Consider the following 121896-nt stretch of genomic DNA (forward strand, 5'->3'; position numbering starts at 1 on the left):
CTCCCTCTGTTTTGCTTTCTTCCTCACTCTCTCCGTTGATTTCTTCCCCACCCTCACCCTCGGTGTTGTTTTTTCCTCACTCTCTCCCTCTGGGTTGCTTTTTTCCCCTCTCTCTCCCTCTGTATTGCTTTCTTCCCCACCCTCTTCCTGTGTTGCTTTTTTCCCCACCCTCTCCCTCTGTGTTGCTTTCTTCCACACCCTCTCCCTCCTTGTTGCTTTTTTCCCCACCCTCTCCCTCTGTGTTGCTTTTTTCCCCACCCTCTCCCTCTGTGTTGCTTTTTTCCCCACCCTCTGCCTCTGTGTTGATTTCTTCCTCACCCTCTCTTTTGCTTTCTTCTTCATCCTCTCCCTCTGTATTGCTTTCTTCCCCACCCTCACCCTCTGTGTTGTTTCCTCCCCAACCTCTCCCTCTGTATTGTTTTCTTCCCCACCCCCAACATCTCTGTTCTTTCCTCCCCACCCTCTCCCTCTGTGTTGCTGTCTTCCCCACACTCACCCTCTGTGTTGGTTTTTTCCCCACCCTCTCCCTCTGTATTGTTTTCTTCCCCACCCTCACCCTCTGTGTTGCTTTTTTCCCCACCCTCTCCCTCTGTGTTGGCTTATTCTCCACCCTCTCCTTCTGTATAGCTTTCTTCCCCACCCTCACCCCCTGTGTTGCTTTCTTCCCCACCCTCACCCTCTGTTTGGCTTTCTTCCCCACCCTCACCCTCGGTGTTGCTTTTTTCCCCACCCTCTCCCTCTGTGTGGCTTTCTTCCCCACCCTCCCCCTCGGTGTTGCTTTTTTCCCCACTCTCACCCTCGGTGTTGCTTTCTTCCCCCCCCCCCACACCCTCAGTGTTGGTTCCCCCCACCCGAGCCTTCTTTGCTGTCTTCCCCAACTCACAAAATAATAAAAAGCTTTTTTTTAAATAAATGTTGTATTTACCTCAACACTGGTAATGAATACCATACTGGTGGGGCCAAGATGGCGGACGCGCTGGCGTTCGAGTGAGGAGTACTGAGGTGCTCTCGTTGTGCTCGCTCAATCTGATGATATTAGCGCTTACCTCGAAAAGAGTTGGGGTGTAGCGTGGCTAAACCGGTGAAGCGGGATCCGTATGTTTTGAGGAAACGCCGTTGATGACTCAGTACTGGCTGTTTGATGCGGTCGGATCTCCGTGGCTGCTTTCGCCGCTCACTTCAACGGGTTTGGTGTTCTTCGTCCACTGCTGTGTGGCGATGCTGGAATCCCGAAACTGACTTGGCTCTCTGTTTTTTGGATCGGAGACGGACGCAGCTTTTCCCGCTGTGGCTTCAGGGGAAAGGTAGTCTGTTCACCATGGCACCTAAAAATCCGACTCCTGCTACAAATTCTAAGGCACAGAAACCTAAAACTAGAGCGGTTACAGCTGCCACTGCCACCTCAGCTGTTGTACAGAAAGCTCCCGTTGCTGGTTCCTTTGCTGACAACGGATCTGGTCAAGCTGCTCAACCTTTACCAATCGATCTAGGAGCAGTATCTTCCAATGCATCTCCCGTTTCTACTCCATCTACTTCATCTAATTCTTCACTGGCTGCTCAGGTGGATTCTGGGACATGTAGTCCTGGCAGGACATTAAAAATACCAGGAATGTTTAAAAAAAAGAAGAGTCAAAGCAATCTTAACCCCACAGATACTGTGGATCGCGCAGCTAAGCCCATCGACAACGCAAGCACATTTCAGACAATTCTTCTGCAGCCGTGATTTCTGTTGGAGATAACATACCGCAGGTTTTGGTACCGGTGGGAGATACTGATTCTGATACAGTTGACTCTGCAGGGAATTTCTATTCTATGTCGGATCTGTCTAAGGCTTTGGAATCTGAGAGCCTTGAAGCGGACACAGATCAGTATGGGGCGACCGGGGACGCAGCCAGTGTTAACAGCTTGAGCAGCTCACAGGACCACAGGAGCTCTCCTGATGAAGAAGATGATGAGGAGATTCAGATGGAGGGACTCCCGGTAAGTTCAGCATGGGAGACAGATGAAAATACTGTTTTATCGATACAAAGAACTAGTGTTTGCTCTCCCACCACTAAGAGCTCAAGCAACACAGATGACTCTCAGGCTCCTGTGGTTACGTTGAGCACACTGTATCAGCTTATGCTCCAACATCGTGAAGAAACGAAAACTGAGAATCTACGAACACAAGGGGCAGTGCGGAATTTGCAAAATAACTTAAGACGAGTGGCTAGATCATGCTCCGAAATCACTGCAAGGGTGGTTGAAGTAGAAGGGAGGATCTCTGAAATTGAGGACAGAATGAATACTCAAAAAGCACAGTTATCCTCCTTGGAGGGTTTAAAGGAGGAGATTAATTGGAAATTGGTTGACATTGAAAATAGATCACGGCGTAATAACCTACGTATCTTGGGTATTCCTGAGGGGAGCGAGGGGGGGAATGTTAGGCAATTTGTTAGTGAACTTTTTGTCGAAGCATTTCCAGAATTATCGCATTGGAAGTGGGATGTGGAACTCCAAAGGGCCCATAGATTTCCATTCCAAATGAATACTAGATCTAGCAGTACTGTTAGGCCAAGAGCCATACTGATCAGCTTGAATAATTTTTTGGCCAGAGAAGCTCTGTACGATTTAGCCAGACCAGATCGTAAGCGCAGGGGGAAGGGCTTTGAATTTTTTTTCGGCCTGACTATTGCCATGCGACTGTCCAACAACACTGGCAATTTCGCCAGATGATTCCGTCTTTTTTGGCTAAGGGGGCCCAAGCATTCCTCCTCAACCCCTCCAAACTGAAAGTATTTCATAAATCAAGAACGTACTTTCTTGTATCTGAAGGGGCAGCTAAGGAGTTGTTAGCCACATTATGAGTATGTCCCCTGCACTTTCTGCTATGCCGTTGAGATATTAGCTTTCACTGCTTTCGTGGTCTATTCGACTTCAGTTAAGTTAATTTGCAGTGAATTCTATTTCAGTTGGGTTTTTTGTTTTTCATTTATTGTGTCTGACATATTATACGTTGGAGAGCGAGCCACGAGGTGCAGGATACTTCTCACTACATCACATTGTAGGGACTTTTCAGTCCCATGGCCCATTATGGGTAGGGTTCAGGGTAGGGACAGGGGAGGGGGTGGGCACCTATGTGAGGTGGTGGTTTCGGGGTGTGGGGGGGGGTAAGCCTGGTTACAAAATAATGTTTAGAGAAAGACATCTGCTATAAGATGATTATGAATCTGATTAGTTATAGCTTTTTGCAGATACACATACAGTTTAACGTTATAATTAATTGGAGTTCTAAATTAAAAGGGTACTCTTTCTGGGCTTTGTTCTTTTTTTTGTGAGATTTGTGTTAGTTTGGATTTATGTAGAGATAGCATGCTAGGATTAATCTCAACAAGATGGGTATATTGAGGATTTGCTCCTGGAATATTTGTGGTCTAAATAATAGGGGAAAAAGGGGGGTGTGTGCCCAATTAATACAGAATATGAACCTTGACATATTGTGTCTTCAGGAAACGCACCTGGTCTGGAATGATAGACATTTATTCAATGATTTGGGTATGCAGTTATTGGGCTGTACCCGTCAAGGTACTACCACTAGAGGTGTTGCTATTCTTATGAGGAAAGGACTGGCCACTCTGAAACGAGTTAAAGTAGACGAGTACGGCAGATGGATGATTATTGAAATCTGCTTTGATAATAAACCTTGGACTATATGCTCAGTATACGCCTCCAATGCAGACGATCCTGACATACTCAATTTTTTAAATCTAGAATTAGCTACCTGGCCATCCCCTCTAATTTTTTGTGGAGATTTAAATATTCACATGGAACCTGGCTTGGATATTCGGGGCACCTCAATATATCCAGGCTTGAAAAAAAAGACATTTAAGGTATTAAGAGCTCTAGTGTTGGATTTTGGTTTGATTGATGTCGGGTTTGAGAAAAATCCCTTGTCACCGGGTTATACTTTTTTCTCTGCACCACATCAGAAACTCTGTCGATTGGATTACTTTTTTGTTACTTTAGTACTTAATTATAATACTGGCTTTCAAATTTTCCCACGAACAATATCCGATCACAACCCGGTTCTGATAGAAGTTAAAACTGATAAACCAGATACACCCTTGGTCAGGGCTTGGTCTTTTGACCGGAAATTATTGGTGGATTCAGCATATATAGAATCTATGGGGAAATGGATTAGTGAATTTTTCGAGCTTAATAGAGGGAGCGCTTCGACTCAAAATGTTTGGGATGCTTTTAAAGCAGGAGTTCGTGGGGAGACCTTATCGTATTCGATTAGAAAGCAAAAGAATACCCGGAATAAGCTTGATGGCTATTATAAAGCGATACAGGAATGGGAGGCCAAACGAATTATTTCTATTAGTTTATCACAAGATACAGACTACATTAAAACCATGCTAGATATACATAAAGCTAGACTGTATGAGGTGTTAGCAACCAAAGTGGCTGAGCAGACGGCAATATTTAGATCACAGATTTATGAGATGGGGGAAAACTCTGGTAGGATTCTCGCAAAAACAATAAGACAAAAAGAGACCATGAATGCTGTCACTGCAATTGAGGATGCTAATGGACTGACTCATAATAATCCCGATGAAATTCTAGAGGTATTCCGACAGTTTTATTCAAAGCTTTATGAGCAGGATGCTCTATCATATTCTAACGAGCTTTTCCTGAATTTCTCCTCATTAGATAATATTACAAAATTAACTACCTCTCAAGCTCAGGCGTTGGACATCGAAATTACATGGGATGAAATCGAGTTGGCTTTATTTTCACTTGCCTCAGGCAAAGCTATGGGACCTGATGGCATCCCTCTGGAGTTCTATAGGCTGTTTAGGAACTTATTGAAACAAGACATGTTGTCTAGGTTTTTAGAAGCACAAAAAGGGACAGCTCCTGTCTCTTGGAGACAATCGACAATAATGGCTTTTTTGAAAAAAGATAAACTTCCAACCAACCCGGCCTCATACAGGCCAATATCGCTAATTAATGCAGACAGCAAAGTCTTTTCTAAAATATTAGCCTCAAGAATTTCAGGGATAATTGCTACTATAGTCTCTAGGTGGCAACATGGGTTTATACCAGGGCGGGACACTACTGACCATGTTCGCAGGGTTATTGCCCTCATGGATTGGGCTCAGGGTACTAAAACATCTATGGCAATCACCTTGTTGGATGCTGAAAAAGCATTCGACAGGGTGGCTTGGTCTTATCTCTGGGATATGCTTTCATTGAAGGGGTTTGGACCTATTATGATTTCAGCTTTGAAAGCCCTTTATAAATCCCCTTTGTCCTCTGTTAAAATTGGGACAAAATCATCTGCCTTGTTCCCCATCAATCGGGGGACTAGACAGGGCTGTCCAGCTTCACCATTACTTTTCGCTATTTATATTGATCTCTTTCTTAAAGAATTGAATCAAACGGAGGATATATCTCCAGTTTTTGTCGCGGGAGTGAATTATAGAGCCCTAGCCTATGCTGACGACGTGGTAGTGATCACAACAGATATTGTCAAAGCCATCCCTAAGGTGGAAGCGTTGGCAATCAAGTTTGGTTTGTTTTCTGGGTACAAACTTAATATGGCTAAAACGCAAATTCTCTTAGTGGGCCAGACCTCTCTGACTCGTTTTCCGGCTCACTTTAATATAGTCACTGTGGCAACTTATCTGGGTATTCAGATTACTACCCCAGTTTCTGCTATTCCGGAACTTAATTATAAACCAATTGTAAAAAAGGCCAATTCTACACTGGAGCGCATTAGTCATTTACATTTGTCTTTATATGGGAGGAACAACGTGCTGAAAATGTTAATTCTCCCCAAATTTTTATATTTATTTCGTTCTATCCCTTTAGAATTTCCTCTTATTTTTTTTAAAGAACTAGAGAGAATGGCGACTAGATTCTTGTGGGGCTATAAACGTCAACGCAGAGCCTATAAGAAGATGATTCTTCCCAAGGATGGGGGGGGTGGAGTACACCATACTTCTTATTTTATTATTTAGCAGCTGTTTTACAGTTTATTTCTCCTTTGATAATTGGTGCGAATGCACAAATACAAGCATCTCATGCTCCTTCAATTTATGAACTCGTGCTGGGAGTTGAGGCGCGTGGATGTTTGTTATCTATTATAGAACCTAGTTACTACAAAAAAACAAAATTTAAGCTATTGAAAGCCGCTTTCTTTGTTTGGAGGTTAATTCGTCGCCATGTAGGGTTTCACAATATTAGTAGATATACCCCTCTGACGTCAACACATATTTTTCCTCCTATCTTTAGAGGTCACACAATGACGAGATGGGGTAATAGTGGTATTCATTCGTTAGGCGACTTATGGTACAATAATCGTATTATAACATTTGTGGAACTTCAATCTAAGTGTAATCTCACAAATGTGGATTATTTTAAGTACCTCCAGATCCACAGCTTTCTTAAGAATATGATTTCTTTGGATCGTTCTAGATTTGCTGAAATCCCTATTATCGATGTTTTATATACTAAAAAAAGGATAGGCGTATACTATAATCTTTTATTATCTTCTTGCTCCGACGATATGCTGGATGTCCAACAGCGATGGGTGGAGAAGATGAACTGCGATAGCAAATTGATTCAGACATCTATTTTGTTGGCTAATTCAGTGTTATTGACGGGTAGAATGCGTGCTCAGCACTACATGGCTTTATTCGATCTATATTATACTCCTGCAAAAATCTCCAAATGGGGATCAACAACTGGCACTGCATGCGGTAGATGCGGGTTATTTGCTGCTGACGCAGTTCACATGTTTTTTAGCTGTCCACTTTTAACATCTTTGCTACATGAAATTCAATCTTTTCTCACTGTAGTACCTGGATCTGTAATAATAATAACACCAGAATTAGTACTGTTAGGAGTCTCTTCTGAGATCTCGAATGAGTATAACAGAAACCTGGTATTTATTTTTATTGCAATTCTACGAGGATGTATTACTCAAGAGTGGATTAGTCGTGAACCACCATCGTTTTGTACTTGGCGTGCACGGTTACTAGCAATATATAATCTGGAATATGCTATCTATAGAACAAAAGGCTCTAAAAAAAAGACTATGGGAATGAAAGTTTGGGCGCCAATCTCGCAATGTATTGAGGGCAAAGTAGTATAATAATCTTTATTTGGCCACTCTTATCTTTCTTATAATATATGTTTCTATCTGGTCGGCTGTTTCTTTTATTTATGGGTTAAGTTTGGTTGCTAAATTATAAACTGTATGTATTATCATTTTTATTACTTTGCTCGCTTAGACTTATTTTTCTGGCTTGTATGTTTTATTGCTTGTATTGTAACCGGCTTGCATTAAATCAATAAAATTTATAAAAAAAAAAAAAAAAAGAGTACCATACTGTATCCTGTGTATCTGCATATATTGTTTGTGCCATGGCATTTATTTAAGAGATATCTTGACTGCAGACTCAAGAGATATCTTGAATATAGGGAGGGTTAGTTCCCTGGGTAAAATATTTTTATATGCAGCTGCCAGACAGGAAATGTTGTTTTTTTCATGTGAGTTTTTCTGTACTGTAGTACTGCACTCATTTTGACCTGTGCACTCTAGTAATGAATGTTTTTTCGCTGCATAAATAAATTAAGGGCTTCGACAAGTGCGTGCTGATGACAAGGAGCGAGTCTAGCTGCTTGAAGACAATTAACAGCAGGGCCAGTGCCCCCTCCAAGCTTCTGGTGCCCACCTCCCCCCACCCAGCAGAGGTGTACAGCTCTTCACAGATGGGATTAACCTTAGCCACCCCCGAGATGGGCGACCCCCGCCCAGGGCGAGGGGCACAGAGGTGTCTCCACCTGTATCTTGTGGGCTCTGAGGGATCTCAGATGTGTGAGATCCCTGCAGTCCAGTGTGAAGTACCTCACACAGAGGCCTCCAGGAGGATGTGAAGGGTGTTTCGTCTCCTCGAAGGGCCTGTTTGACAGTGTTTTGGGCCAGGTCTTGTCGCTGAGTGCACCAAGGGCGTCCACCGTAGGAGCCTGTGTTCAACCTCATGGTCACAGGTTCAAATCCCTGCGGGTCCACTCAGCCTTTCATCCTCCTGAGGTTGATCGAGTGAGTACCATTGAGTTAGTTAACAATAATCATCTGTTATTTAGCGCCAAGATACCCTTGGGTGAACGTGCACTGAATAACATACACATTATGTTATGTTGTCCCACGCTCTCTTGTGCCAGTCTTGCACGCGCGGTAAGTGAGGTGCGCCTCACACTGTCAGAGCAGTCTTCTTGGCACATAAGAGCGGATTCAGCAGGGGTTCCTCCTGGGGCCCTGAGGCTTCTGCGCCTGAACAGGTTTAAGGAGCCTCAAGCTCGTCTTACGGAAGTCAGGGACTGGATGAATCCAAACCATGACCCCGGATTCATCACACCCCAATACCCCAATAAACAGGAGAAGGCTTCCCTCGGCGTTTCTGGAACAACTACAAAGTCTCATTCAATCCCCAGTAATTCCAGGGCTTCAAATAAGCATTGGCAAAGTCAACAGGCTGCACCAATGTGAGAACTATCAGTTTAGTCAATGCCAATGTGTTTTAGCCATGTTGTGTTGCAACCAAGCTTTAATTCAGACGGCCCCAACACCCCCTCTTCCTCTTTTCCCGGTCCCTAATGGACCGCAGCGCAGGCATCTCTGGAGCCAGCCTCAAAGGTGCATCTGCCCGATAGTCAGCCAGAGCTAAATGTGGAATAAAACAATCACGTGCCGAGGATCACACGCTGCCGCTCTCTAGCAAACGCTCCCGAGGTTCAAATACAACACAGCGCATGCTCAAGAAGAGACCACCTTTGCAGACCTCTGTCGCCAGGCACGGGGGAATACTGGCGCACTGATCGTCACGCCGCTAACAAAACTATAAAAACAAGCATTGGAAATGCAATACGTCTCGCATTTGCTTATATTAGAGCTATTGGCATTGTAAATGAGAATGATTTTTACCCATGCATTATGGAGTGTATACATGTGGTGTGTAGTGGTATTATGTGGGTTGGACTGGAATTGTGTCGTGTGGAGTGGATTTGTGAAGTGGAATTATATGTGGTGTGCAGTGGAATTATGTTGATAGTAATTAGATGGCAATAGCTTGTGTGTTATGGAGTTTAATTATTTGGAATGGTATTTTGTGTTGGGGAGTGATATGTAGTGAAGATTAATTATGTGGTGTGCTGTTGAATGTTGTGGAATGATATGGAATTTTGTGGATTGGATGCATATGCTGTGTTGTGCAATAGTGTTGTTGAGTTGAATTATATGTTTTGGTGTCAAATGATGTGGTGTGGATTAGAAGTGTGTGGTGTTGAATTGTGTGGCGTGGAACGGTTTGGAGAGCTTAGCCTTTTTTGCTCACGAAAATAAAATAAATAGGTGGGAGCTAAGCTGCAGGTCTGTGTCTTTGGGTGCAGGCCGGACATTATCCAGACTCAAACCATAAACTGCAAAAAAGAAAAATACTAGAATACACGTCTTCGCTGCCTATGCCCCACATACATCCGATGCCCCGACCTCCTGCACTTTAGAAAGGCAGACATTTTGCAACAGTACACTATATATCTTTTGGCTCATGGAACATAATGTTAAAATGTGCATTACGACTCCCACTCTTCTCCAGGGATGACACATCCCTTCAGTATGTTTTGCCCTTATAAATAAACACAACTTAATACTAAAACAGAAACACTCTTTAAAAGTAACCTTAATCAGACACAAAGAACGACTGTTAGTGAAACAATAATTCTCTCTTCTAATCCTGAGCCACAGCGGATTTATTTTGCAAACTACAATGTGCTTCGATATTTGCGAGCGTGCCTGGTTTACACGGAAGGCGTATACAGTGCAGGTCAACAATAAAATGCATTATCAACTGACAACAGCACAACCTTTGGTGGTACCATATGGAAACAAAACGAATCGACAAATGTGCCTTACCGGCAGTTAGCCAGTTAGATATTCTTTCAGAAGCGGAATCTATGGGTAAAATATATTTTGAGGTTTCTTCCTACTATACGTTTCAGAACCGCGACACAATTTTTGGGCCTTTTACGGAAGCCAACACAAACTGTTTGGAAAACACGTTTCACTCAAATAACACGTGGAAAGAACAGGATTGTGTTGGGATATATATTATACTTCACGTTTATTCACGTCAGTGATGGGCAGTAAGTAATTCGCAAATTAGAAACAATGACATTAAGTTATCTTTGCTAATAGGAAACTGTAAAAATATTCTTTATTAACATAGATTCATTGGAATACTTCCCCCACTATTTAGTCCCGAAAAGTCAAATCAAATGGCTGCCTTACATGAAAGAATGGAGGTCCGCTTGGAAAGAAGTCCCACCTGAAATCTCAAAAATAGTTTCACGCACTTATTGCAGATAGAATAAATATGCAGCTGCCGCGCGGTTTTTTGTAATATGCAGGCACATTAATACAGCTGAGTACAGAAAATGAAGCGTATCGAGGCACGAGCCTCTGGAGCTGCGGGTGGTGATGTGAAACCCTCAATGTCTGAGGGATCTTAGCATGGCGTAACGACACATTACATTAGAACAGCTTTCAGAGCGCTGCGCTGAAAGACAAGTGTTGCTGAGATAGCAGCCAGCAACGACATTTGTTATTCTGTCATTCCAAATGCAAGTCTCATACGCTGCGGTGTGTGTTTTTTAGGTCTCGCCTGAGCCAGCGCATGCGCTGCATTGGCGGGACTTTTAGTAAGTGGGCATTGAAAAATCCGAACAAATGCTTTTTGTGTGGCCTAGAGCGTGCGGTTACGTGCACAGTTCCGTGCAGAGGCGCCATCTGGCTTTCCTCTGTCTTCCTAATTAAGTGCATCACTCGAGGACGCCCTTTCTGCTTGCGGACATCGCACATTAGCATTAGTTAATCACTCCTTCACGGCTTTTATTTTGCGTGTGCTTTACAGCACGCGCAAATGGCAAATTAGCATTATTCACTCCTGCACGGCTTTTATTTTGCGTGTGCTTTAAAATATTATTATTAGCTATCTATTGTGACACAATCTATGTTACATGGATGTTTTTTTAAAATAATAGCATTTGTTATTCCCTTGTGCACTGGTTTATTTTTCAGAAACAAGCTGCTGATACAGGGCAAAAAGACATAAGCAGAGGCATTTAGCAATGTATTAATGTTTTAATTTTGTATTGCATCTTCTCTCTCCCCCCTTCATTCTCTCTCTCTCTCTCTCTCCCCCTTTCTCGCTCTCTTTCTCTCCCCTTCATTTACTCTCTCTATCACCTTATTTCTCTCTCTTTTTCACTCCCCTTCATCACTCTGCACCACCACAGCATCAATCAGGACCACAACAGCATCACTCAGTACCACAACAATATCACTCGACAACACCACAGCATCACTCAGCGCCACCACAGCATCACTCAGGGCCACCACAGCATCACTCAGGGCCACCACGGCATCACTCAGGGCCACCACAGCAACACTCAGGGCCACCACAGCATCACTCAGCACGACCACAGCATCACTCACGGCCACCACAGCATCACTCAGCACCACCACAGCATCACTCAGCACCACCACAGCATCACTCGGTGCAACAACAATATCACTCAGAGTAGGAGAGTAGGATCTGCTTCACATGGGTACCCCCACTTTTTGCTGGTGTTTCACTGTTTTTCAACCTTAGTCTGGCTGTGGCCCTGCTAATCAGGTCCCCAGCCTAGCTGCTTCCTCTCTAAAATGGTTTCCATGTACATTAGGTACATTGCTAATTGGATTCTGGAGTGCCTTATAGGCCCCTAGTATATGGTATACTATGTACCTAGGGCATAGGTACCTCAGAGGCCTACCTGGGGCTGAAGCATGTATTATGCCACCCCTGGGAAGCACTCCAAAATGACACCACAGGTCTGCTACGGCAGCCTGGGTAAGGTGGTGCTTGCACTCCTTACTGTGGTATAGGCTACCTATATCACTACCATTGCCCACACATATAAAACCTATAAGTCACTCCTATCGCAGGCCTTAACAATCCTGAAGGCAGAGTGTTTGCCCCTCTGCAGCGTTCGGAGTACCTCCTCTGATGCTGTTTGTGGTGCAGCCTGACCATATACTCTTAAGTGCATTATAACCTCGCGGTAAATGCTAACTTTGGACTGGCTGCACGAAAACATGTCTGGTGTCAAACGCTTTGGAATACTACCCTCCCGCCATTCTGGCGGCGGGGGTAGCATTCCACCCTTCTAGAGAGAGAGACATGCTCACAGTGGTCTAACCCGGTAGGACTTTCTAGAGCCCTGGCATCACAAAATGGATGCCACTGCCACAGACACAGGTCTGGCCACCTGCTGCTGACCAAAACGTAATAGCATGTTGCCTGAGTATTTTGCATCTCTTACATACAGGTGTCTCTGTGTCAATCACATCCAATTTATGCCGTTCAAAGTTGCTAATCGTATCTTCTTAGTCCGTAATTATTTCCAACAACAAAACTCCCGCCCTTCCCACCCCCTTGCAGCTCGGTCCACTTCCTGGCTAGTAACATATTCACATGTGTAATCCTTCCCCTGTGTGTGTATTACCGCTATATTGCATTCTCCTCTCTCCCCACCGTCCGGGAAAGAGAGCAGCTCTGACCTATTCTCTTGCAGTCCCTCCTGGTTTCTGGGGGATTCAGGGAAGAGGCGCCCCTATGTTCTCAATATGATAGTATATCTACTGGGATGTATTCCTCCATCATCATATTCCAAGCCATAGATATCGGTGTCCTACGTAAGCCCCTGTATTCTTCTCTTTGTAGTGAGGATTACTATCTCCCTATGTACAACGCTAAGTTAGCACAACCGCGTTAGATGTTAGAAAGCCATCTTGCCGCTTTTGCTGCTTTTGCACACGACACTGTAGTCACGTGTTATTAATTGACAAATGCTTGCTCGCCTTTGCTTCACATGAGAACCGTCTGTTGTTTAACATCCTTAACAGTGAGCAGCGACCTTCGTCTGTACACTGTGTAAAGAAACAGTCTGGGTCACTAGACGGTGCATGTTGTGAGGTACAGGTTGATCGTCCCACTATTTAGCCATAACACGCACGCAGCTGCAGATACCTGAACGACGAGTGCTTTTTAATATTGCAGTGCAGCATGTTTTAGGGTCAGTCGGCAGAAGAGTGTTCCCAGGAGAGAGCCTAGCTGATCCTGTGATGTGATTCCACTAAGCTGATCCTTACGGTATGGGGTTCCCCATTCAAGCCTAGAGACCTTCTATTAGCATAAAAATAATATTAGTTTGCTAGAGAAAGGAAGGTGGCTGATTGCCACTGTCATTTTATTATGATTGCTCCTTTCATTTTTTATGGTATTGTAACAATGCTGATGGTTCTGATCTTGACCATTTGTCTGCTTATGTTAGCCAAAGTACTGCATCTTAGAACTCTTTAAACTTTTACCGCGTCTCTGTTTACTGTTGACTGATATAAGAATAATTACGAAACGGAATTTCTGATTCCCACCACTCCTGAGAAATATTCTAAGTCGCTTGTTCTGGGTTGTCTATACATTGGGACCGCCGAGCTAGATCTCGGATAACGAATGGGACACTGATGCTGGCCGGATAGGGGTTCTGGGTTCTGAGGTGAGTTTTTGGTACACCACAATCCTGGGTTCCTGCGCATAGTTCTGCGCATAAGCAGAATCCCTGCAACAGCCCCTTCTGCCCTCCCCACCTAATCATCTCTGCATGCCACTCTTGTACTCATGGAGCTCTAGAGGCCTTCCACCGTGTTGTAATTTTCCTTTTCGCTCATAGTAGTGCAAGGTTAGCAAATCTATGAGATGGGTTGCCCTTCTTCCCACGGGGTCCCAAACCCAGTATACAGTATTCCATTGTGTCATTGTTGCGCACTGGAGAGACGGTCGTCAGTATTCGACACACCAATGTCCAGTAGTGTCTTAATCTCGGGCAGTCGCATATCATGTGTAACAGACCCGTGTTGGATGCATGACAACGGGGACAAGCGTCCGCCGCACCAGCCTGCGTGGGGTTAGATATGCTCTGTGTAATAGAATCAATTGGATGAATTTGAACTTAGGGTTGTGAGACACCTTCCTGGGGAAACCCACTATAGTGTCCCATTCTTTGTCCACGAAAGCACGACCCGCGTCTCTTTCCCATTTGTCCCGTAGTGGCTGTAACGAGGTCTCCGCACCGGTGCGGATCCCTCAGACAACCATTTTGTCAAGTGTGCCCCGTGTCCCATTAAATATTGCATGGTGATGAGTGTGTTTGTAGCGGGTTCGGTATCCCCCTGGGTCCATGTGTCTCTAATGAATCTCGAGATGCCGGCATGGAGAAGGAACAAAGTGTCCGAGGTTCCATGTTCCCGTACAAAGGCCTCATGTGACATCAGGACCCCATCCGAGAAGAACGCTCCAACGGTAGATATCCCTGTATCAGACCACTCCCTCAGAGCACGGTTAGTCACCACCCCTGTTTGCAAAGGAATCCCCAGCAGTGAAATGGTGGCATACGCTTTGTGTATCGCAATGCATGTCTCTAGTATGTCAGTGCTATCCGTAGTAGGTGCGGTGCTGTTGATGGGATCTTGGCTTTTGGTAGTAGGAGTCTGTGGATATCACCTCAATCCGATTCCCGGTGCTACACCCCTTCCTCCTGCAAGTTACGGCCTGCCAGCCAATACGCCAGCCATTGCAGCTGGCTAGCGTAGCAGTACGCCTTCAAATCAGGCACTCCCAGTCCACCTTGTCCTTTGTTCAGTTGTAGTTTCGCTAGGCTAATTCGTCTATGCCCTGTCCCCCAGATCAGTTCTGTCATTAGAGAGCTCAACATTTTAAAAATCCCTCCTGGTGTCATGACAGGCAGGTTGGTGAAGTAATAAAGCAGCTTCGGTAAGATCACCATCTTAGTTAAGGTAACTCTTCCAGCCACCGATAGGGGAAGTGAGGTCCAAAACTTCCCCTGCGCCCTATGGGTAGTGACCACTCCGGACAAATTGCCATCCAGGAAATCCTGGAAGGAGTCGAAAACTGCTGGCAGGGGCTCGAGATGCATATCCATGTCTTTTATGTACAAAATTGGTGTCCCTTTGCATATTCCAGTTCAAACCGGTTGCAGGGGCTACCTGCCCCTGCTCTGACGCGAAACTGGACAAAGGAAATGGGTGTAACCACCCCTTTTTCCAAACCCTCCCATAGGTGGGTCCCTAGAGTATGTCCAACCCCCAAACTTTGTATAAGTATGGGAACCCAGTCCTTGCGACTTTAGATTACACTGGATGAAACTCTGCAATATATATCCTGGACCTTCGACGTTCTACTTTGCTTAGAAGACTGAAGAAATCTCCCTTGGGGTCAAGGAGATTTCTTCCGTCTTTTAGTCGAAATAGAAAGTCGAAGGTCCAGGATATATATTTACAGAGTTTCGTCCAGGTTAATCTAAAGTCGCATTCCGAAGAACCACAGCCCATCCACCAATTTAGCATTGAGGAAAAATTAACAAAGAGAGAAAGAAAAAGGGCGAGAAAGGCTAGGTCCAAGAACAAGAAACAACATAACGTTGATCCTGATAAAATCTTCCCCATATTTAAAAATAAATCCCACCATGAAAATAAATCTAACTTTTTGAACGGGTTAACAGCAGGTGAGGATTTTCCTGCAGACCCAATCGACAAACCAAATCCATCAAATACACGAAGGGGAGAAGGCCCCAGATTAGGAGACAACCCAAGCCCACATCCACCTACAGGTGATATCAGCAAAATGGATATTAGAACAAACCAGCAATTACTAGTACAAGTGCTGGGAAGCAAAGAATCCAAGCTAACACAAGTGGGCGAGTACGAAGCTTGTGAGCAGCACGACTCGACACGAGCCTCGGTAATAAACAGTCTGGTCACAAAAAACAGCTACAAAGAGGGCTTTAACCCAGCCATAAAAACCTTTATTGAGCAACAATCATTTGCAACACCAGAAAGGAAAGCATATGAACAACGTGGTTCAGTAGCAGTAGTTGAAAACAAATCAGCGTTAACCCCCTTGCGAATTACTGTCCTGGAAAAGGAACGTAAATGACGCTACTACAAAGGGAGCAAAGTACGCCCCGATTGAAGATCAAGAACACAGCCCCCACACAGAAAAATGTATCAAAAACTGAGGCTGCTCAGAATGAGCAAGAACAACAACCGACCAAGTCTGTCAGCACCAGGATTCACGCTCGTAACCTCACTACTGAAAGGTCCCGTTTTACCGCGCTGCGGTTTGTAAGGGCTGCAGATTTTAATATTTTACTTGGGGCAGTTTCTAGCGCGTTTAGCGCGTTTTTGCGCGTTTGGCGCTTGTCCTTGTTTTACTTATTGTGCACTGGCTGGGCTCTCCCCCCCCCTCACACCTGCATTTAAATTGTGGAATACTCACCACCGTTTTGGTGGGCCCGGGTTCTGTGGGTGGTCCGGGGATCGTCTTTCATCGGCGACCAGCGCCATCTTGGATTGGGCCCAGGCTGTTTGTGGCGGGCGCCATCTTGGAGCGTCCAGGCGCTCCTCCCTCCACTTCGGTGCCTATTTAAGGCACTTCTCATTGGTGGTCTGCCTGAAAGGTCCCGTTTTACCGCGCTGCGGTTTGTAAGGGCTGCAGATTTTAATATTTTACTTGGGGCAGTTTCTAGCGCGTTTAGCGCGTTTGGCACTTGTCCTTGTTTTACTTATTGTGCACTGGCTGGGCTCTCCCCCCCCCTCACACCTGCATTTAAATTGTGGAATACTCACCACCGTTTTGGTGGGCCCGGGTTCTGTGGGTGGTCCGGGGATCGTCTTTCATCGGCGACCAGCGCCATCTTGGATTGGGCCCAGGCTGTTTGTGGCGGGCGCCATCTTGGAGCGTCCAGGCGCTCCTCCCTCCACTTCGGTGCCTATTTAAAGTCGCTCTCACCCGCGCAGCGGGACGCGCAGCTAGGACGCCGTCGCTCGCCGGAGTCTTGCCAGAGTCCTGCCCGTCTGCGCCCGTCAGCGTCCCGGAGGCGTTTCGGCGGCGGGCGGGGCCCTGCTCACCGAGAATGAGTAATCCGGGCCCTCATTCGGTGCGGTACTCTTCTAGGGAGCTGCGCTCCTTGAATCATAGGGAGAGCTGCTGTTGTACTGTCTTCCCGGGCCGCTACAGAGGTAAGTCGCGATGTCCGGGATGCGGCTGGCATCCGACACGGGTTTTGTCATCAGCCCCGCCTACTGACAGTGCTGGTGCAGAGTATGCCTGCATGCTGTTAAACACTAGATCTGCACGCAGCCATGCACAACACATCTTTGAGCTCCTCGAGACAGAGAAGCCACTTTGCCTAATGCTGACGGAGACCTGGTGGGGTGAAGCTTCCAATCCTGATGTGGCTATGGCCATTCCGCAGGATTTCGATGTCTTCAGGAAGGACAGAGCAAAGGGCAGGGGTGGCGGGGTTGCATTGATGGTTAAGAAGGGCACGCCCTGCACTATCCTGCCCACTGAGGACATCCGCGGCTCGGAATCGTTGGCTTTTTCAATTGTGCTAGCGCCGCATCAATCAGTAAAGGGACTGTTAGTCTACCGCCCCCCTGGTCCGCTTGGGACGTTTTTTGCTGATCTTGATTCAGTGCTGGTTGGCCTAGCACTGAGAGCAGAACACTGCTTAGTGGCGGGGGACTTTAACATCCGGATGGATGATCCGTCGGACCCCGCCGCTATTAAGCTTTTGGAGGCTATGACTCCGCTGGGTCTTACCCCGCATTTGCAGGGCCCGACCCATAACAAGGGGCACACTCTAGATCAGGTCTTCTCGACCTCGCCTCTAGTGGTGAAAGAGATTCTCCCGGTCTTGTGGTCGGATCACTGGCTGGCCAAATTTGTAATCAGCGGCAACGCCAGGGCGCCATACCCTGTCTCACAGCAGCGGGGACGAGCCCTTAGAGCATTTAGCAGGGTGACCCCTGAGATGCTGGCTCAGGCTGCTGTGACGCACCCTTGTCCTCTGTCTGGCGAGCTAGAGAGAGATCTGGAGTCCCTGCAAGAATGGCTGACGGAGAGGCTGAATGACCTGGCCCCAGTCCCGCCCCCCCGCCTGACATCTAGGCGGGTCTCGGCCCCTTGGTTCACCCCTGCTCTGAAGGCTACGCGGCAGCAGTGCAAGGTGGCCGAAAGGGCCTGGCGGGCACATTATGACAGCAAGGACAGGTCTGCCTACATGGCTGTGATTAAAGCTTACCACCGAGACATCCGCCTCGAAAAGAAAGCCTATCTTGCGGGGAGAATCGAAGCAGCTTCGAACTCCAGTAAGGAGATCTTTACCATCGTTCGAGAATTCATCTCCCCTCGGACTACTGCTTCGGAAGAGGGGCCCGCAGAATCTTGGGCGGCGGATCTTGCGTGTTTTTTTACAGGCAAGATCAAACTTATCCAGGACTCCTTTCTATCGAGTGAACTGGTTATATCGCCGCTGCCCGTGGCGGGCTCGCCTCCCTCAGTCGCGCAGGGCGCCTTATTGGCTGAGTTTCCTTCTCTGCCAGCCTCAGCTTCTTTAGCACTTATGGGCAACTTAAAATCCGGGTCTCCGCTTGACCCTTGCCCTGCTAAGCTCCTGGGTAAACTGGCGGAGGTGGTTAATCCGCTGGCGCACCCTCTTCTCAACCTCTCGTTGAGTCTGGGAGAGGTGCCGCCAGTATGGAAGCAGGCAATGGTCGTCCCGCTGCTTAAAAAGCCGGGACTTGACCCGAAAGCCCCAGCCAATTATAGGCCAATTTCGTTGCTGCCGGCCCTTGTAAAAATTTTGGAGAAGCACGTTCAGTCGGTGCTCTCCAATTTTCTGGAGTCTCATGAGATATTACATGACTCCCAGTCGGGCTTCCGTCCACATCGTAGCACCGAGACCGCGCTCCTTGAGGTTTCTGAAACCATTAAAGGGGTGTTGGATACCGGGGGCAAAGTCATGCTGGTGTTGTTGGACTTGTCGGCGGCTTTTGACACCGTCCCCCATGAGGGCCTGCTCGCAAGACTCTTTGAGATTGGTCTGCGGGGGACGGTGCTCAAATGGTTTTCTTCCTTTTTGGCCGGCCGCCGGCAAACGGTCTGGACATCATCTGACACCGCCGTAATGCCGCCTCTGGGAGTCGGGGTCCCTCAGGGCTCTATTTTGAGCCCGACCCTTTTTAACATCTTTATGACCCCTTTGGCGGCGGTGGCAGAGTCATTTGGTGCCCGGATCGTGTCGTATGCCGACGACACCCAGCTCCTCTTCTCTTGCGAGAGAGGGGCTGACTTTGACGGGGAGAGTATCCAGAATTGCCTTGGGGCTGTGTTCGCTTGGTTCCAACGGAACAGCCTCAAGTGCAATTCCGACAAATCGGAGGTACTCTTCTTTGGTTGCGAGACGGAGCCTAGCTGGCAGGCCTGGTGGCCCATCGACATGTTCCCTCCGTCCGGCTCTTCTCCCATGGCTAAAAACTTGGGGGTTAAGATGGACAAGGGGCTGACGATGAAAGCCCAGATCCTGGGGTAACCGGCACTTGCTTTGGCCTGTTAAAAATGCTGCGGAGGTTCCTGCCTCTCTTATCCGAGGAGCACAGGAGGCTGACGGTGCAGGCTCTGATAGGCTCCAGGTTGGATTATGCCAACATTCTTTACCTGGGCCTGCCAGAGTATCTGCTACAAAGGCTTCAAGTTGTACAGAACGCGGCGGCCAGGGCCATCTTTGGCCTAAGTAGACGGGCCAGTGCCTCTGGGTTGTTGGTGGCGTTACACTGGCTACCCATCCGCAAACGGATTGCCTTTAAGGCTTTGACCCTGGCCTACAAGGCGCTCCATGCGGTGGGAGCTAAACATCTTCAAAAGAGACTGACCTTCTACCATCCGACTCGCTCGTTGAGGTCAGAATCTCTACTCTTGGCGGCTGTTCCGCGTGTGAAGAGGGCTCGCCTGGGGGGCCGCTCTTTCAGTCTGTTGGCCCCACAGATGTGGAACGCACTACCGCTCCCTTTGAGGGGGGCGTTCACTCTCCTTGATTTTAGAAGAGGTCTCAAAACCTGGCTGTTTACTCAATAGGTTTCCCAGTCTTTTGTTTTCTTTTTGTTTATCTTTTAACCTGTTTTTAGTTGTGTTGTGTTATTCTGAAATCTGTTTCCCTTACCTAAAAGCGCCGGGACACTCTTTTTGAGTAACCGTTGCGCTATACAAAAGAATAAATAACATAACATAACATAACTACTTGCAAAATAGGCCCAATGTACAAGGAGCAAAGTAAACACTTAGACCCATATGAGCTAAAACTAACATTTATTCCTGAATATTCGACAGGGGGGACGCAGGACATTCTGAACCGAGGCAACCTGTTAACGTTGTTCAAAGAAATATCGGACCTAAAAGGCATTACTTCCCAGGACATTTATTCTGTCGAATTCCAGCAAAACGCTAACAACGCGGACATAGAAGAAACAGTTACAACTTGGGCCTCAAAGGACCTGGTAGATAGGATATACCTCGCAAGATCTCAGTTCGAAACATGGGGAATATCTACTATGCGTCACAAGCGTCCGAGGTACCCATATCCATTACAATTTAGTACACGGGACCAAATAAAGGGGAAAGAGAGTACAAGCCAACATTCCGCTTGTCTACGCGGCGCCAGGGCCTCCACACCAGAGCCTTTAAGTGCAAGTCGTAAGCCACAAGAAACCGGTCGCCGTCACGCAGACAGAACGGATTGGTCCTGGATACCCAACGTCCTGAGTAATAAAGCTACCTAACCCTGATTTAAACTCCACCGAAATTTCGCGGAACCTGATGCCCCCCCAGAAAGTAACAAAGAAGCCCACAGTTTCAATTTGCTCGTGGAACGTGCACGGCTTTCGAGAAATGGCCCATGATCATGAAACCCAAGCCTTTTTCCTACGACAAGACATAATTCTGATCCAGGAGTGGAAACTAAGATCGACTCCAATTCCAGGCTTCAAAGAACATCAAATATACGCTGAAAGCCTTTCCAAGCATGGCCATCCTCGCGGTGGATTATCGACATATGTAGCCCTCAAGTTCAACTGGGCATCTGAGAAGATAGACGTGGGCCTGAAGTGGGTCCAAGTGATTAGAATCACCGAAAACCAGTCACCGGGGACGGACCCGTGGAAATTGTTAATACTTAATGTTTATATCCACCCTGACAGACAGTCACAAAAAGAAAAACATGTGACTTTACTATCACTTATCAAGCTCATGCAAAGGACTTATCTACAATATCCACTGGTCATTTCCGGGGACTTCAACAATGTCCTTATCGATCAAAGTAAGGCGAAGGTGAAGATAAAAGTAAACAGTGGAGGAAAAAAGTTAGCATCTAGCCTAAATGAATATGGACTGTCAATACTAAATGGGAATTCTAAGGAGGATAGGCCGGCAGCCGCCACATACCTACGTGGCAGGGTTCATTCAATAATCGACTATTCTATAATAAGCGATGAGTTAATCCCCAGTATCGAAGCATTTGGTATAGAACATCGAGCTGAAAGTGACCATCTTCCCGAAATAATAAGTATGAGTATTGCACCAAGTATGGCGCCAATAATGACCTCCTTACTGCAACACGCATCAAGGTTTAACCTGAAAAAATTAAAATGGCGTGGAGAGGGTTTGGGCAAAATCACGGACTTAGTTAAAACACAGATGGCTAACCTTGGAAACCAAAGGGAGGAGGACCGAGTACCCAACTGGGAACAAATGATCCAGGTCCTGCAGCAAAAGTTCCCCGCAAGCTCAGGGAATCACAGAAATCTTAACAACAAAAAGGAGCCTTGGTTCAATATGGACCTTAGAGCTAAAAAAAGAAAGGTGGCCAGGGAGGTCCGGGACCTCGTAAATCAAAAAACATTGGGATCTGCGGTAAACAAATCCAAATTGAGGAGAGCCAGGAGTACTTATAGGAAGGCACTGAGTGCCGCAAAGCATACATACAAAGAAACCATCTGGAATAAGTTGTTAATTTCGGGAAAAAATACTAACTGCCGGGACTTCTGGGGCATCATTAACGATCTCAATCAAGGGGTTAAACTTCAACAGGAAGCTGGGGTTGGTGCAGATACCTGGCTCAGACATGTGCAAACTCTATACAGCAACATGGAGGCAGGTCACAACAACGGCTCAGGGGCAGTGAAGGACCACACGGAGGAACCAAAAGGAGAGAATAAAAATAAAAACCGGGAACTCGAGCAGGAAAAACCAGAGAATGGGTCAATAGTATTAGACGATCTAACCACCAAAAACGAACTGAGGACAATAATTTGAAGATTAAAGACAGAGGGGGCAGCAGGACCAAACGGGCTGCCAAATGCAATCTTTAAGCACGACCCGGACCTGTGGTCGGAGGTACTAACACCTCTGTTCAATCAAATATATAAACAAGCAGAGTTACCTGCCTCCTGGAAAGGTAGCATCATTCACCCCATTTTTAAGCACGGTGACCATCGCAACCCCTCAAACTACAGATTGATATCCTTAATAGATGTAGAGGCCAAACTATATGCCTCTTGTATTTTACTCGAACTACAAGCTTGGATATCAGAAACAAAGATTATGCCAAAATTCCAAACAGGATTTAGGCAAGGAATGGTAACAATAACTAACCTAACTTGCCTGGCTATCCTAATAGACCAAGCTGTAGAAAAGGGCACTCGCCTGTATGCCTGCTTTATAGATATTAAGTCCGCCTTCGACCGAGTGAACAGAGAGCGCCTATGGAGAAAGTTGGAGAGCTGGGGGCTGCCATACCAGCTCTTAACAGCCATCAAAGCCCTACATCACAATACTTGGACAAAAGTGAAATTGGGAAATGGAGGCAGTACCACAAGGAGCATTCCAACGCACCCAGGCCTAAAACAAGGCTGTGTTTTAGCCCCCACCCTCTTTAATCTTTTTCTCTCCGACCTCACAAACGCGATCGAATCAGTAGATAGTCACCCTCCACACTTGGTAAACAACCCAATATACTATCCACAATATGCTGATGATATTGTTCTGTTGAGCAAAACCCCAATCGACCTACAAAGAGCCATCAACAAACTAACATCGTACTTAGAAAGGGAAAGTTTGGACCTAAACAAAGAAAAAAACAAAGTGGTCTGTTTAGTTGACCCGCAAAAATTAAAGTACAATTGGACGGCACAAGGGATAATAGTGAAAGAACAAGAGAATTACAAGTATTTGGGAATAATAATAACAAAAGGAGCAAATTACAAGGACCACAAAACAGCATTAAAAGCAAAGGCGCAATCCTTTATTTTTGCCCACCGCTCCCTAAAAGGAAAAATGGACTGTCCTAACTATAGCACAGATAATGCCCACCCTATCTTATGGTTTAGTTACATGGTGCGGGAAGGAGGCCGATCTTTTAAACAACTTACAGATCAAAATATACAAAGAGGTCTTCAACTTGCCTAAATCTGCCTCAGCCTCACAAGTCAGGCTTGAATTTGGTCTGCAAAATCAGAAGTACCGGAGCATGAGCAGCTTCGTGAAGCTTTGTCATAAACTTCGAATTGCACACTCAGAAACACTGGACTGGCTAAGCTGGGAGGAAATAAAAAAAAGTGGGGAAACTGAAAATCCGAACACCTGGGGACAACATCTGAAACTATGTGTGGAAAAGTTAGAGCTGGAACCAGTCTGGAAAGCAGGGACAGACATGGCAACGCTAAGTAAACTAGCCAACGCGGTAGCGAAAAGGAAATCCTTTATGGAGGATAAAGAGATATTGGCAAAACGTCGCCACGGCTGGACCATCATGAACTCTTTCCCAACCCTAAAACCACGGCCATATCTAGCAGCCCACTTTAGCGGTCATCTTAAAAAGGCCTTTATAGCCTATCGGATGGGGATGCACGTCTCAAAAGACTTACTACCGTCTTGGAAACCGCCTCACCAGACGAAACGATGCTGCCTTTGTGGGTATAATACAGAAACTTTGGTCCACCTTTTCTGTACATGCCCGGCCCTGATAAACCAGAGACGATTCTTACTGAAACCCATTTTCAACGAGTTAAACATTCGCTCTTGCAGACATGCGGTCACAAGCTGGCTCAGAGGCTCCTCCATAATCTTGGCTTGCCGTGGAGTCAAATTTCTGGAAGAAGCAAAAAAAAGCCTTGAATTAATAGAACAGGAGGGCCAAACAGCCAGTGGGCCACTTGGGACTTTTTAACCTCCGGACTGTATATGCACTGTTCCCACAAAATTGGTAGCCGAGAATAATTACCTTCAGTAATTTTTTTTATTTTGTACTGTATCGTCATTTTACTATGTGAATTTTGTAATAATTTTAATTAATTATGCAAATAAAATCTTCTTCCTCTTCTTAAGTCGCAAGGACTGGGTTCCCATACTTATACTAAGTTTGGGGGTTGGACATACTCTAGGGAGCCACCTATGGGAGGGTTTGGAAAGAGGGGTGGTTACACCCATTTCCTTTGTCCAGTTTCGTGCCAGAGCAGGGGCAGGTAGCCCCTGCAACCGGTTTGAACTGGACTATGCACAGGGGCACCAAGTGTGCCCCCAGTGCAGGACTTCAAAGCACCAGAGAGTGCTCCCGCCCAGCCCCAATACACATCTGCCTGTCTGGGGAGGTCCTTCGACAGGAAACCTATTGTCCAGGCCTCCCCTGCCGGAGTTTCGGTCAGCAGCAGGAGACCAGACCCGTGTCTGTGGCAGATCCCCACCGAAACCAGGAAGACGGTCACCCAGGCCCTCGTCACCAGCCGACTGGACTACGGCAACACCCTCTACGCCGGAACGACAGCCAAACTCCAGAAGAGACTCCAGCGCATCCAGAACGCCTCAGCACGCCTCATCCTGGACATCCCCCGACACAGCCACATCTCCGAACACCTGAGAAACCTGCACTGGCTCCCCGTCAGCAAGAGAATCACGGTCCGAATCCTCACCCATGCACACAAAGTGCTCCACAACCAAGGCCCAAGATACCTCAACGACCGTCTGACCTTCTACACACCCACCCGCCAGCTACGATCGACCAGTCACGCCCTCGCCGCCGTTCCCCGCATCCGAAGGGTCACAACGGGAGGAAGATCCTTCTCCTACCTGGCTGCCAAGACGTGGAACTCCCTCCCCATCCACCTCCGCCTAACCCAAGACCACCTCTCCTTCAGGAAGCAACTCAAGACCTGGCTGTTCGAGCAGTAGCGGACCCCCTCCCCCAGCGCCTTGAGACCCTACGGGTGAGTAGCGCGCTATACAAATGCTTTGATTGATTGATTGATTGATTGATTTTGTGATGCCAGGGCTCTAGAAATTCCTACAGGGTTAGACCAGTGTGAACATGTCTCTCCCTCTAGAAGGGTGAAATGCTACCCCCGCCGCCAGAACTGGCATGGGGGTAGTATACCAAAGCTTTTGACACCAAACATGACATGTTTCCGTGCAGCCATCCCAAAGTTAGCTTTTACCGCGAGGTTATAATGCACTTAAGAGTATATGGTCAGGCTGCACCACAAACAGCATCAGAGGAGGTACTCCGAACGCTGCAGAGGGGCTCTGCTCATGCAGGGGCACCCTCCCACATAAAAACCAAGCACTCTGCCTTCAGGATTGTTAAGGCCTGCCATAGGAGTGACTTATATGTTTTATATGTCTGTGCAATGGTAGTGATATAGGTAGCCTATACTACTGTAAGGGGAGCGAGCACCACCTTACCCAGGCTGCAGTAGCAGACCTGTGGTGCCATTTTGGAGTGCTTCCCAGGGGTGGCATAATACATGCTTCAGCCCCTGGTAGGCCTCTGAGGTACCTATGCCCTAGGTACATAGTACACCATATACTAGGGGCTTATAAGGCACTCCAGAATCCAATTAGATATGTACCTAATGTACATGGAAACCATTTTAGAGAGGAAGCAGCTAGGCTGTGGTCCTGATTAGCAGGGCCACAGCCAGACTAAGGTCGAAAAACAGTGAAACACCAGCAAAAAGTGGGTGTACCCATGTGAAGCAGGTCCTACTCTCCTACACACAGTACACACAGCCCCGCACAGACCAGCACACTTACTGATGGACAGCACACACAGCCCTGCACAGACTCAGCACATTCATAGGTGGACAGCACACATAGACCTGCACAGACACAGTGCACTCATAGGGGGACAGCACACACAGACCTGCATAGACACAGCACATTCACAGATGGACAGCACACGCAGCCCTGCACAGACATAGCCCACTCACAGATGGAAAATACACAGAGCTGCACAGACACAGCACACTCATAGATGGAAAGTACACAGCCCTGCACAGGCAGAGCACGCTCATAGATGGAGAGCACACAGCCCTGCACAGACACAGCACACTCACAGATGTACAGTACACTCACACATGGAGAGCACACAGTCCTGCACAGACACAGCACACTCATAGATGGGGAGCACACCGTCCTGCACAGACACAGCACACACAGATGGACAGCACACACAGCCCTGCACAGACATAGCCCACTCACAGATGGACAAAACACAGCCCTGCACAGACACATCACACTCACAGATGGAGAGCACACAGCCCTGCACAGACACAGCACACTCACAGATGGACAGCACACTCAGCCCTGCACAGACACAGCACACTCACACATGGAGAGCACACAGTCCTGCACAAACATAGCACACTCACAGATGGACAGCACACTCAGCCCTGCACGGACACAGCACACTCACACATGGAGAGCACACAGTCCTGCACAGACACAGCACACTCATAGATGGGGAGCACACAGTCCTGCACAGACACATCATACTCACAGATGGACAGCACACACAGCCCTGCACAGACATAGCCCACTCACAGATGGACAAAACACAGCCCTGCACAGACACAGCACACTCACAGATGGAGAGCACACAGCCCTGCACAGACACAGCACATTCACAGATTGACAGCGTACAGACAGCCCTAGAAAGACACAACACGCTCACACATGGAGAGCGTACAGCCCTGCAGAAACACAGCACACTCATAGATGGAGAGCACACAGCCCTACACAGACACAACACACTCACAGATGTAAAGCAGCACACACAGCCCTGCACAGACGTAGCACACTCACAGATGGACAACACACAGCGCTGCACAGACACGGCACACTCACATATGGAGAGCACACAGCCCTGCACAGACACATCACACTCACACATTCAGAGCACACAGCCCTGCGCAGACACAACACACTCACAGGTGGACAGCACACACAGCCCTGCACAGACACAGAACACTCACCAATGGACAGCACACACAGCCCCGCACAGACCAGCACACTCACTGATGGACAGAACACACAGCCTTGCACAGACACAGCACATTCACAGATGTACAGCACACACAGCCCTGCACAGACGCAGCACACTCACAGATGGAGAGTACACAGCCCTGCAAAGACACAGCATGCTTACCGGTGGACAGCACATACAGTCCTGCACAGACCCAGCACGTTCATAGATGGACAGCACACACAGACCTGCACAGACACAGTGCATTCACAGATGGACAGCACACACAGACCTGCACAGGTACAGTGCATTCATAGTTGGACAGCACACACAGACCTGCATAGACACAGCACATTCACAGATGGACAGCACACACAGCCCTGCACACACGAAGCACACTCACAGATGGACAGCACACACAGCCCTGCACAGACACCGCACACTCATAGATGGAAAGCACACAGCCCTGCACAGACACAACACACTCACCAATGGACAGCACACACAGACCTGCATAGACACAGCACATTCACAGATGGACAGCACAGACTGCCCTGCACCGACACAGCACATTTACAGATGGACAGCACACACAGCCCTGCACACACAAAGCACACACACAGATGGACAGCACACACAACCCTGCACAGACACCGCACACTCATAGATGGAAAGCACACAGCCCTGTACAGACATAGCCCACTTACAGATGGAAAACATACAGCCCTGCACAGACACAACACCCTCGCAGACACACACAGGTCGCACCGCTGGTGCCTCCCCTGGGCCCCTTGTTTGCCCAGGGGGTGTGAGCGGGGCGGGGAGACGGGCTGCCCCTGCCCTGCAGGCAGCGTTCCTCCCAGAAGCCTCACAGCTCTTCGAGGCGCGCAGAGTCGGTGTGAAGATTTATGGTGTGCGAGCGGTGGGTGTGAAGGAGAGTGTGTGTGTGAAGGGGGGTGCAGTTTAACACATCCAGGCTGTGACAAGGAGGCAGCAGGCAGCACCAGCTTCAAGGTCACGCGCCTTTCCCCAGGAGGGGCGGGGGGGGGGGGGAGCTTCCCTGCTCCTCCTCTCTCTCCTCCTCCCTTACTCTTCCCTCTTCTCCTTTCCTCCGCCTCCCTCTTCTCTCCTCCTCTTCTTCCCGCTCCACCTGCCCCTCCTCCTCATCACAGACCTGCCCCTCCCCTCCCCACGGACCCCTGCTTTCCCTCCCTGTCGCACCTGCACTGCTTCCCCCTAGGGTTCCCCTAAACCCCTGCTCCCCGGTGCCCCCTGCCTTGCCCGCTCCCTCCCGTCTCCCCTTTTTTCTCTCCTTCGCCTCTGTTGCTTTCACCCCTTTTATTTTCCGCCTCCACCATCTGCTGCTTCGCCTTTGTTTACAGCGGCCGCCACCTCCTAGCATCCTCAGGGCTCCCATGCACCTGGGAGCCGTGTTGCCACCTTCATCCCACATTGTGTGCGCCCTAGAGACACACCTGGGCGTCCTCCGGACCGCAGCATCTCTGTGAGCATCGTACAGCATCCGCTGACTCGCTTCTGGGTACCATTGCCTTAGCAACCCCGTGTCGGCATCTCCAGCCTCCGACAGCATCCCCAGGCCTCAGCTTTCCGTGTGTGCCTCTGGAGCGCAGCACCTGCCAGCATCCATCAGGAGCCTCAGACATCAGGATCCTGTGGGTACCACTGGTGCGCAACATCCCCCAGCATCCGTCAAGAGCCTCAGACATCAGCCTCCTGTGGGTACCACTGGAGCGGAGCATCCCCCAACCACAGACAAAAGCCTCAGACATCAGCCTCCTGTGGGTACCACTGGTGCGCAGTATCCCCCAGCATCCGTCAGGAGCCTCAGACATCAGCCCCCTGTGGGTACCACTGGTGCGCAGCATCCCCTAGGCTCCGTCAGGAGCCTCAGACATCAGCCTTCTGTGGGTACCACTGGTGCGCAGCATCCCCTAGCCTCCGACAACAGCCTCAGACATCAGCCTCCTGTGGGTACAACTGGTGCGCAGCATCCCCTAGCCTCCGACAACAGCCTCAGACATCAGCATCCTGTGGTACCACTGGAGCGCAGCATCCCCTAGTCTACGTCAGGAACCTCAGACATTAGACTCCTGTGGGTACCACTGAAGCGCAGCATCACACAGCCTTGGAAAGGAGCCACAGACATCAGCATCCTGTGGGTACCACTGGTGCGCAGCCTCCCACAGACTCCGGCAGTAGCCTCAGAAATCAGTATCCTGTGGGTGCCACTGGTGCGCAGCATCTCCTAGGCTCCGACAGCTGCCTCAGACATCAGCCTCCTGTGGGTACCACTGGAGCGCAGCAAATCCCAGCCTCCGACTCCAGCCTCAGTATTCGGTGGGTACCACTGGAGTTCAGAATCCCCCACCCTCCGACACCAGCCTCAGTATCCTGTGGGTACCACTGGAGCGGAGCATCCCCCAGCCTCCGACTCCAGCCTCAGTATTCGGTGGGTACCACTGGAGTTCAGAATCCCCCAGCCTCCGACACCAGCCTCAGTATCCTGTGGGTACCACTGGAGCGGAGCATCCCCCAGCCTCCGACTCCAGCCTCAGTATCCTGTGGGTACCACTGGAGCGGAGCATCCCCCAGCCTCCGACAGCAGCCGCAGACATCAGCATCCATTGGGTACCACTAGAGCGCAGCATCCCTTAGCGTCCGACAGCAGCCTCAGACATAAGCATCCATCGGGTACCTCTAGAGCGCAGCATCCTACAGCCTCCGTCAGCAGCCTCAGTATCCTGTGGGTATCACTGGAGCGCAGCATCCTACAGCCTCCGACAGCAGCCTCAGTATCCTGTGGGTACCACTGGAGCGCAGCATCCTACAGCCTCCGACAGCAGCCTCAGTATCCTGTGGGTACCACTGGAGTGCAGAATCCCACAGCATCCCAAAGCACCCTCAGAACCAGGCACCTCCAGCCTCCTTTTAGCAGCATCCTACAACGAAAACAGTATCCTCAGACCAAGACCCAATCTATGGGCACAGCTGGAGCCCAGCACCGTCGGCTTCCCCGTGTCAACACTGTCCGTATTCCCATCTCTAGGCCAGTCCTATAGGTACCACTGGAGCGCAGCACCCTCAGCTCCCTTTATCAGCATCCCGCGGGTACCACTGGAGCGCGGTATCACACAGCCTCCCACAGAAGACCCGGGCTCCTGTGGGTACCACTGGAGTGCAACACCGTCAGCCTCCTTTTATCAGCATCCTGTTTGTACCACTGGAGCGCAGCACCCTCCGTCTCCTTTATCAGCATCCTGCGGGTACCACTGGAGCGCAGCATCATCAACCTCCTTTATCTGCATCCTGCGGGTACCACTGGAGCGCAGCACCATCAGCCTCCTTTTATCAGCATCCTGCGGGTACCACTGGAACTCAGACCGGCCATCCTCCCCTACAGAATCCTGAGACCCATCCTGTGGACTCCGCGGACTCACGGCGCCCTCATCAGCCAGTCTCCGCATCATCTCATCTCCTCGCCCCAAGAATTCACTCTGTGGGTACCACTGGAGCTCAGTACAAGTGCAGCTGTCTGGCAGCATCGTATGGGTACCACTGGATTTCAGCACAAGATCAGCTGTCTGTCAGCATCCCGTGGGTACCACAGGAGCTCAGCACATCCGCAGCTGTCTATCAGCATCGTGTGGGTACCACTGGAGTTCAGCACAAGTGCAGCTGTCTGTCAACATCGTGTGTGTACCAGTGAAGCTCAGCACATCTGCAGCTGTCTGTGACCATCCCGTGGGTACCACTGGAGCTCAGCACAAGTGCAGCTGTCTGTGAGCATCCCGTGGGTACCACTGGATTTCAGCACAAGAGCTTCTGTTTGTCAGCATCCCGTGGGTACCACTGGATTTCAGCACAAGAGCAGCTGTCTGTGAGCATCCCGTGGGTACCACTGGAGCTCAGCACAAGTGCAGCTGTCTGTGAGCATCCCGTGGGTACCACTGGATTTCAGCACAAGAGCATCTGTTTGTCAGCATCCCGTGGGTACCACATGAGCTCAGCACATCCGCAGCTGTCTGTCAGCATCCCGTGGGTACCAGTGGAGCTCAGCACACCCGCAGCTGTCTGTCAGCATTATCCAGTATCCGCAGCATCCCCAGTCACGTCTGAGGGTATCAGTGGGACTCAGCAGATCAAGCATCTTTCTGTCAGCATCCTGAGCTCAACCTGACCTGAGCATCCCCCGCCTCGCCTCCACCACCAAGGCGTCCCGTCAGCAACTTCAGCCCGTCTCAACCACTTGTCAACATTTCCACCCTTCCCTTGCCTCTGCTTCCATCCTCCAGTCATAAACCACAGCCTCTCTCTGCCTCCAGGGCCCCTTGTCAGCGACGTCAGCCTGATCTCAATTCCACAACCTCCAGACAGCATGTCCGGCCCCCTTGCGAACCAGAGCCTCCTGTCAGCAACTCGAACCTCTCCCCAAACCCCAACACCGCCTGCCAGCATCTCCAACCTGCCAGCCTAGGCTCGTGGCAGACTCCTTAGCCACGCCCTCCCGTGACCCCCTGACAGGTCCCCAGCTTCCCGTGACCTCCTGACAGACTCCTTAGCCGCCCCCTTCTGTGACCTCCTGACAGGCTCCTTAGCCGCTCATCCCCTCCCGTGACCCCCTGACAGGCTCCTTAGCCGCCCCCCCCCCCTCCCGTGACCCCCTGACAGGTCCCCAGCTTCCCGTGACCTCCTGACAGCTTCCTTGCATTCCTTGGCCTCATTTCATGCACTCCTATCTTTACCACCGGAGGGGCCCCCTGACCTCCCATGACGTCCTGACATAGGCTTACTTTCATGCACCCCAGCGTCTCTTGACCTCCGGAGAGCCCCCCTAGCCTCTATGAGAGCCTCCCTAGCCTCTCTTGACCTCCTGAGAGCCCCCCTATCCTCTCTTGACCTCATGAGAGCCCCCTAACCTCTCTTGACCTCCGGAGAGCCCCCTAACCTCTCTTGACCTCCTGAGAGCCCCCCTATCCTCTCTTGACCTCCTGAGAGCCCCCATAGTCTCTCTTGACCTCCTGAGAGCACCCTAGCCTCTCTTGACCCCTCTTGACCTCCTGAGAGCCCCCTATCCTCTCTAGACCTCCTGAGAGCCCCCCTATCCTCTCTAGACCTCCTGAGAGCCCCCCCTATCTTCTCTTGACCTCCTGAGAGCCCCCTAACCTCTCTCGACGTCCTGGCTGGCCCCTTAGCCCCCCCGGCCTCCTGTTATCCTAACCCCCCAGCCTGCCTTGCCCCCGTGTCAGCCTCTACCCTCCCTCCACCTGCTACCTCAGTGTCACCTCTGGCCCTCAGCCTCCCCAGGGAACCTCTCCTCGACCCCTCCATCACTGAGGGTCTTGGGCTCTGCCCCCCTGCCTCGGCTCCCCTCCCTTCCCGGTGGAGCTGGAGCCCCCCCTGCAACCCCCGTCGGAGGATGCCCGGGGTCACCCGGAGCTGGGGAGACGACGGTCCGGGGGGGCCTCTGCCCCGACGCCATGTCACCCCCGGCCTCGGCGGCCAGTGAGAGCAGCAGCGCCTCGGTGCCCCGGGGGGAGGAGGAGGAGAGCGTCCGGGAGGAGGTGAGTGAGGGCAAGGGAGGGAAAGAGGGAGGTGGGGAGGAAAGCAGGGAGGTGAGGGACTCGGGTTGGGGGGCAGTCAGGTGAGGGACTCGGGTGGGGGGCAGTCAGGTGAGTGTGGGCAAGGGATATGACGAGTGAGGCGAGTGAGGACTCTGGAGGGAGAGAGGGAGATGGGGGATCAGGGAGGTGAGGGCCTGGGTGGCGTATGGGGGCAGTGAGGTGAGTGAGGGCAAGTGAGAGGACGAGGTAGGTAGGGTGAGTGAGGGCACTGGAGGGACAGAGGGCGATGGGGGCGGGGGCAGCGAAGTGAGTGAGGGCCTTGGAGGGAGAGAGGGAGATGGGGTGGGGGCAGCGAGGTGAGTGAGGGCCCTGGAGGGAGAGAGGGAGATGGCAGAACCAGTGAGGTGAGTGAGGGCAAGGGAGAGGACGAGGGATGTGAGTGAGGACTCTGGAGGGAGAGAGGGAGATGGGGGATCAGGGAGGTGAGGGCCTGGGTGGTGTTGGGGGGGCAGTGAGGTGAGTGAGGGCAAGTGAGAGGACGAGGGAGGTAGGGTGAGTGAGGGCACTAGAGGGACAGAGGGCGATGGGGGTGGGGGCAGCGAGGTGAGTGAGGGCACTGGAGGGAGAGAGGGAGATGGGGGAACCAGTGAGGTGAGTGAGGGCCCTGGAGGGAGAGAGGGAGATGGGGGAACCAGTGAGGTGAGTGAGGGCCCTGGAGGGAGAGAGGGAGATGGGGGAACCAGTGAGGTGAGTGAGGGCCCTGAAGGGTGAGAGGGAGGGGGGCCAGGGAGGTGAGTGAGGGCCCTGGAGGGTGAGGGAGATGGAGCCAGTGAGGTGAGTGAGGGCCCTGAAGGGTGAGAGGGAGGGGGGGCCAGGGAGGTGAGGTGCTCGCAGTGGGGGCAGTGAGAAGAGTCAGGTGGGAAGGAATCAGTGCGTGGCAAGGAGAGGGCAGTGGCGGTGTCTGAGGTGGGGGAAGGCGGGGCTGAAGGAGCTTTGGCAGGTGAGGGCTGGGAGAGCACGAGGAAGGAAGGGATTGAGATGGACGGGAGACAGAGGAGGGGTGTGTAGATACTGGTACCAGGTGAGGGAATGAGATGAAGGACTCACTCACCCCAGAGAGACCCTAAAGAGAGATCTAGTGCACATGAAGAGGACCCCGCACAGTGCACGTCATCTGGAGGCAGTGTTTCCATTAACAAACCACGGCATTCTGGGACTTGTAGTCAGGGCACAGTTGAGGGTACACATGGGTAGAGGGCGTCTACCCACTTTTTCACAGGGTGGACGCTGTCCGTGTCCATGTGGTAAATTTGTTTGGTGTATTCTTCAGACACCGCACACGTTCAGCAGTGCCTGCACCATGTCTGCTTTCGTTCCTTGCGGATTTGTATAGCACACTAATCACCCGAGAGGGTCTCCAGGCGCTTGGGCAGGTGTGTAGGTGTGTGATCCCCAGGATCTAGGTCTTTAGTTCCTTGCAGAACTCAAGAAGGGAGGAGTAGGCTGTGATGTGTCGAGGGAGGTCGCTCCATGTCTCAGGTGCGAGGTAAGAGAATGAGCGACCTCCAGTTTTGCTTTTGCGTATGATGGGAGTGTGTGGGAGTGGGATTGAGGCAGAGTGTAGGTGTCTGTTGGGTTGGGGAAGATGTATGCTGCTCCTCAGGTATTCTGGTCCTGTGTTGTGTAGGGCTTTGTATGTGTGCGTGAGAAGCTTGAATTGGCCATGCTTGTGAATGGGGAGCCAGTGAAGTTTCCTGGGGTGCGATGTGATGTGGGTGCCGCCTGGGAGGGCGGGTATGAGTCTTGTGGCGGTGTTCTGGATGGTCTGGAGTCTGTGTAGGAGTTGTTTGGAGGTTCCAGCGTAGAGAGTGTTGCCACGTGACGGCCCATCTGGCGCTCAGAGGCAACCATTCGAAGATCTTTAGCAGCATGAGTAGGATATGGAAGCAGGAGGGCACAGTGCGTTGACTTGAGCCGTCATGTCGAGCTTCTCATCTAAGAATGATCCCTAGATTTCTTGTGGGGTCTGTGGGTGTGGGTGCTGGTCCTAGCTGCGACGGCCACCAGATGGAATCCCATGGGGAGGTGTTGTTGCTGAAGACCAGTACTTACGTCTTGTCGGAGTTGAGGGTGCAGGCAGTCGGTTCATATCTAGTCTCTTACTATGGTCGTGCAGTTGGTGAAGTCGGTTCTGGCGGTGTTTGGCTTGTCTGTCAGGGAGAGGATGAGTTGAGTTTCATCGGCATAGGACATGATGGTGATGTCTTAAGATCGGATGATATTGGCAGCGGTGTCATGTATATGTTGAAAGGTGTGGGGCTGAAGGACAATCTCTGTGGGACTCCACACATCGGTTTCTTGGTCTCTGATGTGAAGGTTGTCAGCCTGACCCTTTTGTTGGAAGGAACAGATCCATTTGAGTGTGGATCCTTGTATGCCAGTCTCGTGGAGTCTTCTGATGAGGGTGTTGAGGGATACAGTGACGAAGGCCGCAGAGAGGTCGAGCAGGATGAGGGCTGATGTTTCTCCTCGGTCCAGGATGTCTTGAATGTTGCCGGTGGTAGTGGTGCGTGCTGTTTTGGTGCTGTGGTTCTTTCTGAATACTGAGTGTGTGTTGTCTAGAAGATGGTGACGTTTGAGGTGGGTTTTGAGTTGATGGTCTTCTCAATTATGTTTGCTGGATAGCGGAGCAGGGAGATGGGTCCGAAGTTGCTCAGTTGATTCGGGTCAGCTTTGGGCTTCTTGAGGAGGTTGGTGATTTCTGCATGATGGAGGTGTTGATGATGTGGGTCAGGGCGGTGCTGATAGGTGATGTTCCTAGTTTGCAGATGTGGTGGTGGCATGGGTCCCTTGGGGCCCCTGAGTGGGTGATCCCCATGATTGCCATTGTGTCGTTTCTGGTGAGGGCTGTCCATTGGGCCCAGGTGGCCATCTTGGTTGGTTGTGGGTAGGTTAGCAATGAGTTCTTTGGGGTTGGGTTGGTGTGCGAAGTTGCTGTAGATGTTTGTGATTTTGCTGTGGAAGAAGTTGGATAGGTTGTCGCAGAGTTGTTCGGAGGCAGCCCTGTTGTTGACGGTGGCTGAGGGCGAGGTGAAATCCTTGATGATCGAGATCTCGTTGCAGCTGTTGGCGCCTCCTTTGATGCGGTCCACTGGTGCTTTTTATTACTTGTTGTCTCTAATGTGCTGGTGATGGCGTCTGAGTGCAGCCTTGTAGGTCGTTCTAGCTCTTACAGTGTGGCCTGGTGCCTCAGAGGTCTTCTGTGTACCACATCCACCCCTAAGGAGTGAGGGGGACAGCAAAAGTAGGTGGGGGAGACGTGAGGAGCAAGAGGTGTGATGGGGCAGAAAGATGGGCGGAGAGTGTTTCAGAGCAGTCAGGGTGTGGTAAGAGGGCGAGGGATGAGGCAGAAGGGGTGTGGAGATGAAAACTTAAACATGGTTTAACTACAGGGAGACACAGTGCACTGTGGGGCAATGAGTCCTTGAGTTTACTGCAGAGACAGATGGCATCCTAAAGCTAGATTTTTGTTATCAGTGAAGACGAAGGCTGAGTTTATCATTGGGGCAAACGTAGCACTGACAGGATTCCCCTGCAGGGGGCGCTGCATCTTCATATTCACTTTACTGTGCGAAGATGAAACTTTGAGGCTGTTTACAATTCGGAAGACTGCTTTATTGCTAGTGGAGATGGAGCCTAGAATGATTTCTTTAATCGTTTTTATAGCATTTAACAAATTAACAAATCTCCCAGGTCATACAGCAGAGTCCCACAGTGTGGCATAACATCAGGAGTTGACGTGTCAATCAAGCATGTCTATTCTGCTTTTACTGGGCTGTGCCTAGTCAGGGTGCTGCCATGGGGAGCGAATTCGTGTGTGCAGTTCAGCTGTAGCAGGTGGCTGATGTCAGGGCCTGGCAGTGGGTGTAATGTCTCAAACTTCGTAAACTTGGGGGCGACAATAGAAAGGGGGGGGGGGGGTTGAGGAAGAGGGGTGGGGCATAGCAGCAGGCGGGTAGACTGCTGTTTGCAGCAGCGCTATGAGGCAGGTTGGTGTGCCTGTGTTCCAACGACGCTAGGGTGCCCCAGCGTGGCGGTGGGGCGTTCTCGAGGCTATCTAGAGGGGTGTCCCCTCCCCCACCGAGCTGTCTAGAGCGGAAGGTCAGATCAGCCCACTGTGGGGATAGGTCTACGTTTAGGGTGCCGGACCTCCTCGGAGCGTAGTGCAGCCTCCTCCGCCGCACCCCATGTGCCAGCGCCCCTCCAGGCTTCAACGGGCGGGGGGCGTGGGCAGCGCCAGTGTAGTGTGATGGTGCGTGTGGCCAGCAGTAGTTCCAGGATGGCGAATCTCGACTGCACCTTGTAATGTTTTCGCCTCTTGAAGAGACCGAGGGAGCAGGCCTCCCGGCCCCGGCAGCGATATCTGGCAGTCCGGTGGCTGCCCAGAGTCTGTTCTGCACTGCCTGCCAGTGTGCCTGAAGGGATGGCCATGTCCACATCATGGGCATGAGCTGGCCTCTGCTGAGTGGCAGTACGGACACCCGAACGGTGTATCCGGGAAGCGGCCGCGCTGTTCGGGTGTAAGGCATGCTCTGTGTAAGATGAAGAACTGTATGTTCTTGAAGCACGCGATGGGAGACCTCCTGAGGGATTCGAGGGCATCCTTTCTCGTGCAGAGCCCAAGTTCCGAATTCTTCCATCTAATGCGGAGGGGCAGAAGGGAGGTGGCCCTCAAGTGTCGTGTCGCCCTGTATAGCCAGGTGATGAGAGGACGTCCTGGTCCCATGGTCAAGAGGGCACGCAGGACCGGATGCCACTGCCACCTGTAATAGCCACGCAGCAATGGGGTGGGAGCCCAGCAGGGGCATGTGTCTAAGGGTCGGAATGGTCAAGGGGCCCGTTTCTGCATGGCTTCCCCCAGGTAGTGCCCAGCTGTCGTTGTGCTGCTAGGAAATATGCTTCGAAGGATGGCGCCCCGAGACCTCCCCGATCGGTGTACAGCTCAAATTTAGATAGAGCCACTCAGCGGCAGCCTGGACCCCAGACCAGCCCAATGAGGAGGGTGACCAGCTCCTTGAAGATGGACCGGGGAAGGACCACCGGAAGGTTTGAAAAGTGGTAGTGCAGGCGAGGAAGCACCACCATTTTCACCAGAGGTATCCTGCCTATGGGGGCAAAGGCAATGTGGCCCAGAAACGCCTCTGAATGCGGACTCCCGCCAGAGCGCTGCAGGGGTTCCCTTCATAGAGATCAGCAGTGGAGTGATCGAGGCGAACCCCCAGGTAGAGAGGAGCTTGAGGCTGCCAATGGAGACCAGAGGCGTCGAGGCTTGTTTCTCACGGAACCTGTTCAGGATGAAGTGGGCAGATAATGGACTTTTGCCAGTTCACCCGAAGTCCCTCAACGGCGTATTCCGGATGGATGTCAGATCCGTTTTGATATCCCAAATGTAAAGGAGTAGGTCATCGGAATATAAGGACACCACATGTGTCCGATCAGATAATGGCATGCCCCACTCCTGGCCCTCCCTCCGAAGATGGACAGCTAGGGGCTCCATCGCGAGCGCGAACAGGAGGGGGGACAAGGGACACCCCTGCCATGTCCCTTGATGGATCGGGAATGAGGCCGAGATCAGGCAGCCGAGTGGCACCCAGGAGAATGGATCTGAATGTAGTAATTTAGCGTAGGCCAAAAGCAGTGGTTCCACCCCTAGATGCGACAGCACTGTAAACACGTATTGCCAAGTCAGTGTATCAAACGCCTTCTCTAGGTCTAAGATGAGGCAAGCCGCCTAAGGAAACCTATCGCTCACAGCGTCCTGTCTGTGGAGGAGGCGGCATAAGTTCTGTGAGGTGCTACGACCGGGGACAAATCCGTTCTGATCGGAGTGTACCCTACCCAGACTCAGCGGACCGTATCGAGCCACAAGTGATTTGCCCTGTATTTTATAGTCGGCACCAAGTATGGCTAGGCCTTTAAGAGGCAAGTTGCGTGGGATCTCCATCGGGTTTCAGGATGGAGACCAAAAGGGATTCACGTAGGGAGTGTGGGAGCATGCCTCCCTCCACTGACGCCGCGTACATGGCCGCCAGCCTGGGAGAAAGAAGGTTCCACGATGTATGGTAATATTCCAGGGGCAACCCATCCAACCCAGGGGTTTTGCCGCGGGCCAGGTCACTGATCGCTTGTTTGATCTCTGAGACTGAAATGTCTTCATCCGAGGCTGCCCTAGCAACAGTGGTGATACGGGAAAGCGCACTACCTGGCAGAAAGTCACTCACAGAGGCGTCGCCTGGGCCCCGTGGAGCGCTATGTAGTGCCGCATAGTAGTCATGGAAGGCTCGCAGGATGTCCTCCTAGGCGCAGAGAATGTCACGCTGGCTCGATATCAACTCCATACTAGGCGGAAAGTTTGCGTCTTGCCACGCGAGCCAAGCCAGTACACTGCCTGGTTGATTCCCTTCTCGATGCATCTCTGCTACATAAGTGGCAAATTTGTAGTGACGTAGATCCACCAACAGGGACGCATGGATCAGCCATGCTTCTGCCTATTGCAGGTTAAGGGCTGTGCCCTTGTCCGCCGCCTTGCTCAGGTCCCCCATCATGTCTTTGGCCACTGCGATGCTACATTTGAGGGTTTTGTGGACGTCCACAATCTGGTGTATACAGGCTCCTCGGACCACCACAATAAAAGCGTCCCATTCTAGCATTCTGGAGGATACCGTATTATGGTTCTCCGCAAAGCACTGCCTGATGCAGGTTTCCTGATCAGCTCAAAACACCTTCTGCGGAGATTCTAGTGCTCGGTCACATTCTTTCTCGTGCAGAGCCCGTCCGAATTCTTCCTCCCTTTTAAGGCAGAGGCGGAGAAGGGAGGTGGCCGTCAAGTCTTGCGTGGCCCTGTATAGCCAGATGACGTCCTGGTCCCATGCTCAAGAGGGCATGCAGGACCGGATGCGTCTCTGGCTCCCCATCCACAAGATCCCAGATGGAGCCACAGGTATATATGGGAGTTGGGGGTAGGGTAGTGGTCCATTGTAAATCCAAGACGAGGCAATCATGGTCAGAAACGACCCTGCCCAAATAGTCTGCGTGCTGGAGGAGGGGGAACAGCGGTGGGGAGCCAAGGAAGCGATCTACTCACAAAAACAGATTGTGTGGGGCTGAGTGGGAGGTGTATAACCGAAGGTAGGGGGCGCACGTGCCACATGTCTGTGAGGGACCAATGTTGTGTCCAGGTGCGAAAGTGTTCCGCTCGGGCATGCAGGGCCGGACTGGCCGTAGCGGGCACCGGGCAATTCCCCGGCGCGCCACACAGGTGGGGGCTGGTCTTGGGCCCCTAGGGGCCGTTTTTGTTACAGGGCCATTTTTGCAGCATAGCTGCAAAATCGTCCCTGTAACAAAATCGGACGAAAACCAGCCCTGGCAAAGAGCTCGGCGGCACCCCCAAGCCCCCCCCCTGAGCAATTTGTCAGGGCCGGTTTTGGTTCCCAGTCTGGCCCTACGGGCTTGTGGGGGGGGGATTGGGCAGGAAGACAAAGCCTTGAGGACGAGTTTATTAAACGGGACGATGAAGCCCTGACTGTAGGAAGGTAGGATCTGACTGCATGGTTACTTCCACTTTTTACCTTGCCGCGGCCAGGGTGACTGCCTCCGGAATCTGGGGATCACGGTTCGATCGCCAGCGGCAGATTAGCCCAGCACCATGTGACTCTGGGCAGTCGCTTGCTTAATCTTCCCGAGGGCCCCCAGCGCCTAGAGACCCTTACGGGGGATTGTTTGCGCTTTACAAATGTGGATTATTATTATTATTATTATTATTTCTGGTGTTTTGCTGGTTTTTGACTAGTCTGACTGGGATCCTGCTAATCCGCACCCCAGTTTATCTGTGTTCTCCCTAAATTGGTTGTTTATGTACTTTGGTACAACTCCAGCTTGGATACTGAGCTACCCTTATCAGTCCCTAGTATATGGTACACATGTACCCAGGGCATAGGTACCCCAGAGGCCTCCCATGGGCTGAAGCATGCATTATGCCACCCCTTAGAGGCCACGCAAAATGGAACCTCAGGTCTGCTACTGCAGCCTGTGTAAGATGGTGCTTGCACCACTTACCTTACTTACTATATCTATATGTCACTACACCTAAAACTTTATGTCACCCCTATAGCAGGCCTTAACAATCCTGAAGACAGGGTGCCGGGCTTTATGTGAGAGGGTGCTCCTGCATGAGCAGGGCCCCTCTGCAGCCCTTGGAGACCATTCTCCTGGGTTGTCTGTGACACCGCCAGACATATTGGTAGAGGTGCATTATAACCTCGCGGTAAATGCTATCTACCGCCACGAAGTATGTCGTGTTTGGTGTCAAACCCCTTGGAATCATACCTCCACACCAGTAACTGGCATGGGAAGTATGATTCCTCCCCTCAGAACCGAGGTTCTGGGGGTTCCTAAGTCTACCAGTACCAACTTTCTCGAGCCTTACAGCACAAAATGGATGCTGCTAGCCACAGACACGAGTCTGCCCTCCTGCTGCTGAGCCAAGCTCGAGCAGGGGAAGGCACCACAATAGGCATCCTGTTACAGGGAGGTGTTACCCCCTTCCAGACAGGATTGAGGGACATATTTACAAGGCGGCGCTAGAAAATTATCGCTGCTTTTGCGGCCGTTTTCGGACGAAAAGCAGAGATAATTTTATCGCCTAATTAGCAAGGTCACGCTGACGCGTGAAAGCTTGCATTAGCGCGCAAAATCTTAATGCCCATCTTTGCATCTCTAATGAGATGCAAAGTGGGCGTTCCTAACCTGACATGACAGGAGAAATGTCGCTAAGCGACATTTCTCCTATCATCAAGCCCCACGCTATGAAGCATAGCGGCAAGGAAAGTAGCGATAACCCCTGTTATCGCTACTTTCCTTACACCTGCTTCAGGACTGACTTAGCCATGATATCCTATGGAAGGTGGATATCATGGCTAAGTTTGTGAGTCCCTATCAACAAGCTAACGCCACATTTTGTGAGATTATCGCTGGGTTTCCAGCGATAATCTCACGCTAGGCAGTTAGCGCTAGGATTTTTATCGGTTTTGAGATAAGCGTTGCTAATAGCACGCTATCTCAGCGAAAAAAATCCATGCTAGCCGGCGATAATTATCCTAGCGCTAAGTGCGCTTAGCGATAATTATCGCCGGTTGTTGCTGATATGCCCCTTAGTGTATTGGGGCTGGGCGGGTGCACTGTCTCAGTGCCAGAAAGCCTGCATGAGGGGACACTTGGTGTCCCTGTGCATAGTCCAGCTCAAACCAGTTCTGGGAGCCATTAGCTCCTGCTCTGGCATGAAACTGAACATAGGACATGGGTGTAGCCACCCCTCTGTCCTCTCCCAACCATAGGAGGGACCCCTGAATCTGTCCTACCCTTTCCCGTGGGTATAAGAGGGCTTACCTGACTTAAACTCTTTAGATTTTACCTGGACAAGATTCTGCTAAGAAGATACCAAGTACTTCGACTGTCTGCACAACGCTGGACGACTGAAGAATCTCTTTTGGAGTAAAGGAGTTACTCCACTGCACTAGCAGGCACCTAAGCACATCTGACCGGCGTGCTCCTCCCAAGCTCCTGAGGACTCCGAAGATTTCAGCAACACAGGAGGTGGGTTTCCGAAGGTCCCTGAGGTCAATCTGCCCTCTCAGCAATTCTGAGGCCAGTATCCCTTGTGGGGACTGCGTGACCTGAACCCCTGTGCATCGCGTACATTTGCAGTTGCATATGCTTGTTGGCAATTCCCGAGCTTGTGCATTGGACTCGATATATTCCTGACCCGAACAGTATTTGCACCAAAAAACTCCAGCCACCGTTGGCTGGTACTTTGCAAACTTGCTTGAGGTCTCCTTGCGACTCCTGGTCCGTTGGCCTGTGGGTCCTAGCAAGGGTCACCTTGTTTGTTCTTGGGCTTCCCTGGTTACCCCAGACGTGCCCTGACTCTCCATTGCTTGGAGAGTCCCCTGGACCTTGCTGGTCCACACCGTAACCTGTTTGTCCTCCTGCATGGGTTGCATTTGCCAAGGCTTGATTGGTGCTCCAGGTGGACACCGACACCTCAGCACTCGACATCCTTCATTGGACAGCTCACCTCTGGCTCCTGGTCATCCTAGACGTCTCTGGGTCCTAGTGGCTGAAGAGTCAAGCATCCCCTCATCGCACCTGAAGCACCCGACATTGGTGGGCATTCGATTACTGAGCCCCTGGTCACCTGAAGTGACCCAGACTCTGTCCCTTCTGCTTTCAGGTTCCTTCCTTCCAGACTCCAGGCCTGGATTCCACCGGATACTTGTCACCTTCACGGCAGCAGGACTTCTTCTCGGCACTCCATTGAAAACGATGGAAGTTTCCGACACCACTTGACCCCTATGCACCCGGCTCCTCTGCGATAGGTAACTCGGGTACCTTGGTATCCACGGGTGGGTTGGCCTTAGAACCTCTTATGTTCCAAAGGGTTTGCTTGGAGTCCTCCTAGAAATTTCCTAAAACTATAACTTTGCAACTGCGACTCATAGAGTTGTACGGAGCACGTTGTTGTGTTTCCTCACTGCACCCGTCCTCCGTGTGCTCCCTGGGCTGTGTCACTACCTTGGGTGGTTCCATGCGGTCCCAGCGATTCTTCGTGCTCTAGGCACTGTGTCTATTCAAGTTGTGATTGTTATACCATTTTTTTTGTATATGTTCCAGTCTTCCCCTGGAGCCTGCTGTGTATGGTGCTACTTACAACTGTTCTATTGATATCGTATTGTGTGCTTTGTGTTCTATCCTTGTGACTAGTAGAGAGTGGTATATTAATAAATACATATTTTTATATAACTACTGTTTGGTTCTCCTTTCACGTAGTCATTCAGGAGGTGATATTCTGGTAAAACAAGCTGCTTTACATTCCTTCAAGACTAAGCCTGAAGGCTGCTCTCCATAGCTACCACTAGGATAGCTTTCTAAAGGTTATCTTTGACCTTGAACTTCATAAGGGTCGTGTGGACTGGTACAGGGTGCCCAGTTTAATTAGTGGACAGCATATACCCGGCCAACTTCTCACACTGGTGTGCAGTGGTTGGGAATCAAGCCTGCATTGTTTTACCAGATACATCTCAATGATTGATTACCTGAAAACCACTAAGTATTAGGCACATATAATACTAAGTTTAGAATAAGTAAGTTCTGCTGAACTTAGGGTTGGGTAAATTAAGGGTCTAGCACACCCTTTCTCCAACCTAAGAGTTTAGTACCCACTAGGTTAGGTAGGTGCACACACCACACTAGTATGTCTTCAAAGGTAGAAGCCAGAGGCTCTCTGCCTTCCAAGTACAATTGGCACACATTCCAAGAATTGAAACTCATGTGTGCTTCCATGAAGCACACATGTGCAAACACCCAAAGTCTTATAGAGATATTAATGTTAGATGACCTTAGAAAGACCCCAGGGTCAGATGAGGTAGACAAAGTGGGTGGGGCAGGGAGTGATGACAGGCAAGAAGGTCTGACCATGACCAGGAGGATCAAGATGATTCTAACCTAGGCAATCAGGATCAGGAAGAGAATGGAGAAGGCCTTTGAGACCCTCTCCTTAATCTTCCTGGTAGAATACAGACTTTACCTTGGAGACCAAGGTCTCCCTCTGTAGAATCTCGACATTCAGGTACTTCTGTAGGGACCTCAGTATCTCAACAGAAAAGCAATTCTTATGAGAGACAATGTCAGTTTCTTGAGCTTGAGAAAGTTAAACTTAGGCTCAGGCAAAAGCAATTGGCATTAGATAAGGAATCCCTAGAGCTCCAGAAGGCTAGAAAGAGATTGGGACTAGAGTCCCATGGTGGCAGCAATAGTGTCCCTAGAACTAGAGGGTATTCCCATACTCATAGGAACCTGAACAAGATTGTCCCTCCCTACCAGAGTGGGGATGACATCCACAAATGGATAACTGCACTTGAGAGGGCCTATAAAGTACAGAGGGTCCCTCAGGAGCAGTGGGCAGCAATCTTGTGGCTCTCCTTTGCAGACAAAGGTAGAGATAAACTCCTCACTGTAAGAGGAGAGGATGCTGACAATTATTCAGCCTTGAAGAGTGCTCTCATTGATGGGTTTGGCTTAACCACAGAACAGTACAGGATTACGTTCAGAGATACCCACACAAGTGAGGTACCATTTTTCTTGGAAGACTAAGGGGAATGCGGGGTGGGTGAAATTTTGTGGATCCATGCAGATTCCAGAACTTTCCACCACAGAAATGTAAGGAAAATCTGTTTTTTTAAAAACAAATTATGAGGTTTGCAAGGGATTCTGGGTAACAGAACCTGCTGAGAGCCAGTCAAGTCACCCAATCCTGGATTCCCTTGAGTGTCTAGTTTTCAAAAATGTATTGGTTTGCTAGGTTTCCCTATGTGCAGGCAGAGTTAGGGTTCAAATCTACAGCTAGGCACCTTGCAAAAAAAGGGTCCGTTTTCACAGTGAAAATTTGGTGTGTCCATGTTGCGTTTTGGGCCGCTTCCTGTTGCAGGCACTAGGCCTACCCAAACAACTGAGGTACCATTTTTCTTGGAAAACTTTGGGGAACGCGGGGTGGGTGGAATTTTGTGGATCCATGCAGATTCCAGAACATTCCACCACAGAAATGTGAGGAACGTGTTTTTTTGGACAAATTTTGCGTTTTGCAAGGGATTCTGGGTAACAGAACCTGGTAAGAGCCAGACAAGTCACCCCATCCTTGGATCCCCTGGGTGTCTAGTTTTAAAAAATGTATAGGTTTGCTAGGTTTCCCTAGGTGCCGGCAGAGCTAGGGTTCAAAATCTACAACAAGGCACTTTGCAAAAAAAGGGTCAGTTTTCACTGTGAAAATGTGGTGTGTCCAGATTGTGTTTTAGGCTGTTTCCTGTCACGGACACTTGGCCTACCCACACAAGTGAGGTACCATTTTTCTGGGAAGACTTTGGGGAATGCGGGGTGGGTCGAATTTTTTGGATCCACACAGATTCCAGGAATTTTCCACCACAGAAATGTGAGGAAATTGTGTTTTTTTTTTACACAGTTTGAGGTTTGCAAGGGATTCTGGGTAACAGAAGCTGGTGAGAGGCAGACAAGTCACCCCATCCTGAATTTCCCTGGGTGTCTAGTTTTAAAAAACTGTATAGGTTTGCTAGGTTTCCCTAGGTGCTGGCAGAGTTAGGGTTCAAAATCTACAGCTAGTCACTTTGCCAAAAAAGGGTCTGTTTTCACTGTGAAAATGTGGTGCGTCCACGTTGCGTTTTGGGCTGTTTCCTGTCACTAGGCCTACCCACACAAGTGAGGTACCATTTTTCTCGGAAGTGTTTGGGGAATGCAGGGTGGGTGGAATTTTGTGGATCCACGCAGATTCCAGAACATTTCACCAAGGAAATGTGAGGAACATGTGTTTTTTTGGACAAATTGTGAGTTTTGCAAAGGATTCTGGGTAACAGAACCTGGTAAGAACCAGGCAAGTCACAAAATCCTTGGTTCCCCTGGGTGTCTAGTTTTCAAAAATGTATAGGTTTGCTAGGTTTCCCTAGGTTCCGGCAGAGCTAGGGTTCAAAATCTACAACTAGGCACTTTGCAAAAAAGGGTCCGTTTTCACTGTGAAAATGTGGTGTGTCCATGTTGCTTTTTGGGCCGTTTCCTGTCAAGGGCACTTGGCCTACCCACACAAGTGAGGTACCATTTTTCTGGGAAGACTTTGGGGAACATGGAGTTGGTGGAATTTTGTGGATCCACGCAGATTCCAGAACTTTCCACCACAGAAATGTGAGGAAAATTGTTTTTTTTGGACAAATGTTTAGGTTTGCAAGGGATTCTGGGTAACAGATCATGGTGGGTGAGAGCCAGTCATGTCACCCCATCCTGGATTCCCCTGGGTGACTAGTTTTAAAAATGTATAGGTTTGCTAGGTTTCCCTAGGTGCTGGCAGAGTTAGGGTTCAAAATCTACTGCTAGGCACTTTGCAAAAAAAGGGTCCATTTTCACTGTGAAAATGTGGTGTGTCCACGTTGCCTTTTGGGTTGTTTCCTGTCACGAGCACTAGGGCTACCCACACAAGTGAGGTGGCATTTTTCTTGGAAGACTTTGGGGAACGCGGAGTGGGTGGAATTCCGTGGATCCACGCATATTCCAGAACTTTCCACCACAGAAATGTGAGGAAAATGTTTTTTTTTTGGACAAATGTTTAGGTTTGCAAGGGATTCTGGGTAACAGAACCTGGTGAGAGCCAGTCATGTCACTTTGCAAAAAAAGGGTCAGTTTTCAAGGTGAAAATGTGGTGTGTCCACGTTATGTTTTGGGCTGTTTCCTGTCGCGGGAACTAGGCCTACCCACACAAGTGAGGTAACATTTTTCTCCGAAGACTTTGGGGAACATGGGGTTTGTAGAAGTTTGTGGATCCAAGCTGATTCCAGAACTTTCCAACACAGAAATATGAGGAAAATGTGTTTTTTTTACAAAGTTTTAGGTTTGCAAGGGATTCTGGGTAACAGAACCTGGTGAGAACCAGTCATGTCACCCCATCCTGGATTCCCCTGGGTGACTAGTTTAAAAAATGTATAGGTTTGCTAGGTTTCCCTAGGTGCTGGGAGAGTTAGGGTTCAAAATCTACAGCTAGGCACTTTGCAAAAAAAGGGTCCGTTTTCACTGTGAAAATGTGGTGTGTCCACGTTGCGTTTTGGGCTGTTTCCTGTACCGGGCCTACCCACACAAGTGAGGTACCATTTTTCTCTGAAGTGTTTGGGGAATACAGGGTGGGTGGAATTCCGTGGATCCACGCAGATTCCAGAACATTTCACCACAGAAATGTGAGGAACATGTGTCTTTTGGGACAAATTTTTAGGTTTGCAAGGGATTCTGGGTAACAGAACCTGGTGAGAGCCAGTCAAGTTACCCCATCCTGGACTTCCCTGGGTGTCTAGTTTTAAAAATCTGTATAGGTTTGCTAGGTTTCCCTAGGTGCCGGCAGAGCTAGGGTTCAAAATCTACAGATAGGCACTTTGCAAATAAAGGGTCCGTTTTCACTGTGAAAATGTGGTGTGTCCACGTTGCGTTTTGGGCTGTTTCCTGTACCGGGCCTACCCACACAAGTGAGGTACCATTTTTCTCTGAAGTGTTTGGGGAATACAGGGTGGGTGGAATTCCGTGGATCCACGCAGATTCCAGAACATTTCACCACAGAAATGTGAGGAACATGTGTCTTTTGGGACACATTTTTAGGTTTGCAAGGGATTATGGGTAACAGAACCTGGTGAGAGCCAGTCAAGTTACCCCATCCTGGACTTCCCTGGGTGTCTAGTTTTAAAAATCTGTATAGGTTTGCTAGGTTTCCCTAGGTGCCGGCAGAGCTAGGGTTCAAAATCTACAGATGGGCACTTTGCATAAAAAGGGTCAGTTTTCACTGTAAAAATTGAGGTGTGTCCACGTTGCGTCTTGGACCGTTTCCTGTTGCGGGCACTAAGCCGACCCACACAAGTGAGGTACCACCATTTTTCTCGGGAGACCTGGGGGAATGCTGTGTAGAAGGAAATTTGTGGATCCACGCAGATTCCAGAACTTTCCCACACAGAAATTTGAGAAAAAAGTGATTTGTTTTCAGCTAAATTTGAGGTTCGCAGGGAATACTGGGTAGGAAAACGTTGGGGGACCCACGCAAGCCATACCTTGCTGGACTCCCTCAGGTATCCAGTTTTCAGAAATGTGTGGCTTTGGTAGGTTTCCCTAGATGGCCGCTGAGCCCGGGGCCAAAAACCTATAGGACCCCCCTTGCAAAACTAGGTTGTTTTGAGATAGGTAATTTTGATGTCGCCTCAATAGGTTGTGGGCCCTTGCCTGTCGCTGGTACATGACCCACCCACACAAGTGAGGTACCATTTTTCTTGGAAGTCTTTGGCGAATGCGGGGTGTGTGGAATTGTGTGGATCCACACACATTCCAGAACATTCCACCACAGAAATGTGAGGAACATGTGTTTTTTGGACAAATTTTGAGTTTTACAAGGGATTCTGGGTAACAAAACCTGATAAGAGCCAGACAAGTCACCCCATCCTTTGTTCCCCTGGGTGTCTAGCTTTCAAAAATGTATAGGTTTGCCAGGTTTCCCTAGGTGCCGGCAGACCTAGGCTTCAAAATCTACAACAAGGCACTTTGCAAAAAAAGAGTCAGTTTTCACTGTGAAAATGTGGTGTGTTCAGGTTGCGTTTTGGGCCGTTTCCTGTCATGGGCACTTGGCCTACCCACACAAGTGAGGTACCATGTTTCTGGGAAGACTTTGGGGAACACGGGGTTGGTGGAATTTTGTAGACCAACGCAGATTCCAGAACTTTCCACCACAGAAATGCGAGGAAAATTTGTTTTTTGGACAAATGTTTAGGTTTGCAAGGGATTCTGGGTAACAGAACCTGGTGAGAGCCAGTCAAGTCACCCCATCCTCGATTCCCCTGGATGTTTAGTTTTCGAAAATATATAGGTTTGCTAGGTTTCCCTATGTGCAGGCAGAGTTAGGGATCAAAATCTACAGCTAGGCACTTTGCAAAAAAGGGTCAGTTTTCACGGTGAAAATGTGGTGTGTCCACGTTGCGTTTTGGGCCGTTTCCTGTCGCGGGCACTAGGCCTACCCACACAAGTAAAGTACCATTTTTCTCTCTGAAGACTTTGGGGAATGCGGGGTGGGTGGAATTTTGTGGATCCACGCAGATTCCAGAACATTTCACCACAGAAATGTGAGGAAAATTTGTTTTTTTGACAAAGTTTGAGGTTTGCAAGGGATTCTGGGTAACAGAACCTGGTGAGAACCAGTCATGTCACCCCATCCTGGATTCCCCTGGGTGATTAGTTTTAAAAAATGTATAGGTTTGCTAGGTTTCCCTAGGTGCTGGCAGAGTTAGGGTTCAAAATCTACAGCTAGGCACTTTGCAAAAAAAGGGTCTGTTTTCACTGTGAAAATGTGGTGCGTCCACGTTGCGTTTTGGGCTGTTTCCTGTCACTAGGCCTACCCACACAAGTGAGGTACCATTTTTCTCTGAAGTGTTTGGGGAATACAGGGTGGGTGGAATTCCGTGGATCCACGCAGATTCCAGAACATTTCACCACAGAAATGTGAGGAACATGTGTCTTTTGGGACAAATTTTTAGGTTTGCAAGGGATTCTGGGTAACAGAACCTGGTGAGAGCCAGTCAAGTTACCCCATCCTGGACTTCCCTGGGTGTCTAGTTTTAAAAATCTGTATAGGTTTGCTAGGTTTCCCTAGGTGCCGGCAGAGCTAGGGTTCAAAATCTACAGATAGGCACTTTGCAAAAAAAGGGTCAGTTTTCACTGTAAAAATTGAGGTGTGTCCACATTGCGTTTTGGACCGTTTCCTGTTGCGGGCACTAGGCCGACCCACACAAGTGAGGTACCACCATTTTTCTTGGGAGACCTGGGGGAATGCTGTGTAGAAGGAAATTTGTGGATCCACGCAGATTCCAGAACTTTCCCACACAGAAATTTGAGAAAAAAGTGATTTGTTTTCAGCTAAATTTGAGGTTCGCAGGGAATACTGGGTAGGGAAACGTTGGGGGACCCACGCAAGCCATACCTTGCTGGACTCCCTCAGGTATCCAGTTTTCAGAAATGTGTGGCTTTGGTAGGTTTCCCTAGATGGCCGCTGAGCCCGGGGCCAAAAACCTATAGGACCCCCCTTGCAAAACCAGGTTGTTTTGAGATAGGTAATTTTGACGTCGCCTCAATAGGTTGTGGGCCCTTGCCTGTCGCTGGTACATGACCCACCCACACAAGTGAGGTACCATTTTTCTTGGAAGTCTTTGGCGAATGCGGGGTGTGTGGAATTGTGTGGATCCACACACATTCCAGAACATTCCACCCCAGAAATGTGAGGAACATGTGTTTTTTGGATAAATTTTGAGTTTTACAAGGGATTCTGGGTAACAAAACCTGATAAGAGCCAGACAAGTCACCCCATCCTTTGTTCCCCTGGGTGTCTAGCTGTCAAAAATGTATAGGTTTGCCAGGTTTCCCTAGGTGCCGGCAGACCTAGGCTTCAAAATCTACAACAAGGCACTTTGCAAAAAAAGAGTCAGTTTTCACTGTGAAAATGTGGTGTGTTCAGGTTGCGTTTTGGGCCGTTTCCTGTCATGGGCACTTGGCCTACCCACACAAGTGAGGTACCATGTTTCTGGGAAGACTTTGGGGAACACGGGGTTGGTGGAATTTTGTGGACCCACGCAGATTCCAGAACTTTCCACCACAGAAATGCGAGGAAAATTTGTTTTTTGGACACATGTTTAGGTTTGCAAGGGATTCTGGGTAACAGAACCTGGTGAGAGCCAGTCAAGTCACCCCATCCTCGATTCCCCTGGATGTTTAGTTTTCGAAAATGTATAGGTTTGCTAGGTTTCCCTATGTGCAGGCAGAGTTACGGTTCAAAATCTACAGCTAGGCACTTTGCAAAAAAGGGTCAGTTTTCACGGTGAAAATGTAGTGTGTCCACGTTGCGTTTTGGGCCGTTTCCTGTCGCGGGCACTAGGCCTACCCACACAAGTAAGGTACCATTTTTCTCTCTGAAGACTTTGGGGAATGCGGGGTGGGTGGAATTTTGTGGATCCACGCAGATTCCAGAACATTTCACCACAGAAATGTGAGGAAAATTTGTTTTTTTGACAAAGTTTGAGGTTTGCAAGGGATTCTGGGTAACAGAACCTGGTGAGAACCAGTCATGTCACCCCATCCTGGATTCCCCTGGGTGATTAGTTTAAAAAAATGTATAGGTTTGCTAGGTTTCCCTAGGTGCTGGTAGAGTTAGGGTTCAAAATCTATAGCTAGGCACTTTGCAAAAAAAGGGTCAGTTTTCACTGAAAATCTTGTGGATCCATGCAGATTCCAGAACTTTCCACCACAGAAATGTGAGGGAAATGTGTTTTTTTTGGACAAATTCTTAGGTTTGCAAGGGATTCTGGGTAACAGAACGTGGTGAGAGCCAGTCAAGTCACCCCATCCTGGATTCCCCTGGGTGTCTAGTTTTTAAAAATGTATAGGTTTGCTAGGTTTCCCAAGGTGCCGGCACAGCTAAAGTTCAAAATCTACAGCTAGGCACTTTGCAAAAAAAGGGTCCGTTTTCACTTTGAAAATGTGGTGTGTCCACGTTGCCTTTTGGGCTGTTTCCTGTCACGGACACTAGGCCTACCCACACAAGTGAGGTACCATTTTTCTTGGAAGGCTTTGGGAAACACGTGGTGGGTGGAATTTTGTGGATCCACGCAGATTCCAGAACAGTCCACCACAGAAATGTGAGAAAAATGTGTTTTTTGGATACATTTTTGGGTTTGCAAGGGAATCTGGGAAACAGAACCTGGTGAGAGCCAGTCAAGTCACTCCATCCTGGATTTCCCTGGGTGTCTAGTTTTCAAAAATGTATAGGTTTGCTAGGTGTCCCTAGATACCGGCAGAGCTAGGGTTCAAAAGCTACAGCTAGGCACTTTGCAAAATAAGGGTCCGTTTTCACTTTAAAAATAAAGTGTGTCAACTTTGTGTTTTGGACCGTTTCCTGTCATGGGTACTAGGCCTACCCACACAAGTGAGGTACCATTTTTATCGAGTTACTTAGGGTAACACAGAATTGCAGAGCAACTGTTATTACCTATTGACTTTCGATGCATTTCTTCCTTCCAAATGAAAGACAATGTGTAAAAAAGAAGTCATTTTGAAAAATGACCTATAATTCTCATACTAGTATGGGTACTCCCAATTTCGGAAATGTGCAAATATCTACTGTTTCTAAACTCTCAATTTTGTTCCAATTTCAGAAATACATGGGTGTCTCTCATACCGATTTTTCCATGTATATATTTTCCCAAATTAATTGCTATATACCAGGTACATAACAAAAAACCATTGCAAAACGCTGCTCAGTTATTGGCTGAGGGTTCGTCGGGTTCTTTGTGAAACTACAAGTCCTATATATCCCCACAACCAGAAAGGTCCAGCGGACGTAACTGTATATTGCTTTCAAACAGCTGTCAGAATTAGAAGAAGTTACAGGTGAAAATGTTGACACAAATGGTTGTTTTTTTCAACTAAGTTTCAATTTTTCCTCTATTCAACGGTTAATTTCTATAAAGAAACATTGAAGGATCTACACAAATGACCCCTAGCTGAATTCAGAATTTTGTCTACTTTTCTACAAGTATAGCTTTCCAGGATCCATTATTGCCTTCATACCCATTTCTACCATTAACTGGAAGGAGGTTGAAAGCATAAAAAATAGCAAAAATAGGCTATGTCCCAGAAAAATGCCAAAACTGTGAAAAGAAATTTGGTTTTCTGACAAAAGTCTGCTTGTCCCTGAAAGCTGGGAAGATGGTGATTTCAGCACCACAACCCGTTTTTGTTACCATTTGCAGGGAAAATACCAGACGCTTTCATCTGTTGCCCTTTTTTCCCAATTTTGCAGCAAAAAAAACCCACACTGTGCTGTATTTTGGCTTATTTCTGGGTCCCCTCCAGGAGAATCTACAAACCCTGGGTACCTTTAGAATCCCCATGATGTTGGAAGAAAAGGACGCATATTTGGCGTGGATACCTTATGTGGTCAAAAAGTTACAGGGGCATAAGCTTGAACCCCAAATAGCCAAAAAAGGCTTAGCACAGGGGGGAAAAGGCCTAGCAGCGAAGGGCTTAAGTGTGCATTGTACTAGCCTCCGTTCTTCTAGTGTGCAGGTATATCATCAGCTGTTTATTTTAAGTGTGCCATTGTACTAACCTCCGTTCCTCTAATGTGAGGATGTATTAGCCACTGTTCATTTAAGTGTGCCATTGAACTAGCCTCCATTCCTTTTGTATGCAGCTATATTTGCCACTGTTCATTTAAGTGTGCCATTGTGCTAACCTCTGTTCATCTAGTGTGAGGCTGTATTAACCACTGTTTATTTAAGTGTGCCATTGTATTAGCTTATTAGCCTACGTTCCTCTAGTGTGCCGCTGTATTAGCCGATGTTCATGTGAGTGTGCCATTGTACTAGCCTCCGTTCCTCTAGTGTGAGGCAGTATCAGCCACTGTTTATTTAAGTGTGCCATTGAACTAGCCTCTGTTCTTCTAGTGTGCAGCTGTATTAGCCACTGTTTATTTTAAGTGTGCCATTGTACTAACCTTCGTTCCTCTAGTGTGAGGCTGTATTAGCCACTGTTCCTTTAAGTGTGCCATTGTGGTAGCCTCAGTTCTTCCAGTATGCGGCTGTATTAGCCACTGTTCATGTGAGTGTGCCATTGTACTAGCCTCCGTTCCTCTAGTGTGCGGCTGTATTAGCCACTGTTCATGTGAGTGTGCCATTGTACTAGCCTCCGTTCCTCTAGTGTGCGGCTGTATTAGCCACTGTTCATGTGAGTGTGCCATTGTACTAGCCTCAGTTTTTCCAGTGTGCGGCTGTATTAGCCACTGTTCATTAAGTGTGCCATTGTGCTAGCCTCCGTTCCGCTAGTGTGCAGCTGTGAGCCGCTGTTCACTTAAGTGTGCCATTGTACTAGCCTCAGTTCTTCCAGTGTGCGGCTGTATTAGCCACTCTTCATTTATGTGTGCCATTGTACAAGCCTCCGTTCTTCTAGTGTGCAGCTGTATCAGCAGCTATTCATTAAGTGTGCCATTGTGGTAGCCTCCGCTCCTCTAGTGTGCAGCTGTGAGCCGCTGTTCATTTAAGTGTGCCAATGTACTAGCCTCCGATCTTCTAGTGTGCAGCATGTATTAGCCACTGTTTATTTAAGTTTGCCATTGTACTAGCCTCCGTTCCTCTAGTGTGCAGCATGTATTAGCCACTGTTCATGTGAGTGTGCCATTGTACTAGCCTCCATTCTTCTAGTGTGCAGCTGTATCAGCAGCTGTTTATTTAGGTGTACCATTGTACTAGTCTCCGCTCCTCTAGTGTGCAGCTGTGAGCCACTGTTCATTTAAGTGTGCCAATGTACTAGACTCAGTTCTTCTAGTGTGCAGCATGTATTAGCCACTGTTCATGTGAGTGTGCCATTGTACTAGCCTCCGTTCCTCTAGTGTGCAGCATGTATTAGCCACTGTTCATGTGAGTGTGCCATTGTACTAGCCTCCATTCTTCTAGTGTGCAGCTGTATCAGCAGCTGTTTATTTAGGTGTACCATTGTACTAGTCTCCGCTCCTCTAGTGTGCAGCTGTGAGCCACTGTTCATTTAAGTGTGCCAATGTACTAGCCTCCGTTCTTCTAGTGTGCAGCTGTATTAGCCACTGTTTATTTATGTGTGCCATTGTACTATCCTCCGTTCTTCTAGTGTGCATCTGTTAGCCGCTGTACATTTAAGTGTGCCATTTTACTAGCCTCCATTCCTCTAGTGTGCATCTGTTAGCCGATGTACATTTAAGCGTGCCAATGTACTAGCCTCCATTCTTTTTGTGGGCAGCTGTATTAGCCACTATTCATTTAAGTGTGCCTCTGTGGTAGCCTCCATTGCTCTAGTGTGTAGCTGTGAGCCGCTGTACATTTAAGTGTGCCAAAGTACTAACCACTGTTCTTCTAGCGGGCAGCTGTATTAGTCGCTGTTCATTTAAGTGTGGCATTGTATTAGCCCTCTTTCCTCTAGTGGGCAGCTGTGAGCTGCTACACATTTAAGTGTGCCAATGTACTACCCTCCGTTCTTCTAGTGGGCAGCTGTATTAGCCACTGTTCATTTAAGTGTGCAATTGTACTAGCCTCTGTTCCTCTAATGGGTTTATTTGTTAGCCTCTGTTTCTGAAGGTGTGCTATTGTACCAGTCTCCGTTCTTCTAGTACTCTATGGCATACTGCTGATGGCGACAGAAAATATCCTGTGGTACTCCATGGGATACCACTAATGGAGACAGGTACTACCCTCCAATACTCCATTGGATACCACTGAGGGTGACGGATAATAACCTGCGTTACTCCAAGGCATACCTCTGATGGTGATGGATAATACCCTGTGGTACTCCATGGCATACTGCTGATGGTTACCCATAATACCCTGTGGTACTCCACGGCATACTGCTGATGGGGACAGATAATACTATGTGGTACTCCTTGGCCTACTGCTGATGGCGACAGATAATACCCTGTGGTACTCCACTGCATACTGGTGATGGCGACAGATAATACCCTATGGTACTCCACGGCAGACTGCTGATGGCGACAGATAATACCCTGTGGTGCTTCATGGCAAACTGACTATGGCGACAGAAAATATTCCGCAGTACTCCAGGGGATACATCTGATGGTGACAGATAATACCCTGTGGTGCTCCATGGCATACTGCTGATGGCGACAGATAATACTCTGGGGTACCCCCATGACACACTGCTGATTGCAACAGATAATACCATGTGGTACTCTGTAGCATACCTCTGATGGTCACGGATAATAAGCTGTGGTACTCCATGGCATACTGCTGATGGCGACAGATAACATGCGTTACTCCATGGCATACTGGTGATGGTGTTGGGTAATACCCTGCAATACTCCATGAGATACCACTCATGGTGACGGATAATACCCTGCTTAGTCCAAGGCATACCACTGATGGTGATGGTTAATACCCAGTGGTACTCTATGGCATATCACTGATGGTGAAGGATAATACCCGTGGTACTCCAAGGCATACTGCTGATGGTGATGGGTAATACCCTGCGTTACTCCAAGGCATATCACTGATGGTGACAGATAATTTCCTGTGATACTCCAAGGCATATCACTGATGGTGACAGATAACACCCTGTGGTACGCCATGGCATACTGCTGATGGGTAGCACCCTGTGTTAGTCCAAGGCATACCACTGGTGATAGATAATACCCTGTGGTACTTAGTGGTATACCTCTGATGGTGACGGACAATACCCGGTGGTACTCCATGGCATACTGCTGATGGTGACAGATAATACCCTGAGGTGCTCCATGACATACTGCTGATGGTGACAGATAATACCCTGTGGTACTCCAAGGCATATCACTGATGGTGACGGATAAGACCCTGTGGTACTCCGTGACATACCACTGATGGTGATGATTAATACCTGTGGTAGTCCATGGCATACTGCTGATGGCGACAGATAATACCCTGTGGTACTCCATGGCATACTGCTGATGGTGACAGATAATACCCTGTGGTACTCCAAAGCACAACACTGATGATGACGGATAAGACCCTATGGTACTCCATGCCATACCGCTGATGCTGACTGATAATACCCTGTGGTACTCTATGGCAATACTGCTGGTGGTGACAGATAATACCCTGAGGTGCTCCATGACATACTGCTGATGCTGACAGATAATACCCTGTGGTACTCCAAGGCATATCACTGATGGTGACGGACAAGACCCTGTGGTACTTCGTGACATACCACTAATGGTGATGGTTAATACCTGTGGTACTCCACGGCATACTGTTGATGGTGATGGGTAATACCCTGCGTTACTCCAAAGCATATCACTGATGGTGACAGATAATTTCCTGTGGTATTCCAAGGCATACCGCTGATGGTGATAGAGAATACTGTGCTTTACTCCATGGGATACAACTGATGGTGACAGATGATACCCTGTGATACTCCACGGCATACTGCTGATAGTGATGGGTATTTCCCTGCATTACTCCAAGGCATATCACTGATGGTGACAGATAATTTCCTGTGGTACTCCAAGGCATACCACTGATGGTGACAGATAATACCCTGTGGTACTCCATGGCATACTGCTGATTGGTAGTACCCTGCTTTACTGCAAGGCAAATCACTGATGGTGCTGTATAATTCCCTGTGTTACTCCATGGCATACTGCTGATGGTGATGGGTACTACCCTGCGTTACTCCAAGGCATATCACTGATGGTGACAGATAATACCCTGTGGGACTTCATGGCGCACTTCTGATGCTGACAGATAATAATCCTGTTGTACTACATGGCATCTCACAGATGGTGATGTATAATACCCTGTGGTACTCCGTGGCATACTGCTGATAGCTACAATACCCTGTGGTAGTCCATGGCATACCACTGATGGCGACAGATAATACCCTATGGTACTCCATGGAATACCACTCATGGCGACAGATAATACCCTGTGGTACTCTGTGGCATACTGCTGATGGGTAGTACCCTGCTTTACTCCAAGGCATATCACTGATGGTGCTGTATAATTCCCTGTGGTACTCCATGGCATACTGCTGATGGCGACAGATAATACAGTGAGGTACTCCATGTGATACCACTGATGGTGATAGATAATATCCTGCGTTACTCCATGGCATACCACTCAAGGTGATGGATAATACCCTCTGGTACTCAATGGCATACCGCTGATGGCAACAGATAATACCCTGTGGGACTTCATGGCGCACTTCTGATGGTGACAGATAATAATCCTGTGGTACTCCATGGCATATCACAGATGGTGATGTATAATACCCTGTGGTACCCCGTGGCATACAGCTGATAGCGACAGATTATACCCTGTGGTAGTCCATGGCATGCCACCGATGGCGACAGATAATACCCTGTGGTACTCCATGGAATACCGCTCATGGCGACAGATAATACCCTGTGGTACTCAATGGCATACCGCTGATGGCGAAAGATAATACCCTGTGGTACTCCATGAAATACCACTCATGGCAACAGATAATACTCTGTGGCATACTGCTGATGGTGATGGATAATACCCTGCAGTACTCCATGGCATACCACTGATGATGGTGGATAATGCCTTGCCATACTGCATGGTTTACTGCTGATGGTGACGGATAACACCCTGTGGTTACCCTGCAGTACTCCATGGCCTACCACGGACAGTGATAGATAATATCCTACAGTACTCCATAGCATGCCATTGATGGTGATGGATAATACCCTGCATAACGCTGATGGTGATGGATAATACTCTGGGGTATCCCCATGGCACACTGCTGATGGTGACAGATAATAATCCTGTAGTACTCCATGCACTACCGTGGATGGTGATGGATAATACCCTGTGGTACTCCCCGGCATACTGCTGATGGAGACGGATAATACCCTGTGATACTCCATGTCATACTGCTGATGGCAACAGATAATACCCTACGTTATTCCATGGCATACTGCTGATGGCTACAGATAATACCCTGTGGTTCTTCACGGCATACTTCTGATGGGGACAGATAATACCCTGTGGTACTCCTTGACATACTGCTGATGGTAAAGGGTAATATTCTCTGTTACACCATGGGATACCACTGACGGTGACAGATAATACCCTGTGGTACTCCATAGCATACAGATGAACAGTGATAAAATAATACCCTGTGGTACTTCATGGCACCCTGCTGATGGCAACAGATAATACCTTGTGGTACTTGATGGCACCCTGCTGATGGTGACAGATAATACCCTGTGGTACTCTATGGCATGCAATTGATGGTGATGGATAATACCCTGTGATACTCCATAGCATATCAGTGATGGTGACGGATAACACCCTGTTGTACTCCATGGCATTCCGCTGATGGTGACAGATAATACCCTGAGGTACTCCATGGCGTACTGCTGATGGTGGCAGATAAGTACCCTGCATTACCCCAAGGGATACCACTGATGGTGACGGAGCATACCCTGCAGTTCTCCGTGGCATACCAGTGATGTTGACGGTTAATGCCTTGCCAGTCTCCATGGTTTACTGCTGATGGTGACGGATAACACCCTGGGGTACGCCATGGCGTATCACTGATGGTGATAGATAATTTCCTGCAGTACTCCATGGCATACCACTGACAGTGAGGGATAATACCCTTCAGCACTCCATGGCATATCACTTGTGAGAAATTGGGTTTATGATCTATGGAGTGTGGGACCTTGTCAAGGAGCAACCACAATCCTTGTCACAGTAAGGCACAAGCAAACCTCGAAATAACCTGTCCTCAACACCTGGTAGCTTGGCACAGAGTAGTCCAACTTACCTTAGAAGCAACGCATAAAGTATTTGTGCAACACTTCAAACAGTAAAACAGTAAAAACTCTACACAAAAAGATCCCACACCAGACTGGAAAAATAGAGAACATGTTAATAAATAAAACAAGACCAAAACTATAAAAATCCAATCATTAGGAAAGGAGTTTTGAATTTTTAAAGAATACATTGTAAAATAGCACCTAAAAGCATGAAGCACCAATCACAGGTATCTGGTTGCGTTGGACTGGGTCACTGTCAAAGGTTCAGGGTAACATGATTGAGCGAGGGTCAGATACAGTCACAAATCAGCCCTGCTGAAGTTTTCCTTTTCAAGTTTTGTTCCAAAAGTCCTGTTTTTGTTGGAGAGGTTCGCGAGGAGCAAGGGGAGTGTCGTGGGTGGCAGTTTGCATTGTATGAAGAGCAGACCGAGCGCCCCAGATGGGTGGTGCAGTCCCAGTGCGAACTGACCCATTGGCGGTCATGAAGAGCACAAAAGCTTGTATGTAAGAGCCTGGGAGCCACACCAAGGGTCCAGGACCTGGGGCACCACTTGGGGGACAGGAGATCACTGCAGCTAGGTCGAGGGATCTGATTTAGGGGCCTTTTATGTCCCTGAGGCTCAGATCAGGAGCCCAGCAGTCTAGCCCTTGGAGTCACTCTGAAGACTAGAGTTCAAGATGAAGCTGCAGGTCCAGTTCTTCTTCCCCAGGCAAGAGGGCAGCAGTAGCAATCCAGCAGCATGCCAGTCCTTTCAGCTGCACAGCAGTCCATGGTCCTGGCAGGGTATCCACAGGTCCAGAAGTGTACTGAAGAGTTGGCGTCTGAAGTCCTGTATTTATGCCAAGTTGTGCCTTTGAAGTGGGGAAGAAGCTTCTAGAGGTTTCCCTTTGAAATCCCCAGGTATTCTGCCTTCCCTGTCCTGGTTCCAGATTAACTACAGGGGGTATGGATACCTTTGTGTGGCGGCAAGACAGAGCCTCTTCAGGTGCTCATGGGGCTGTAACCAGCTCCATCATCCCATCCTGCCAGTGATATCCCAGCTACTCACACCTAAGATCGCATTGTGTGTGGCTGTCTAGGGGGAATACACAAAGCCCAACTGCCACCCACACCCAGTCATGTGTCCGAGAGACATGCTGAAGGCACCAAATGGCTAAGGCAAGAAAATGCCAACTTTCTTAAAGTAAAAAGAACAATTGATGGACAGAATGCAGAACAATGTCATACATTCACCCCAGTACAGAGATCTGGGCCTAAATCCATCATTTCTTTGCTCCCCATGCCATTCCAGTTTGAACCCAGCCAAATGCAAATCAGTCTTGACCCTGCACCCAATGGGAACAGTCCAGCCCGAACTGCCAGGCCAGGTCCTCCCTGAACTGGAAACAAGCATCCTAGGACCGGTTTCGGGGTTTTACCCTTCATCAGCCAGGTTAGCTTGATTCCAGTGGCATGGAGAGCACGGGACCCACGTCTGGGCATACCCGTCCCACTCTGGGTGACATATGCAATGTTAGACTTGGCATCTTTTGGCGTGTTTTCCCCGAGTTTTGGATTTCTGCCCTCCCGGTTTTGACCCTGTTTTTGCTGGCGTAACGTTTCTGCGCACTTTTTGCACTGCTGATCGGTGGTAAAGCGCTGGTGCTCCTATGGTAAATTGTGTTCTGATTGGATGTCTGACTTGTCAGTCCCCAGTAAAGGACACTGCGGGTGCCGGGGCTTGTGAGTCAACCGCTACTGGTGGGCCTGCAGCACGGAATTGTGCCACCCACGTATGTCGCCCGAAAAAGGTATAAGTGACTGAAGTTTGGTATGCCTGAACTCAGCGTCTAAAGACGCAGCCTTTAGCGAGGGTGCCATTTTTATTCTGAGGTCATAGAGGCTACTTTTAGAAAGTAGGTATTATTTTGCTCAGTCATGCCTTATGCCTCTGCTGAAATGTGGATTGCCTGCCTGGATTTTGAAGGACAGAAGGCTGGGGGGCCGGAGGGGCTCCAGATGGTCTGGATAGGTCAGGAAAGGGCTGATTAGACCTGGGCTGCGATGGGGGAATGGGGAGGAATTTTCTTGCACATCAAAGGGCCTGATCTGCCTCTGACAAAGCCGTCTCCACCTCCTGCCAGGAATTCACGCCAGAGAAGGCCCAACTGGTTCTGGCTGGACACCAGCACACTCTGCCTTGCAGATCAAAGGATTTTTGTGCACAAATGCTGGGTCCCAGACCCATGAATTTTAGAACTCACCTGGATCAAGAAGACTGCACAGGAGAAGCGCCGGAGAAACTGCTAAGAGGAACGACCGCTTTGGTGCATGCTTTGCTGGGCTGACCTGCAGTGGCTGTTTCTGTCGTGGGCAGTGAAAGGCATGGTGTGAGAAGTTGGCCTGGTATATGATGTTCACTAGTTAAAGTGACCACCTTGTACCATGCCAAGCAACCCTTATGGTGTGGTTGTAAGTCAACCTTTTCGGACTAGCTGCCCTAATGGTAGCGTAGGCTAAGCAGTCTTTGAGGCTAAACTCGTGAAACGTGTTAAGCCAGCTGTTTTACCAAATGCAACCCCCTTTTATACCAATGAAAGGACACCACACAGATATATATTCAAAATATATATGTATTTATTTCTCAAAGTAACCCCTAGTCTCTTTATGAGCACAGGAGCACAAATCGACAAACAAGATTATAACAGAATACACAGAAGTTGCACTTTATATGGATAGGCCCTGGTGGCCGCTCAAACCATATACTAAAATAGTGGTATAAGTACCACGAACAGAAAAGGGAAAAGGCCTAGGGCCTCTAGAATCGCTGGGCCTACAAGGAGCTAACTTCAGTTAGTGACCAGGAGGTCCACGGGTTGCGTGTGCAGAGCAGATAGTCACACGCGAGCTCCCATAGGTTTTCAATGGGTGCGTAAAAAGTACAAAGTTACTGCAAAGAGGATCTTCCGGATGGACTAGGAACTCAAGATTTGGAACACAGGCACTAGAGATGTAATACTACACTTGGGCACAGGAGTGCCAGCTTTACCTCACCCACAGGAAGCGGGTGCATAGGCCTCGAAGTGCGTCGGGTTTCTTCTATCTGTTCCGTGGAGCCTGAAGACAAAGATGCTGCAGGCGGTCGGTCCGGGAGGGATGCAGTGGATCCAAGAGTGGATCGGAGATGTTGAAGACCTGTAAGCAGAGGGGACAGTGTTCACAGTCAATAGCCAGAGACCAGCGTGGCACCAGGTGGGTACCAGGCGATGTCGGGTGCAAACAGGAAGGAAGGTGTAGCTTGTCTCTGCAGCCACGTGGTCCCTGAAGGTCGACAACGTCCAGGAGTCGAGTCACGAGCTGTCCCACGCAGGCTCTCGCTGTCGGCGGTGTCGGCGACTTGATCGAAGCAAGCAAGCCTTGGCAAAAGCAATTGTTGTGGAAGATGAAATAAGCTGATGGTTCTGACCAGCAAGGTTAGAGGGATTGCTCCTTTGGAGGGGAGCAAGGGCCAGTCTGGAGCAACCAGACCAGCGGTGTATTTCTTGAAGTTCGTCACCAAGATGGCCACTAGCCAGCGGGCCAGCAACCGGTTAGGCGCGTCGAGTGGCAAAATGCAGAAGGGCCCCACGCAGATCGTGGAGATGCTGGAGGGCTCACCTTTGGTGCAGATGCTGCTCGGGTGTTGGGCTTCTCAGATCCCAAAGCACAACTTGGAGGGAGCCTCGGTTGTTGCACTTGCAGCTTGTCGTGGTCTTTTCAAGATGGCTGGCTCCACGTGTCTCGGTGCCTCCACGGGTCTCCTCTTCTCAGGGACTGTGGATCGGGCGGTGAGAGGTCTGGAGGTCCAGGTCTTGTCAGTCTCTGGGCTCGGGCTCCGGCGGGAGGCGGCGGCAAAGCAGACGTTGATTCGCTGGATGGTGCTTGCGTTAGCAAGGTGGTCACTCCCTGACCACAGGGGAGATTGGCTTCAGTCCTCTGTGTGGCAGAGCGTCGAAGTTCCCGTCTTCTTCTTATTTTCAAGTTGATTCCAGGATGTCTGAAGTCTTAGGACACAGCTCCTACCTTTAAGCGGATTCTAGGGGCCGGACTACCTGCTAGGTCCCTCCCTAAGGGTGGGGCCAGGAAGGGGGGTGGTTACACCCCCAATCCTTTGTCCAGCTCGCCCCAGGCCCGGGACTGGTGTGCCCCAGGACCGGATTGAACTGGCATATGCACCGAGGCTCCTTGTGAGCCTCAGGCATGTCTGGTTTCTTTCAAGCCCTACCTGACCAATACACAAAATCCTGTCTGGGGTGGTGCATGCACCTCCCCTGGCAGGAAACCCTTTGTCCACACCTCCCAAGCTGGAAGGACTCCCAGCAGCAGGAGGGCAGACTTGTGTCTGTGGTGGCAGCATCCATTTTGTGGAGCTGAGGCTATGTCTGATTTTACCCGGGTTTCAGGTACTGTACATGTCGTGTCCCTCTAGAAGGGTGGAATGCTAACCCCGTCGCCAGAATTGGCGAGGGGTTAGTATTCCAATTCGTATGACACCTTACTCGACATGTTTTGATAAAGCCAAACCAAAGTTAGCATTTAACCGTGAGGTTCATAATGCACTTAAGAGTATATGGTATGACGATATCTGGAAACAGTAGAAGGAAGTTGTTCCGACCACTGCAGACAGGCTCAGCTCATGCCAGAGCACCATCTCACATGGAACCAAGCACTCTGCCTTCAGGATTGTTAAGGCCTGCCATAGGAGTGACTTATCGGTTACCAGGTGTCCCATTTAAGGTTAGGTATAGGTATACTACACCTAAGTAAGAGGTGGTTACACCAACTTACCCCAGCTGAGTGATCAGCCAGTTGTGTCAAATTTGTTAGGCCAAGCCTGGGGTGGCATAATACATGCTTCAGCCCCTGGCAGGCCTTAGATACACCAATGCCCTGGGTACCTAGTGTACACTGGTACAGGGGCTGACAGGGTGATCCAACCAATTGGGTATGTACCTAGGGTACATGGAGTCCATTTTACAGAGAGAGCAGATGGGCTGAGGTCCTGAATGGCAGGATCTCAAGCCAGCTAAGTCGAAAAACCAGCTAGACACTAGGCAAAAATTTGGGGGTAACCATAGTCAGATATCCACCTTCCTACACAACCCCCCCCCAAACGAAGGGAGATAAGGCTGACCTTGACCAGGTAAGCCTATATTGCCCAAGTGGCCATATAAGGAGGAACCAGCACTGGCATGGTTACCCCCTGTCTCATGGTCCACTAAGCAATCCCTCACCCTAAGGGTATCAGAGGGTCTCCACCATAGGGAATCTCAACCTTTGGTGTGTCTTGGCAAAGTAAAAGGCTGGTGTTGAGATGGAGTACTGAAGTGAGTGTCCTCAAAGTGAGGCCTCAGCTTCCTCCAATCATCCTCCACCATGGATGCCTTTCTTTCCTTAACTGAGTTGCACTGTGCTCTCAGGGTCAGCCTCTGGCTACCTAAAGCTGGAGGCTGGGTCCCTTTTGTGGGCTTACTGGAGGGACAGGTCAGGTTTGGGGCCCTAAGGTCCCATGTTTGCCTGTGCCCAACAGAATCCCTCTGGGGGAGGTCCCTAACTACCTGTAAAGGAGATCCCTCAGGAATGTTTTTAACCATCACCTGACTAGGGCTACTAGCCAGGCAATCCTCATTCTTTTGATGGGGGGGTTCTTGGGGACAGGGGCCCTCTTGGGTTCCACTGGCCTCCCTGACCTCTGCAGCCCTGGGCTGACTGAGGCAGGGTAGAGAGAGGCAGGCTACCTGCACCAGACTGGGTCCCACCTTGGAAGGGGCCACTGACATCAGAGGCTCTGCCAGGCCAGGACTGGCTACCTCTGGGGCAGTTCCTTCACAAGGGGTGAGGTCAGATCCCTGAGGAGGCTGACCTTTTCCTAATGTCTGGGGAGAGGGAGACTTTTCTTCCTCCCCACTACTCTCTGTTTGTGTGGAGTGATCCATAGTTTCAGGCTTCACTACACCTATATCAGTCTGAGTATAGGCTGAGACCATTACAGCCTTGCCAAACTTTTCAGGGGGGCACTCAGTTTGTGTTTGAGCTGTGACTGTCACAGCTCTGCCTGTCTCTACAGGGAAGTCTGTCTGTGCCTGGCCTGTGGCTACCACTGCCCTTCCAACCTTTCCAGGGAGGAAATCTATTTGGACAGGGGTTGGGAATGGCACAACCCCACTACCCTTTTGTGAAAGGCCTACCATTTTAGAATGGGTGTCTTGTTCAACTCCAGCCCAAGCTGAGAGTTCTAAGTCATTCCCCAGTAAGCAGTCTACAGGCAAGGTTGGGGACACTGCCACCCTTTTAGGGCCAGTGACCCCTCCCCAGCTGAGACACACCTCTGCCATGGGATGACTGTTCTGTTTGCCATCAATGTTAGTTACCTGGTAGGAGCAACCAGGCAAAAGCTGTTCAGAGGGAACTAGCCAATGGGCCACCATTGTGATGCTAGCTCCAGTGTCTCTGTAGGCCTCAGCTTTGGTACCATTGATGTAGGGCTCCTGTCTGTACCTACCCAAAGTGTTGGGACAGGCAGTGAAGTTGGCAAACCCCATGCCACCATCACAGACAAGAGTAGTTGCTGCAGGGGAATTGGCTAAGCCAGGGTCCCCCTGTGTTCCCCGAGTAAACCCACCCAGATTTCTGGGGGCACTCCCACCACCTGGGGGATTACTGCTGACAGTAATAGGTGGTGTGACAGGAGTAATTGGAGGAACAGTTTTGTTTTTAGCCCTTGGGCAACCGCTGTCAGTTTTCCAATGCCCAGGAGTTTTACACTCATGGCAGTAGGGCTTTTTAGCTGTGGTAGAGGAGGGAGCTTGGGACCCACCACCCTGTGTGGAGTTTTGGGGCCCTGAGGAAGATTTCTCTTTTGCTTTATCCCCACCCTTCTCTTGAGGCTTGGTGGTATCTTTCTTTTGGTCACCACCCTGGTTTTTAGGCCTGATCCTGGTCCTGACCCATTTATCTGCCCTCTTTCCCAATTCTTGGGGAGAGGTCAAATCTGAGTCTACCAGGTGTTGATGGAGAAGCTGGTTTTGACAATTACTTAAAATCTGCTCTCTCATCATCAAATTGTACAATCCTGTATAATCAGACACCTTACTTCCCAGCAACCAACCCTCCAAAGCCTTAGTTGCACATTCCACATATTCAGACCAGTCCTGAGTCTGTGTCTTCTGGGTGTCTCTGAACATTAACCTGTACTGTTCAGTGGTTAAGCCTAACCCATCAACTAGGACACTCTTCAGGACTCTGTAATTTCTGACATCCTCTTCTCTAACAGTGAGGAGTCTATCTCTGCCTCTTCCTTCAAAGGAGAGCCAGAGGATTGCTGCCCACTGGTCTTCAGGAACCTGCTGCACTTTGCAGGCCCTCTCAAGAGCAGTCATCCATTTGTGGATGTCATCCCCACTTTTGTAGGGGGGCACAACCTTAGACAGGTTCCTATTATCAAAGACCCTATCTTTGTCCTTAGGGACAATGCTGCCACCAGTGGGTATAGACCCACTCTCTCTAGGTTGCCTAGCCTGGTTCAGTTTTTCTTCCATCAGGGCTACTTCTAGCTCCTGCTTCCTGATCCTCAGCTGGGCTTCCTGCATTCTGGCCTCATGTTCCCTCCTCTGACGGGTGGTCATCCTTCTCCTGGAGTGACCTTGAGAGCCTCTAGAGCCATGGGAAGCATTGGATTCACCTGAGCGATTCCTTTGCCTCCCAAGCCCTGTGTTAAGTCCACTGGGGAGATCCAATGGGGTAAACCCACTGTCAGTCCCCAATAGCCTTAGTTTAGCTGGGCCAAGTATAACACTTGGCACTGGGCTAGTTCTCCCTTCATCCCCACTCACATCTGTATCCCCCTCACTTTCCTCCTCTGTAGTATGGTGCTCATCTAAGGGATGGCTATTGGAAAGGGGTACCTCAGTGGCATCTTCAGGAGGGGGGCCTCCTGTTCCTGTCCCTAAGGGGGCTAACTGGGAAGCTTTCTTGAGCTCTCTTTGATTTTCATCATTTTGCAAGAGTTCTCTGAGCACAGCAGAGGTAGGGTTCTTGGGCTGTTTAAGGCCTCTAAGAGTTGCCAAATGCCTGAGCTCATTCTGATTAAGGGTAGCAAAGATGGATGGTGCCCTCTGGGGGTCACTCTCAACAGAGATGGGTACAGTGGACCCCTCTGCCCCAGCCATTGCTCTTAAGTGTGGGTGGATGTGTTGCAATCTACCTACACTTGGGTTTACCTACTAAACCTATCTAGTAGTTGTAGTCAGGGTGTGCTACTCCCTTTGCTCTACAACAACTAAGTTCAGTAGAACTTAAGTATATCTAATCTTGTTTTATATGTACCTACAGGTACCTATGTGATCTTTCAATTGGTAACCAAGAGATTACAATGGTAAAACACAGCAAGCTCAAATCCAACCGCTGCTCACCAATGTGAGAAGTTGGCCTGGTATATGATGTTCACTAGTTAAAGTGACCACCTTGTACCATGCCAAGCAACCCTTATGGTGTGGTTGTAAGTCAACCTTTTCGGACTAGCTGCCCTAGTGGTAGCGTAGGCTAAGCAGTCTTTGAGGCTAAACTCGTGAAACGTGTTAAGCCAGCTGTTTTACCAAATGCAACCCCCTTTTATACCAATGAAAGGACACCACACAGATATATATTCAAAATATATATGTATTTATTTCTCAAAGTAACCCCTAGTCTCTTTATGAGCACAGGAGCACAAATCGTCAAACAAGATTATAACAGAATACACAGAAGTTGCACTTTATATGGATAGGCCCTGGTGGCCGCTCAAACCATATACTAAAATAGTGGTATAAGTACCACGAACAGAAAAGGGAAAAGGCCTAGGGCCTCTAGAATCGCTGGGCCTACAAGGAGCTAACTTCAGTTAGTGACCAGGAGGTCCACGGGTTGCGTGTGCAGAGCAGATAGTCACACGCGAGCTCCCATAGGTTTTCAATGGGTGCGTAAAAAGTACAAAGTTACTGCAAAGAGGATCTTCCGGATGGACTAGGAACTCAAGATTTGGAACACAGGCACTAGAGATGTAATACTACACTTGGGCACAGGAGTGCCAGCTTTACCTCACCCACAGGAAGCGGGTGCATAGGCCTCGAAGTGCGTCGGGTTTCTTCTATCTGTTCCGTGGAGCCTGAAGACAAAGATGCTGCAGGCGGTCGGTCCGGGAGGGATGCAGTGGATCCAAGAGTGGATCAGAGATGTTGAAGACCTGTAAGCAGAGGGGACAGTGTTCACAGTCACTAGCCAGTGACCAGCGTGGCACCAGGTGGGTACCAGGCGATGTCGGGTGCAAACAGGAAGGAAGGTGTAGCTTGTCTCTGCAGCCACGTGGTCCCTGAAGGTCGACGACGTCCAGGAGTCGAGTCACGAGCTGTCCCACGCAGGCTCTCGCTGTCGGCGGTGTCGGCGACTTGATCGAAGCAAGCAAGCTTTGGCAAAAGCAATTGTTGTGGAAGATGAAATAAGCTGATGGTTCTGACCAGCAAGGTCAGAGGGATTGCTCCTTTGGAGGGGAGCAAGGGCCAGTCTGGAGCAACCAGACCAGCGGTGTATTTCTTGAAGTTCGTCGCCAAGATGGCCACTAGCCAGCGGGCCAGCAACCGGTTAGGCGCGTCGAGTGGCAAAATGCAGAAGGGCCCCACGCAGATCGTGGAGATGCTGGAGGGCTCACCTTTGGTGCAGATGCTGCTCGGGTGTTGGGCTTCTCAGATCCCAAAGCACAACTTGGAGGGAGCCTCGGTTGTTGCACTTGCAGCTTGTCGTGGTCTTTTCAAGATGGCTGGCTCCACGTGTCTCGGTGCCTCCATGGGTCTCCTCTTCTCAGGGACTGTGAATCGGGCGGTGAGAGGTCTGGAGGTCCAGGTCTTGTCAGTCTCTGGGCTCGGGCTCCGGCGGGAGGCGGCGGCAAAGCAGACGTTGATTCGCTGGATGGTGCTTGCGTTAGCAAGGTGGTCACTCCCTGACCACAGGGGAGATTGGCTTCAGTCCTCTGTGCGGCAGAGCGTCGAAATTCCCGTCTTCTTCTTAGTTTCAAGTTGATTCCAGGATGTCTGAAGTCTTAGGACACAGCTCCTACCTTTAAGCGGATTCTAGGGGCCGGACTACCTGCTAGGTCCCTCCCTAAGGGTGGGGCCAGGAAGGGGGGTGGTTACACCCCCAATCCTTTTTCCAGCTCGCCCCAGGCCCGGGACTGGTGTGCCCCAGGACCGGATTGAACTGGCATATGCACCGAGGCTCCTTGTGAGCCTCAGGCATGTCTGGTTTCTTTCAAGCCCTACCTGACCAATACACAAAATCCTGTCTGGGGTGGTGCATGCACCTCCCCTGGCAGGAAACCCTTTGTCCACACCTCCCAAGCTGGAAGGACTCCCAGCAGCAGGAGGGCAGACTTGTGTCTGTGGTGGCAGCATCCATTTTGTGGAGCTGAGGCTATGTCTGATTTTACCCGGGTTTCAGGTACTGTACATGTCGTGTCCCTCTAGAAGGGTGGAATGCTAACCCCGTCGCCAGAATTGGCGAGGGGTTAGTATTCCAATTCGTATGACACCTTACTCGACATGTTTTGATAAAGCCAAACCAAAGTTAGCATTTAACCGCGAGGTTCATAATGCACTTAAGAGTATATGGTATGACGATATCTGGAAACAGTAGAAGGAAGTTGTTCCGACCACTGCAGACAGGCTCAGCTCATGCCAGAGCACCATCTCACATGGAACCAAGCACTCTGCCTTCAGGATTGTTAAGGCCTGCCATAGGAGTGACTTATCGGTTACCAGGTGTCCCATTTAAGGTTAGGTATAGGTATACTACACCTAAGTAAGAGGTGGTTACACCAACTTACCCCAGCTGAGTGATCAGCCAGTTGTGTCAAATTTGTTAGGCCAAGCCTGGGGTGGCATAATACATGCTTCAGCCCCTGGCAGGCCTTAGATACACCAATGCCCTGGGTACCTAGTGTACACTGGTACAGGGGCTGACAGGGTGATCCAACCAATTGGGTATGTACCTAGGGTACATGGAGTCCATTTTACAGAGAGAGCAGATGGGCTGAGGTCCTGAATGGCAGGATCTCAAGCCAGCTAAGTCGAAAAACCAGCTAGACACTAGGCAAAAATTTGGGGGTAACCATAGTCAGATATCCACCTTCCTACACATGGGCTGGACTTTCTGCAACCGAATTGGTGAGACTCTCCAAGGGCTTGAGGTAGAGCTTGCCCCCGTTCACGAAGTCTCACGAACAGCAAAGACTTCAGGTTCTTCGACCCGCAGCACTGGGGACTGTGTGTTTTGTGCTGCAACCCGAAGAACGCCACTCGACGACATCTACGACGACCCTGCCAAACCCGTGTCCTGAAGGCACCGCAGAGGGCACCGCCGCAATGCCGCACTGTGACCCTGGTCTCACCGAGAACACCGGCTGATGCCATCACCGAGCCGCTGCTCGCACCGTGACCTGTGGGCCCGCACTCTGCACCGCCTTGCTAAACGCCGAAGCTTTGGCACCGCAGAGGGCACCGCCTCCACGCCACACCACGACCCCGGTCCCATCGAGGATGCCTGCTGACGCCATCACCGAGCCGCTGCTCGCACCGCGCCCTGTGGGCCCGCACTCTGCACCGCCTTGCTACACGACGACGCCGTGGCCTTCCTGACACCACCACCTCCCGCCGATATCGGCGCCGCTGCTTGCACCGTGATTCGGGGGCACTGCTCGTAAGTTACAAGACGCACCGCCCTCATCTCATACCGCAGCCTTGGCCGACTGACACCGGTGTCATCGACTCCAGTTCGTCAGCCGACAACAGCGCTCCAGCAACGACAACGCCGCTGCTTGCACCGTAGCGTGCTAGCACCGTGACGAGCACCGCCTCCATCTCGCACCGCGACCCTTGTCTTACCGGCGACGTCATCTGACACCGCCACGGAGCCGCTGCTCGCACCGCGACCTGGGGGCACCGCACGCCGTACCGCTGCACCGCAGCACCCGATGTCTGTTGGTGCCTCCGCTCCTGATCCCATCAGAGAGGAGCTCGACCTGCAACGCGAGTGACTTCAAGGGCCCCATCGCCCTGCATCTCTGAAAGGTACTGTTTGTGGGTCTTCCCAACACCATAGTTGGCCGCGACCCTACGGTCAGCCAGAACTGTTTTCTGATTTGTGTCACGATGCCGTAGAAGCCCAGACGGAGCTATCCACTCAAGGAACTCTTTTTAATCAATCAATCAAGGGCATTTATAGAGCGCACTACTTACCCGTTGGGTCTCAAGGCGCTTAGGGGGGGGGGGGGGGTGCCGTTACTGCTCGAACAGCCAGGTCTTGAGCTTCTTCCTGAAGGAGAGGTGGTCTTGGGTCAGGCGCAGGTCGGCCGGGAGGGAGTTCCAGGTCTTGGCGGCCAGGTAGGAGAAGGGCCTTCCTCCTGTTGTCGCTCTACGGATGCGTGGGACGGTGGCGAGGGCGCGGCTGGCTGAACGGAGGTGGCGTTTGGGAGTGTAGAAGTTGATTCTGTTGTTGAGGTAGCTCGGGCCTTGGTCGTGTAGGGCTTTGTGTGCGTGGGTGAGGAGACGGAAGGTGATTCTTTTGTTGACGGGGAGCCAATGCAGGTCTCTCAGGTGTCCGGAGATGTGGCTGTTTCGTGGGATGTTGAGGATGAGTCTGGCTGAGGCGTTCTGGATCCGCTGGAGTCTCTTCTGGAGCTTGGCGGGTTGGCTCTGGCGGCGGCGGGGTCGTTGGTCAGGGAGAGGATCAGCTGGGTGTCGTCGGCGTAGGAGATTATGTTGAGGTTGTGTTGGTGTGCGATGGCCGCGAGGGGGCTCATATAGACGTTGAAGAGGGTAGGGCTCAGCGAGGATCCTTGAGGGACGCCGCAGATGACTTCGGTGGCCTCTGACTTGTACGGTGGCAGGCGGACTCTCTGTGTTCTTCCATCGAGGAAGGAGACGATCCATTCCAGTGCCTTCTCCTGGACTCCGACGTTGCTGAGGCGTTGCACTAGGGTGCGGTGGCAGACAGTGTAGAAGGCCGCGGAGAGGTCTAGGAGGATGAGGGCCGCTGTTTCTCCGTTGTCCATCAGGGCTCGGATGTCGTCGGTGGCGGCGATGAGGGCGGTCTCGGTGCTGTGGTTGGCTCGGAAGCCGGACTGCGAGAGGTCGAGGGATCCGTTCGTCTCGAGGAAGGCGGCCAGCTGTTTGTTGACGGTCTTCTCGATGACTTTGGCTGGAAACGGGAGTAGCGAGATGGGGCGGTAGTTCTTGAGTTCGGTGGGGTCTGCTGTAGGTTTCTTGAGTAGAGCGCTGAGTTCGGCGTGCTTCCAGCTCTCGGGGAAGGTGGCGGTGTCGAAGGAGGTGTTGATAATGTCCCGCAGGTGGGGTGCGATGACAGCGTCGGCCTTGTTGAAGACGTGGTGAGGGCAGGGGTCAGTCGGGGATCCGGAGTGGACGGAGTTCATCATGCGGACGGTGTCTTCGGTGCTGATCGGAGTCCAGGCGCGGAGGGTGGTGGTGGGGGGCGTTGGTGCGGTCGTGGCGTGCGTCGGATGGGTGCTGAAGCTGTTGTGTATGTCCGCGATCTTGTTGTGGAAGTAGGAGGCGAGGGAGTTGCAGAGGTCTTGCGAAGGGGTGATGTCGTTGTTTCCGGCGTTGGGGTTGGAGAGCTCTTTCACGATGTTGAAGAGTTCCTTGCAGTTGTGTGCGTTGTTGTCCAGCCGGTCCTTGAATGCAGTTTTCTTGGCGGCGCGGATCAGTTGGTGGTGCTTCCGGGTGGTGAGTTTGAGGGCGGTCATGTTGTCCGGTGTAGGTTCCTTTCTCCAGACTTTCTCGAGGGCTCGGCAGTTCTTCTTGGAGCTCTTGAGTTAGTCTGTGAACCATGGGGCTTTCTTGCTGCCGGGTCTGCTGGGCGGGGTCCTCAGAGGGGCGAGTTCGTCCGCGCAGTTGCTGATCCACTTCGTGAGGTTGTCGGCGGCCTGGCTGGGGTTCGCTGAGCTGGCAGGAGGGTGCTGGCTCAGGGAAGCGGCGAGCTGGTCGGCTGTGATCTTGTTCCAGTTTCTTCTAGCAACCTGTTGCTGGTGGTGGTGGATCGTCGTTCTTCTGAAGGTGAAGTGGACGCAGCTGTGGTCCGTCCAGTGGAGTTCTGTGGCGTGGCTGAAGGCGATGTCTTTGCTGGATGAGAAGACGGCGTCGAGTGTGTGTCCGGCGAGGTGGGTGGGGGTGTTCACCAGTTGCTTGAGTCCAAGGTTGGCGAGGTTGTTGAGCAGGGTGCTGGTGTTGTGGTCGTTGTTGTTCTCCAGGTGGAAGTTGAGGTCCCCCAGGAGGATGTAGTCAGCGGAGGGGAGGGCATGCGGGCTGACGAAGTCGGCGATGTCCTCGCTGAATTGAGTGCGTGGTCCCGGGGGTCGGTAGATCAGGGTGCCTCTGAGGGTTGTCTTCGGGTCGGTGTGGATCTGGAAGTGCAGGTGTTCGGCGGTTGTGAGGGTGTTGTCGGTGCTAGTCGTGATTCGGATGGTGTTCTTGTGGATGATGGCGATGCCTCCTCCCATCTGGTTGGCGGTGCGGTTCCTCCAGGTGATCTTGTAGCCCTCTGGGATGGCGATGGCGGGCGCTGAAGAGGCGTTCATCCAGGTCTCCGTGATGAAGGCAACGTCAGGGGATGTGGCGTCTAGGAGGTTCCAGAGTTCGATGGCGTGTCTGTGGACGGAGCGGGTGTTGAGCAGGATGCACTTGAGGTGGTTGCTGCTGGTGTTCGGCTTGGCGGGTGCTGGTGCGGGGCAGGTCCGGATGCAGGTGAACTTGCAGGCGTGGCAGCTGAAGGGTCCGTGGGTGTGCTTCGGAGTAGCTCGGTAGCATCCCTGGGTCCCGCCGGTGTTGAGTGCGATGAGTGTAGCGGCGTCGTAGGACTGTCGGGTCGTCTTCCGTCGGTGGGGTCCAGGGGTCCTGGCACTGGGCGCGGTCCAGGCGCGGACGGGCGCAGACGGGCTTGCCTTCGGCGCACAATCGGCGCGCCCGCTGCGCGTGACCGCTGCGCGTTCGCACGGTCGCCATATATGGCGAAGTGCGCGGGGGGGCGGAGCAGCTGGGAGGCGGGAGCGGGGAGGGTACAGAAGGCAAAAAGGGGCGGGGTTAGCGGCGGTGGTGGGAAGCGGGGAGGGAGGACGAACCGCAGCAGATAAACCGGCAAAACAGGAAGGAAAATACAATAACTAGAAAACAGGCAATACAAAAAGACAAAAATAATTTAAACACAGCAAAAACAACAGGGGCAGGACAGGCGAGCACGGACCACGCCGCTCGGGGGCAGGGGGCGTGGTCACGCGGCGGCAGCGAGGCAGTCAGGCAGGGAAGGCACACGCAGCAGCTGGTGGCCATGCGGCGCGGGGGTGTCCTAGAACTAGGTCACACTCACCTGCGTCGCACGGTCGCCATATATGGCCAAGTGCGCGGGGGGGCGGAGCAGCTGGGAGGCGGGAGCGGGGAGGGTACAGAAGGCAAAAAGGGGTGGGGTTAGCGGCGGTGGCAGGAAGCGGGGAGGGAGGACGAGCGGCAGCAAATAAACCGGCAAAACAGGAAGGAAAATACAATAACTAGAAAACAGGCAATACAAAAAGACAAAAATAATTTAAACACAGCAAAAACAACAGGGGCAGGACAGGCGAGCACGGACCACGCCGCTCGGGGGCAGGGGGCGTGGTCACGCGGCGGCAGCGAGGCAGTCAGGCAGGGAAGGCACACGCAGCAGCTGGTGGCCGTGCGGCGCGGGGGTGTCCTAGAACTAGGTCACACTCACCTGCGTCGCACGGTCGCCATATATGGCCAAGTGCGCGGGGGGGCGGAGCAGCTGGGAGGGGGGAGCGGGGAGGGTACAGAGGGCAAAAAGGGGCGGGGTTAGCGGCGGTGGCGGGAAGCGGGGAGGGAGGACGAACGGCAGCAAATAAACCGGCAAAACAGGAAGGAAAATACAATAACTAGAAAACAGGCAATACAAAAAGACAAAAATAATTTAAACACAGCAAAAACAACAGGGGCAGGACAGGCGAGCACGGACCACGCCGCTCGGGGGCAGGGGGCGTGGTCACGCGGCGGCAGCGAGGCAGTCAGGCAGGGAAGGCACACGCAGCAGCTGGTGGCCGTGCGGCGCGGGGGTGTCCTAGAACTAGGTCACACTCACCTGCGTCGCACGGTCGCCATATATGGCCAAGTGCGCGGGGGGGCGGAGCAGCTGGGAGGCGGGAGCGGGGAGGGTACAGAAGGCAAAAAGGGGCGGGGTTAGCGGCGGTGGCGGGAAGCGGGGAGGGAGGACGAACGGCAGCAAATAAACCGGCAAAACAGGAAGGAAAATACAATAACTAGAAAACAGGCCATACAAAAAGACAAAAATAATTTAAACACAGCAAAAACAACAGGGGCAGGACAGGCGAGCACGGACCACGCCGCTCGGGGGCAGGGGGCGTGGTCACGCGGCGGCAGCGAGGCAGTCAGGCAGGGAAGGCACACGCAGCAGCTGGTGGCCGTGCGGCGCGGGGGTGTCCTAGAACTAGGTCAACATAGTTTTTGAACTGTGAACTTTTAAGTATAGTATTGTGGAGTTTTTATCGTTTTTGGTCTTATTTTAATTATATAAAAATATTGGATACTTTTCTAAATTGGTGTGGTGTCCTTTTGTAGTGCGTACGCTGTATTACTGTTGGTTATGTGCAGATGCTTCACACACTGCCTCTAAGATAAGCCTGGCTGCCTAGCTACCAAGGGGGTGAGCAGGGGTTATTTTAGACATATAAGTCCCTTATCCTGACTAGAGTGGTGGCTTCTACTTCACTTTGGTGCAAGTCTCAGCTAGCCAGAAATCCCATTTCTAACATGCAAAAAGAACAATTGATGGACAGAATGCAGAAAAATGTCATACATTCACCCCAGAACAGAGGTCTGGGCCTAAATCCATGGTTTCTTTTGCTCCCCATGCCATTCCAGTTTGAACCCAGCCATATGCAAATCAGCCTTGACCCTGCACCCAATGGGAACAGTCCAGCCCGACCTGCCAGGCCAGGTCCTCCCTGGACTAAAAACAAGCATCCTAGGACGGGTTTCGGAGTTTCACCCCTCATCAGACAGGATAGCTTGATTCCAGGGCATGGAGAGCACGGGACCCACGTCTGGGCATACCTGTCCCACTCGGGGTGACAAATGCAAAAAGAACAATTGATGGACAGAATGCAGAACAATGTCATACATTCACCCCAGTACAGAGATCTGGCCCTATATCCATTGTTTTTTTGCTTCCCATGCCATTACGGTTTGAACCCAGCCATGTGCAAATCAGTCTTGACCCTGCACCCAATGGGAACAGTCCAGCCCGAACTGCCAAGGCAAGGTCCTCCCTGGACTGGAAACAAGCATTCTAGGACCGGTTTCGGGGTTTCACCCCTCATCAGCCAGGATAGCTTGATTCCAGTGGCATGGAAAGCACGGGACCCACGTCCGGGCATACTCATCCCACTCGCGTTGACAAATGCAAAAAGAACAATTGATGGACAGAATGCAGAAAAATGTCATACATTCACCTCAGTACAGAGATCTGGGTCTAAATCCATAGTTTTTCTGCTCCCCATGCCATTCCAGTTTGAACCCAGCCATATGCAAATCAGTCTTGACCCCGCACCCAATGGGAACAGTCCAGCCTGAACTGCCAGGCCAGGTCCCCCCTGGACTGGAAACAAGCATCCTAGGACTGGCTTCGGGGTCTAAACTGCGGTGGCATGGTGAGCAAAAGAATGATGGATTTAACCCTGATCTCTTGACTGGAGGTGAATGTTTTGATTGTTCTGCATTCCGTCTATCAATTGTGTGTCTTTTGCTTTCTCGCCCTAAATGCGCCAGGTATGCCCAGACGTGGGTCCCAGGCTCACTGTGCCACTGGAATCAAGCTATCCTGGCTTATGAGGAGTGAAACCCCAAAACCAGTCCTAGGATGCTTGTTTCCGGTCCAGGGAGGACCTGGCTTGGCAGTTCGGGCTGGACTGTTCCCATGAGGCAGAGGGTCAAGACTGATTTGCATATGGCCATGTCTAAACTGGGGTGTCATGGTGAGCAAAACAATGATGGATTTAACCCAGATCTCTTGATTGGGGGTGAATGTTTTGATTTGTTCTGCATTCCGTCCATTAATTGTTTGTCTTTAACTTTCTAAAAGCTGCATTTTCAGAATTGTAATTTAAAATCCGACTTCACCATATGTTAGGATTTTAAATTAGGATTCAGGAGACACCAAACATGAACCATTCACCCTTTCCCATTTGGATTTCAATGTCATCCTATGGAAGAGGTAGGTAGTGCAGTAGTGGAAAATGAATTTATGAGCTTTCGCTACTTTGAAATGTAAAACTTAAAAGTACATGTCCAAATGTTTAAATACACTGCATCCTAGGGGCTGTCCAGGGCCTACCATAAGGGTGACTTGTATGTATTAAAAACAAACGTTTGGGTCTGGCAAAAGGTTTATTTTTCCAGGTTGACATGGCACTTTAAAACAGCACATACAATTACAATGGCAGGCCTGAGCCATATTTAAAGTGCTACTTAAGTGGGTGGCACAAACAGTGCTGCAGTCCCAGTCGTAGCATTTAATTTACAGCCCCTTAGCACATGCAGTGCACTTTAATAGAGACTCATACGTACATTAAATATGCCAATTGTATATAAACCAATGTTACCATGTTTTAAGGAAAGAGCACATGTGCTTTAGGTTAGCTGAGAAGTGCACATAGTTCTAAGGCCAACGAAAATTAATTCAGCAAAAAAGTGGAGGGCAAAGGCAAAAAGTCTGGGGATGACCCTGCAGAAAGGGCCAAGCCCAAAACCACCGATGGTGATGGATAATACTCTGTGGTAATCCATGGATACCAACAGATAATACTCTGTGGTAATCCATGGACACCAATGATGGTGATGGATAATACTCTGTGGTAATCCATGGATACCAACGGATAATACTCGGTAATCCATGGATACCAATGATGTGATGGATAATAATCTGTGGTAATTCATGGATACCAGTGATGGTGACGGATAATACTCTGTGGTAATCCATGGATACCAGTGATGGTGAAGGATAATACTCTCTGGTAATCCATGGATACCAGTGATGGTGACGGATAATACTCTGTGGTACTCCATGGATACCAATGATGGTGATGGATAATGCTATGTGTTACTCAATGGGAAACCGCTGATGGATAATACTGGGTGGTACTTCATGGGATACCACTGATGGTGACGGATCATTAACTGCATTATTTCATGGGTTACTGCTGAAGCTGATGCAGCCTGTCTGTGTTCACACAAAAAGGGACAAAACTGATTGCGTGCAGTGTCCTCCAGGCCCAACGCTGCGGTTCGATTGAGAAGAATAGTGTGCTCCATCGTATCAAATGCAGCCAACGGGTCCAGGTTGGTAAGTGGTGTATGAGGGTCTGTCATTGCCACCTATTTGGTCTCTGGCTTGGTTAACAAGCCTGGCAGTCCAGATCCTCAAACACAGCTCCTGTTTGGATTTTCCAGAGGGGGTAATCCTCTTGCTGTGCTGTCAGATCAAAAGGGGTCTAGGGCCATTTTATAGATTGTGCCCAATTTGTGCCCCCCCCCAGAGCACAATGGTATTACAGAGGGGAACGCAGATGTTGGTGCATTCTCTTCTGTAACAAAGATAACGCTGGCACTCTTATTGTTAATGTATCATAAAAAAACTCTCTTGGTGAAAACAACTCATTCAAATTTATCAAAATCCACTGTCTTCACAATCACACATTTCGTAATATAAATCTAAGAGGGAACCCAAAAGATAATTATTACAATCTGGTTAATAAGGCAGTCAATAAAAACAATTGTACAATTAAATGAAATACACATTGCTTAAAAAGATTTCAAAAGACAATCTCAATTCATCCTAAAATATTGCACAACATGATCAAAGCATTGTTAAGAGAGACAATGATCAAGACATCTACATTTGCCTCTCTTAACAATGCTTTGATCATGTCATGTGCAATATTTTAGGATGAATTGAGATTGTCTTTTGGAGCAATGTGTATTTTATATAATTGTACACTTGTTTTTTATTGATTGCCTTATTAAACAGATTGTTATAAATGCCCTTTGTGTTCACTCTTAAATTTATATTACGAAATGTGTGAATGGGAAGACAGTGGAGTTTGAGATATCTGAATGAGTTGTTTTCTCCAAGAGCAGGTCTGAAGGCGATCCCACAAAACTCGAGCAAAAATGTTTTGGGTTACATCACTCAAACTGATTGGCCTATAGTTGGTGGGCAATAAAGGGGATCCTTTTTTATACACAGGAAGTATCTCACCTCCAACCCAAGTTGTGGGGTGTGCCATCCCTTATTATATGGCATTAAAAAACACCCAAAAGTATGGCCCCCAAATTTTAGGCTCAGCACGGAAGAGAGCCCCGGGTATCTTATCCAGTCCTGGAGCTTTGCTGGGGGCTATCTGGTTTATGGCACTTGTAACTTCAGTCAGTGTCAACTCAGGGGTCTCTGTGTGGGAGTTTTGTAGTGGCTGGGATGTGGGGGGTCATAAAACTGGCCTCAGCCTCCTGTGGAGAATAAAGGGCCTGGAAATGCTCTTTCCAACTGTCGGCTCCAACTCCAACTGTTGGGGTCTACGGCCGGCTTTTCACTGTTGCTGCATGTACTGACAATACTCCAGAAGGCTTTCATATCCGTTGCAACTAGAGCCTGTTTCAGTGATGCCCATTGATCCATGACATATGTTTTTTTTGCAGATATGATACTATCTTTATAAGAGGCCCTCACAGTATTAATTTGGATTCTATTCTTAGATTGTATAGCCTATATCAGAGCCCTCTTTGCCTCCTGACATTTGCCATCAAACCAAGACCGCTTTACATTTGCCCGCCCCCACGAGCGCCCACAGGCCAGAACGTGTCCATCAGAATAAGTGTCAGTGTCTCATCCAACTTGGCAACTTCTGTTAAGGATGTAACAGAACCCTCTGCGGACGCACTTCAGAACCCTCCTGGAACCACTTCAGAACCCTCCTGGAACCACTTCAGAACACTCCTGTAGGAAGATCAGAAGAGGACTGAACCTGAGAAGAGCATTAAAGGCCTTTCACTTGCACTCAGGACAAAGAAGTGGACTCCAGGGTCATTAGACTGAACTCCTATTCAAGTTACCAGTATACTTCAAGCTGCAAGAGGCCTTTCCTGCAACTACCCAATTGACCAATGGCAACTGAACCTGGACTGGACCCTGCTGTTGGCCTTGGCCTGATACCCTGTGAGTTTCTTGTGCCTTCCCTGAGGTCCTGGGGGACTTTAGGAGTGTACTGCTGGGGTAGAGTGGGACTTAAAGGACTAAAGTTGGAAGGGAAAATCTTTGACTAGGATGAACCCTTTATCTGACCTTTACTACATTGCGGTCAGCATCAAACTGCTCTTATGTCCCAGTCTATTGTGCCCATGGACTGTCACCGGCACTTTATGCTTCTTGGCGCTAATCCTACTTAAAAATAATGTCTCCAGTTTCCCAATGGGATTTTTGTTTTGTTTATTAAATTTTACTCTATTTTTCTAATTCAATTTGGGATTTTTATCGTTTAGGTTTTATTACTATTTTGGTACTGCATCAATACTTTACACATTGCCCTAAGTTAAGCCAGCCTGCACTGTGCCATAGCTACCAGATTGTTGACCTCAGGCTAATTTAGTGACTTGGAGGTTTCACCCTGGCAAGAGATGTGATTATTTTTTGAGATGGGTAGTAACGCCCCGCCCCAAATAATAATCCAATTTCTTACTGCTGGTTATTAAACAATACCAGTTGTTTTATATTAGTAGCACAGATGTGTTGTTTATTTTTATTATTAGTACTGCCCCCATGAAAACAAGGGAACACCCACTCAATATAGCGCAGGTGCTACATGAATGCCAGCGCTATCAGTATTAAAGGGCTCTGGGGAGACAGTAAGCGGGCCCAGGTAGGCACTATGCATGGTACGGCCCCTGGAGTATTAAATTATGAGCAGTAGTGCATTAAACTAATTGAAAGATGTTTTATGTTAGTACTACTGGGCCAATATTGCAGAAAATGCTCCGGGGTGCAACGGGTATGTGCTTCCGCTGTGTGTGCCTCCGGGCCACTTTGGTATTACAGAAGGGGCCGCAGACGCTTATGCAGGCTCCTTCTGTCATATGGATAGGGCTGGTGCACATGTAGCACCAGCGCTATATTGAGAGAGTGCTCCCTCATGTGCCGAGCACTGGAAATCACTGGCTCAAATTAAGCCCCGAGTCACCAACTGCAGCCCCCTGCAAAGGGATCTCTATTCCCTTTTGAAAGTGCAGTCAGGGGCCACCTGTACTTTGAAACATAGAGCTTTGCAGGGCAGGACGAGCTTCCGACTGCCCTGAGGATAGCACATTCACCATAGTAGGCCGCACTTTCCCTAGTTGCGCGCGGCGCACATGTTTTAAGGTGTCCTAACAGCAAGAGGCAGCAGTGGTACAGCAGTCGCACATCCCTTTTTTTAGAGCAGTGTAGGATAAGTGAACTAACAATGGTGCTCTTAACACTATAACACACCTGTTGGCATGATGTGTGCATCTAGACCAGAGAAACAAGTTCCCAGCCACAAATAAGGTCACAACTTATGGCACACCATTATATGTGCGCAGATTTATCAAGATCTATAGTATCCTGAAAGAGGATGCTCGCTCTCGCCTTCAATTCTGATATATGGAAATTAGAAACCGTTACTTTGGATTGGTGTTCATGTGCTTTACATCTTGGAAGGAATAAACTACATGTGTGCATGTGTTACTGAAAAGGAACAATATATATGCACCAACTGATTTAGCTATTATAGCTTTCTTGGAATTTTCTAAACTTGAGAGACATTTGTGATCCTGTTGGCATATAAGAAGACTTCATTCTTTAAACATAGTCTGTCACTCTTCATATATTGTTTTTGATATAGCCTTGAGAAAGTCCCAAGCAGGTACGAAACTCATGTTGGCTGAAACCATCTTTAAAGTATCTCTATCAACATATCTGTAGTTACTATTTACAAATTGTGAATTATGGTTATGATATTGTTTGCATTTTTATGATATCAGAATCAAGTAAAAATCTAATTTACCTTAATACCTGATGCGTTGATTGATTTTTTTATTGGAACGATTGTTTACATTACTCAACGGAAAAATGCCCTGTGCATTTGAAATATATAAATAATTACAGTTATTGATCTAGACTTGTACAACAAATATCTCAAATACGTTAGTAGTGCTCCGCTATTTCTTGTTCTGTTTTAAGGTGTGCCGTGGGCCAAACAGGGAAAGTGCGCCCTTATGGTAATATGGCCCCAGGTGTATTAATCTATACCAATTGTTTTATATTAGTATTACTGGTGTATTAATCTATAGTAGTTGTTTTTGTTAGACATACTGGTATACTAAACTAGTTGTTGTAGTTAGTAGTACTGGTGTATAAAAAGTTACAAGTCATTTTATGTTAGAAGCAGTGGTATATTAAACTGTATAAGTTGTTTTTGTTTGTAGTATTGATTTATCAAACTATACCCATTGTTTTTTGTTAGTAGCACTGGTGTATTACACTATGCCAGTTGTTTTATGTTAGTATCACTGGTATATTACATTTTGCCAGTCCTTTTATTTTTGCATTACTGGTCGATTAATGTATAGTGGTTGTTTTTGTTAGCAGTATTGTGTACTAAACTGTATTAGTTGCATTAGTTAGAAGTACTGGTGTATTAAACTATATAAGTTATTTTATTTAGTAGCACTGGTGTATTAAACTATCACTTCTTATTGTTTGTAGTATTTGTTTATTAAACTATACAAGTCGTTTTATGTTAGAAGCACTGGTATATTAAACTATATTTTATGTTAGTAGGACAGGTGTCCTACATTATGCCAGCCGTTTTATATTAGTATTACTGGTGTATAAAAGGTTAGTAGTTGTTTTTGTTAGTAGTATCGCTGTAATAAACTATACTTGTTGCTTGTGATAATAGTACTAGTGTATTAAACCATATGTGTTGTTTTATGTAAATAGCAGCGATGTGTTAAACTATATCAGTTGTTTGTGTTTTAGTACTGGTTTATGAAACAACACAGTGGTTTTATGTTGGTAGTACTGGTGTAATAAACTATACCAGTTGTTTTATATAAGTATTACTAGTGTATTAAAGTATCGCAGTTGTTTGTGTAAGTAGTTCTGGTGTATTAAACTAAACTAGTTGTTTTAGTTAGTAGTACTGGTGTATTAAATGTTACAAGCAATTTTATATTAGAAGCAGTGGTATATTAAACTGTATAAGTTGTTTTTGTTCGTAGTACTGGTTAATTCAACTATACCCATTGTTTTATAATAGTAGCACTGGTATATTACACTTTACCAGTAATTTTACATTCTCATTACTGGTGAATTAATGTATATTGGTTGTTTTTGTTAGTAGTACTGTGTACTAAACTTTATTAGTTGCTTTAGTTAGAAGTATTGGTGTATTAAACTACATGTTATTTAGTTGAGTAACACTGGTGTATTAAACTATTACTTGTTATAGTTTGTAGTACTAGTTTACTAAACTATATCAGGCAGGTGTACTAAACTTTGCCAGCTGATTTATATTAGCATTACTGGTGAATAAAAGGTTAGTAGTTGTTTTTGTTAGTAGTATCTCTGTATTAAACTATACTAGTTATGATAATAGTGCTGGAGTATTAAACCATATGAGTTGTTTTAAGTAAATAGCAGCGATGTGTTGAACTATATCAGTTGTTTGTGTTTGTAGCACTGGTTTATTAAACAATGCAGTGGTTTTATGTTAGTAGTAGAGGTGTATTAAACTTTACCAGTTGTTTTACGTTATTACTATCAGTGTAGTAAACTGTATGAGTCGTAATATATTAGTAGCAACAGTGTATTAAACTATACCAATTGTATTATGTTAGTAGCAGCAGTTTATTAAAGTATATAAGTTGTCTGTGTTTGCAGTGCTGGTTTATTAAACCATAGCAGTGATTTTATGTTCACAGTACTGTTTTTTTTTAAGTATACCAGTTGTTTTATATTAATATTACTAGGGGTGCCGCTCGTGTAGCGGGAAGAATTGTGGACAGTGTTTTTGGCCGTTCCAGGGGCACTATCAGCAGCGGAGCCCTTTCCAAGATTTTCTGCGTGGCCTGGGAGCATTTCGGCTCGGTCACCTCGGCTGGGGGAGTGCTTCAGACGCCACCTGCATAGGGAGCGGGACTGCGAGGTCCAGAAGTGCTTGCGCCGTCCACCGCGCGCACCTGGTTCCTCTTCCCGCCCCCTTCTCCCTCGGACCTCCCTGGACCTTCCTGGAAGTGTATTAAACTCCTCGCGGCCCCCGCTGGCGCGGGAGCCGCTCGTGTAGCGGGAAGAATTGTGGACAGTGTTTTTGGCCGTTCCAGGGGCACTATCAGCAGCGGAGCCCTTTCCAAGATTTTCTGCGTGGCCTGGGAGCATTTCGGCTCGGTCACCTCGGCTGGGGGAGTGCTTCAGACGCCACCTGCATAGGGAGCGGGACTGCGAGGTCCAGAAGTGCTTGCGCCGTCCACCGCGCGCACCTGGTTCCTCTTCCCGCCCCCTTCTCCCTCGGACCTCCCTGGACCTTCCTGGAAGTGTATTAAACTCCTCGCGGCCCCCGCTGGCGCGGGTGCCGCTCGTGTAGCGGGAAGAATTGTGGACAGTGTTTTTGGCCGTTCCAGGGGCACTATCAGCAGCGGAGCCCTTTCCAAGATTTTCTGCGTGGCCTGGGAGCATTTCGGCTCGGTCACCTCGGCTGGGGGAGTGCTTCAGACGCCACCTGCATAGGGAGCGGGACTGCGAGGTCCAGAAGTGCTTGCGCCGTCCACCGCGCGCACCTGGTTCCTCTTCCCGCCCCCTTCTCTCCTCCTCTACTTTAACCCCGCCTTGAACGCGTACGCGGGACGCGGGCGGACGAGGAAGCGGGCGAAGACCGGGCAAAGAGCGGGCCGTTTTAGGCCGTTAGAGGCCGGCAGAGACCGGACCGGGCCCCCCCTCTAACGTTGTCCCTGTCTCAAGGCTCTTCTCCATACTCCATCAGCCTGCGGCTTTGACTGTTCCTCTCGCCATGGCTACTAGAGTATCCAGGAGTAAGGCTGCCCAACAGTGCTCTAGCACACTGGAAAAATTCTTTCCGAAGACCAGTGCTGCGGCTAGTAAAGGTCGCACAGTATCAGACACTCTCCTTGAGGTAAACTTAGAAAACGCGTCAGTTTCAGTGGACCCCTCGGACTCTTCTTCCATCGATGTTAGTACTCCAATACCCCTTGACGTCACCCATCTATCTCTCATGGATAGCATTGATCAGACAATCGAGTCAGTCCTCCAACAACTTAGGACCCCGTCTAATCTACTGAGGGATAGCGAGCCTCTGCGTCCCTCGGGGGTGGTGGAGACCACTCCGTATATGAACTGTGCGGAAATGTCTAAGGCGCAGGATGAAGGGCAAGTTGCAGCGCCAACAGATCCCGTAGGTAGTAGAGTGGACCATCCTCCGAAAAGGAAAAGGTCAAGGAAGCTTAGAGGGGCAAAAAGGGCCAAAGTGGATAAAACCAACCCAACATTAGATGTTAGCTCAGACATTTCGGCTTCTCCCGTGGTTACTTCCCCGGGAATTGGGTCTGATCAACCAGACTCGCCATTAGCCACAGTGGTACCTGGGTGTTCTGGGCCGTTCATATTTGGTGGAAATCCTCCTAATGCGGCAGAGGCTCTAATTGGCTCTTTTAGGGACATCCTTAGGAGCCTGTTGGAGCCCCTGTCTGTAAAATTGGACTCCATAGCTGCTAGACTCAGGGCTATAGAAAACGCACATAACAGGAATAGTCCTAGCAGGGGGTTGGGTCCAAGTGCACAGACGGCTCCCCGGGAATCGGTAGGGAATAGACCATCTACTGCTGGAACAAGCATACAGGCCCCGGCTGGGGCACAACACAGTGTTACAGGAAGTCATGCTCCCCCACTGCCCTCTTCACAAATGTCTAGGCCCCCTGTCCCTGCACCTAGAAGATCTAATCAACCAACACTACCCCTTCCAACGAGTGGGGGGCGAGTTAACAATGAACATACTGGTCGCCCCACTAGCCCCAACACTAGGCGCAGGGCGGTCAATCTGCCCCCTGAGGCTGTGCCCCACACAGCGATTATGGTGGGAGTTCCTGAGCTCACTGGTGACACCAGAGAGCCACAGGACTCACTCCGTAATAAGGTAATTAGCTGGCTTAATATTAACAGGCCCCTCCCTTCTAACATCAAAGGTGATGTGTTGATGGTCAGAAGGATCCCATGGATCGGAATCACCCCCAAAAACAGGGTAGGGGACTGTATCATAATTAGTTTTAAAAGCCCACTGGTTGCCCCTTACATTTGTAACTGGCTGGTAAGGCCGGATAAGTCCAACATAGAATTAGTGTCCCTCTCACACTTCTACCCAAATGTTTCCAACTTAGTAGTGGGGAGGGAACAGAGTTGGACCAGAGTGGGCTTCGCCGTAGATGGTTCACGGTACAGACCCAAGCACAACACACTGCCCGCCCATGGCAATTTTGTCCATCAGAATAGATTCTCCTGCCTGGACCAAGTAGATTGACCAATAAGGGGGGACACTCCACAACACCCAGTAAATTCTGCCTATGGGTCTACACTCAGGGGGGAAGGTACATCTGTTCCCGTAAATGAAAAAAGGTCCCTGGCCCCTGCAAATGAGGGGGGGACCGCCCTGGGAAGCATCCAAGTTTTAGATGAGGATCCACCAAACACACCAACTGTTCTTACAACGCAATTGGTGGAGCTTGTTGAATTACCCACCCAGTCGCCCATTACTACTGGTTTGGGTGACCTGGGTAATTTTGCACATGACATCCCGTCTGCACCAAGTGAAGCAGGTCCGCAATTTCAAGGTCCAGGCCTGACTATCCTTTCCTGGAATGTAGCTGGTATCTCAAGTAAGGTGGATACCCCGGAGTGGGAAACTTTGGTCAGTAAAAGTGACATCCTCCTCTTCCAGGAGACTTGGGCTAGGGCACCACAGCTTAGGAGGGGATATGACATTTTTGAAATCCCGGCAAAGTCGAATGGGAGGGGGAGACCCTCGGGAGGTTTAGCAATCTGGGTGGCGAGCCACATTGGGTGTCAGGTGGAAAGAATGGATACACTTTCACAGGACATTCAGTGTGTGCTCCTCAGATGGCCTGGTAAAAGTACATGGGCTATTGTTAACGTCTACTCTCGACCAGTCGCTGTGGGCAAGGAATCCCCAACCCTAGTTGATCTTTCATCTTTTCTAGGGCAACTGCCAGGTGACTTGGAAATAGTGATGGGAGGAGATTTCAACTGCCACTTTGAACCCCTGGAAGGTCTAATGGAGGGTGCCTTTACTGCCGAGGATGACCACTGGGGAGTTCCACCTTCCTCCTCACCTCACCCCAAAGCTTGGTCTCCGTTGGCAGTACAACTTACCTCTATCACTCTGAACTTTGCACTGAGGGCGTGTAACGGACGCACCCCCTCTGACACTCCTTCGGTGTGTACTTTCAACAAAAAGGGCCATGAGTCAAGGTTGGACTATATTTTTATAGATATTTCCCTGTGGCCCAAAGTTCAAGATTTTAGAGTGATCCCGAGGACAGACAGTGACCACAATTCCCTTTTGTTGGAGATCCAGCACCCAGCCCCTGCTATAGGGCTGCTAACTACCGATTCTGGAGTCGACCAGGGAGACATACTACTCACTACAAGCAGGCGCCGGGTGAAATGGGGGAAGCTAGTTGATAAAGAAGAAGCTATAAATAACCTCTATGGCATAGCACTCCCCAGGTTCCAGGAGGTGGATGCTCTCATCAATCAACCAAGACCCTCTGACTACAATGAGAGACTATTTGGCATTCACCAGGCCTTAGTGAGGGACCTTGCAGATGTCTTCAATCCGGCCCTGCCCACTAGAAGGAAAAAGACTCGCGCTCCGACTTGGTACACCTCCACCTGCAGGAAAACTAAGTCTGAGCTTCTTTCCGCAATTAAAGAGGGTAGCGATAAGGTGAAGATTGCAGCCCTTAGGAGGGGGTACAAGTTAGCACTGGCCAATGCAAGGGGAGAGTGGGATTGGAACCACTGGCATGAACTGACTGAAGCCCTCAAATCCAAAGACTCTAGAAAATTTTGGGCTCTGGTAAACAATGGAACAGGGGATCTGCTATCCGCAGTAGAACCCAATATTGCCCCCTCTATTTGGAAGGCCCACTTTGGGACACTATATCAAGAAACCACCCTCTGCCCGGAAGGGATGGTGGTGGAGTCCCCCTGCCTTCCAGATGTGGCCTTGGAATTTTCCTTGGGGGAGGTGAAGCTAGCACTGGAGCGCCTAGCGCTGGGGAAGGCACCGGGGTTGGACAAGCTACCCGGTGATTTGTTCAGATACCACCCTGACATCTGGGCCCCGTACTTTCTTGTTCTTTTTAATGCTATTTTGGGAGGTATGGCGGTCCCTTCCTCTTGGCTAGGGGCTGAAATAGTTCCGATTTACAAGAAAGGGTCCCCTTTGAGTCCGGCAAACTACAGGCCTATTAGCCTGATAGATGTCCCCCAAAAGCTTTTTGCGCGCCTTATTTTGAACCATCTATTAGACTGGGTGGAGGAAAATGACATCATGAGTCCCCTGCAGGCTGTCTTCAGGAAAAACACGTCGACCATGGACCAGATCTTCCGCCTCGTTCTCCTCTACTGGAAGACGGTGAGGATCAAGGGGGGGAAATTGTACATGGTCTTCGTGGATCTGAGGTCAGCCTTTGACCTAGTCCCGCGCAGGAAACTTTGGGAGGTGCTGGAAAAGTTAGGAATTCCCCCCCAGCTACTTAACATCTTAGCCAGGCTGCATGAGAACAACTATGCTCAAGTCAGGTGTGGGAAAGATGGCAAACTTTCATCCAGGTTTCCTGTCCGTCGAGGTGTGAGGCAGGGTTGTGTCTTGGCACCGACCCTGTTTTGCTTATTCATTAATAACGTCATCTCACACCTGGAAAACGTCAAGGACAATGACGCCCCCTGTTTGGCAGGTAGGAAGGTACCGGCAATCATGTTTGCCGACGACACCCTCCTCCTTTCAAAATCCCCTATGGGGATTCAGAGGATCCTGGATGGATTTGGTCTTTTCTGTCATCAGCATGGGTTGGAGGTGAACACAGAAAAGACCAAGTTCATGATCTTCAACCCACCAACCAAAACTAGGCCCAATCCCACCCTGGGGACCGCCAGCCTTGAGAGGGTGTCCACCTTCATATATCTGGGGGTAACACTGCAGGAAAATTTAGCATGGGACCGACAGATAGTACGATCTAAGGCCAAATTATCCCAATTGTCGGGTGCAATTCTGAAAGTGGCTAATACTTCTCCCTTCAAGCCCATAAGCCCGGCCCTTGAAACTTACAAGACCCAGGCCAAGGCTGCAGCCATGTATGGCAGTGAGCTATGGGGATACAAAGCGGTGAAGGGCTTATCAACAGTGGAAAATAGTTTTTTAAGGCGCCTTCTAGCCCTTCCAAGTGCCACGCCACTTCAGCCTCTGAGAATGGACATGGGTCTCCCCCCTATTGCAGAGGAGCTTGTGTCAAAGCCAGTGAAGTTCTGGCACAGGCTCTGGTCTACGGACGAACTTCATCATTATAGGGAGGATCTCACCCATGTCATGAGTTTAAACTGCAGCGGCAAAATCCCCTGGCTCACCTTTGTGGAAAATGAACTGTCTGCCCTCAATCTCCGTGTCCTGTGGGAGGACCCCGCGCGAGGCTGCCAAACAATCTCGCGCAAAGCCCTGGCACAAATCTACAAAGCCAGGTCCCTTGCTCACTTGATGGACGCTCAAAATAGCGGCACCCTAACTTTGCGATTTTTAGAATCCAAAAATTCTTATGTTTTTGAACCTTTTATGGATTTTATCTTCCCCATCCTGGCGAGGAAATTGTATGTTCAATGGAGGCTTAGCACACTACCTATTAATTCATACACCTGCAAGTGGACAAATGGGGGCGATAAAACATGTCCCTGCTATAACAACCATGTGGAAGATGACCCCCACATCTTGTTTGTGTGCCCTGCATACCAAAGGCCCAGAAAATACTGGATAGCACCGCTCTGTAAGAACCTGGGGTTCAGAGAGTATGCACAGGCATACAGGATTTTGAAAACTAGCACCCTGGGCCACATTGTGTTCGCTGTTTCCAAATTTCTTATGGCCATATGGTTGATCAGAAAGAAAAAATCCTCTGAAGCCCCTTGAACTTTCTAATGCAATTTTAAATCACTCCTCGCTGGGAGAGCGGACTCTATTTAAATGTGTTTTAAAATAATGTTTTAATGTTTGTAATGTTTCCATTGCATCTTTTATGGTCTATATGGCCGAAATAAAGAATTTTTGGAATTGGAATTTGGAATATTACTAGTGTATTAAAGTCCAGTAATTTTTTGTTTATTAGTAGTAGTGGTTTGTTAAATGGTACAAAATGTCTTATGTTAGTAGCACTGCTGTATTAAACTATATCAGGTGTTTGTAGTACTAGTTTATTAAAGTATACCATTGATTTCATGTTTATAGTAATGTTGTTTTAAAGTATACCAGTTAGGTTATATTAATGTTACTAGTGTATTAAATTATAGTAGCTCTTTTTGTTAGTAGTACCGTTGTATTAAACCATACTACTTGCTTTTGTTAGTTGTATTTATCAAATGGTATCAATTATTTTATGTTAATAGCACTGGTGTATTCAACTATATCAGTTGTTTGTGTTTGGAGTACTGATTTATTAAACTTTACCAGTGGTTTTATGTTCATAGTACTGGTATTTTAAACTATAATAGTTGTTTTATATTAATATTACTAGTGTATAGAAGTATAGTAGTTATTTTTGTTAATAGTTCTCATGTATTAAACCATACTAGTTGCTTTTCTTAGTAGTAGTGGTGTGTTAAAGTATACAAGTTGTTTTATGTTAGTAGCAGCAGTGCATTGAATTATACTAGTCATTTTATGTTAGTAGCAGTAGTTTTTAAAAAATAGATCAGTTGTTTTTGCTAGTTGTGCTGATTTATTGAACTGTACCAGTTTTCTATGAGCAATACTGGTTTATTAAAGGATACCAACTCTTTAATATCTGTAATACTGGTGTATTAAAATAAAGCAGCTGTATGTTAGAAGTTAAGGTGTGTTAATCTCCATACACATACATATGTATATACATATATATATATTCCGTTAGGTGGGGTGTCCAGCAAATGAGCCGCACTCGAGTCAAGGTCAGCCTTTCCCCAAAAGCTATTTATTGGTACAAACAGTGACGCTTTTCAGTCCATTCAGACATCTGACAGCAGCCTGACGCGTTTCGGTATTATCCCTTTTTCGAAGGCTTTCGGCAGTCAGTAGGTGCGCATGGCAGGCTTTATCCTCCCTCCGTTTGCTAATATCGTACTCCCAGATGGAGGGGGCCACGGAGCCTTAAGGATGTTGAGCTCATTGTGGGGCAAGTGTCATGGATGAGGACAGTGTGCTTTTTGGGGCTCATCCGGAGCTTTTAATTAACAACATTGGTGGGCATATTCATTAGCGGACTTCACTCCCCAGAATGCAACGTACAGTCTAATTACGAGCATCCAATCAGGGAGTACGATATTAGCAAACGGAGGGAGGATAAAGCCTGCCATGCGCACCTACTGACTGCCGAAAGCCTTCGAAAAAGGGATAATACCGAAACGCGTCAGGCTGCTGTCAGATGTCTGAATGGACTGAAAAGCGTCACTGTTTGTACCAATAAATAGCTTTTGGGGAAAGGCTGACCTTGACTCGAGTGCGGCTCATTTGCTGGACACCCCACCTAACGGAATCTACTGGCGGCCGTCCTGCCGCCGAGCACGCACCACCCCAGATGGAGGGGGCCACGGAGCCTTAAGGATATTGAGCTCATTGTGGGGCAAGTGTCATGGATGAGGACAGTGTGCTTTTTGGGGCTCATCCGGAGCTTTTAATTAACAACATTGGTGGGCATATTCATTAGCGGACTTCACTCCCCAGAATGCAACGTACAGTCTAATTACGAGCATCCAATCAGGGAGTAAGATATTAGCAAACGGAGGGAGGATAAAGCCTGCCATGCGCACCTACTGACTGCCGAAAGCCTTCGAAAAAGGGATAATACCGAAACGCGTCAGGCTGCTGTCAGATGTCTGAATGGACTGAAAAGCGTCACTGTTTGTACCAATAAATAGCTTTTGGGGAAAGGCTGACCTTGACTCGAGTGCGGCTCATTTGCTGGACACCCCACCTAACGGAAATCTACTGGCGGCCGTCCTGCCGCCGAGCACGCACCACCCCAGATGGAGGGGGCCACGGAGCCTTAAGGATGTTGAGCTCATTGTGGGGCAAGTGTCATGGATGAGGACAGTGTGCTTTTTGGGGCTCATCCGGAGCTTTTAATTTTCAACATTGGTGGGCATATTCATTAGCGGACTTCACTCCCCAGAATGCAACGTACAGTCTAATTACGAGCATCCAATCAGGGAGTACGATATTAGCAAACGGAGGGAGGATAAAGCCTGCCATGCGCACCTACTGACTGCCGAAAGCCTTCGAAAAAGGGATAATACCGAAACGCGTCAGGCTGCTGTCAGATGTCTGAATGGACTGAAAAGCGTCGCTGTTTGTACCGATAAATAGCTTTTGGGGAAAGGCTGACCTTGACTCGAGTGCAGCTCATTTGCTGGACACCCCACCTAACGGAATCTACTGGCGGCCGTCCTGCCGCCGAGCACGCACCACCCCAGATGGAGGGGGCCACGGAGCCTTAAGGATGTTGAGCTCATTGTGGGGCAAGTGTCATGGATGAGGACAGTGTGCTTTTTGGGGCTCATCCGGAGCTTTTAATTAACAACATTGGTGGGCATATTCATTAGCGGACTTCACTCCCCAGAATGCAACGTACAGTCTAATTACGAGCATCCAATCAGGGAGTACGATATTAGCAAACGGAGGGAGGATAAAGCCTGCCATGCGCACCTACTGACTGCCGAAAGCCTTCGAAAAAGGGATAATACCGAAACGCGTCAGGCTGCTGTCAGATGTCTGAATGGACTGAAAAGCGTCACTGTTTGTACCAATAAATAGCTTTTGGGGAAAGGCTGACCTTGACTCGAGTGCGGCTCATTTGCTGGACACCCCACCTAACGGAATCTACTGGCGGCCGTCCTGCCGCCGAGCACGCACCACCCCAGATGGAGGGGGCCACGGAGCCTTAAGGATGTTGAGCTCATTGTGGGGCAAGTGTCATGGATGAGGACAGTGTGCTTTTTGGGGCTCATCCGGAGCTTTTAATTAACAACATTGGTGGGCATATTCATTAGCGGACTTCACTCCCCAGAATGCAACGTACAGTCTAATTACGAGCATCCAATCAGGGAGTACGATATTAGCAAACGGAGGGAGGATAAAGCCTGCCATGCGCACCTACTGACTGCCGAAAGCCTTCGAAAAAGGGATAATACCGAAACGCGTCAGGCTGCTGTCAGATGTCTGAATGGACTGAAAAGCGTCACTGTTTGTACCAATAAATAGCTTTTGGGGAAAGGCTGACCTTGACTCGAGTGCGGCTCATTTGCTGGACACCCCACCTAACGGAATCTACTGGCGGCCGTCCTGCCGCCGAGCACGCACCACCCCAGATGGAGGGGGCCACGGAGCCTTAAGGATGTTGAGCTCATTGTGGGGCAAGTGTCATGGATGAGGACAGTGTGCTTTTTGGGGCTCATCCGGAGCTTTTAATTAACAACATTGGTGGGCATATTCATTAGCGGACTTCACTCCCCAGAATGCAACGTACAGTCTAATTACGAGCATCCAATCAGGGAGTACGATATTAGCAAACGGAGGGAGGATAAAGCCTGCCATGCGCACCTACTGACTGCCGAAAGCCTTCGAAAAAGGGATAATACCGAAACGCGTCAGGCTGCTGTCAGATGTCTGAATGGACTGAAAAGCGTCACTGTTTGTACCAATAAATAGCTTTTGGGGAAAGGCTGACCTTGACTCGAGTGCGGCTCATTTGCTGGACACCCCACCTAACGGAATCTACTGGCGGCCGTCCTGCCGCCGAGCACACACCACCCCAGATGGAGGGGGCCACGGAGCCTTAAGGATGTTGAGCTCATTGTGGGGCAAGTGTTATGGATGAGGACAGTGTGCTTTTTGGGGCTCATCCGGAGCTTTTAATTAACAACATTGGTGGGCATATTCATTAGCGGACTTCACTCCCCAGAATGCAACGTACAGTCTAATTACGAGCATCCAATCAGGGAGTACGATATTAGCAAACGGAGGGAGGATAAAGCCTGCCATGCGCACCTACTGACTGCCGAAAGCCTTCGAAAAAGGGATAATACCGAAACGCGTCAGGCTGCTGTCAGATGTCTGAATGGACTGAAAAGCGTCACTGTTTGTACCAATAAATAGCTTTTGGGGAAAGGCTGACCTTGACTCGAGTGCGGCTCATTTGCTGGACACCCCACCTAACGGAATCTACTGGCGGCCGTCCTGCCGCCGAGCACGCACCACCCCAGATGGAGGGGGCCACGGAGCCTTAAGGATGTTGAGCTCATTGTGGGGCAAGTGTCATGGATGAGGACAGTGTGCTTTTTGGGGCTCATCCGGAGCTTTTAATTAACAACATTGGTGGGCATATTCATTAGCGGACTTCACTCCCCAGAATGCAACGTACAGTCTAATTACGAGCATCCAATCAGGGAGTACGATATTAGCAAACGGAGGGAGGATAAAGCCTGCCATGCGCAGCTACTGACTGCCGAAAGCCTTCGAAAAAGGGATAATACCGAAACGCGTCAGGCTGCTGTCAGATGTCTGAATGGACTGAAAAGCGTCACTGTTTGTACCAATAAATAGCTTTTGGGGAAAGGCTGACCTTGACTCGAGTGCGGCTCATTTGCTGGACACCCCACCTAACGGAACATATATATATATATATATATATATATATATATATATGCTTCCAAAAAGTTCCATTTTACTGGGGGCTCCGACCCTGCAGGGCGGGCTCTTAAAACAGGAATGGAAATCCTGTCACGGTGAAACTTCACAGCCGAACAACAATAGAGCCCAACTCCGGTTTATGGCAAAAGCTGACTTTAATGAACGTCTGCGCTGCAGCATACACCACACTCGTAGTCCTTACGCGTTTCAGCATGTCTCTGCCTTGATCACAGGTGAGTGTGTTTATTAGCTCCAAGTGGTCATGTGCCCTTAGTCTGTGCTGGTGACTGCAGGCCCCAGAATGCACCTGGTGGGTATCCTCTCTCGTGCACTGGTCTTATATATATATTATTTTTTATTCTGAGGCATGACTTAGTGAATTGATTTGCTTCTTTTCAGTATTTACCTCCAGGTCGCATGCATTTTAATATATTTCCAGGCTGGTGAGGCTCGTAAGGCTGGGAAGGAGCCCTTCTTTAGTGAGTGTGTGATGGCCAGGCCATCTGCATACAGCACCATTTGAAATTCTAAACTTCTCAGTGCCAGATCCAGAAAGTGTTTAATTCCAAAACCCTCAAAGCTAGACTTGGGATCTGACAGAGTCTGGCTGTGTGCATGGTGGCCAGGGTTAGGTTGATGCTGCACTGAAGCCACAGTCCGATTGAGAGCCCCAGTTTGCATGCTATGTATCTCACCTTACAGCTGCCTCTTCCAGACTTTCCAGTTTCCAGCAGTTTCATGTTTTGACCTGGCTGCCAGACTGTGGTAATGTCTTTTCTGAAGGTTATGAAACAAGAAAACTGTGGGTCATATTATCAAGAAAGGCGCAAACATTATCGCCGCTTTAAAGCAAGGAAACAGTTAAGAAGAAAATCAGTTGATCATTCATTGAAACAATTTATTTTCTGATAATACCAAAAATACTCCACACAACAAAGACTGGACACCATATACATCATGAAAAATGAATTTATGAATGTATCAACAAATTATTTAGTGCCAGTCTGTGTATTTTTGGAATTATCAGAAAATAAATTGTTTCAGTGAATGATCAACTGATTTTCTTCTTAATGTCTCCTGTAATAGGAGGTATCTCTTCTCATCATTGTGTTTCTTTGCTTTAGGGACTACTATAAATAAGTGTACGTATAAATATTTGGAGTGTCGGGGTTCTCTTTTTGAATATATTGTACAATTTACCTAGTGTCTTGTGTTATTGATTCTCCGGGTAGTGGGGTACCTTACCCTGAGTGGCACCGATTAATTTTATGAATTGCTAAGCCTAATAGACCACAATATCCCAGTGTCTGGCGGTGTTTGTTGAAGTGCGACCTTGTATCCACCTCTACCGTGTGTGGCTTTTTGATTATCGCCGCTTTAGCGGCAGGAAACTGCCGCTAAAGCGGCGATAAGGGGCTTGATAATATGCCTTGGAGAATTCCAATAGAAGCCCAGGTTTGATGTCCTTGACACCAGAACCTGGAATTTTATTAGCATTCTCTAGGGCACGGGTACTCATAGTACGGCCCACGGGCCGCCAGCGGCCCGGCAAGCCTTCCTTGGTGGCCCGCAGACCTTGCAGACATCGTTCTTGTTTTAAAAAAAAAAAAATTAAAGTGTCAGCCCACACCGCTGGTTCATGGGCGTCCGCAGGGGGGGGGGCAAGGAGGGGCGCTTGCCCCCCCCCCCCTGGAGTGCTCCTCCTTGCCCCCCTTGCGGCCATCCATGCTTTTACGGACGCCTTTTGTCCGTAATTACGGGCCCTGCAGGGAGCAGAGCTGTTCCCTGCCAGAGGCCTCAACTCCCTGATCGGGCGCCTCGCACTCCTCCTCGCAGCCCCTCCCGCCCATTGTCATGCTGTCTGTGGCTGATTATCACAAACAGAATGACAATGGCCAGTTTGAGCTGCGCGCCACAAGCACGAGTGGTTAGGTCTGGACACAAAGACCTCCTTTTAACCAGTGCTTAATTTGCAAAAGCAGAAGTGCCGGTGCCGAAAATGTTTCCAAGGAGGCCATAGCCCACTTCTATCTCTGGTGTGCCCCACCTTCAACACTAGCACTGCCTCAGTCTATCTTCTAACCATGCTCTGATGTTTGTCCCATAGGTCTTTTCTCTAAGAGTCTATCCTCTCACCTCTCTAATCATTTTCTATCGTCTTTGTCACACCTGGTGTGTTACCTACTTCCCTGTATTTCTGATTTGCCCTCTATTCCTTATGCATTCTACCCATGCCCGTTTTCATCTTCCTTTTTATCCATATTCTGCTTTCTCTCCCCTCGATCTTGGCACTTTACTTTCACTCTTCTAGCAGTGATTAGCTGTATCTCCGTTTTATCCTTTCTCTGCTCTTTTTTTCTCTCTGCCATGTCCTGTCCTCTACATCCTTTCAATCTATCTTCTCCCTTCTATCACGGTCTGCTGCGCACCATGTCTGCCTTCTCTTTCTCTCTGTATCTGATTTGCTCTCCTCCTTTTCTTCTACTCTGCTGTGTTTTATCCCTCTCTTCTCCTTGTTTCTTTCCCCTCTTTGCTCTTGCTCTCTCTCATCTTTACTAGTGCTCTCAGCCCTGTCTCTAGCCTGTACATGTCCCTGCTATTTTGTCATTCCTAAAGAAGGGCAAGGTGACATGTATTTTAATTCTTTATCTAAACCGACACGACACGAGTGCAAAAAAAAGAAATGCACACCAAAATAAAATGCTTTTTTGCACATATTAATCAGTGCATTGCGGAACAGGCGGCTGCTCCAGCACAGCAGGTTAGGTCACTGCTAGTGCCTCCTGCAATTAGTAGGTCCAGGGGTGACAACGGCATCGGCATCCAATGCTGAGCTTGCTGTGACCCTGACTGCTACAGCACAAGCATTGTCCCCGACCGTAATGCTGCCAATGCCGGTGTGTATGGCTGTGGCGCCTGCTGGACTCACGCGCTGAACAATTAGCATGCTGGGGGGCAGCGCACAAACAGGTGACTCCATGGCGCACAAAAGTTGTGCTCGGCCACAGCCGTATTGAGCACATTGCGGATAGCAGCAATGTAGGGCTGCCATCTATACCACTCTGGTCACGAAGCAATTTGAAAATGCACACTTAATTTAGTTTATTCTTCCTCGCGACCTCACTCCCAAGTTCCAAATGAGCTCTCGGAGCTTCCTTGCCTGAAATCCGTCATGAGCTAGCCCCCACCTACAATTAGCCAATGGGAGGCTCAGGCAATGGCAGGGTGCAACAGACTCGGGGAATCGAACGCAAGCCATTTGTTGACGATGACTTCTTGAATTCGTGACAGGTGTGATGACATCATCACTAACGTGGTGATACACAATCATGCCTGCCTGAACCGGTGTATGCCTGCCTGTGAACACATACCAGCCAGTCACCATGGCAAGGTATGTTATACTTTATATTTTGGAATGGAATAATTAATATTGAGACGACCACCTGCAGGTTCAGAAATCATAGCCCCGGCCCTGTGAAATAAGTTCCGGTGCTGAGCACCGGAAAGCACCGGCTCAAATTAAGCACTGCTTTTAACACAGTGTAGCTTGAGAGCAAGAGGTCTTCTGAATGAAGTTCTGGGGGGGTCGATACATTATTCTCCCAAGTCAAAAATTGAGGTTGCGCCATAGCCCAGATTTCAGATCCCACCAAAACGTACACAGACTCGTGTCAATAACATATCTGCCAGTATGCACCCTATCATGTCTGGCAGGACATGCTGACCCTGTGTTTCACTGCCTCCTATCCCCCTGCACCCCACTCCCCACTGCCTCATATCCCCCTGTACCCCACTCCCCGCGCTCAGGGCCGGCTCTAGGGCGGTGCGACCGGTGCCACCGCCCCGGGTGCTGACTTTGTGTAGGGGGCGCTAATATGATTTTAAAAGCACCTGCTTCTTTCCTGGACTCCTAGAAATTTTCAGCCACCAATAAAAATGTCTAAATGACTGCAGTGATTAATGCACTTCTTAGAGAGGGAGAGATCGAAGTTTTGTGTAATGGAAGTTTCTACTCATCCTAAGGTAGCGCAGAGGGTTACTATGCTTGCTGCAAAGAACGTGCAGCTCACAAAGTGCGTATAATGTAATGTAAATAGGTCAGTGGGTCACACTTTTGTCAGAGAGACCATATTGTTGATAACTCTTTATGAGTTAAAATCCTAATGTGGAACAGTGAGCAAGTAACTGTTATGAAAGATGCATGCAAACTGTAGGGTATGGGCTAGAGCGTTATGATTTCCCCCCAGCTTTTCATTATCCTAATGTGGCAAAATGGGTTAATTTGGGTAGAAATCAATTCTTATTAATAAAGGGAACCCCCATCCATGGTGCTAGGTTTTAAATTCTAGGTTTCTGATTCTCCTGGCCAAGCCCTCTTAAACTATCCTGCCTACCTGAACGGATGACCTGTGACTCCTACACCTTCTTGTCCTCTCTCTTATGTAACATTTCCTATGCACTGTTTACACACTTATGATTGTTTGTCTCTATGTAATCTGTGTAATATAAAGTGTTCTGACACCTTACACGGATAGGAGCGGCGCTATAAAATGAATTAAATGCACCTGAGACTGAATGGTTACGGAGGCTTGAGGGGCGCTGTGAAAGGATGGTTATGAAGAACCTGTAGTGGAGGTGGTCATTGGGGGTGCCAAAAAGCATTGTCGCACTGGGCGCCACGAGCGCTTAAGCCGGCCCTGCCCGCGCTTACTGCCTTATATCCCTCTGTACCCCACACCTCGCGCTAACTGCCACAACATATCCCTCTGTACCCCACACCTTGCGCTAACTGCCACAACATATCCCTCTGTACCCCGCACCTTGTGCGCACTGCCACAACATATCCCTCTGTACCCCGCACCTTGTGCACACTGCCACAACATATCCCTCTGTACCCCGCACATCACGCTCACTGCCACATATGCCTCTGTATCCCACTCCTCACACTCACTGCCTGATCGCTCATTTTACCCTGCCATTCATCTTCTACGTGTTCTCTCCCCTTCCACTCGTTCTACCTCTGTTCACCCCCTTACTTCTTTTAGTGCCTTACATCTTTCTCAATATCTCTACTTCTTTTCCTCTTCAGTAACATCTGTGGCACATCTCTGCACTTCCATTATATCAACGCACCCCTCTACCTCACCTGTCTACCTCAGTCTTTATTATTCCCTCTTCCTCAGCTGTCTCTACATGTCTATGACACACCTCTCCCTCTCTCTACCTGGCCCCCTCACGTTCTAAGACTGCGTTATTCTCCCCTCTCCAGCTTTGATTTACCTGTCGCTGCTCCTGAATCTTTTTCTTCTACACCTCACTTCTTTGTCTACCCTTCACCCCTCGCTACCCTTCTGTTTGCCTTACTACGGTCTTTACCCGACCCACCTTTCAGTGCCTCTTCCCATTTCGCCTCACTCCCTCACAGCGCTCTCCTAGCATGCATCTGTTTCTCCCCTCACCACCATGCCTGTCTCTACCCCTCCTTATCTTTCTAACCAGCCTAACTTTCTACCTTCTTGTTATTCCTGGTAGCGAACCTTTCATTTCACCCCTCCGGTAGTATTACCTATGCATTCAAATTGAGTAGGTCATTGCTGTGCTCCCAACCAGACATCAAGACCCAGTCCCCTAGCCTCTCAACATGCCCAGATATAACAACAAGCATTGGCATAGCCAATTGGTCTCGCCTTTGGGACCTGCTGCAGAACTAAATACTTATACTGCCGGCATCATACTTACCCAGCGCCAAGACGCCTCGGCAAAAGTGAGCTATATAAGTTCTTCAGTCAGTGAGTCAGTCATAAGGTCCCAAAGGCGAGACCTATTGGCTATGCCAATGCTTGTTTTTCTCAGGTTGGCCTGAACATTACCCGATCCTGATTGTCTGCCATTTTAGCCCCGCCCCCATTGATTAACATTAGCCACGCCCCTTCATTTGCCAGGTTCGCCCCCCCTGGAAAAATTTCTGCGGATGCCCATGCGCTGGTTGCAGCAGTGCGAACTCCAAGAGACTCTGCTCTATGGGCAGCGATATTCAGAGTGAAGATGCAGGGGCGCTAAGAAGAGGTAAAATACAACAAAGCCTCGTTAGCATATAAATAGTCTTTAAAGACCTGTGAAGTACTCGCGTGCGGCTGTTTGTGCGCCCGGGAAGCTGTCTCAACCCAGGCTGACACACACGGGGGGGGAGTGAAGCCCTTTGAACTCAATGGGCGTTGCGCGCCTGTATGTGGCACATATATTTCCTGCAGGGCTTTGGCCTGGCATGCAGGTTTATGGTGGTCACATACATAAACTTGCTTGCCCCTGGCTGACGGAAGGGCTGTCCTTCACAACCTACTCTTAACTGTGTCCAAAGCTTCACTTTACACCCAGTGCACGGCTGGAGCCGGGCCTTGGGAAGCATCTGACCTGGAGCCCCTTTGGCTCTGTGACTCAGGGGCCACCCCTGCGGTTGCGGGGAGCAGTCCTCCCACTTCGCTTCTTTCTCTGCTCTCTTGTAATCCGGGAATTGTTGCACAATTACAGTGACCAGAACTCAAAGACAAACCATGACTGATTGAACCGAGCGTGAACTCGGAGATCACTCTGCGCAGCTCGTGCTCCCCCGAGTGACATTTGTTTTATCGACACTGAAGGGATGAAAGTCTGAGTCGGCCCAGCCTTACTTGGAATCTCTGCCCTCCGGATTACACCTGATGTCTGCCGCTCTCTTGCACCCTCTACATTAGGGTGTCATTAATAACGTGCTGCAGATTTTGGGAAGGCTGGGGAAGGTGGTTCGATGTGTGCAGCAAAGAGATTTTGCTTTTCGAGACATTTCTAATAGAATGATTACACCTCGCTTAGACAGAGAGAGGGAGACGGAGAGGGAGGGGGAGACAGAGGGAGGGAGACAGAGGGTGACAGAGGGAGGGAGACAGAGGGAGGCAGAGGGAGACAGAGGGAGGGAGTCAGGGGGAGACAGAGGGAGACAGACCGTGGTGGGCAGACTGAGGGACGGAGACAGAGGGAGGGAGACAGAGGGAGGGAGACAGAGGGAGGGAGGGAGGGAGACAGACGGAGGGAGGGAGACAGACGGAGGGAGACAGAGAAGGAGACAGAGAGAGAGAGGGAGACAGAGAAGGAGACAGAGAGAGAGAGAGGGAGACAGAGGGAGACAGAGAGGGAGAGAGACCGAGGGAGACAGACAGAGAGAGACAGAGGGACGGAGACAGAGGGACAGAGATGGAGGGAGACAGAGAGAGGGAGACAGAGGGCGACAGACAGAGGAAGGGAGACAGACAGAGGGAGACAGAGGGAGGAGGGTGACAGACAGAGGAGGGAGACAGAGGGAGGGAGACAGATAGAGGGATACAGATGAAGGGAGACAGACAGAGGGAGACAGATGGAAGGAGACAGAGACAGACAGAAGGAGGAAGACAGAGGAAGGGAGACAGACGGAGGGAGACAGAGACAGACAGAGGGAGACACAGAGAGAGGGAGACAGAGGGAGACAGAGAGGGAGACAGACAGAGGGAGACAGAGGGACGGAGACAGAGGGACGGAGACGGAGGGAGCCAGAGAGAGGGAGACAGAGGGTGACAGACAGAGGGAGGGAGACAGACGGAGGGAGACAGAGACAGACAGAGGGAGGGAGACAGAGAGAGAGGGAGACAGAGAGGGAGACAGAGGGAGGGAGACAGAGGGAGACAGAAAGTGGGAGACAGAGGGTGACAGACAAAGGGAGACAGAGAGTGGGAGACAGAGGGTGACAGACAAAGGGAGACAGAGGGAGGGAGTCAGGGGGAGACAGAGGGAGGGAGACAGACCGAGGGAGGCAGACCAAGGGATGGAGACAGAGGGAGGGAGACGGAGGGAGGGAGGGAGACAGACAGAGGGAGACAGAGACAGACAGAGCGAGGGAGTCAGAGAGGGAGACAGAGCGAGAGGGAGACAGAGGGGGAGGGAGACCGAGGGAGACCGACAGAGGGAGACAGAGGGAGGGAGACAGAGAGAGGGAGACAGAGGGAGGAAGACAGAGGGAGGGAGATGGAGGGAGACAGAGAGAGGGAGACAGAGGGCGACAGACAGAGGGAGACAGACAGAGGGAGGGAGACAGACAGACAGAGGGAGACAGAGGGAGGTGGGTGACAGACAGAGGGAGACAGAGGGAGGGAGAGAGATAGAGGGAGACAGAGGAAGGGAGACAGACAGAGGAAGACAGACAGCGACAGAGGGAGGGAGACAGAGACAGGGAGACAGAGACAGACAGAGGGAGGGAGACAGAGGGAGGGAGACAGAGACAGACAGAGGGAGAGAGACAGAGAGAGAGGGAGACAGAGAGGGAGACAGATGGATGGAGACAGAGGGAGACAGAGATTGGGAGACAGAAGGTGACAGACAGAGGGAGACAGACAGGGAGAGGGAGACAGAGGGAGGGAGACAGAGGGAGGGAGACAGAGGGAGGGAGGGAGACAGAGGGAGGGAGGGAGACAGACGGAGGGAGACAGAGAAGGAGACAGAGAGAGAGAGGGAGACAGAGGGAGACAGAGAGGGAGAGAGACCGAGGGAGACAGACAGAGGGAGACAGACAGTGGGAGGAGGGTGACAGACAGAGGGAGACAGAGGGAGGGAGACAGATAGAGGGAGACAGAGGAAGGGAGATAGACAGAGGGAGACAGGCAGAGACAGAGGGAGCTAGACAGAGGGAGGGAGACAGAGACAGACAGAGGGAGGGAGACAGAGGGAGGGAGACAGAGAGGGAGACAGACAGAGGGAGACAGACAGAGGGAGACAGAGGGAGGGAGACAGAGAGAGGGAGGGAGACAGACAGAGGGAGGGAGACAGACAGAGGGAGGGAGACAGACAGATGGAGACAGAGACAGACAGAGAGGGGGAGACAGAGGGAGGGCGACAGAGACAGACAGAGGGAGGGAGACAGACAGAGGGAGGGAGACAGACAGAAGGAGACAGAGAGGGAGACAGACAGAAGGAGACAGAGAGGGAGACAGACAGAGGGAGACAGGCAGAGGGAGACAGAGGGAGGGAGACAGAGGGATGGAGACAGAGAGTGGGAGACAGAGGGTGACAGACAGAGGGAGACAGACAGAGGGAGGAGGGCGACAGAGAGAGGTGGGAGACAGATAGAGGGAGACAGAGGAAGGGAGACAGACAGAGGGAGACAGGCGGAGGGAGACAGAGGGAGGGAGACAGAGAGAGAGAGAGAGAGAGGGAGACAGAGAGAGAGAGGGAGGGAGACAGAAACAGAGGGAGACAGAGTGAGTGAGATAGAGGGAGACAGAGAGAGGGAGACAGAGGGAGGGAGAGACGGAGAGAGAGGGAGGGAGAGAGAGAGAGAGAGAGAGGGAGGGAGGGAGACAGAGGGAGAGAGAGGGAGCGAGACAGAGAGAGGGAGGGAGAGACAGAGAGAGGGAGGGAGACAGAGAGAGAGAGAGAGAGTGAGAGAGATAGAGCGAGAGATAGAGCGAGAGAGAGATAGAGAGAGAGAGAGATGTGTGTATGCCGGGTCTGGTGGCTCAGTGGCCGAAGGCGTCCGCTGCAGGGGCCTATGTTCAACCTCATGGTCAGTTTGTTTTTGCTCTAGGCTCGCCCCCCTCTCTCATTGACCCCGCCCCCACCTGTGCGGACCTCGGTCACAAACCACACTGTAAATTTGGCCCCTGAGAGAAAGTTTGTGAGTACCCATGCTCTAGGGCATATTATCAAGCCCCTTAATGCCGCTTCAGTGGCAGTTTCCTGCCGCCAAAGCGGCGATAATGTTATCGCCGTTCTTGATAACATGGCCCTGTGTTTTTTTCCTACTGGTGTTGTTATAGTCTTGCAGACCAGTGTCTTGTATGATCTGTGATTTTGTGCTCAACTGTCACTCCATTACTGTCTTGTGACTGCTCTTCTTATGGAGGTGTACCGCTTATATTCTTTCATTTATATAGCGCAGGGATGTTTGTTGCTCCTTTTGTTAGTTGAGATAGATTTACCTGAGGTGATCAGTCTTTCTTATCACATTCAAATCACAAAATGAGAATGGTTTGTTGGGCAGATTTCACAAGTTTAGCAATGAATTAGTCACAAAATTCTAAAATAAAAATACATACACATATTTTCATGGATAGTCTTTGGGTTAGCCCACTACAACCATTAATTCTCTTGCACTGCGAGTGACAGAATTTGCCTTTTCGCAGGTGCACAAACGCCTAAAAAGAAGTGTACTTATTTGACCAGGCTGATGAGGCAATACTTCACAATGCTTTTTTCTTTTCATTCTTTGGCCTTTTTTCCAGTCCTTGTGTTTTTAATAATATCTTCAGGTTTCAGTAATTCAAAGTCTAATACAACAAGGGGAGAACCAAGAGCGCACGAAGGTCCAGCAAATTAGCCCACTGAAGGAACAATTCAACAAAGTCCCCCAAACGAAGACTGACGAAAGACTCCTCACCATTCCTCAGACCACAAGATCAGTTTGTTTTAATTCCATGCAACTACATGTGCCCCAAATGGGCTCAGTGGTTGGATGATTTTGATAACTTCATAGACACGTCTGGAGAATGAATGAATGAATGAAATACAACTTATAGAGTGCTAACTAAGCCCAAGGGCATCAAGGCGCCAGATACAGAAACAATATGCAGATAGACGAGGAAACAACCAGGTCTTTAAAGACTTTCAGAAAAGAGCATGTGATCTTTGGCCCGAGAGTTCATCAGGAAGAGAGTTCCATAAGCTGGCTGCGGCAGTTGAAAAAGCTCTCCCACCCCATCTCAACCTTTTAAACCTCGGGACAATGAGGAGATTCCTACTTGCAGACCTGAGATTCCTCAAGGGGACATAATGTTGGAATAAGGTCTTAATACCCATTGGGCCAATGCCATAATAGGCATTACGAGTGAGGCAAAGAGCTTTAAACATGATTCTGCGCTCCATAGGGAGCCAATGTAGCGAAAGAAGGGGAGCTGAGACAGTGTGGTGTTTAGGCAGGTCCATCACCAGCATTGCAGCGGCGTTTTGCACCATCTGTAGGCGCTGCAGCTGTCCTTTGTTAATGCCCAGATACAGGGCGTAGCAATAATCCAATCTGGACAGTATTAATGCAACTACAACATGTTTACGAGCTGCAACAGAGAGGAATTGTGAGATTTTCCTAATAATCCTGATTAGCCCAAAACAGGTAGCCACTGTCCTGGAGACCTGCAGGTTCAAGGAAAGGGAGTTATCGACCACCACTCCCAGGTTTTTGCCATGAGAGACGGGAGTAGGACAAGTACCCAGGGAGTCGGGTCACCACTCCCCTGACCAGGTGTCAGTCTTATCACCAAAGATCAGAACCTCTGTCTTCTCGCCGTTCAATTTTAGATAGTTTTGTACCATCCATGACGAGACTGCTTGCATGCAGTTTCTTAAATTTCGAGCAGAGTCACTGACATTGTGAGTGATGGACACTATAATTTGAGTGTCGTCCGCATAGGACAACACCTCCAGCCCAAACGATTTCACCACCCTTGCCAGCGGGGCCACATAGATGTTAAATAACGTAGGGCTCAAGGAAGAGCCCTGAGGCACTCCGCAAGCAAGGGAGGCAGAAGCCGAGTAGAAGCTTCCCAGTTTTATCGTTTGGGAACGGTCCCTAAGAAAGGAGGCAAGAAGATCCAAGGCCGAGCCCCCTATACCTATCTCCCTGAGACGTTCTACAAGTCTCAAGGGGGACAGAGTATCGAACGCTGCGGTAAGATCAAGTAAAACTAGTAAGGTGGTGTGCCCTGCATCCACCTGTGACCTGATGTTATCAAATACCGCAGTGAGGGCAGTTTACATGCTGTGGCAGCTTCTAAACCCATGTTGAGAGCCATCCAAAATTTGGTGGTCCCTCAAATATGCACTTAGATGGACGTTCAGGCGGGATTCCAAAATCTTTGCTGGAACCGGCAGGAGAGAAATGGGACAAACGTTTTTAAGTTCCGTCGGATCCAATGAGGGTTTTTTTAACAGTGGTCTGACCACTGCCGCCTTCCATGCCAGGGGATATTGTCCCTCTGAGATCGCTGAATTGAGGACCGTGGTAAGGTGTGGAATAATCGCAGATTTAGCAATTTTAAGAACCTTCAAAGGACAGGGCTCCATGGGTGAACCTGACTTAACTCCTTCTAAAAGGTGCTCTACGGTTTCAGGAGATAGCTTAGGGAAGGCAAGTAAGCTAGGAGACCCCACCTTATTAAGGCTATCCATAGAATGGATTTCAGGTAGGGTGCCCAAAGTCTTATTCAGTTTTAAAGTATACAACTGAACATATATGTGGGATATCTTAGAGCAAAAGAAGGTAGAGAGTTTATCACAGAGCACCTGTGACTGCACCACTAAATCATTTACCGTGGGCGAGACAAGAGAATTCACGATGTTACAAAGCTCCTTAGATTATTTGAGCGACTCTACAATTTTTAAATAGTACCTTTCCTTTTCCTCCATAATGGCTATTTTATATGGTTTCAAACATTGTTTATGCACTTCTCTACCGGATGGTGCAAGATCTCTACGCCAGAATCTCTCCTTTCTTCTGCACTCCTGTCTCATCTTCCGCAGTCTATCCGAGAACCAGGGTGCGGAAGGCCTTTTTCTAGCTGAATAGTGACATTTTCTAGGAGCAAGAGTGTTCATGACTGCTAAAAGCTTTTGTGAAAGCTTGTCTGCGGCTAAATTAGCACTTAGGTATTACGGAAACTGAAAATCTATAAAAAGGTTAGCAACGTCCTCATTGCTGATCCAGTTAAAATTTAGTTTATCCGCCGCTCTAACCTTTTCAGGATGGAAGTTCCCAGCTGCTACTACCCTTAAATTAAAGGGAATTGCAAAGTGGTCTGACCAGGCTAGCAGGAGGGGCTCTCCCACCCAAATCCGATGGTCATTGGAAAAGATTCCATCTAGGGTATGGCCCGTTACGTGAGAAGGAGAATTAACAAGCTGTGAGAAGCCACAGCCGTTCATGCTTTCCAGAAGGGTTTGTGTATCGAGGCTAGCATTGTTCTCTAAATGAAAGTTAAAGTTCCCAAGAAGAGTGAAATTTGCTCTTTCTAAAAAGGGCTCCACCCGGTTACACCAGTCCTGCATAAAGTGTGCTCTAGAACCCGGCTGTGTGTAACATAGGACACCGGAGAAACTTTCTGTGGGGGTCATATTTATAGAGAAGTATAGTGACTGGAAATTGTCAGATGGAGAGGAGAGTGGTTCAGAGCGACAGGTAAAAGTATCCCTGAACAAAATTCCTAGACCCCCCCCACGTCGTCCTACTCTGTCCAGTCTGGTGAGGCAATATCCCACAGGGATAGCCTCTACGAGGTCAGGCCCAGAATAATCATTGGCCCAGGTTAAGATGTGAACAAATGTTACTCACCCTGAGATACTTAGCTGGCCGAGATATCCGACGCCACAGCACGTCAATGGGAAATTTGGAAAATATCTCAAGTACTTCCAACCAAGTCACACTGAGCAGACTTATAAATAGCTGCAAAGTGTTTACATTGCTTCATAGTAAATATGCAAACCTGTTGAGTTTATGCTTCTCATCCGAACTAAAAATGTGAGTTCCATTCCGGAGGAAATTGATATTTATATGAGATGACACAGGGCTGTTTTATCTGTTGTTGGGTATCCTTCCACCTATCGCAGGTGATTTTCATTCCAGAGTAATAGCTGTCCAGGAGTAAAACCGAGGCGTAAGTAGAATGTTCTGCTTCCACAGAAAGAGGCTGAGAAGTACCATCATGAGCCATCCTTGTCTCTAATGCACTCTTAACATCTCAGCTTTTGCGGCTTCACAAGTCTGGAATGGATTCCTGGGCCTGTGTGAAGTAGATGCAGAGAGGGTTATTTGTTCAGTAAGGGGGCATTTGCCGCTTCGTTTTTCGGTCTCAGGTACAGACAGCCTAAGGTGTCCAAAGCCTGAACTGTTGTTTGCAATACATATCACATACTTAGGGTGGCCTTTGGGTCATCCTCTTCTTCATGATTGGATGGCTTTGCTGTCCATCTCAGTTGTCTGCTCTTGATATGATGGCTTTCCTTCCTATTTTTGTGTTTTTAGGCCCAGGATCATTTTAGTCTCACATTGCTCTTACTGGAAGAGTTGTTGCCTTCCACTGTTTTCTTGAGGTGGTTCTATTTTTATTTTATTTCCAGCACTCCATGGAGGCATATATCTCATTTCCCACTCTACCATCTTTTAGTTTGTCCCCCACACACTGCCTTAATTTTCCCCTTCCCTGCTCTTTGTCATGTTCCAATTGATTTACTTATTTACTTATTTTTTTTACAAGGGCCCGGATGCGTTAGAATGCTGCCTAGCTGCTCAATCCATGCATTCGGCAAGTGCTACTTAAAAAAAAAATTACATTTAATTTACTGTTCTAACATGGCTGTCCACCTTGTTAGACCAGTAAATAAAAAATGGTTGTGTGTCTTATTGCATGTGCATGCACCCGTCATGGCAGCCATCTTGGAATGGGTTTTATTTAATATGAAACCCAAGGCATGTTTGCCAGCTTTCTGTGTGCATGAGTGAGAACGTCAAAAAGCTCTAGTGAAGTTACCAGCATGGGCTTTTAGAGCCAAGGCCTATGACTTTGGTAGTGCTTGTTCCACAAACGCCTCTAGTGACACCGATGCGCATACGCAACATGCTGTGGGCAGTGCATACCAGCGAGATCTATATAACAACAAGATCACTTTGCAGCATGAAGACTGACACATTAATACATTTAGAGTATTCCAGGAGAGAGATCTCTGCTGACGAGGGCTGATATCTACTAGTCTGTGTGTCTGGGATATAGTCTGCTCTCGGATCTCGGACTATCATATTTAGCAGAGTCGGGGTGGGGGTGGTGAGGTTTTGAAGTTATTGCTAAGGAAGGAGTGCCTGGGAGACCACACATTCAGATACACATAGATTGTGACACCACCGTTGTGGACTTATAGGTCTAATGATGCTTTGGAAGGACCGAAGGAGACGGTGCTTGCTCTTGTCTGACTGAGCCAGTCTTAGGCCTCTGTGTGCTCTTCAGAGGCACTGTACACAAGATAAGGGGGAGAAGGAATACACCTTACTTTACCCTCCTCAAAGTCAATACATACACACAAAAGAAAGTAAGGTAACTTCAAGTTGCAATTTTTGTCAAGTTGCAATACATACAACAATGTATCAGGAGCAACTTCACTTTGTAAAAACTGCCCTCACCCACAACGTGTTGTGGCATGCTTCATCATAGGGCTGCTGCAAATCCCTCAGCACAGACCAACGCTAGAGGTGGAGCAATAGGGTGGGGTAGACAATACAAACAAATAAAGAAGGAGAATTAAAGGATCCAAAAAAGGTGCAGACTGAATATTAAAACTAACTAAGGGATATCCTATTAAAACTTTTATTCCTGGATTCCCTTGTCAGGATTAAAAAAGGGTAATGAGTACCCCCCGGATGGTGGTGAAGTGAGTGTATTATGCACTCTCCACCCCTACGTTCTGCGTAGAGGTCAACATGTTTCTGCTGGATCCCATATCTCTCCCGGCATTCATCAGGACAAAAGGATCCCTATATTAACTTTCCTTTCTGTCAAATATACCCCTAATATCTCACTATACTAAGTGTTACTCCACCTGTTAAATATGGTGCAGTCCAGTACACTTACTCTTATTAGAGATCTGTAAATGAAGAGAATAAAAAACAACAAGTGAAAAAGGTCTCTGCATTAATAAACAGACAAACAAAAATAGTGATACAAGTGAAAAAGTTGTGCTATCTCTGATACCTTGTATAATCAACCAAATATGGTGCGACACGGGCGTTCTTTTAAATTAAATTATACGCCACCTTTCATGGGGGAACAATGGCCCTATATCTCTATTATGAACACTGAGTGCAAGTATCATTTATCAAGCATTATGTGTCTATGTCCAAGTAGAAAATGAAAACACCTGTTTAAAAATGGTTATGCTGGTAATCATGCCCCAACAGTACTCTTAACATAAGATCTATCCATTAATGTGCTTAGGATCACACATTACCCAACACTCAGCAAATCTTACCGAGTTTATTGAGTCGAGCGCTAGAAATGGCACAAGAGCAGAGGGCGACCCCCTGTAGCCACACCCTGTTAGGAGAAATTGCCGTCACGTAAGTATTGTAAAATACAGGGCTCACACTAGAGGTAAAGCTAACCGTGTCCAGAGTGCTCGCCTGTGGTAAAGCTGGTCCGGTATGGCAACAGTAAAACCTACTCAGCCCTTGCATAGACCATAGTTACCCTGGGCAACGTGTCAGCTCCCCCCAGACGTGGTCCTCACATTTAAAATGCTGAATACATGCTCATTCACCCCCTCTCCTTACTTCATCAAGGGCGGTGCGCCGCCGCCAAATTGGTCCCTCCTAGTGCCGTGTAAGTACACGGCCAAAAAGCTCGCCGGCCCCAATATGAGGAGCGGCTTCCTGTCACGTGTGCCGCCTCCCTAGGGGCGTAGGCAAGTGACGTGGCACGTCAGATGCCTGGGAACTTCTCTGAAGGGAGCAGAAACTAGCGCGATAACTCCCGCTCTTGTTTGCGCGATGGGTATTTTCTCCTCAATCGTGAAGACCCACACTGTGCTAAAAGAAAACAGCTAATCAACCTGAAATCATTGCGCTTGATGGTAGATGTTAAAAATAGTCGTAAGCTCTGCATGAAGTGTTACTACAGAAACGTGGTACCCTATAAGTTTCAGAACATCTCGGGAACACAGCAGAAAGACTAAATGTAGCAGAATTGCTGGTTGATATTCAATAAAGCTTTATTGAACACACGAACAAAACTCTACTAAGGAGTACACCAAATACAATTAGTAGATATGTTATAACAGAGTCGATTGAATTACTCGTTGGAACTAACCTAACCACATTCCTTATCACGGGCTAAAGTAGTTGATTGATGTTCGCTTTTTCAGCAAGAGGCTCTAGGAGACTATACTAGCCAGTAAGCAGCATCTCCAAAGGTAACAAGCATTTGCAATGCAATAGGTCTCGCATTTATACGAGTTTGAGCTATTGGCATTGTAAATGACAATGCTTTTTATTTAAGTTTTTTTTTTTTAAACATAAATAAAAGGCACTGTCATTTACAATGCCAATAGCTCAAACTCGTATAAATGCGAGACCTATTGCATTGCAAATGCTTGTTTCAATTAAAACTCTTTCCTTCCCCTCTTATGAAGGGGAGGGAGGAGGACAGAGATTGGAAGGGAGAAAAAAAGCAGGAGGAGGGGATGGAAGAAGGAGGAGGGGGCGAGAGAGCCCTGGATGCCGCTCTAGCTGACACAGACGGCAGGGTCCGCCTCTTTTCCTCCTCTTCCTCCTCTAGCAGTGTGTGGTTTGTGTTCATGCCAGGCCGTGGTCAGTCCCTCTCGATGTCGTGTTCACCCAGGGGGAGGGGAAACTGCTGCCAGGAGGAGGGGATTGAGAGAGAGCGAGAGACAGCCGCAAACCAAAAAAAAAAAGCCCTGTGATTTTTTTTATCTTCCCAATCTGCACTACACAAAAAAGGAGAAAAAAAAGCCCAAGGAGGAGCAATGTACTTGGGGAGACTGCAAGGACAACCTGTGCTGCTTTTTGTTTTGATTTCGTTTTTACGTTCTGGGATTTTTTGAGGGTGCTGTTTTCTGCCGTTGCTTCCTTTTTTCCCCCTCGTTCTCTGTTGTGTGTTTAACGGGAGCGAGAGAGGGAGGGAGGGAGCGAGGCAGGGAGGGGAGCCACTGGGCCAGGCATGCCGGACTAGGAAAGGCTGGGGATTCTAAAGGCCTGAACACTGGGTGATTGTGGTTGGGAGAGGTTACAGGGAGGAGGGTGGGTCGGTTCTAGATCCCGTTAAAAAAATTATTAACACAAAAATTAGATGCAGACGAGTCAGCAGGGACTGCGACTCCCTTTTTTTCTCCCTCTGCATGGGGGTAGAGCGACATAAAAAAGGAAATGGTTTTTGCCATTCTGGAGTTTGTAAATAGCTGGCGAAGGGCACCTAACGTTTCTAGATAGCCAAATGTATTCTTGCTTGCCTAAAAATACAAATAGAATTGTGGTTGTATTGTCATCAGCAATTTGGAAGCTTGGTTATGAGCGGGTACTTTTGGAAGTAAAATAACGTTGTTTTTCAGGGATTTTAGCTCGTCTTTTTTTATTGGACCCAGGCATTAAATGAGTTAAAGTTTTCAGAAGTGCTTTTAGTATTCTGTCCCATTTTAGTGGTTTAAGCCTAAAAATTTTAGCTGCAGGGATTGCCTTAGCCTGGATATGTACATATGTATGTTTTATTAATGTATTTATTTGTCAAACAGCTGTAGGCTAAGCGTTTGGTATAAACATGCATAAATCTATGTAAATGCATGTAGTTTATTTCTTGTTCAGTGTAAAACTGAGCTTTAAGTAGATTCCTAACACCCACATTTATGTTTTACCTTTGCTTTTCCCTTCCCTGCAATAAAGACCGCTCCTAAACCGTGTTATTGTTAAGAGTGTAATATACAAAAGCACCACTATTTCATGCATGTATCTTTTTGTATGGGAGAGTAACTTTGAAATACACAGCACCCTCATCTTTTTCGTACAGAGAAGGCAACTTCGCAACCTCGCAGCACACTGTAGTTAGCCTGCCTGCAACTTGCAATGCTGGCTTCAATGTAGCATGGAAGCAAGGTGCGGTTTAAAAACATGATACGTCCAGGGCGAAACGGCCGATGTTTATGCGCACAATAAATCACAGCGAACAACAAACAACAAGTGCGCACTGAAGTTGACGAGGAGGGAGTGGGAGGGGGAGTGGGGGCGGGCACAGTGGTGCGGGACATCAAAGGGGCCGCGAAAGTGAAAGAAAACGAGTGCTTTCAGGCTGCCAAATGGTGAGCGCGCCCGGGGCACATGCACTGTATTTGGAGGCCTGAAAGCACTCGTTTGCACTTCCAAAACTCGCTTACTATAAGTCTCGCCAGAGCAGCGCTAAAGCGCTGTCTCAGGCGAGACCTAAAAATAGCACATAGGCAGCAGCTAGTATAGAAGAATCCATCCATCCGAGGCAACCAGACGTGTGGAAAGGGACAGTTAGACAGATTCTTGCTATATGTGGGAAAAAACTAAGCACTCATCCATATCCCTGGCTGAATAACCAAGGAATACCCTCCAAATGGGCCAAATACAGGCTGGCTACATATGTCTTATGACCTGCCCAGGCTAGTCCATGGGATGTCGTCGTTCAAGCCTATCTCATGACTCCGTATCCTGTAGACCCATTTCTGTTCATGTATGAACAAAGTACAAGTTGGATCCCTGGTGACTAGCCTGGGCAGGTCATAAGACATATGTAGCCAGCCTGTATTTGGCCCATTTGGAGGGTATTCCTTGGTTATTCAGCCAGGGATATGGATGAGTGCTTAGTTTTTTCCCACATATAGCAAGAATCTGTCTAACTGTCCCTTTCCACACGTCTGGTTGCCTCGGATGGATGGATTCTTCTATACTAGCTGCTGCCTATGTGCTATTTTTACCTTTGGAGATGCTGCTTACCGGCTAGTATATAATCTCCTAGAGCCTCTTGCTGAAAAAGCGAACATCAATCAACTACTTTAGCCCGTGATAAGGAATGTGGTTAGGTTAGTTCCAACGAGTAATTCAATCGACTCTGTTATAACATATCTACTAATTGTATTTGGTGTACTCCTTAGTAGAGTTTTGTTCGTGTGTTCAATAAAGCTTTATTGAATATCAACCAGCAATTCTGCTACATTTAGTCTTTCTGCTGTGTTCCCGAGATGTTCTGAAACTTATAGGGTACCACGTTTCTGTAGTAACACTTCATGCAGAGCTTACGACTATTTTTAACATCTACCATCAAGCGCAATGATTTCAGGTTGATTAGCTGTTTTCTTTTAGCACAGTGTGGGTCTTCACGATTGAGGAGAAAATACCCATCGCGCAAACAAGAGCGGGAGTTATCGCGCTAGTTTCTGCTCCCTTCAGAGAAGTTCCCAGGCATCTGATGTGCCACGTCACTTGCCTACGCCCCTAGGGAGGCGGCACACGTGACAGGAAGCCGCTCCTCATATTGGGGCCGGCGAGCTTTTTGGCCGTGTACTTACACGGCACTAGGAGGGACCAATTTGGCGGCGGCGCACCGCCCTTGATGAAGTAAGGAGAGGGGGTGAATGAGCATGTATTCAGCATTTTAAATGTGAGGACCACGTCTGGGGGGAGCTGACACGTTGCCCAGGGTAACTATGGTCTATGCAAGGGCTGAGTAGGTTTTACTGTTGCCATACCGGACCAGCTTTACCACAGGCGAGCACTCTGGACACGGTTAGCTTTACCTCTAGTGTGAGACCTGTATTTTACAATACTTACGTGACGGCAATTTCTCCTAACAGGGTGTGGCTACAGGGGGTCGCCCTCTGCTCTTGTGCCATTTCTAGCGCTCGACTCAATAAACTCGGTAAGATTTGCTGAGTGTTGGGTAATGTGTGATCCTAAGCACATTAATGGATAGATCTTATGTTAAGAGTACTGTTGGGGCATGATTACCAGCATAACCATTTTTAAACAGTTATGTTCATTTTCTACTTGGACATAGACACATAATGCTTGAATAAATGACACTTGCACTTAGTGTTCATAATAGAGAAATAGGGCCATTGTTCCCCCATGAAAGGTGGCGTATAATTTATTTTAAAAGAACGCCCGTGTCGCACCATACTTGGTTGATTATACAAGGTATCAGAGCTAGCACAACTTTTTCACTTGAATCACTATTGTTGTTTGTCTGTTTATTAATGCACAGACCTTTATCACTTGTTGTTTTTTATTCTCTTCATTTACAGATCTCTAATAGGAGTAAGTGTACTGGACTGCACCATATTTAACAGGTGGAGTAACACTTAGTACAGTGAGATATTAGGGGTATATTTGACAGAAAGGAAAGTTAGCATAGGGATCCTTTTGTCCTGATGAATGCCGGTAGAGATATGGGATCTGGCAGAAACATGTTGACCTCTATGCAGAACAGAGGGGTGGAGAGTGCATAATACACTCACTCCACCACCATCCGGGGGTACTCATTACCCTTTTTTGAATCCAGAAATAAAAGTTTTTTTTGATAAGCAAATTTTTATTCATTTTACAAAGGGAATGCACCAGCCATATCACACTATATTTCAATGATCGAGAATTACAACCACAGAATCCCACCCCCAGCATACAGATATTAATGAGACAAAGAAACGATGGAACCGATCAGGCCCCTCATGATTAGACCACCCCCACCAACCACTTCCCCCAAATTCTACGGTATCTCTTGGGGCAGCCACGTGCTGCGTACATAACTTTCTCCTGTGTGGCACACCAGTCCACCCCACTCTGCCAACGTCCCACGGTGGGGGGATCAGGACATTTCCACAAGGCTGCAATGTCTCTTTTAGCGACCACCATGGCCGTATTAAAAAACAGTTTTTCATTTCGTGACCCATCCAACCCATCCGTGATGCCCAGGATCGTGTGCTTAGGGTCATGTGGAACCCCCCACCCCAGAACCTCAGAGAGCTCAACTTCGATGCCCTTCCAAAATCCCGCTAGGAGGGGACAGGCCCACACCATGTGTAGGAAGTCTGCGGGATCATGGCCACACCTGGTACAGGCTGAGGAGGGAGTAAGCCCCGCGCGATGAAGACGCACAGGGGTGAGATATTGGCGTGTAAATAGTAGAGTTGCACTAAGCACAGCCGAGCAGAGGCGGTGACCGTACTAGGGGCCATAAGGGCATCTCGTCAGTCCTCCTCCTCCAAGGGGCCCACCCAGACCTCCCATTGCGTCCGCAGTCTGTCCAAGGAAGTCGGGGTGTTATTAATCAGTGTGCGGTAAATAAGGGAAATGCCACCCTTCCCCAGGTCCCCGAACATAATCTGTGCTTCCGGTGGGCTGTGATCAGGCAATCGTGTGCCTGTCGCTAGGTGTGAGTGGATGGCGTGCTGCAACTGGAGGTAGCGAAAGATTTGCGAGGGATGCAGCGAGTACCTGGCTTGGAGATCATCAAAGGAGCGCATGTGATCCCCCCCAAACATCCCCGAGCTGTGAAATGCCTATCCGGTCCCAGGCCTCGAAGCCCCGAAGCCCGGACACCTCCCTGAGCTAGGTCCCGTGCCACAGGGGCGTACAACGGGTCAGTGTGTGTTTCCAGCTGGTGTGCCGCAGTGCGGCTCGCCAGGCCAATAGCATGGAACGCGTCACCTCCGGAAGACGGGATGGAATCGGGGTCCCGTAGAGAAAGGAATGTAGTCTGTCGAGGCCCAGCTCCCTCAGCTCAAGCCTGTAGGCCGGGTCAGACCACCCCCCATTAAACCAGTCATGTATGGAGAGGAGTCGTGTGGCCAAATAGTAGAGGTAGAGGTGAGTCATCCTCAAACCCCCATCAAACGAAGGGATCCTGAGGAATAAAAGTTTTAATAGGATATCCCTTAGTTAGTTTTAATATTCACTGTCTGCACCTTTTTTGGATCCTTTAATTCTCCTTCTTTATTTGTTTGTATTGTCTACCCCACCCTATTGCTCCGTCTCTAGCGTTGGTCTGCGCTGAGGCGTTTTGCAGCAGCCTTATGATGAAGCATGCCACAACACGTTGTGGGTGAGAGCAGTTTTTACAAAGTGAAGGTGCTCCCGATACATTGTTGTATGAATTGCAACTTGACAAAAATTGCGACTTGAAGTTACCTTACTTTCTTTTGTGTGTATGCTCTTCAGAGGTATCTGGGACAGGAAGTGAAAGGGACAGAGACTTCCGGTAGCGGGAAACGAGGATTGTGGGGTGAAGCAGGGCAGTGACAGCCCCACCCATGCTCATACATCACGAAAGTGAAACTTACCCTCACCAAGGCCTCATGTTGGAACCCGACTAGTCAGAAACTGTAAACCTTACACTTCTGTGGGCACAGCCTCTGGGACAGAGTTCATTATTTCCAGTGTTAAAGTATTATTATAGGTTGATTTTAATTAAATGCTTATGTGTAACTCTAATGTTTTTTCTTCTCTCTTTCTCCTTTGTCTTCTCTTTAACTCTTACCATCTTTCTCACTTGTTTTGTTTATTTATTTCTCCCATTCTCAGCCTTATTTATCTCACCATTTAATTGGTCCTCTTTACCCGCCATGATGCCTCCTTCATTAATCTCTTCTCTACTTTGTGTTGTTTTATTTTATAGTTTGCAGTCACTTGCAGTACATATTTCATTATGTCCTGCAGTCTTACTCTTTCTAATCTTCTCTTTTTCTCCTTTTTTGCATAATATATCTCAATCGTTTGGCGGACATCGAGCAGCAACGACCTGTGAAACAATCGTTAAGCAAATCGCTGTGCCGAGAGTCCCATTGGAAATGCCTTCTGCTGTCCCTCCTCATATATGGCTGCATGGGAGCCATGACCTGGTGCCATGTGACCAAAGTCACCAGGCTGACCTTTGACAGCGCCTACAAGGGGAAGTCCATGATGTACCATGATAGCCCCTGCTCCAACGGCTACGTCTACATCCCTCTGGCATTCCTGGTGATGCTCTACGTGGTCTACTTAGTGGAATGCTGGCACTGCCATACCCGCAACGAGCTGCAGTACAAGGTGGACCTGGACAGCGTCCATGAGCACGTGCTGAAGATGCAGCAGGCTACACCGTGCATCTGGTGGAAAGCCATCAGTTACCACTACGTGAGAAGAACCAGACAGGTCACCCGCTACAGGAACGGAGATGCCTATACAACCACCCAGGTGTACCATGAGAGGGTGAACACCCATGTGGCCGAAGCGGAGTTTGACTACTCCAACTGCGGCGTGAAGGACATCTCCAAGGATCTCATTGGCCTGGACAGTTACCCAGCGACAAGGCTGAGGTTCACCAAGTGTTTTAGCTTTGCCAACGTAGAGTCAGAGAACTCCTATTTGACACAGAGGGCCAGGTTTTTCACGGAGAATGAAGGGTTGGATGATTACATGGAAGCCAGGGAAGGGATGCATTTAAAGAATGTGGACTTTAAAGAATACATGGTGGCTTTCTCAGACCCCGACCATCTACCGTGGTATGTTTCACACTCTGTCTTTTGGACGGCAGCCATCTTGACATTATCCTGGCCCCTGAGGGTTTTGAATGAGTACCGCACATCCTACGCCCATTACCATGTTGAAAAGCTCTTTGGGTTTGACTTTATGCCCGTCACGCCGGCTGAAGACCGCTCCTTCTGTCGAAGGATGCCACGAGTCAACACAGTGGACAGCACGGAACTGGAGTGGCACATCCGTTCCAACCAACAGCTGGTCCCTAGCTACTCCGAGGCTGTCTTGATGGATTTGGTGGGCCTGACGAATGGCTGTACCAGTTACTCAAGTTGTAGATACACAGGAAGTTACAGACAGAACTGTGAGCGATGTCATGGAACAATCAGCAGCTCGTCCATCTTCTCCAGGAGCGCACTGAGTATCTGCAATGGCAGCCCCAGGATTCCCTTCAGCAGCAGCCGCTTCTCTTTAGGCCGGCTCTACGGATCCCGGAGGAGCTGCTTGTGGCAGAGCCGCAGCGAAAGCCTAAATGAGCAAAGCTGTCCGAACGAGCAGACACACCTCTCCAGCCACATCACTGTAGAGGAGGAGCCTCCACCTTACCAAGATGCTCTCTACTTCCCTGTGCTCATTGTGCACCGCAACGAGGGCTGTCTGAACCATGACCATCGACGGATCCATCGCAATGGATCGTGCGTGGAGACCTCACTGTGACACTGAAAGGGAAGGAAAGATCTGACCTAGCATCAGATACTGAAGGTGGGGAAACATAGTGGAGGAAAGTTCCTAGACTACACTACTTGATGGAGGCCAGGGGACACCTTGGGGACAAATTCAAGGGTTCAGGATCATTAAAATACTCAGCAATATGGTTAATGACTGACATCTGATCTGTCTACAGTAATGGCCTTTGGAGCCAGGGATAGGTGTATCAATGAAGGCCACAGTCTGCCCACTCTGCAATATGATGAGGACAGCAGGGGGTGGCAGCAGCAGCATCTTCCAAATCCTTCCAGGAAAAGCAAAAGCAAAATCCAACAGATATGCATTTACAGGTCCTGTGCAAACAGTTCCACTTCCTACCTCTGAGCAGTGGCCACCAAAAAGCGACCAGGAGAAGGCTTGAGCCGACTGTTTCAGCATGGTGCATGATGCCAACAGGGACCACGGCCACCAGGTTAACATCTGCTAAGCCTAGCTTCTTTTCACAGGAAGGAGGCTTCAGCATGTTTTCCCAGATGAGTTGGTGGTCTGACGAACGGCAGAAGCTACCATATTATCATAAGGGAGAGTCACTTATGAACGCCATTCACACTCAACATTTGTTTTTACTATTAAAGTACATGACATTGTTTATCTGTTTATATATTTTGTCATAGCTACTTGGGATGAAGGTTCTCTGGTCATGATGGTGTAGACATGGTATACAGTACATTGCTATGTAGGACATTGGGGGACAAGCCCTAGGGCTTGACTCAATGAAGAGGGAGCCCATTGTGTAGACAGCCTATGGAAGAGAGAGAAGGAGTCTGGTTGGGTGTCACACCACGTGGCATGAAAATAGAAAGTGATATAAAGAGCGGCAACAGATTCTGGACACAAAGGGTGAACACCAGGAGGAAAGCGGAACACAGGTGCAGGTATCAAGGAGCAATGAGCAGGCTGAGGTTGGGGTGAAACGTCACATCAAAAGTCTTTGGGAAACAGCATTGGGGTGAGATGACCCAGGGGCCATGTAATTATACTTATCCTTTAAGACATCAACAACACAGCATCACAATGAGAGAGGGAACAAGTAAAATAGGTATA

General features: G+C 49.0%; 1 protein-coding gene across 1 annotated transcript; it reads left to right on the forward strand.

The window, feature by feature from the left end:
* The first annotated feature begins 28404 nt into the window (after nt 1-28404).
* Nucleotides 28405-121441, forward strand: LOC146813673 (transmembrane protein 151B-like). Its single transcript, XM_085610170.1, has 2 exons — nt 28405-32879; nt 119362-121441. Exons 1-2 carry the CDS (start codon nt 32796-32798, stop codon nt 120799-120801), a joined length of 1524 nt encoding a protein of 507 aa, XP_085466296.1. The 5' UTR covers nt 28405-32795; the 3' UTR covers nt 120802-121441.
* Nucleotides 121442-121896: the final 455 nt, after the last annotated feature.

Source organism: Triturus cristatus, chromosome 6, assembly GCF_964204655.1.
Source record: "Triturus cristatus chromosome 6, aTriCri1.1, whole genome shotgun sequence".
Lineage (NCBI taxonomy): Eukaryota > Metazoa > Chordata > Amphibia > Caudata > Salamandridae > Triturus > Triturus cristatus.

Bases quoted from the DNA above. Each gene is read 5' to 3' on its own strand.
- LOC146813673 (XM_085610170.1), top strand. From the start codon at position 32,796: ATGTCACCCCCGGCCTCGGCGGCCAGTGAGAGCAGCAGCGCCTCGGTG. The intron at 32,880-119,361 runs GTGAGTGAGGGC...GACATCGAGCAG, and splicing joins AGGAGAGCGTCCGGGAGGAG to CAACGACCTGTGAAACAATC.